This window comes from Hyperolius riggenbachi, chromosome 4, assembly GCF_040937935.1.
Source record: "Hyperolius riggenbachi isolate aHypRig1 chromosome 4, aHypRig1.pri, whole genome shotgun sequence".
Taxonomy (NCBI): Eukaryota; Metazoa; Chordata; class Amphibia; order Anura; family Hyperoliidae; genus Hyperolius; species Hyperolius riggenbachi.
In genome coordinates this window covers 104,872,208-105,016,386 of record NC_090649.1, presented here as the reverse complement: position 1 = coordinate 105,016,386, position 144,179 = coordinate 104,872,208, and positions in this window count along the sequence as shown.

Genomic DNA, 144,179 nt, shown 5'->3' with positions numbered 1-144,179 from the left:
AAATCTTCATCAGGCTAACAGTAAACAAAACGTACCCTACAAGAAAACTTCCCATCCTACAAGCATCCAAGCCCCACTTCAAGAGACTCCTCCCTTACATCTCCAACATACACCCATACTCTGCTGAGTCTTGAAATTTCAACCATTTTTCCCACTTATCGTTATACACCCCCAACTTATCTTGCTGAAGAGCCATCTGATTCTCAATATCCTTCAATACATTAACTTTAGGGGTGCTCGAATACCTCTTTTTATTATTCGAGTGAGTTCGAATTCGAATAGTCCAATATTCGGATAAGTCCGAATAATTCAAATTCATTCTATGTGGACATTCGATTCGAACTGCGAATCGGGACCCCATTATTCGGATCGAACTCTGTATTCGAACTAAAATCACCAACTGGCCTTTAAATTGTTTCCAATACAGGGCGAACAGATCCACTGATGATGCTGTCAACATCTGCCTTGAGCTCACATATGACCACCTGGACAAACCTAACACATACGCCAGGATTCTACTACTGGACTTCAGCTCTGCCTTCAACGCCATCTGTCCCCGCATACTGCAGGACAATCTCACAGAGCTGAATGTCCCTCCCACACTCTGTGGGTGGATCACAGACTTCCTGACTAACAGAACACAAGTCATTAAGCTTGGGGAGGTCACCTCTCAACCGAGGACAACGAACACGGGGGCCCCACAAGGCTGCGTCTTGTCACCGATCCTGTTCTCCCTCTACACGAACAACTGCAGATCCAAGGAAAACTCTGTCAAGGCCATCAAATTTGCAGATGACACCACCATCGTGGGGCTAGTAACAAACAATGATGAGCAGGCCTACCGTCAGGAGGTTGACAGAGTTTGCCAGTGGTGTAGGGAGAACAGGCTGGTCCTCAACTCATCCAAAAAACTGTAGAGCTGATTGTGGATTTCAGGAAGCATGCCCCTCCCCCCCACCAATCTTAATCAATGGCACAGAGGTCGAGAGAGTAGCCAGCGTTCGCCTTCTGGGCACCACCATCTCCAAAGACCTGAGCTGAAAGGAAAACACAGCCGTGACCCAGAAGAAAGCCCAGCAGAGGCTTTTCTTCCTCCGCCAACTGAAGAAGTTTGGCATGGCTCAAGAGCTACTGACGTGCTTCTACACCGCCACCATCGAGTCCGTCCTCTGCTCCTCCATCCTAGTATGGTACGCTGGCTCCTCCACCAGAGACAGATACAAACTTCAGAGGGTCATTAGATCGGCAGAGAGAATCATCGGCAAACCTCTACCTTCGCTTGACCTCCTCCACAACTCCAGGCTACGCTCAAGAGCACGGAGGATTGCCGGCGACCCCTCTCACCCTGGCCAGCGGTTCTTCAACAGACTTCCGTTAGGCCGTAGGTTTCGAGCCATCGCCACCAAAACCACAAGGCACAGGAACTCTTTCTTCCCCTCAGCTGTCACCCTCCTGAACTCACTAACCTGAATTCCGGACTCGCTCTGAGCCCAGCACCGGAGCAACACTGTGTTCCAGACCAGAACTGCACCCTGTTCTTGAACTAATTATTAATCAGGACTTCTGTTTTTAGCCATTTTTGGCTATGTGTCTTTCTTTTTGCTTTATATATGATTCCCTGTCTATTGCATGTCCTCTGTTATCTAGACTTCCTATCCTTTATCTGTTAATTGTACGTGCCAAACCCAATTCTGAGCACGACCTGGTCGTGCCTGGTGAATAAAAATGATTCTGATTCTGAAAATGTCTTTTAGAGTAAATGATGCATGAAGCATCATGTTTTTTTTAAAGAAAAACAGCAATTGTTTATGTTGGGAGGTATAATTATAAAAAAAAAAAAAAAGGCTGTAAATTAACATCATGAGGTTCCAGACAGCGCTCGTAAAGCCCACAATGTGTCCAATACATTTGGGACAATGCAGTTTTCAATCCGGACAGACTGGCAGCAGAAGATAGTTTTTGTGGACCCTGGTGGTGTTTGGAAAACAGACTTGAGTAGTGAAAATACGGCAGAAGGGAGAACCGTGGCACCACAGCATGGTAACTCTGCCTGAAAAATTGAAGAGGAATGTGGACCCTGGTGGTGTTGGGCAGTGGGCACCATATGCAGCAGCAGGAGATGGTAATATAGCTAGTGGTGGACTAATAGCTGGTGGCATAACCACATGCAGCAGAAGGAGAAGGCAACATAGCTTAAATGGTGTTGACATAATAGCTGGTGGCATAACCACATGCAGCAGCAGGAGGAGGTAATATAGCCTGTGGTGGAATAATAGCTGGTGGCATTACCACATGCAGCAGCAGGAGTAGGTAACATAGCTTAAATGGTGTTGACATAATATCTGGTGGCATAACCACATGCAGCAGAAGGAGGAGGTAACATAGCTTAAATGGTGTTGACATAATAGTATAGCTGGTGGCATAACCACATGTAGCAGGAGATGGTAACAAAGCTGAAATGGTGGTGGTATAATAACTGGTGGCAGACTGGCGGCAGCAGCAGAGAGTTTCTTGTGGACCCTGGTGTTGTTGGGAACCACATGCAGCAGAAGGAGAAGGAAACATAGCTTAAATGGTGGTAGTGGCATAATAGCTGGTGGCAGACTGGCAGCAGCAACAGCAGATAGTTTCTTGTGGACCCTGGTGTTGTTGGGAACCACATGTGGCAGAAGGAGCAGGTAACATAGCTTAAATGGTGTTGACATAATAGCTGGTGGCATAACCATATGCAGCAGAAGAAGGAGGTAACATAGCTTAATTGGTGGTGGCATGATAGCTAGTGGCAGACTGGCAGCAGCAGATAGTTTCTTGTGGACCCTGGTGTTTTTGGGAATCACATGCAGCAGAAGGAGGAGGTAACATAGCTTAAATGGTGGTGGCATAATAGCTGGTGGCAGACTGGCAGCAGCAGCAGCAGATAGTTTCTTGTGGACCCTGGTGTTGTTGGGAACCACATGCAGCAGAAGCAGGAGGTAACATAGCTTAAATGGTGGTGGCATAATAGCTGGTGGCATAACCACATGCAGCAGAAGGAGGAGGTAACATAGCTTATATGGTTTTGACATACTAGCTGGTGGCATAACCACATGCAGCAGGAGATGGTAACAAAGCTGAAATGGTGGTGGTATAATAGCTGGTGGCAAACTGGCGGCAGCAGCAGATCGTTTCTTGTGGACCCTGGTGTTGTTGGGAATCACATGCTGCAGAAGGAGGAGGTAACATAGCTTAAATGGTATTGACATAATAGCTGGTGGCATAACCACATGCAGCAGAAGGAGGAGGTAACATAGCTTAAATGGTGGTGGCATAATAGCTGGTGGCAGACTGGCAGCAGCAGATAGTTTAGGGGGGGGGGGGGGTGGAAGGCTGGGGGAAGGTTTCCTCCAGTTTGCAAACAAGGGCCGCCTGCAAATCCTTCATTTGGCGCACAGGGTCTCCTCCTCCTGCAGGCAGGAACTGAGCCAGCTGCCTCTTGAGCCGTGGGTCCAGCATCATGCTGATCCACATGTCCTCGTTCTGCCACATCTTCTTCACCCTTGGGTCTCTGCGCAGGCAACACAGCATGTGCGCTGCCAAGCATCGGCACCCCCAGAGCTGAAAGTGCTGTCCTCATCCTCCTCTGACCCCTGAGCCTCCTCCTCCTGCTCTGACCACCCCCGCACCAGTTCAGCTGCAACCTGCTCTTCCCCCTCCTCAAAAAGGTCAGGGACCTCCAAATAGAGATGGCCCAAACGGTTCCCGGCGAAATTCTGGGGTTCGCAATTGCGCAGAACCGCAAACTTTTCCGGAAGTTCGGTTCACCCCCATAGTGCATCATGAGGGTCAACTTTGACCCTCTACATCACAGTCAGCAGGCACATTGTAGCCAATCAGGCTACACTCCCTCCTGGAGCCACTCCCCCCCTTATAAATGGCAGGCAGCGTCAGGCTTTGGACTCACTCGTGTGCCTGCAATAATTAGAGAAGGGAGAGCTGTTGCATAGAGAGCTATAGGGAAAGCTTAGTAAGGCTCTTGTTGGCTTCTTAGCTTGCTCCTTGCTGATTCTTATTGCTAAAAAAGCACCCCTCAACAGCTCTTTTGAGAGCTAATCTTGTTCTTGTAATCTATTTTTTTGTGTGTGTGTGTGTCCCACTGACATTGTGTTGCATAGACAGCCTTGGTAATTCCTACTGTGTGTGCCGCTGCCAGGCCCAGCACATTCAGTGACTACCTGCAGCACATTCAGTGACTACCTGTGTGTGTGACAGGTGCACATTGTAATACCCATCACTGCATATACCTACCTGTTGTTCACTTCAGTCAGTGCACCCACCTACCTACGTTAGCGCACGCAGTGCCACTGTGCCTGTGTGGTACCTGTCTGTGTGTGACAGGTGTACATTGTAATACCTATCACTGCATATACCTACTACCTGTTGTTCACTTCAGTGCACCCACCTACCTACGTGAGTGCACGCAGTGTCACTGTGCCTGTGCTGTATCTGTCTGTGTGTGACAGGTGCACATTGTAATACCCATCACTGCATATACCTACTACCTGTTGTTCACTTCAGTGCACCCACCTACCTACGTGAGCGCACGCAGTGTCACTGTGCCTGTGCGGTACCTGTCTGTGTGTGACAGGTGCACATTGTAATACCCATCACTGCATATACCTACTACCTGTTGTTCACTTCAGTGCACCCACCTACCTACGTGAGCGCACGCAGTGTCACTGTGCCTGTGCGGTACCTGTCTGTGTGTGACAGGTGCACATTGTAATACCCATCACTGCTTATACCTACCTGTTGTGTTCAGTGCACCCACCTACCTACCTGAGTGCACACAGTGTGATATACCACTCTGTGCATACTTGTTAACTGCACCTGTGTGACTGCACATGTATTAGTCAAGTCAGTGCATACCTTTATACCTTTCACTTCATCCCCCCCCCCCCCCCCCCGATATGGACAAAATGGACAAAACGGGTAGAGGCAGAGGTAGAGGCAGAGCCAGAGGAAGGCCACCCGGCAGGTCTGTGCGAGGTTGTGCTGATGTGATTTTGTGCGGCCCTGGACCAAAGTACAGTGCTCAGAAGAAGGCACGTCCCATCAACTCCCAAGATTGTCAGGACGTGGTTGACTATTTAACACAGAACACCTCATCTTCCACAGCCACCAGCGCTACTACAAGTACCACATCCACTACATTTGACAGTTCGCAGGAGTTATTTGGTGGGGAAATCACTGGTGCACAGCCATTATTGTTACAACCAAATGAAGGCGCTAAGCAAGTTACACCACCTCACATGTCTGAGTTAGGCGACACTATGGACGTAACGTGTAAGGAAGAGGATGATGAAGTACCTGCTGTTGGTGCAGTTTTGGAGGTGTCTGAGGCAAGTGAAGCTGGGCAGGATGATTATGATGATGACGATGATACGGATGCCACATATATTCCCAATAGAGGAGATGAACAGGGGGACAGTTCAGAGGGGGAGTCAGAGAGGAGTAGGAGGAGACGAGTTCCTGAAAGAAGCAGGGAAGCTCGTCATCAGAAACAGCTGGTGGCAGTGTCCGGCGCCATGTATCGCCACCTATGTACAGCCAGCCAACATGTCCTTCAACGTCAGCTGCTGATGCCACCATAGTGCCATCACCCCAGGGGGGCTCAGCGGTTTAGAAATTTTTTAATGTGTCTGCCTCAGATCAGAGCAATGCCAACTGTTCTCTCTGCCTCCAAAAATTGAGCCGTGGAAATGCCAACACCCACGTAGGGACAAGTGCCTTACGAAGAAAAGGCACAAACTGCAATGGGAAGAGCATCTGAGCAAAAGCAGCACACACAATAAAAGCCACCCTCCTTCTCCTCTTCCTCCTTCAGGTGCATCATCTTCAGCTGCTTACTCCCTTGCACCTTCACAGCCACCCTCCTCCACTCTGCCTCTGACCTTGAGCGGTTCCTGCTCTTCTGCCCACAGCAGCCAAGTGTCTGTGAAGGAAATCTTTGAGCGGAAGAAGCCAGTTTCTGCCAGTCACCCTCTTGCCCGGCGTCTGACAGCTGGCTTGGCGGAACTGTTAGCTCGCCAGATGTTACCATAGCAGCTGGTGGACTCTGAGGCCTTCCGTAATTTGTGGCCATTGGGACACCGCAGTGGAAGATGCCAGGCCGCAATTATTTCTCTAAAAAGGCGATACCCAAACTGTACCGTGAAGTTGAGAGGCAAGTGGTGTCATCTCTGGCACACAGCGTTGGGTCATGGGTGCACCTGACCACGGATGCGTGGTCTGCCAAGCACGGTCAGGGCAGGTACATTAATTACACAGCCCATTGGGTCAACCTGGTGACCGATGGCAAGCGGGAGTACGTGGCTGTGCAGCAGACCAACTTGTGACACCTCCACGGCTTGCAGGCAGGCCTTCTGCCACCTCCTCTCCTCCTGCTACATCCTCTTCGCTGTCGTCATCCTCCTCCTCCTTGGCTGAGCAGCAGTTCAACTCTACTGGTGCTGCGATCTCCTCTCCAGCTACACAGCCCCAGCGCCTATGCTGCATGCCAGGTACAACGGTGTCACGCCATCTTAGACATGTCTTCAAAGATTTGTGTCAAAGTAGCCAGGCTTAGAGGACGTCCTGAAGCAGGCCAGGAAGTTGTGTGGGCATTTCAGGCGGTCTTACACGGCCATGGCACACTTTGCCGAGATTCAGCAGAGAAACAAGTTGCCAGTGAGACGCCTCATTTGTGATAGCCTGACTCACTGGAATTCAACCCTCCTTATGTTCTCTCGCCTGCTAGAACAGGAGTAAAACATCACCCAGTACCTCTACAATTACAGTAGAAGGACACAATCTGGGGAGATGGGGATGTTCTGGCCCAACAACTGGACACTCATGCGAATTGCATGCAGGCTCATGCGGCCGTTTGAGGAGGTGACCAACCTGGTGAGTCACAGTGAAGGCACCATCAGCGACTTGATCCCGTACGCTTACTTCCTGGAGCGTGCCGCGCGTAGAGTGGTGGATCAAGCTGTGGAGGAGCGTGAACAGGAACAGTTACGGGAGGAAGCATTGTGGGATCAACTCTCATCAGAACCAGAACAAGCTGGCAACTATGCTTTACAATGCGTTTAAGGGTGATGTCACAGCACAACACAATAAAGGTACCACTGCCAGTAATCCTTCTCCCATGTCCACGCAGGCAAGGACAGGACGCTCCAGCGATCTCATGGTGATGTCGACATGCGGACATTCTTTAGTGCAACGCCTCGCCTTAGCCCTTCCGGATCCACCCTCCACCAACGCCTGGACCAGCAGGTAGCCGACTATCTGGCCTTAAGTGTGGATGTAGACACTGTGAGCAGCGATTAACCCTTGGACTACTGGGTGCGCAGGCTTGACCTGTGGCCAGAGCTGTCCCAATTTGCCATCCAACTTCTGTCTTGCCCTGCCTCAAGCGTCCTATCAGAAAGGGCCTTCAGCGCAGCTGGAGGCATTGTCACTGAGAAGAGAAGTCACCTAAGTCACAAAAGTGTTCAGTACCTCACCTTTATCAAAATGAATGAGGCATGGATCCCGGAGGGCTACTGCCCGCCCCAAGACTAAGTCAGTCCCCACACACAGCATCTCTGCCTGCACGCCGTGTGACTGCCTGCCCCATGACTAAGTCGGTCCCCACACAGCATCTCTGCCTGCAGGCCGCTTAACTGCCTTCTCCGTCACCACCAACAGGGTCCAGGACTCCAGGTGGATTCCTGAATTTTTAAGGCCATCACTACACAAACAGCTGTTTGGGGTGTGTTACACAGTGAGTTTGGTGTGTCAGCGTGAAGCAGTACTCTAATTACACTCCCTGATTGATGTATACACATGCAAGATATTTTAAAGCACTTTAGGCCTGCAATTTAGCATTCAATGTGATTTCTGCCCTTAAATGCTGCTTTGCGTCCAATCCAGATTTTTCCCTAGGACTTTTGGCATCTATCCCACTGCGCCATGCCCCCCTCCAGGTGTTAGACCCCTTGAAACATCTTTTCCATCACATTTGTGGCCAGCATACATTTTTCTAGTTTTCAAAGTTCGCCTCCCCATTGAAGTCTATTGAGGTTCGCAAAAGTTTGCACGAACCAAACTTTTGCGGACGTTCACGAACCCGGTTCGCGAACCAAAAATCGGAGGTTCGGGCCTCCTCCTCCCCCACAGAGGTAGACTGTGCATCTGCCTGCTGCTCCTGCCTGGTCAAGGCTGTCTCCCTTGTCCATCAAAGCACCCAATGCCATATCCAGCAGGCAAACCAGGGGCACCCACTCACACACTAACAAACGGTCCCGGCTGACCATGTTGGTGGCCTGCAGGAAGGGAGCGAGCACCAAGCACACCTGTTGCATGTTAACCCAGTCTTTATGGGGGGATGATGGGCGGGAGGTTGGCATTGGCGGTGCTGCGGTCCTCCTTGTCATGACGGCGGCCACAGTGTAATTGGTCATGTACTTGATGACAGCATCGTTTGCTCCACAAGATGCTCCAACATGGCCAGGGTTGAGTTCCAACGTGTTGAAACGTCCTGGATCAGCCAGTGCCGTGGCAGTTCCAGCTGCACCTGCAGGGTTTCCAGGGTCGCTGAGGCACCACTTGAGCGGCGGAATTAGCCCACCACTTTCCTTGCTGCTGATAAAAGACTGTCCATCCCCTCATATGTGTGCAGAAATTTTTGCACCACTGGTTTCAGGACATGGGCCAGACAGGGGATGTGGCTGAGGTTTCCCTTGGTGATGGCAGCAACCAGGTTGGCCCCATTGTCGGCCACCACTTTTCCGAATTTGAGGCCTTTGTCTGTCAGCCAACGCTCCTGCTGCTCTTGGAGCTTTTCCAGGACGTTTTCTGCCATCAGTTTGTCTGCCCCCAAGCTGAGCATCTCCAGCAGCGCTTGGCAGTGACGGGGCTTCATGCTGCTGCTGAGGTGGTGGTGTTGGGCGGCAGGTGTGCCGGAGGATGGAGCGGGATCAGAGGAACCTGCTTCCTTTCCCCTGACCCCGTGGGGTGGCACCACCCACTGAGTTGCTGCTGCTGCTGCTGTGCCCTATGCTGCTTTCCCCTTTCGCCCTTCCACCAAACTGACCCAATGCACCTTGAATGATAGGTAGCGGCCTGTCCCGCACTGGTTGCTCCATGAGTCCATGGTGACATGGACCCGATCACCCACCGCATGATTGAGCCCACGCCCCACGTTGGCCATCACAAACATGTGCAGTGCTGGGATGGCCGTGCGGGGAAAATAATCGCAGCTGGGGATTGGCCAATCCAGTGCTGCACACTGCAGGAGCATCCGCATCACGCTCCCCTCCTGCTTAAGGGAGTACGGCAGAAGCTGTGAGGACATGGCCTGAGCCAGAAAGCCGTTCAGCAGGCGGACGCGACGGCTGTGGGGAGGCCACGTCTTGAGAACACCCATAAAGGACTCGATGAGCAGGGTCTGGTGGCGTCTTTTCCTGGAATCAGCAGAGGACATTGCAGAGGAGGCCACTGAGGACTGGCTGCACGACAAGTCCTCAGTGTGGTCAGTAGTGACAGTAGTGCATTTCCGCACTCCTGATGGTGCTGCTGGAGGAGCACGAGGTCGGGATGGTGCTGTTGATGAAAGCTGTGCAGTCCTGCTCTGACCACTGCCAGCGCCAGCTTCCTTCAGCTTCAAGAACGCTTCATTCTCCTCATGATGTTTTGCAGCCAGATGGGACAGGAGAAAGGTGGTGCTGTATTTGGAGGGGTGACGACCTCTGCTCAGCTTCTGTTGGCAATGATTGCAGATCGCATACCTGGAGTCCACTTGGGACACAGTAAAGAACCGCCAGATTGGGGAAGTGAACAATCCCTTACAGCCAGAATGGGATATGTCTGCTACTGGTGGTTTGGTTGAGCTATGAGTGGTGCAGCTGGTGGTAGTGCCAGAAGATGAAGTCGCAGGCTGTGAGTCCTGGATTTCACGCCCACTGCTGCTCCTGCCACTGCGTGAAATGATGATCCTCTGTGTCAGACCCACCGCCGCATCCTCCTCCTCCTCAGAGCTGACATTCTGATTCGCTGGTGGACTGTAGTCAGGATCATTCCCCTTGTCATCATAATCCTCACACTCAAACTGCGTGGGGGGTGATGACCCCCCCAAACTCCCCTTCCTCTGCCACATCCTGGGACTCCCAAACATCCACTTTCTGAATGTCAAGATTATCCTCCTTGTCAAGGTCGCACATTAGATCACCAATCTCATCCGCAACATTTATGATTTCTTTTCTGAGGCATTTGTTTCACCCCGCCCATGAGGCGGGGTGAAACAAATGCCTGAGGTGGCACTTCTGGGGGGGCGGCACCCGCCTGTCCGTGGGTGTGGGGGGCCACTGACCTGGAGGGGGTAGCGGGTAGGAAGGGGGTATTGGGCAAAGCAGCGCGCCTGGCTCCCCCGATTTGCGCTCCACCTCCAGCTTTAAAAAGTGAAGTAGCAGCCGCTACTAGTAAGAGGCAACGGGCGGGGATGACTCACCTCTTCCGCGTTCCAGCGTGTGCTCCAATGTCATCACTTCCTGCAATGCCGTCCACTTACAATGCAGTGGGCCCGCCTGCTGCCTCTTACTAGTAGTGGCTGCTACTTAACTTTTTAAAGCTGGAGGGGGCGCAGATCAGGGAATCCAGGCAAGGGAGAAGGAGGTCCAACCCCCTCTCTGCCGCTTTGCCCAATACCCCCTTCCTGCACGCTACCCCCTCCAGGTTGGCGGCCCCCCACACCCACGGCTTGAAGGGGGGGGGGGGGCGGTGATTTTTTGCAAGTTTGCCTCAGGCGGCAAAAAGTCTAGGGCCGGCCCTGCCTGTCCTCAGGAACATTACTTATTACTAAACCCAACTGAAAATGGCAACTGTTGCTATCAATTTATATACTGTATAGTATATATTTCTTTTTTTCTTTTTTTTGTATGTTTTACTTTTTTTTTTGTAGCTCTAAGTTTTTAAACTACCTTGTTGTGTGAAAATTCACACCTCTAGAACATGAACTTCTGTAAAACTGTATTACACATTAAATTATAAATTCCAATTGTCTTGGTTATTATACATAACACGTTCTTACAGAAAATCTTCTTAGTCTTTCCAGCTGAATAGATAGTTGTCAGTGTGTCTTTTCCGTAATAGTCTTTTTTTCCCTCTTAATCTATTATATAAAAAATCTGCTTCCAGGCCACCCACATAATTATTTGTTATGCTCAGTACCTTCTATCTGTAAAAAAAAAACCTTAATCAAATACAAAAAAAAAAGTGTAAAATAGAAAGTTTAAAAAGTCAGTTATACACGTCCTTTGTTCCACGGGATTTTTCTGTTTTCAAACCTTCATCCACTCTTTCAAGATGTTATCCATTTTGGGTAATGGCAGGGCCAGGTTATCCATAAGGCAATGTAGGCTTGTGCCTACGTGTGCCTTATGTCATAGAGGCAGATCCCCTCCCCGAGTGTCCTCCCTGTCAATGCAGAGCCAGAGCATGATGTCATTTAGCAGCCTGTGCCCGGCTTTCAGGGCAATGCTGATAGAGCTTCAGTCCAGACTTCTAGGGAAAGGCAGCACAGTCAGTGTCCCTGGCGGCTGTTTCCATGATGCAGTGCAATGGTATAGCATAGGTGTAGACTCCACCAACTAGGCTCCTACTGCCCAGGTATATTTACCTGCCTGTGTGTGTGATTTGGGAGGGTGTGAGTGGGGCACTTCAGGGCCCAGCATGACCTGTTGTAGCCTCTCATGCTCCGGCTGGTGAGGCAGGGCAGGTGGCAGCATAGGCTTTGTAAGACTGTGTTTACACTTGGTGCAGTGCAATTGCGTTACAGCTATGGGGTGGCAAAATGAGTGACGCATACTTTCCATTGAAAGTATGCTTCACTTCCGGGATATACACACAATTTGTCTGGTAATGCACTGCATACATCCTGTTACCTGCGGGACCTGTTGCAACACACTGAACCATGCAAAGGTTAAGGTGGCCACACACGATACAATAAAATGATCCGATTTTACAGTAATTCGATAAAAACGATTGTATCTCTCGAAAAAATCGAAAGCTTTTTTTTTTTCATTCGACTGAAAAATCTGATCGGATTTCCCGTTTTTTCGATTTAAATCGATCCGGAATGCCAGATATTTCTCTTCAATTTCTACTAAAGATTGTATGGTGTGTGTTGGATTGTTAATGTATTAATATACATACCCTAGCAATTTTCTCTGAGTTTCCAATCATTTTTATCATAATTGAGGAAAAAATTGAACATACATGTGTGGTACATTGGTCATATTTTTGAAATGTTACAATCAGTCAGAAAAATTGATTGCAATTCTTAAATTGAACAGATATTTAAAAAATTGTATGGTGTGTGGCCACCTTTAGAGTGATGCTGGAGTGACTTTACGTAGGAGCTGGGTGAGTGGGAAGAACAAAGCTCATGACCCCAACTATCCGCCATGCAGCCATTGGGAATTAGGGGCTAATATATGCTCAATGCAATAAAGGGATTAGAATGGAGTGGGGTCTGTGTTGAGGGGCGGAGTTTATGGCAGCAGAACCTCTGTGCCTACAGGCTTCTGATGTGTACATCTGGCCCCAAGAAATGATGTATAAGATAGTAATATAGTGAGAAGTTACCAGACCAATATCAGAGGGTGATTGTGCTCCAATAGCAAAGATAAATGAGCTCAGGAGTTCCTAGCAAAGTCACCAATTCCTTGCTCTTCGAAAAGACAAGACAAATAACATTTACATTGCGCTTTTCTCCTGGCGGACTAAAAGTGCTTGAGCTGCAGCCACTAGGGGGCGCTCAGTAGGAAGAGGCAGTGTTAGGGAGTCTAGCTTAAGGACTTCATGATGTAACGCAATTATATAAGTGTAAGAGAGCATCAAGGAATACAGTGGCAGTTGCCCTAGCAACATTGTAGAGGGCGGAGTCAGGGGTTGGAGGCACACCTTCAGGGCTCTGCACCCAAAGGCTGGTGCCTCCTGAACCTCTGCCTCAGCCTAGCCCTGACTAAATGGTCACTGTTAGAGCATGAATTAAGAGTGTTGTAAATTCCAGTGTGTGACAGAGTCTCTAACAATTGTAAAAGAAATAAAAGTTTAATGCAGACAGAAAATAGTATAGCTCCTTTAGGAAATCAAAGCATTATTTCATTTTTAGTTATATCTCTCTTACAGATATAGAATAAATCTCTCAGCCTACCAGAGCCGTTATGCCACAGAGGTCGCTGATGGTTCAGCAGCAAGGTATGTGTTTATTTCTATGATCTTCATCACTTGCGCCTTTGTATGCCAAAGGTGAGGTCTGGGAAGCCACCACTTCTCTATGTACCAAAGAGAGTTTATCTCAGAGAATCACAATACAGAGATTGTAATAACACAGAGAACAATAACACAGAATTCATTTTAAGAAGCTGGACCTCTCGAGTTTTATAAGACCGTCACATCTATTCCCTTTGCAGGATTGTTTAACTCTCCCCAGGAGGAGCCACAGCCTCGCACCGCTTCCATAACTGTGAATTACACACAAAGTTTACTGATATCCCAAATGTCATGTGTTTTCCTAACTGATTTATGGACATCATTTCGTCAAGTTGAAGATAAATGTTCAAAATAGGTCTGCATGCCTGTGCCAATGACCTGGTCTAGAGAATAGCAAACTGTGCTACTAAAAGATGGATTACAGGCTGATCTATATTCCCGATAGAAGAACTGATGATCGTAATTTGAAATTAGGGCCCATACATAATTACGATTTGTACATTCAATTGATTTTATATAGTCCATTCGTAATTTTGCTTACTTTTTGTGTAAATGTTGCTTAATTTCTTGCTGACTTTAGCGGTGAATAGCAAAGCCCCCATACATGTTATCGTCACCAAAATTGCTATGTATGTTAAGGAGAATAGTGTGAACAAGGCAAAAAAAAAAAAAAAAAAAAAGAATTTGTTAAAAAGACTGTAGTTTTGAAGAAAATCGATTTTAAAAATGCAAAGGAAAAAATGTTTTTTAAACATGACAATTTAAAAACTTTTTTCTTTGCGTATTTAGAATTGATTTTCTCAAAAACTACAATGGCTTTTTAAAAAATATTTTTTTTGTCTTCTTCCCACTATTCTCCTTAACCCCCCTGGCGGTATGAAAAATTTCGCCAGGGGGCAGCGCTTTTTTTTTTTTAAATCATGTAGCGAGCCCAGGGCTCGCTACATGATAGCCGCTGCTCAGCGGCATCCCCCCGCCCGCTTCGATCGCCTTCGGCGATCTCCGATCAGGAAATCCCATTCAAAGAACGGGATTTCCTGGAGGGCGGGACGGGCGACGGGGCGGGATGACGTCACCGACGTCAGCGACGTCGTGACGTCATTGGGAGTCCTGATCCACCCCTCGGCGCTGCCTGGCACTGATTGGCCAGGCAGCACACGGGGTCTGGGGGAGGGGGGGGCCCGTACGCCGCAACGGATAGCGGCAATCGGGCGCGGGCCGGCGGCGATCAGTGTGCTGGCGCAGCTAGCAAAGTGCTAGCTGCGTCCAGCAAAAAAATGTTATGTAAATCGGCCCAGCAGGGCCTGAGCGGCACCCTCCGGCGGCTTACCCCGTGTCACACACGGGGTTACCGCTAAGGAGGTTAATGCACATAGCATTTTTGGTGACGATAGCACGTATGGGAGCTTTGCTAGTAGTCATTAAAGTTGGCACAAAATTACAGATACGTGAAAATTATGCGAAATTGCTACAATACGGTTCCTGATTACGTTTGCTAACTAAATTAATTACGATTCTTCTCGAAATTTTGCAATTGTGAATTCAAATGCTGACATTTCTGCTCACCACTAAGAAAAAAACATTTTTCCTCAAATAACCAAACTGAGTTTTGCTGACAAGACCCGACCCCACTCGGGTTAAAAATGTCGCTCTCCGTAGAAGTAGAAGAAAAGGGGGTAACACCTCTCTTCTTGAAATTTTGCAATTGTGAATTAAAATGCTGAAATTTCTGCTCACCACTAAGAAAAAAACTTTTTTCCACAAATAACCAAACTGAGTTTTGCTGACAAGACCCGACCCCACTCGGGTTAAAAATGTCGCTCTCCGTAGAAGTAGAAGAAAAGGGGGTAACACCTCCACCAAGGGTGGACAATCAGAATAAACAATTGTTCAGAACGGAGGCTCCAGATAAGGATAAAATAGTTAAAAACCGTTTAACAAAGGGGGAGTTCGTTTTGGACTCACCTCCCACAAGTAGACACAGGATCAGTTAGTCACTGAAAAATATCTTTATTCAAATAGATTCCAGAGTAGGTATGAGTGCCTCCACCTGGCTCTTTACATGCTCCATATACTGCCTGATAAAGCGGGATGTTACCCATGAAATGCGTTGTTATTACTCTGGAGTCTATTTGAATAAAGATATTTTTCAGTGAATAACTGATCACGTGTCTACTTGTGGGAGGTAAGTCCACCAGTCAGAGGCGTATCTATAGGGGTGCACATAGGGCACCTGCTATAGGCGCCCTTTGTCACTCTGCTGGGGGGGGGGGGGGCGCATCCCCAGTAAGCAATTAATCATTCCTCTCTGTGTAGTAGCTGGCTGTCCGCCAGCGCTATTGTCTATGCCGGCGCCCGCACAAGGAGAGGAGGCTGAGGGATTGTGTGTGTCACTCAGTGTGACAGGCAGGCAGCTTCCTGCGCAGCGCCCCCCGTGTGTCACCTAACTGCCCAGCATCTGAAGTTGCCAGCTACATGCATGGCCACGTTTCCTCCTCTAGTCTCCCCTCCCACCTCCATGCAGCCAATCAGGAGGGAGACCGGGGGATACAAGACAGCGAGCGGCTGCGATCCGGTGACTTTGAAACGCTGCGGGGACTCTGTCACTGCTGCCCGTCACTGCTGCCTCTGGTCCCCGCTGCCTCAGTCTCCACTCACACCTCAGATGAGTGGATCCCGGAGAGAGGAGCATTGCCACCCGTGGACGCGGAGCACTTCAAAGGCGGAAGTGATGATCACTTCCTGCATGCGAAGTTCAGGTGCACGACCGGGTAGTGTGTGCCTCTAAGGACTGCAGTGGCTGGAGCGGTTTCCGTAAGGGTGCTTGCTGGAAGTCACATCCATGCCAGGATACAGCAGAATTCTATTCAGAACTACAGCAAGTACTGGTGTCCTCGGTAGAGAATCTCAACATGCATCTGTTAGTATATATATTCTCCTTTATTTACTGTGTAATATTAATTTGCTTTGCTTGTTATCTTTTACTGTACCCCAGATGCCCACCCCAGCCAGAACACAGATGTGCCCACCCCAGCCACAGCCAGCACCCAGATATTTCACACCCCCCAGTCAGCACCAAGATGTACCCACTGCAGTCCTGCAGTCACCAAATAGATGTACCCACCCCAGCCACCGCCCTGTTGTGCTCACCCCAGCCTGCACCCAGTTGTGCCCACCCCAGCCAGCACCCAGTTGTGCCCACCCCAGCCAACACCCATCTGTACCCACCCCAGCCAGCACCCAGATGTACCCACCCCAGCCAGCATCCAGTTATGTCCACCCCAGCCAGCACCCATCTGTACCCACTCCAGCCAGCACCCAGTTGTGCCCACCCCAGCCAACACCCAGATATACCCACCCCAGCCAGCATCCAGTTATGTCCACCCCAGCCAGCACCCATCTGTACCCACTCCAGCCAGCACCCAGTTGTGCCCACCCCAGCCAACACCCAGATATACCCACCCCAGCCAGCATCCAGTTATGTCCACCCCAGCCAGCACCCATCTGTACCCACTCCAGCCAGCACCCATCTGTACCCACTCCAGCCAGCACCCATCTGTACCCACTCCAGCCAGCACCCAGATGTGCTCACCCCAGCCAGCACCCAGATGTGCTCACCCCAGCCAGCACCCAAATGTGCTCACCCCAGCCAGCATCCAGATACTCTCTCCCACCCCAGCCAGCACCCAGATGTTCCCAGCCAGCATCCAGATACTCTCTCCCACCCCAGCCAGCACCCAGATGTTCCCACCCACTACCTAGATGCTCTCTTCCTCCCATCACCCAGATGCTTCCTCCAACCCCATCCAGTATCTAGATCCTCCCTCCCACCAACCTCACCCAGATCCTCCCTCCCACCCCACCCAGCACCTAGATCCTCCCTCCCACCCCACCCTGCACCTAGATCCTCCCACCCCACCCAGCACCTAGATCCTCCCACCCCACCCAGCACCTAGATCCTCCCACCCCACCCAGCACCTAGATCCTCCCCTCCCTCCCACCCAGCACCTAGATGCTGCTACCCACCTCTCTCAGCAGATGCTCCCACCCACCCCACCCAGCAACTTCATTCTCCCACCCTACCCAGCACCTAGATGCTCCCTCCCACCCTATCCAGCACCTAGATGCTCCCTACTTGGCTACTTAATTATTTTATGTTGATACACCTGGCTATTTAATAGGCACCTGGTTACTTAATTAATTTAACTGCAGGTGTGTAACTATTTGGTTTTTTTATCCAGAAGCATGTGACTACTTTATTTATTCATTTATCTATTCATTTATCTGGAAGAATGTGGACTATTTATTTATATTTAATTTTGAGGCACATGGCTACTTAATTCTAATATCTAGGGGGCCATGGCTACTCAATTTATGTTATGGGGCAATTTTAATATTCGCGGGGGGGGCGCAAATTCAGTGTTTGCCATAGGCGCCATATTACCCAGATACGCCTCTGCCACCAGTACCTCATCCTTTTTTAAAAGATTTTTAAACTATTTTATACTTATCTGGTGCCTCCGTTTTGAACAATTGTTTAGCATTTTGGGAGCATTTCCTTCTAATGTATTGTACAGGAGCAGGGAAATTGCTCCCAAAATCGCCTGCAAAGCTATTCCACAAATCACTAGCGATTGCGATAGCGTTTTGCAGTGAGTCCCAGGCCTGATGCACATGTTGGAAACGACATATTGTCAGAAATTGAGTCAGTCCACACTGGAAGCAGCTGATTGGCTCAATTCCAACCTGATGCAACCCCCCCTCCCCCCAATCTACCAGCATACAGATCAGATGTTCTGACTCCATTTGTGACTTACTGGCTGCAGTCTTCTTCCACTTCTTGCACAATTTTGGCATAGCAGTGAGAAAAAAAAAAAAGAAAAGATGGAAAGTTGTTGATTCCATATTCCTTGCCCTTCAGGCTTTCTTTGAGCAGCAAGATTTTAATTCAGAGACACATACTTGCTTTCACCTGTTGTAGCCAAGAGCTCAAGAGTTTTCAAATCGCACAACGCTCAGAAAATCGCTCCTAGTGGGTTTCTTGCCTTAGTCAGTATTAGTCAGTATAAGCTATTAACAAGAACCCCTGATGGGTAAGCAATCCATAAGCCCTGTTGCGTCATTATATGTTTAAATTAAGAAGTCTTATTCATCTAATGTGGAGGCCTGATGTGTTTGTGGGCAGCTTTTTCTGAGGGCATTTTTTTCATCATACAACGGTGTGTACAAAGCACTTATCTAAGATCAGACAAAGTCTCTGATGTATCAAATCAAAAATGCATCTCTCTCCTTTCACGCTTTCTTTGTACTGAATAGTAAAAAGTCACTACTTTATATACTACATCATGTGCTTTTCAGTCACTGAAATTAAGCAGTCATATAAATATTACTTGTGAGTAGGGATGAGTTTCCGGTTTCAACAGAATTTCGATTTCTAAGTCTCCAGAATTGGCCAAATTGGCTCACCGTGGCAGTAATAGTTACATAGATTGGTTGAAAAAAGACATCACTCCAAGTTCAACCAGAAAAAGAAAACACCACTCTAAACCCGAACATATCCCATTTGGTCCAGGGGAAGGCAAAAAAAACCTAACAAGGCTTAGGTCAATTACCCTTAAAGTGTACCTGAGCCGGAGCACATTTCGGGTACAAAATTAGATACTTACCTAAAGAAAGGAAAGCCTCGGGATCATATTGAGGATTCCCGCTCTGCCCTGCTGTCCCCATCGCTAAGCGTGCCCCCCTCCAAGATTAGCGACAAGGCATTGTCTTTAATTATATCGGGGCCACGCAGCCCCTGTCCCTGCATCATAGCCATGCAGTAGCAGTGCAAGTCCATCCACGCATGGGCAGTAAGCAGGAGCCGCAGGCTCTGTCCTACTGCACATGCACAGTTGGGCTCGTGTGGCTACTGCGTGACCATGATGCAGGGACAGGATAGCTGCATGGCTCCGATGTGGAGGGGGGCCGTGCTCAGCAATGGGGGGCTTCTAACAACCGAGGGAAACCTCGATAGTATCCTGAGGCTTTCCTCTCTTAAAGGTAATACCGTTTTTTAAAACCTGAGCTTTGGCTCGGATTTGCTTTTAAAGGGAAAAATGTCTTCCTGACTCCAGGTGGCAGATCAACTCTCCTCGAAATTACTGTTTTTTTTTTTTACTATAAGATGTTCCGGATGATAAGGTTTAGAGCACAAAACCACGGGAGAAATATATGTATTAAAACTTGTGCATCATTGTTGGAGGGGCATTTTATGGATTCTGCCCCTTTTGTACCTCATGCCCCTTGTACCTCTTGTGTCTCCCTGTGTCCTTATTTCCCCCCTTGTGTCCTCCTCTATGCCCCTTTGTGTCGCCCTTGTGTCCTCCTCTATGCCCCTTTGTGTCCCCCTTGTGTCCTCCTCTATGCCCCTTTGTGTCCCCCTGTGTCCTCAATTTGTCCCAGTGTCTCCCTCTGCATGGGCACAGTACAGGGAGTCTCTGACATTGCGGCGGGTTGGAGGTTCAAATTGGCAGGCGTTCACAAGTCAGGAACTCCCTTCATTTAGACTATAAGATCATTTTATTTAAAAAAAAGCATTTTATAAAAAAAAATCAATACAATGAATCAATACAATTAATAAAATAAATAAATAAAAACCGCAGCAGCTGCAGCAGCAGAACAGAAAGCACTGTTGGTAGAAAGAAAAGGAGGCAAGATTCCTTTGCGTAGTAAGTCGAATGGCCCTGCAGTGAACTGTTAAAGCTGCAGTGTGCTGAATTGTAAAAAATAGCCTGGTCACTAGGGGGGTGTAAGCCTGTGGTACTCAAGTGGTTAAAGTGGACCTGAACTCTTGCACAGGACAGACGGAAAACATGTAGCAATGCACCCTGTATGTATTTAGAGAGTTTAGCCTGTCTAACTTCCCCTCATCTGTGTCTAATCACAACTGTAATTTGATCTCTCAGCTGTGTCAGCTGGCTGCCTTGGCAGTGCAGCTAATTTGTAAACATGGGATGTTAACCCTATGTCTGCTTCCATGAAAGCAGGAGGTAGACACACTGCAGATTTATAGCAGGATTTGTATCAGCTGTAACAAAGAAATGCTTTTTTGTAAAGTATAATCAGCAGTGTAACAGAGGCGCCAAAAGTGTAAAAACAAATAAAATGTTTAAAAGCAGGGAGGTAATAGGTGGACTTACCTCCCCAATGCAGACACAGGAAAAAATCGAGTTTTCGACAAAATAACGTTTAATCTATAAACTCCAATATTTTGCAACGCGTTTCGTGGGTTCAACCCACTTCATCAGGCTATAAAAGGAGCAATCAAAATGAACTGTGAGCAGTCTCAGCAAGCTTAGCGCCTCTGTCAGACAGAGGCGCTAAGCTTGCTGAGACTGCTCACAGTTCATTTTGATTGCTCCTTTTATAGCCTGATGAAGTGGGTTGAACCCACGAAACGCGTTGCAAAATATTGGAGTTTATAGATTAAACGTTATTTTGTCGAAAACTTGATTTTTTCCTGTGTCTGCATTGGGGAGGTAAGTCCACCTATTACCTCCCTGCTTTTAAACATTTTATTTGTTTTTACACTTTTGGCGCCTCTGTTACACTGCTGATTATATTGTATCCACCCCTGGGTGGAGGGGTTTTGGCCCTTTTTTCCTGATCTACAGAGAGCGACTTCTTATTCCTGAGCGGGGACAGGTTTAATCTCCCCGCCTGCCTATACAGTGGTTGCCTGGAGGGTAACCCAGATTTGTGAGTATCACTCCTACCAATTATATCACCCACATTACAGTACCAGTACATACTGCACCATATCGGGCTCTCGGTGTCTCCCTTCCCTTACTTATTTTTTGTAAAGGTTATTATGCTGTTGCTTATCTTTTATAGCAGAGAGGAAGTTCTGAGTTCAGGTCCACTTTAATATGTCATAGGTATAATCCTTGGTTTCACATCCATTCTCCTTGACAAATGTGTTCCTTTATCACTCATGGTGATGCTGCAGATATAATGACTGTCCATCTTACAAAGCGCTGATGCTCAGCAGTTACACTTGGATTGCCAGTTGCTGCACCAGCAACATCTGCCTGCCATAATGACAGTCGTGTCTTCGGCACTCCGGTATCACAGGGCTCAAATCCTGACGATGTGCGACATGAGCTGTAAAGTATATTTGTACTAGCTGCCAAAAAAGCTGCTAAATTGTTGGGATTCCAGATAACGAGGCATAATGCTGAGTGCTTTCCCTGTTAATTGCTTGTTTGTCACACAGGCACACTGATGACAGCAGTGGTAAATACGGACAGTGACAGTAATATTGTACTGAGGATCTAGTGCAGTCTCATACCTAGTCATTTCTAGTCATTCCTGCAGCTTATAGACTTTACCTAGGAATGCCACTGATGGAGAAAAATATTTGTTTAGCCTAAGGCTGGTTTCACACTGCAAACCAGCGTCAGCAAAGCGGTGCATCGCCCCCCCCCCCCCCCCCCCCTCATTGCACCACACCACCAAACACACGTCTTCAGGGAACACTGCGTTAGTACACGGTGTTCGCTGTCTGGCAATCAGCCAAGCAGGAAGTGACACGTGCTTGCGGTCACTTCCTGCTTCGGGTATGTGTAAGTGCAGGGAAGTGCATTGTTAAAATTCGCGTCTAGGCATGTGCGCCATAATGTTGCAACGCAAAACCATGATTCCCATAGACTAACATGACTTCCGGGCTGATGTAGATTGCCGCAGGTCACCCCAGGAGCCTCAAGGTAACGTAGGTATGCGCTAGCTTTAACTCGGGCACTTCTGGCGCAGCGTACTGCAACGTGGGAATTATGAACTCCCCCATGGGCTTTCATTAGGCTGCGGTAGCAGTGCGGCAATTTGCAGCCCCGCACCAGTGTGAAAGGGCCCTAAGAGACCAACATTTAGCAGGACAGCCAGGCAATGTGCATTGCTTAAAAGGAAATAAATCTGTCAGCTTCCATCTCTCTCTCTCTCTCGCTTCAGTTGTGCTTTAAAGGACAACTGTAGCGAGAGTGATATGGAGGCTGCCATATTTATTTCTTTTTAAGCAATACCTGCTGCCTGGCTAACCTGCTGATCCTCTGCGTCTAATACTTTTAGCCAAAGACCCTGAACAAGCATGCAGCATATCAGGTGTTTCTGACATAATTGTCAGATCTGACAAGATTAGCCACATGCTTGTTTCTGGTGTGATTTAGACCCTACTGCAGCTAAATAGACCAGCAGGGCTGCAAGGCAACTGGTATTCCTTAAAAGCAAATAAATATGGCAGCCTCCGTATTTCTCTCGCTCCAGTTGTTCTTTAACCACTTGACGACCACAGTGTTAAACCCCCCTAAAGACCAGGTTCTTTTTGTCTGCACTGGGCTGTGCAGGCTTTTCAGCCTCCTGCACAACCCAGCTAAGGAGCCCAGCAATCTGACTCACCCCTTATTTTTGTCCCTAAGGGGAAATGCTGCCGGAGGTGTCCGATCGCTGCTGCCATTTTTTTTTTTTTTTGCTTCATAGAGGCTCTCTCTCCCTCCCTCCGTCCCCCTCCCTCTCCTTCCTCCCTCCCTCCCTTCCGCCTGTAGAAATGAGCAGGATGGTGATCCGTCCTGTTCTCCGCCTCTCATAGGCATCACCCTATCAGAGGACGGTGATCCCCGGCCAATCAGAGGCCGGGGATCGCTGATCTCATACAGCGCTGCTGGAGACCGCAGCGCTGTACAGATGTAAACAAAGAGGATTTATTTCCCCTTTCGTTTACAAGCAGCCTGCTAGCCGCGATCGGCGGCTAGCAGGCTAATCACGGAGCTCCGCACCGTGAGGTGGCAGGGAACGATCGCGCATGCGCGCGGCCATTCCCTGGGAAACTGCAGCTCCAGGACTTGACGCCAATCGGCGTTAGGCGGTCCCGGGACTGCCACCGCGTGCATACCTCCCAACTTTTTGAGATGAGAAAGAGGGACAATTAAGCCACGCCCCTGCCACACCCCTGACCACGCCCATCACAACCCTAGTCACGCACACCGTAAAGATTTCATAAGAAAAATAAGTTGTTTTATAATTCAAACCACACTGGTCCTTTCTATCCTGGTTCATTGTAACAATTTACAATTAGTAATATAGCAATTTAAAGGATGGGAATGAAGTTTGGAGTCAATAAAACACATTTTTAGTAGAGAAATATATATATATTTACATAGAAAGAGGGACAAAGCCATGAAAGTGGGACAAATGAGGAGGAAAGAGGGACAGGGCTCCCAAAGAGGGACTGTCCCCAGTGGCGTAGCTAAGGAGCTGTGGACCTCGATGCAAGTTTTACAATGGGGCCCCCAAGCACTCTATACATCACAATTGCCATTGGCAGGTTTTGGTGCACCGTATCAACTACAGTGTCAGAGGTGCAAGAAGGGGATGGGGAGCAGTTTATTAATGATTACCACTATTCAAAGTATCTATAGAAGTCATTATTATGAGCATAGGACCAATAGTGAGCTAATACTGCAGTTGAGGGAGGGCCCTTTGGGGCCCCTCTGGCCCAAGGGCCCCGATGCGGCCGCAACCTCTGCAACCCCTATTGCTACTCCCCTGACTGTCCCTCCTAAATAGGGACAGTTGGGAGCTATGGACGCGGTCGTTATGTAGTTAAAGTCCTGAACTTAGAAGAGGGATATAGAGGAAGACATATTTATTTTCTTTTAAATAATACCAGTTGCATGAATCACACACCTAAAACAAGTTTGTAGTTTACCCATCCAACAGGACAAGCATGCAATCTGAATTGTTTAAAAATAAATAAGCATGTCAACCTCTATATCCCTCTACTTAGTTTAAGAGCACTGTAAGCTACTGGCTCCAGCCAGGATTCAATCCTCCTGTCTTGAAGGTGACATCTCTAGCCAGTACACTGACTCTACAGAACTTACTGTTTTGCAGTACAGACCCGGGGTGGTTTTAATCTGTGGGTGGGTGAACAGTGGGTGTGGTGTAACTTTCTAAGGGTGTCGACCGTAGGAAAGGAGTGAGTCAGTGACATCATAAGCAGTCGTCCTCCAAATCTACAGCATGGGCGGCTACAGGGGCAACCCCAGGATTTTCAAGGGAGGGATTCTTGAAAGATCTCACTCAGCCACACACAATACAGTATAATAATATGGTAGGACATCGTGCTGGGTACACATAATGCAATTTCCCGTCTGACCAACAACGGGATCGATCAAGAGCGACAGACGACATTAGTAATGAAGGGTAAAGTGAAACATTCACACAGCAGGGCACAGGGCTGTGCTCATACCTCACTCTGTTAAGTTCCCCAGAGCTGCTCCATGCTCTGTACACACTGCTGCTCCATCCAAAGTCATCTCAGTAGAAAGAAAGGGGGCAGTGCTGTGAGCTGCAGGATGCCTGCAGATATTCTGCTGTCTCAACTGGTGCCTGTCCCCAGACACTGCACCGGCCCTGGTCTAAGGGGGGATTTTGGGTAACTGTAATCCCCACCTATGGGCTATTATTTCCAGAAGAGGACAGAACTGGAGGAATGACAATTGCATACACAATATGGTGCTGCTTATGTTTCTTCCTGCAAGTTCATCTTTAGCGGCTTTTTGTATGCCAAAATCTCACAAACAAACATGGCTTACAGAAGGACCACCCCCATGGCCCGGGAAGAGATGCTGGATATGTTTCACATCCTGGACAAGTGAGACCATGATGGCAGGAAAGGAGTTTATCCCCAACCAAATGCTTGGAAGGCCTTATTATGGAGAAGGTGATAAATATTCTTCATGTCAATTATGGCACACCCAGGACCAAGGACCAGCCCCGTAAGCATTGGTCTGACCTAAAATATAGGGAATATGAGGTGATCAAAAGTCTGCGGTGAAAGATTGCCCGGCAAAGTGAATATAAAGATAGTGTTTTCTGAGCAACTGTGTCTACTGGCGTGTACAAGGTACGTGGCAAATTTGTGTGAATTGCATGCACAACAAACGTTTACCTTTGCTGTATGTACCTCTAATGTTTGACTATGTCTTTACTGTTTCTTGTGATTTCAGTATTTTTAAAGGGATTCTGAAGTTAAAATAAAAAAAAGCTCTGTACTACACACTCGCAGTACAGGGCGGCGCGTCTTCGGGAGCATTCGGGCTTCCGAAGACTGCCGACGTCTCCCGCAGCGGAAGACAGAGCAGTCTTCGACCCATCAGTTGGAGGCCGCTAATAGGGGAGCAAGCGATGTAATGTGGAGACAGTAGGAGGGATGGGAAGGCTCTATAGGACCCAAAGCCTTCCCACTCCTAAGGCGAGTATCTGTTTTTTTGTTTGTTTTTTTTAACTTCAGATTCACTTTAAATGACTGTAATGATGCTTGCATTGCTGGCTGCTCATATTCTGTTGCCATCTTTGTTTGTTAATACAGCCTCATGGTGAGAGGAACAACAACAAAACTTTATTGAGACACACATTAAAGAGACTCCGTAACAAAAATTTCATCCGGTTTTCTTCCATCCTACAAGTTCCAAAATCTATTCTAAAGTGCTCTGGCTTACTGCAACACGTTCTACTATCACCATCTCTGTAATAAATCAACTTATCTCTCTCTTGTCAGACTTGTCAGCCTGTGTCTGGAAGGCTGCCAAGTTCTTCAGTGTTGTGGTTCTTTGATGCATCTCCCCCCTCCTGGCCCCTCTCTGCACACTGATGTGTGTTATTTAGATCACTGCAGCTTCTCTCTGCTCTATTATCTTTTACAAGCTGGGTAAATCCTCCTCTGAGCTGGCTGGGCTTTCACATACTGATGAATTACATACGGGCAGAGCTGTCTGCACTCTGCAGTAAGAAACAGCCTGTCTCTTCAGTGGATGAAAGCTGCAGGGGGAAAGAAACACACAAATGATCTCTTGAGATTAAAAAGGAAGGCTGTATACAGCCTGCTTGTGTATGGATGTATTTTCTATGTGTGGACATACTGTACATCAACCTACTTCCTGTTTTGGTGGCCATTTTGTTTGTTTATAAACAAACGTTTTAAAACTGTTTTTAACCACTTTTAATGGGGCGGGGAGTAGCGAAATTGTGACAGAGGGTAATAGGAGATGTCCCCTAACGCACTGGTATGTTTACTTTTGTGCGATTTTAACAATACAGATTCTCTTTAACAAATAACCAGGCTGTAGTACTCTTATATTAATGTAGGTGGAACAGACATATGAATCAACAACATCCTGCGATTTGGGGTGGCAACGACCGCCACGGCGGATCAGATCTTTAAAGAGAACCCGAGGTGGGTTCTAGGAATCCAATTAGCATACAGAGGCTGGTTCTGCACATAATACCCAGCCTCTGTTGCTATACTGTTTCCCTCAGGCCCCCCTCTGCGCTCTTCTGTCCCCCATAAATCAATTGCCGTGCTGGCGACACGTAGCGTGTCGCCAGCCGGCTGTTTACATGTGAAGTGTCAGTCTGCCACTCCCCCGCCTCCTCCATAGTGCCGGTCCTCGCCCGCGTCCCTTCCCTCCAATCAGCGGGGAGGGAAGGGATGCGGGCGGGGACCGGCGCTAAGGAGGAGGCGGGGGAGCGTCAGACTGACACTTCACATGTAAACAGCCGTCGCCAGCAAGGCAATTGATTTATGGGGCATAGCAGAGCGCAGGGGGGAGACTGGGAAAGACGGTATAGCAACAGAGGCTGGGTATTATATGCAGACTCAGCCTGTGTATGCTAATTGGATTCTTAGAACCCACCTCGGGTTTTCTTTAAGATACCAGGCAACTCCCATGCATCATTTGAACTCTTGTCCGTGCCCGTTGTGTGCTGTCGCGTGACGTTGTGTGTTCCCGCGGACAGGAAGATGGATCAGGAACCTAATTCGCCGGAAGGCATCGCTGTGAGGTTCCCCAATCCATTGTCGGGTAAGTATTGAGCTTTAGGAGTAGTTCAGATGGTCACAAGAAGAAGACAGAGCCTTCCTTCATCCAGACCACCTGCCTCTGCCAATATACTCTTTTTGACCATTTAGCTCCACGTCAAGCTGCACAGGAAATATGTCCATTCCTGGCCCATGTTTATTGAGCTGTCAGCCTATAGTGTGACTGTCGTTGCTTTTTATGTTGTATAGTTTACCTAATGGAAAGCAGACTGTTATATTCATTTTCAGTCCGTACAGCCTTACAAAGAAAACTATTAAGCTGCACTTTCATTTCCCATATGATCCAATACAATGAGCATTACAAAGGCAAATTATTCATTATAGAGGTGTATAGTCATTTGGCACAAGATCCAGTACAATGAATTTCACAGGTCTCAGCATTTGCTTGTCATAGATCAAATCTATATGATAGATCTGCTTTCTATGGCATAAATGTGTGATACTGTGCAATGCATACTTTCTATTCTCAGGATAAATGGATTTGTCAGTCAGAATATAAATAGACAGCGAGATAGAATTGTTATGTAAGAGAATTGCTTCTGTTTATGATATGCTGCCGAAATCTTTGCTTCAACTGAAGTCGTTTTCTGAAAACACCAAATGATATACTTTGTGTATAGAAAAGATCACAGGTTCCAAAAGATGACATGAATTTACCCTCTTGGGGTTCGTACAGACGTGTGCCAGAAGGGAGGTCAGCACTCATTCCTAACACACCATGAAAAAGTCATGTTGTTTTTAAGAAAAGGAAAATGTTTTAAAGTTAGCAGGGAGGTATTGAAATACATTTTGCAGGGTGCAATAAATGCCTTCCTAACAGGGGTGTAATAAAAATGGATCCATCTGAAAATGGCGCCTGCGAATAATGGCGCACGGTGTTGCCGCTAATCCGTTTGTCGCTTATCGCTATTTAACGTTAAAGCCTTATTGTTATTTAACGTTAAAGCCTTATTGTTATTTAGCGTTAACACACAGAACCCTCTCTGTACCTATCCCTAACCCCTAAACCCCCCCTGGTGGTGCCTAACCCTAAGACCCCCCTGTTGGTGCCTAACCCTAACCACCCCCCTGGTGGTGCCTAACCCTAAGACCCCCCTGGTGGTGCCTAACCCTAAGACCTCCCTGGTGGTGCCTAACCCTAAGACCCCCCTGGTGGTGCCTAACCCTAACCACCCCCCTGGTGGTGCCTAACCCTAACCACCCCCCTGGTGGTGCCTAACCCTAACCACCCCCCTGGTGGTGCCTAACCCTAAGACCTCCCTGGTGGTGCCTAACCCTAACCACCCCCCTGGTAGTGCCAAACCCTAACCACCCCCCTGGTGGTGCCTAACCCTAACCTTGACAGTGTTACATTAAATCCATTCACCGTTTTACAGTTAAATAACGTCTGCAGTTTGGCTTATGTAGGGCGCTATTGATAAATAACGTTACTGTGGGCAATAATAACGTCTGCTGTTTGGCAAATGAACGGCACTATTGATAAATAACGTTAGTGTGTGCCGTTTTTCTTATTTTTTCCCTGTGCGCCATTATTATGCAGTACTAACGATAAATAGCGATAAGCGTATCTTTTTAATGCGGCGCCATTTTTATGCATAGGCGCTGTGCGCCATTATTCACTGATCCAAATAAAAATATCCCCAATGGACCCAGGGGCAAACCCAGGATTTTCAAAGGGGGGATTCCTGAAAAGTCTCCCTCAGCCACGCACAATGCAATTTCCCATCCAACTGACAGGATCTGACGATTATTTCCTAAATGTCCGATCTGCTCCCGACCAACAACGGGATTGATCAGGAGCAGTTTGGATACAGATAATAATGAGGACAGCCGACATTGCTATTGAAGAGGAAAGTAAAGCATTCACACAGCAGGGCACAGGGCTGTGCTCATACTTGACTCTGTTAAGTTCACCAGAGCTCCTGCATGCTCTGTACACACGCTGCTCCATCCAAAGTCACCTATAGCAGGGAAAAAAGGGAAGGGGGGGGGGGAGGTGCTGTGAGCTGCAGGATGCCTGCAGATATTCTGGTGTCTCAACTTGTGCCTGTCCCCAGACACTGCACCGGCCCTGGTCTGAGGGGGGATTCTGGGCAGCTGTAATCCCCCCCTGTGTTTGCCTATGGGACCTCACAATTGGGGGGGGGGGGGGGGGGGCTGCTCCTCTCCCTCCATCCCTCCCAAAGCTCAGCATAATATACCTTCTATAGTGGCTAACGCTGTAAGCAGGGGTGTTTTTATTAGAGGGGACTGGTAGCTGCAGTTGCAGGGGGCCCACGGCTATTTTGAGGCTCCAACTACTAAACTTTCCTTCCTCCTATACAGTAGACTTTACTTCAGATCAGGAGCTTGATTCACAAAGCGGTGCTAACTGTTAGCACGCCTGTGAAAACCCCCTTAGCACGTCTAAACGAGCTTTTCGCGCACAAAACTTTACGCGCGCAAAACTTTATGCGCGTAAAACTTTACACGCGCACTGCACAGAGCGCAGGGCGCTCCGCGCGAAGTGCCCATTAAAGCCTATGGGACTTTGCGCGCGCAAAACTTTGCGTGCGGTAGTTAGCGCGCGATCTGATTGAGAAAACCGGTGCTTTATTACTTAGCACCCTGGTTAGCGCGCCTAAAGACTTTAGACGTGCTAAGTAGGTTAGCACCGCATAGTGAATCAAGCCCCAGGTGTTTTGTTGCTACGCTTGTTATGGGTGTGAAGATCCTGATGGCCACACTTGTTCTATGAAACTTGTGAGATGGGCCCCAAGGCCATGAAGGGCACCAAGGGGAGGTAAAGGAAGGGGTGTAAACCTTGGGGGAGGGGGGGCATTAAAGTTTTGCTGGGGCACCACATGAATTGTATTTTCGCCACTGGCTGTAAGGCCTTGTTTGAGGCTTCACAGTGTTGGGCTGCAATAGAGACGGAAGGAATGTGGACAAATTGCAGCTAGAGTGTGTGCTTATCTACAGATGCCTGATACGCTGTCAGGGTGGTAGGAAGAAAGAGAGATCTGAGAGGTTACTCTGCTTTGGAGGATGGTGGGGCACAGTGGTGTAGCAATAGGGGTTGCAGAGGTAGCCACCGCATCAGGGCCCTTGGGCTAGAGGGGCCCCATAGGGTCCTCCCTCAACTGCAGTATTAGCTCTCTATTGGTCCTGTGCTTTTAATAATCACTTCTATAGATGCTTCAAATGATAATAATCATTAACAAGTTGCTCCCAATGCCTTTCTTGCACCTCTGGCACTGTGGTTGTCCTTGGCAGGTTTTGGTTCGCCGTATCAACTGTTATGTATAAAGTGTTGGGGCCGGGGCCCATGTATAACTCGCACCGGGGCCCCTAGCTCCTAAGCTATGCCACTGGTGGAGCAGAGACTAACGAACTCTGCTGGAGTGGGGTGTTCAATGTAGACTACCTAACTGTGCTGGGGGAGGCATGGAGGGTATCTTACTCTGCTTTGGGGGGGGGGGGGGGGGGGGGCAAGGGAGGTGGCAAAGAAACTACCTAGCTCTGCTGTGGTGGTAGGAAGGGAGAAAAGAGAGGCACAGAGACAGCCTAGTTCTGCTGTGGGGGAGGGGGAGAATGGAAACTACCCAATACTACTGTCTGGGGAGGGGGAACAGAGGCTACCTTATACTGCTGTCTGGGGAGGGGCACAGAGGCTACCTTATACTGCTGTCTGGGGAGGGGGAACAGAGGCTACCTTATACTGCTGTCTGGGGAGGGGGCACAGAGGCTACCTTATACTGCTGTCTGGGGAGGGGCACAGAGGCTACCTTATACTGCTGTCTGGGGAGGGGGCACAGAGGCTACCTTATACTGCTGTCTGGGGAGGGGGCACAGAGGCTACCTTATACTGCTGTCTGGGGAGGGGGCACAGAGGCTACCTTATACTGCTGTCTGGGGAGGGGGCACAGAGGCTACCTTATACTGCTGTCTGGGGAGGGGGCACAGAGGCTACCTTATACTGCTGTCTGGGGAGAGGGCACAGAGGCTACCTTATACTGCTGTCTGGGGAGGGGGCACAGAGGCTACCTTTTACTGCTGTCTGGGGAGGGGGCACAGAGGCTACCTTATACTGCTGTCTGGGGAGGGGCACAGAGGCTACCTTATACTGCTGTCTGGGGAGGGGGCACAGAGGCTACCTTATACTGCTGTCTGGGGAGAGGGCACAGAGGCTACCTTATACTGCTGTCTGTGGAGGGGGCACAGAGGCTACCTTTTACTGCTGTCTGGGGAGGGGGCACAGAGGCTACCTTATACTGCTGTCTGGGGAGGGGCACAGAGGCTACCTTATACTGCTGTCTGGGGAGGGGGCACAGAGGCTACCTTATACTGCTGTCTGGGGAGGGGGCACAGAGGCTACCTTATACTGCTGTAGCCTCTGCCCAGTGACTTCTAGCTATGCCCCTGCTTCCCTAGGATACTGTGTGGCACTTCTTGAATGCCCTCCATTTCCCTCGATCCATAATTACTGTAAATGCATTTAATGGCTGATTTATAAAAAAATAAATAAAAAAACTTTGACTTTTAAAATGTCAGTTACGGTGAATTCATTAGCCCAATTTAAGGTTCCGTTTCCACTAGCAGCGGCTGCCAGACGCGCGGCAGCCACTCCCTGGTTTGCGCGTACAAAGAGGAATCCCAGAAGCCATGCAATGCACGGCTATGGGCTTCGCTGCTGCCCTCACGGAAAAATGCTGCAATGTCAGCCAAATGGCTAAGGCAAGCGATTCGGACAGCGGCAGCATTATCCCCTATGACAGAGTTTCCTCACGTGATTTGCTTGTGGGGAAACTCTGCGGATTCGGCCTGATTTCCGCAGCAGTTGACTGGAGTCTTTACCTCTGTATGCCCAATTCCAGGTATATGGATACCTGGAATTGGGCATACAGAGGTAGACTCCAGTCAATTAATGTCTGTGTTAACTGGCAGTGGCCAGTTACAAAGTCAGCGACTCTGCTCAGTCATGGACTACTACACATATACAGTCACCACCCAATCACGCTCCCAGCAATGCGCAGTGTGTTAAGACTGCAACTGTGCTTGCGCAGAAAGCTCCTGGCTACGGGAGCATGATGAAGGAGGGGCGTAGCTCAAAACAGCTCGTTCACAGTGGCCCACAACTCAGCTGGATCTTGGACTTCACAGCAGCAAAACGGAGGGGACATCGAGGGAGCAGATAAACGACAGGGGGCTGCAGGAAGTCAGTCAGGTAAGTAAAAATCCTTTTCTCCTGTTCGTCTCAGGTTGACAATATGAACACATTTACATGGCGCATATCAATCATTTCTTGATTTCTCTTCTATTTTTTAACTTCTCACTTTGCATTGGTTTATTTTTTTCCCCTTTTTCATTCCTCTTTAAAGGAAACCTAAACTCAATGAAAAAAAAGCCAGTTTAACTTACCTACAGGGGCGTAGCAATAGGGGTTGCAGAGGTTGCGACCGCATCAGGGCCCTTGGGTCAGAGGGGCCCCAAAGGGCCCTCCCTCAAATACAGTATTAGCCCTCTATTGGTCCTGTGCTCATAATAATCACTTCTATAGATACTTTGAATAGTGGTAATCACTAACAAACTGTTCCCCATCCTCTTCTTGCACCTCTGACACTGTAGTTGCCATTGGCAGGTTTTGGTGTGTAGTATTAATTGTTATGTATAGAGTGCTTGGGGGGCCCCATTGTAAAACTTGCATCGGGGCCCAAAGCTCCTTAGCTACGCCACTGCTTACCTAGGCTTTCTACCGGCCCCCTATAGCCACCGAGGGCCTGCACCGTTACTAAGCGATCCTCTGGTCCCCTGCAGCACCCCAATTTAGCTTTCGGCAACTCAGCAAGTCGATGGCCACTGCCCCTTGCACGACCCTGGCCGCGTGCATCCTTGATCAAGCTCCTGTTGCCGGGAGCATCCTGCGCATGCGCAGTATGAGAAGATTTTGACGGGAGCGTGATCGAGGACGCACACAGCAAGGGCTGCACAGGCGCAGAGGCCATCGACTTGCTAAGTCGCTGAAAACGAAAGTGGGTCGCATCGGGGGAGCAGAGGATCAATTTGTCACAGCGCACACAAGTCGGCTGCAGGGGCTGGTAGAAGCCCCAGGTAAGTTAAACTGGCTTTTTTTTTAAAGGATACCAAAATGTAAGATTCAGTGCTTAGGGGATTAAAAGTCAATACTTACAGCACCTTTCATTCCCCGCAATCAGCCGCTGGTATACATCCCGGTGTCCAGATGTACGCACACTCCCTCGCCTCCTCCGTCCTAGCATCTGCGCACCTCTGCACCTCTGAAAAGCAAGCGTCAGATGCTAAGTGGAGTCGTGCTCGAGAGGAACGAGAGGCATGGAAAGTATCGACTTTTAACCCCCTAAGCACTGCATCTTACATTTTTACCAGAGCCGAAAGCTCTGGTATCCTTCAAGCATTTGTTTGGTTTTTTTTTTTATTGTAAAAGAAAAAGGATATTATACAAACAAAAAATTGTTATGCCATAAGCAGATGTCAAGAATAAGTCATAATAAATTGTTAATGACTCAAATGGCATTGTCTTGTGCCAAATATTATATCTGAACATAACTAAAACAAGCAATGGCTTTTTTTTTAGTTTAAATTTCTTTTAAAGAGAACCCGAGGTGAGTTATATTATTATAAAATTTGCAAAAATATGTTGACATTTCATTTTACTTAAAAGAGCATTGTTCTATGGTTTTGCATAATTTTATGTTTAACAAGCATGTTAAACAAAGCATAGGTTTTACTTTCTACAAAGAGGAACATAAAATGCAACGCTTCTTACTTAAAGAGAACCCGAGGTGAGTTCTAAGAATCCTAATAGCACACAGAGGCTGGGTCTGCATATAATGCCCAGCCTCTGTTGCTATACAGCGTCCTGCGCTCTGCTCCGCCCCCATAAATCAAACGCCGTGCTGGCGACAAGCAGCGTGTCGCCAGCCGTCTGTTTACTTCTGCCCATCAATCTGGCCGCTCCCCCGTTTCCTCTAGGTCGCCGCTCCCCGCCCGCGTCCCTTCCCTCCCCGCTGATTGGAGGGAAGAAATGCGGGCGGGGAGCAGTGGCCAGATTGATGGGCAGAAGTAAACAGCCGGCTGGCGACACACTGCGTGTCGCCAGCACAGCATCTAATCTATGGGGGGGCGGAGCAGAGCGCAGGGGGGGGGGGGGCTGGAGGAACGCTGTATAGCAACAGAGGCTGGGTATTATATGCAGACCCAGCCTCTGGGTGCTAATAGGATTCTTAGAACCCACCTCGGGTTCTCTTTAAGTAAGAAGCGTTGCATTTTATGTTCCTCTTTGTAGAAAGTGAAACCTATGCTTTGTTTAACATGCTTGTTAAACATAAAATTATGCAAAACCATAGAACAATGCTCTTTTAAGTAAAATGTAATGCCAACATATTTTTGCAAATTTTATAATGGGTCATAATGAGTTTCTTATTGCTTGCTCTGCACAAAAACACATGGATCTATCTATACCGTTAACTAGAAAATCTCTGGTGGTCCATTAGAAGACCTAAATGCAAGCTTAGCAGGCACTGTAAAGAAAGTTTGAAACAAGAGAGAAATATGTGCCACATTATCACGTATAGCAGAACATTTGCACAATCCCCACTTATCCATATATCACAATATAGGGAAATAAAAAGACCTCTTTTTAGTTCTAGGTCATCTTTTTATAATTGTCAAAGGAATAAATCAGAGAGGAATGGAAAATAATGAGCAGATAGGCCTGACGTCCAAAGTTCTGTTGTAAAGGTGTAGTATATGCTTTTTGCATACTGACGACTGGCCTGCATATTTTACTCTTACAGTAAGGCAGAGTACTGTTAAAGGGATATACCATTGTATACAATTTTCTTTTTTTTGGGGGGGGGGTTAAAAATGCATTAGGCACAAGCCCCTCCCCCCCGAAATTCCACATGACAATGTAACGCTTGGTGGTGTATTCTCCACAGTCAGCATGCAACGCATGAGCTGGCGTGGAGGAGGTACACACACTAGCACAAGGAAACAGGCTATCCCTAGTATAGTGGAGGGGAGGACTGACTCCAATAGGAGATTGTGGCGCACAGAGCCGGTGCACATCTGACAGCCACAAACAATGCTTTCGTTATAACGTCTCAGCGCAAAGTAGCACGGAGCGCATAAATCAGAACTGAGGAGATCAGGACAGGTAGACAGAATGAACGCTTGCTAGCTAGCGGCTACTTAGCGACAGCAAGCGTCCAAAACCAGACAGACTGGAATGAGGCAGCCAATGCGCTGCGGCGATGGCGTGCCTCACAAAGACAGGACAGGATAGTCAGGAAATAGCAGGATCAAGATAGATGAACGTAACACAGACAAATATACAATAAGTATGTATTCCTAGCGTATTACAATTACAGCTATCAATGAAACTATTTGTAACGTCTGACTAACATATGTATATATCGGCAATGAACCGATATATGACATAAGCAGGAACGCTGACTAGGACTGGAGTAATACAGGGGACAGGACTCAGAAGGATTCGCTATCTCTTCGCAGAGATGAACGCAATCCACAAACGGTAACAGGACAGGATTCAGAAGGATTCGTTATCTCTTCGCAGAGATGAACGCAATCCACAAACAGTAACAGAACAGGATTCAGAAGGATTCGTTATCTCTTCGCAGAGATGAACGCAATCCACGAACAGGACCAGGAGCAGGATACTAGCTCAGCACGGGTGCTCACGGTACGCGCAAACTACCAAAACGTGCTGGAAAGCTGACTAACTGCACACAGGATATAAACAGTTCATGTACGTATACATCAGCGACACTGATGTATCAACGTAACACGAATACAAGGAAAATAATAAACGTGCTGGTATGCATATATATGGGCAATGAACCAATATATGATGCAAAACCAGCAAAGTATCTTTAGAACAAGAAACACGATCGGGGGCTGAAGCGACAGCAAGACAAGCTTAAACTGAAGCTATGAAAACCCAAGGAAACCCTGCAGGAAGCAGATCTTTATACTGAGGTCATCCAATGGGAGCAGACATGCAGATTCCCACTAGAGTTGGGCCGAACCTCCGATTTTAGGTTCGCGAACCGGGTTCGCGAACTTTCGCGGAACGTTCGGTTCGCGTTAAAGTTCGCGAACCGCAATAGACTTCAATGGGGATGCGAACTTTGAAAAAAAAAAATAATTATGCTGGCCACAAAAGTGATGGAAAAGATGTTTCAAGGGGTCTAACACCTGGAGGGGGGCATGGCGGAGTGGGATACACGCCAAAAGTCCCCGGGAAAAATCTGGATTTGACGCAAAGCACCGTTTTAAGGGCAGAAATCACATTGAATGCTAAATGACAGGCCTAAAGTGCTTTAAAACATCTTGCATGTGTATACATCAATCAGGTAGTGTAATTAAGGTACTGCTTCACACTGACACACCAAACTCACCGTGTAACGCACCGCAAACAGCTGTTTGTACTAGTGATGGCCGTGCTGGACTGGTGCGCACCATGGCGAGAGTGCAGGTTTTGGTGGCTTTACAGCCCATATGGTCGGCCTGGCTGATGTAGCTGAATGACAGAACAGTGACTGTCCAGCTGATCAAATTTGGTCTGACCACAATGAAGCAACGACCTTATTATCTTTTGTGTGCCCCCCGAGACACTCATCTAGGCGCCGGTCATTGCTTCATTGTGATACGCAAGCCCCTTCACCACGGCAAGGTAATGATCACGAAGGGGAATGGGCGCATGTACATGCCTTTTCTTTTGTTGTTGCAGCTGCCCTCAGTGCAGCCAGAAAAATTAGGCAGTCATGTACACGCACCAGAAAAATTATTACAGCGGCCGCTGCTAGCAGCGGCCTAAAAAATTCAGCAATCCGCCTGGAGTCCCGGACCCTGTTGGTGGTGGCGGAGAAGGTAGTGAAGCGGCCTGCAGGCAGACATGCTGTGTGGAGGGACTGGGAGCGACTTAGTCTTTTTGGGGCAGGCCAGGCAGCCAGTCACACGGCGTGCAGGCAGAGATGCTGTGTGTGCGGGGACTGACTTAGTCTTGGGGCGGGCAGCAGCCCTCCGGGATCCATGCCTCATTCATTTTGATAAAGGTGAGGTACTTAACACTTTTGTGACTTAGGCGACTTCTCTTCTCTGTGACAATGCTTTCAGCTGCGCTGAAGGTCCTTTCTGAGAGGACGCTTGCGGCAGGGCAGGAGAGAAGTTGGATGGCAAATTGGGACAGCTCTGGCCACAGGTCAAGCCTGCGCACCCAGTAGTTCAAGGGTTCCTCATCGCTGTTCACAGCAGTGTCTACATCCACACTTAAGGCCAGGTAGTCGGCTACCTGCCGGTCGAGGCGTTGGTGGAGGGTGGATCCGGAAGGGCTACGGCGAGGCGTTGGACTAAAGAAGGTCCGCATGTCCGACATCACCATGAGATCGCTGGAGCGTCCTGTCTTTGACTGCGTGGACACGGGAGGAGGATTAGTGGCAGTGGTACCTTGCTGGCGTTGTGCTGTCACATCACCCTTAAAGGCATTGTAAAGCATAGTTGACAGCTGGTTCTGCATGTGCTGCATCCTTTCCACCTTCCGGTGAGTTGGTAACAGGTCCGCCACTTTGTGCCTGTACCGAGGGTCTAGTAGTGTGGCCACCCAGTACAGCTCATTCCCCTTGAGGTTTTTTATACGGGGGTCCCTCAACAGGCAGGACAGCATAAAAGATGACATCTGCACAAAGTCGGATCCAGTACCCTCCATCTCCTCTTGCTCTTCCTCAGTGACGTCAGGTAAGTCAACCTCCTCCCCCCCAGCCGCGAACAATACCACGGGAAGGTTGAGCAGCACAAGCCCCCTGCGACGCCTGCTGCGGTTGTTCTCCTGCCGCTGTCCCCTCCTCCTCCTCCTCCCCCAAAGAAACACCTTGCTCATCATCCTCTGAGTCTGACTCGTCTTCTGCACACGACCTCTCTTCTTCCTCCTCCTCCCCCCTCTGTGCTGCCGCAGGTGTTGAGGAAACAGCTGGGTCTGATGAAAATTGGTCCCATGCCTGTTCCTGCCGTAACGGTTCCTGGTCACGCTCATTCGCAGCTTCATCCGCCACTCTACGCACAGCACGCTCCAAGTAGGGAATTAAGTCGCTGATGGTGCCCTCACTGCGGCTCACCAGGTTGGTCACCTCCTCAAACGGCCGCATGAGCCTGCATGCATTTTTCATCAGTGTCCAGTTGTCGGGCCAGAACATCCCCATCTTCCCAGACTGTTTCGTTCTACTCCAGTTGTAGAGGTACTGGGTGACGGCTTTCTTCTGTTCTAGCAGGCGGGAGAACATGAGCAGGGTCGAGTTCCAGCGAGTGGGGCTATCGCAAATGAGGCGTCTCACCGGCATGTTGTTTTTACGCTGAATTTCTGCAAATTGTGCCATGGCTGTGTAAGAGCGCCTCAAATGCCCACAGAACTTCCTGGCCTGCTTCAGGACATCCGCTAAGCCAGGGTACTTTGCCACAAATCTTTGAACCACTAGATTCATGACATGTGCCATGCAGGGTATGTGTGTCAGCTTCCCCATATGCAAAGCGGCAAGCAGATTGCTGCCGTTGTCGCACACCACGTTGCCTATCTCCAGGTGGTGCGGGGTCAGCCACTCATCCACCTGTTTCTTAAGAGCAGCCAGGAGAGCTGCTCCAGTGTGACTCTCCGCTTTGAGACAAGCCATGTCTAAGATGGCGTGACACCGTCGTACCTGGCATGCAGCATAGGCCCTGCGGAGCTGGGGCTGTGTAGCTGGAGAGGAGAACTGCCACTCAGCCAAGGAGGAGGAGGAGGACAGCGAAGAGCATGTAGCAGGAGGAGAGGAGGTGGCAGGAGGCCTGCCTGCAAGCCGTGGAGGTGTCACAATTTGGTCCGCCGCTTTCTGCTTGCCATCGTTCACCACCAGGTTCACCCAATGGGCTGTGTAGGTAATGTAGCGGCCCTGCCCGTGCTTGGCAGACCAGCCATCCGTGGTCAGGTGTACCCTTGACCCAACGCTCTTCGCAAGAGATGACACCACTTGCCTCTCAACTTCACGGTGCAGTTGGGGTATGGCCTTTCTCGAAAAATAAGTGCGGCCTGGCATCTTCCACTGCGGTGTTCCGATGGCCACAAATTTACGGAAGGCCTCAGAGTCCACCAGCCGGTATGGTAACAGCTGGCGAGCTAACAGTTCCGCCACGCCAGCTGTCAGATGCCCGGCAAGGGGGTGACTGGCCAAAAGTGGCTTCTTCCGCTCAAACATTTCCTTCACGGACACCTGACTGCTGCTGTGGGCAGAGGAGCAGGAACCGCTCAAGGGCAGAGGCGGAGTGGAGGAGGGTGCCTGTGAAGGTGCAAGGGAGAAAGCGGCAGAAGCAGATGATGCACCTGAAGGAGGAAGAGGAGAAGGAGGGTGACTTTTCTTTTGTGTGCTGCTGCTGCTTTTGCTCAGGTGGCCATCCCATTGCTGTTTGTGCCTTTTCTCCAGGTGCCTTCGTAAGGCACTTGTCCCTACGTGAGTGTTGGCCTTTCCACGGCACAATTTTTGTTGGCAGAGCGAACAGATGGCTTTGGTCCGATCTGAGGCACACACATTAAAAAATTTCCACACCGCTGAGCCACCCTGGGATGTGGGCACTATGGGGACCTCAGCAGCTGATGCTGAAGGGCAAGTTGGCTGGCAGTACATAGGTGGCGATACATGGTGCCGGACTCTGCCACCAGCTGTTTCTGACGAAGAGCTGCCCCAGCTTCTTTCAGCAACTTCTCTCCTCCTACTACTCTCTGACTCCCCCTCTGAACTGTCCCCCTCTTCATCTCCTCTATTGGGAACATACAGAGGATCCCTATTACCGTCATCATCGTAGTCATCCTGCCCAGCTTCGCTTGCCTCAGACAAATCCAAACTTGCACCATCAGTAGGTCCTTCATCCTCCTGACACGTTACATCCATAGTGTTGCCGCGTAACTCAGACATATTAGCTGGTGAAAATTCATCTGGCTGTAACAACAATGGCTGTGCATCAGTGATTTCAACACTAAATAATTCTTGCGAAGTGTCAAATGCAGCGGAAGTGGTGCTAGTAGTAGCGCTGGTGGCTGAGCAAGATGAGGTGTTCTGTGTCGCTAAATACTCAACCACGTCCTGACAATCTTGGGAGGTGATGGGACGTGCCTTCTTCCGAGCACTGTACTGTGGGCCAGGTCCACACGAAATTACATTTACACGACCTCGCGCAGACCTGCCGGGTGGCCTTCCTCTGCCTCTGCCACTACCTCTTCCTCTTCCTCTACCTGTTTTGTCCATATTGGGTATGCACGGAGTGGTATATCACACTGCGTGCACTCACGTAGGTAGGTGGGTTCACTTAACTGCACAGGTATGCGCACTGATGCGGTGGGTTCACTGAACAGAACAGGTATACAGTGGCGGGTCCACTGAACAGAACAGGTATACAGTGGCGGGTCCACTGAACAGAACAGGTATACAGTGGCGGGTCCACTGAACAGAACAGGTATACAGTGGCGGGTTCAAAGAACAGGTATACAGTGGCGGGTCCACTGAACAGAACAGGTATACAGTGGCGGGTTCACAGAACAGGTATGCAGTGGCAGGATCACTGAACACAATAGGTATGCAGTGGCGTGTTCACTAAACAGGTATACAGTGGCGGGTCCACTGAACAGAACAGGTATACAGTGGCGGGTCCACTGAACAGAACAGGTATACAGTGGCGGGTCCACTGAACAGAACAGGTATACAGTGGCGGGTCCACTGAACAGAACAGGTATACAGTGGCGGGTCCACTGAACAGAACAGGTATACAGTGGCGGGTTCACAGAACAGGTATGCAGTGGCAGGATCACTGAACACAATAGGTATGCAGTGGCGTGTTCACTAAACAGGTATACAGTGGCGGGTTCACTGAACAGAACAGGTATACAGTGGTGGGTTCACAGAACAGGTATACAGTGGCGGGTCCACTGAACAGAACAGGTATACAGTGGCGGGTCCACTGAACAGAACAGGTATACAGTGGCGGGTCCACTGAACAGAACAGGTATACAGTGGCGGGTCCACTGAACAGAACAGGTATACAGTGGCGGGTTCACAGAACAGGTATGCAGTGGCAGGATCACTGAACACAATAGGTATGCAGTGGCGTGTTCACTAAACAGGTATACAGTGGCGGGTCCACTGAACAGAACAGGTATACAGTGGCGGGTCCACTGAACAGAACAGGTATACAGTGGCGGGTCCACTGAACAGAACAGGTATACAGTGGCGGGTTCACAGAACAGGTATACAGTGGCGGGTCCACTGAACAGAACAGGTATACAGTGGCGGGTTCACAGAACAGGTATGCAGTGGCAGGATCACTGAACACAATAGGTATGCAGTGGCGTGTTCACTAAACAGGTATACAGTGGCGGGTCCACTGAACAGAACAGGTATACAGTGGCGGGTTCACTGAACAGGTATACAGTGGCGGGTCCACTGAACAGAACAGGTATACAGTGGCGGGTTCACAGAACAGGTATGCAGTGGCAGGTTCACTGAACACAACAGGTATGCAGTGGCAGGTTCACTGAACACAACAGGTATGCAGTGGCGGGTTCACTGAACAGGTATACAGTGGCGGGTCCACTGAACAGAACAGGTATACAGTGGCGGGTCCACTGAACAGAACAGGTATACAGTAGCGGGTCCACTGAACAGAACAGGTATACAGTGGCGGGTTCACAGAACAGGTATACAGTGGCGGGTCCACTGAACAGAACAGGTATACAGTGGCGGGTTCACAGAACAGGTATGCAGTGGCAGGATCACTGAACAGGTATGCAGTGGCAGGATCACTGAACAGGTATGGAGTGGCAGGATCACAGTACAGGTATGCAGTGGGCTGAGGGCTCACTGAACAGAACAGGTATGCAGTGGCAGGATCACTGAACAGGTATGGAGTGGCAGGATCACAGTACAGGTATGCAGTGGGCTGAGGGCTCACTGAACAGAACAGGTATGAGGTGGCAGGATCACTGAACAGGTATGCAGTGGCAGGATCACTGAACAGGTATGCAGTGGCAGGATCACAGTACAGGTATGCAGTGGGCTGAGGGCTCACTGAATAGAACAGGTATGCAGTGGCAGGATCACTGAACAGGTATGGAGTGGCAGGATCACAGTACAGGTATGCAGTGGGCTGAGGGCTCACTGAACAGAACAGGTATGCAGTGGCAGGATCACTGAACAGGTATGCAGTGGCAGGATCACTGAACAGGTATGCAGTGGCAGGATCACAGTACAGGTATGCAGTGGGCTGAGGGCTCACTGAACAGAACAGGTATGCAGCCAGGAAGAAGTTAAGCCTAACTAATCTTTCCCTATATGAGAGACTGCAGCAGCTCGCCCTACTCTCACTAATGCAGGCACATGAGTGGCCGTAATGGCCGCCGCTGCCTGCCTTATATAAGGGGGGGTGGGGCTCCAGGGGCTAGTGTAGCCTAATTGGCTACACTGGGCCTGCTGACTGTGATGTAGAGGGTCAAAGTTGACCCTCAGTGCATTATGGGGCGAACCGAACTTCTTCCGCAAAAGGTTCGCGTGCGGGAACCACCTACGTTCGCGCGAACCACGTTCGCCGGCGAACCGTTCGGCCCAACTCTAATTCCCACACAGGTGAATGATAATCAGTCACAAGCTGACAGCAGGGAAAGGCCGACAAAGCTATGCAGCTTGCATGAAAAGAGATCAGAACTACCTGAGCTGCAGCACTACTACTTCCAGCAATGCCTGCTGCAGCAGCGGTCATTACAGTACCCCCGCCCTTAAAAGCGGATTCCAGACGCTTTTCAAAACTGAAATTCCCAACAAAACAGTCTGACTGATAATTCATGATGACCGGGACAGCCCGGCAAGACCGAATTCCAGAATCAGTCCCCACAAGACTGGACCCATCACAACCAGAACCTACAGAACCATGCCCATCAGTACTACAAGCCCCAGTGTGACACCCATCAGAACCATGATTTCCAGAAGAAAGCCCTCCGAAACTCCCTGAGCGATACCCACCGCCTTCCAGGAACCGTTCAAAAACGCCAAAGCCTTTGCAATGCCCACCGGGACTGTCTTTACCAACACAAAACCCACTGTTGAACCAGTCCAAGGCACCAGGACAAGTTTTCTCAGAGACCTCCCAGAACACCTTGAAGCTCCAAAGAGATCCCCATAGGTCAGAACGCCCCTTAGGCTCACATGGAGAACTATCAAGAACCCCTATGGAACCTAGGGCAATTCCCGAGTCAGGGCCACAAGGACAAACATCAAGATCAGGGCTTTCAGGGACCAGAACCATCTCTGGGCATGCAGGCAGACTGGCAACATCAGAACATGTTCCCACTAAGGAAGCATCAGAGCACGCTAACACCTTAGACACACTTGGGCATTCTGGCATACAAAGAACATCTGGGCACATTGGCACAAGAGAAACCTCTGGGCATGTCAAGGAACTGTGAGCCTCAGGGTCAGCCAAGACAGGACCAAAACCAGGACTGGCCAAAAAAAAATCATCATGACTAGACTTCGCAACTACTGGACTTTTACACGAGAATGCAGGATCAGACTTAGATGTCGCTGATTCCAGCAAAGTCAGTAACAAATCAGATTCAGGGGCACTAACAAGACAGGACAAATCTTCTGATGTATGCACTGAACCAGATAGGGACTCCACAACTACCTCTGGACTGGACAGAGACTCATCTAATACACTGGATTGGAGCTCATGAGGTGCTGCAGAACAAGTCAGTATTGCAGCAGCCCCCACTGGACTAGGCAAAACTGAGGAATTCCCTGGACAGGAAGGGGACTCTGGAACCTCTGCCACAGCGGCCAGAGAACCAGAATCTTTCAGGATACAGGGCTGGGTTTCAGGAACACTCATCAGACCGGACTGAAATTCTGAGATTTCTATTATTTTGACCAGAGAATCAGAATTATCCATGTTACAGGGCAAGACTTCTGAAACATTCAGGGGACAGGGCTGGAGTTCCTCGGCTGTTACAACACTGGAGAGGGACTCAACAACATTGGTTAAATCAGACTGTGTACAGGGCAAGGTATCTAACACACTTGCTGACGAGGACAATATTTCAATGGCTTCTGCTTCGCTGGGCAGAAATTCATCAAGTTTTATTAGAGCAGACTGTAATTCCAAAACAGCTGCTAGACAAGTGAATATTACTGCAACACCAACTGAGGTAAGCAGTGCCTCAGACTCCTCTGCTAGAGGGTTTGAAGTATCCAAAGTACTGGGTGAAGCATAAGACTCTGCGACCACAGCTTCACTGGACAGGATCACTGAACAGTCCATATTGCAGGGCAAAACCATGGAAGCACCTGCTGGACAGCATAATGATTCTGTGACCTGAGTTTCATTGGAGAGATCTACTGCACAATTCATGGTACAGGGCAAATTTACTGGAATATTTTCTGAACAAGGTAATAATTCTGCGATTTCAGGTTCACATAGCAGATGCTCTGAGCTATTCACGAAACTAGAGCGAGGTGTAGAAACAGGAAGATCAAGACACAATGTTTGCGCATCTGAATCACCATTCATTTGTAAAATTGGAAAATTCAGATGCTGGGGTTCTGAGGTTTCTAGACAGGATTGCTGGGACTCGGAAACTGATGTAGTGCATCTATTGGCATCTGCTGGATCAGACAGGAGTTGAACTTTATTAACACAGGTAATTTCTGCAGAAGTGTTTGCAGAGGCAGGCAAGATTTTTCTGGTGTCTGTTTCACTGAACAAAGAGTCATGAGTACTGGCTAGGCTGGACTCGGAAGTCAGCAGGACCTCTGGATTCTCTGCTGAGAAATTTGCACAGGGCAAGGTTAAGAATGTATCAGTGGCTTCTGTTTTACTGGTAAGTAACACTGAGTTATCCATGGTACAGGGTGGAATTGCAGGAACTTCAATTTCACACAAAAAGAGCTCCGAATCACCTGCTGAATCAGCCAAAGGTGCTGAAGCAGGCGGGTCAGAACGCCAAATTTGCGAATTCGGAGTCACATAAAAATCATCCAAAATCAGTTCCCACACATCAATCAATGGAGCCACAAAGTCATACTCACACACACCAGTTTTTATTAGGTTATAGGCAGACTTAATGCATGCATTCAATACTAATTCACTTTTTGCACTGTAAAATTGACAAAATGAACTTGAATCATTCTTCCATTCATTGACCAGAGCTTCCATCTCTCCTTTCTCAAATGGAGGATTCCAAGCATACTTAACAGGCAGATCATGGTTTGCAGATATGATTGTAGCAGGGACATATATTGGGTTAATTAGCAGGTGATTGGCAGATTCCTTATTCCTAAGAATCTCCAATACCTGTAGCAAGTGCTGAACTGTAGTGTATGCAAACTTTCCTTGCTTCACAAATAAGTTGATTTGTTCAATACTCTGTAATATCTCCTCATAATCATACTCAGATAATTCTTTTAAACAAAAATCTTTATTTTCCCTAGCCAGGGAGGAAAGTTCATTAGTAGTTTCATAAGTCCATTTAACTCCCCTGAAAGACAATTGCATTTCATTATCTGTTAATGGCAGAATCTCATTATAGGTCTCAGTCGCTAAGGATAACGAGTTTGCAGATCGGACACGTTTCTTAGAACGTTTGCGTTTTGCCTTAGACCCTGCTGTTTTTGGTGATTTATTCAAAGCTGCAGGAAAATTATCAGTAACACTTTCTGCTTGCTGAACATTTTTGCAAGCAATTGAAGGAGAAGCTGATTGGCCTGCTGCCAGGAGTTCATTAAGAGGAAAAAGCAATGGATCTATGCGCAACCAGTTATGGATCACAAACGCTAGAAATTCCAGCGGTCTCTCTTTCAAATCAGAATGATTGAGAACATCAAATGCCCACTGGAATAATTCCCCTTTAAACAAAATATAACTTAGTTGGAGTGCCCAGGTTGAAACAGGAGTCGCTTGGAGATCGGGATTGGCCAGGAACCTGGCACATTCAGAGAAAAACTCATTTTGTGTTTCAGAGTTAAGTTCTTCAAATTTCTTAAAGGAACAGGAACCATAATTAACAGTGTCATACTTTCTGGGAATCCCCCCCACAATGGGGATTGGTAATGGGGTTTTCATAATGTAAGGCTTGGTGGTGTATTCTCCACAGTCAGCATGCAACACATGAGCTGGCGTGGAGGAGGTACACACACTAGCACAAGGAAACAGGCTATCTCTAGTATAGTGGAGGGGAGGACTGACTCCAATAGGAGATTATGGCGCACAGAGCCGGTGCAGATCTGACAGCCACAAACAATGCTTTCGTTATAACGTCTCAGCGCAAAGTAGCGCTGAGCGCATAAACCAGAACTGAGGAGATCAGGACAGGTAGACAGAATGAACGCTTGCTAGCTAGCGGCTACTTAGCGACAGCAAGCGTCCAAAACAAGACAGACTGGAATGAGGCAGCCAATGCGATTGCAGCGATGGCGTGCCTCACAAAGACAGGACAGGATAGTCAGGAAATAGCAGGATCAAGATAGATGAACGTAACACAGATAAATATACAATAAGTATGATTTCCTAGCGTATTACAATTACAGCTATCAATGAAACTATTTGTAACGTCTGACTAACATATGTATATATCGGCAATGAACCGATATATGACATAAGCAGGAACGCTGACTAGGACTGGAGTAATACAGGGGACAGGACTCAGAAGGATTCGCTATCTCTTCGCAGAGATGAATGCAATCCACAAACGGTAACAGGACAGGATTCAGAAGGATTCGTTATCTCTTCGCAGAGATGAACGCAATCCACAAACAGTAACAGAACAGGATTCAGAAGGATTCGTTATCTCTTCGCAGAGATGAACGCAATCCACAAACGGTAACAGGACAGGATTCAGAAGGATTCGTTATCTCCTCGCAGAGATGAACGCAATCCACGAACAGGACCAGGAGCAGGATACTAGCTCAGCACGGGTGCTCACGGTACGCGCAAACTACCAAAACGTGCTGGAAAGCTGACTAACTGCACACAGGATATAAACAGTTCGTGTACGTATACATCAGCGACACTGATGTATCAACGTAACACGAATACAAGGAAAATAATAAACGTGCTGGTATGCATATATATGGGCAATGAACCAATATATGATGCAAAACCAGCAAAGTATCTTTAGAACAAGAAACATGATCGGGGGCTGAAGCGACAGCAAGACAAGCTTAAACTGAAGCTATGAAAACCCAAGGAAACCCTGCAGGAAGCAGATCTTTATACTGAGGTCATCCAATGGGAGCAGACATGCAGATTCCCACACAGGTGAATGATAATCAGTCACAAGCTGACAGCAGGGAAAGGCAGACAAAGCTATGCAGCTTGCATGAAAAGAGATCAGAACTACCTGAGCTGCAGCACTACTACTTCCAGCAATGCCTGCTGCAGCAGCGATCATTACAGACATCCATTACATTTACTGCCGTCTGGTAACGATAAACAGTACCACTGTGTATATGTTGGAGTTCTGTGGGAGGAGCATGTGTCAGTATGCCTTCCCCAAGATAACATATCCACCATTGGGATGTGTGGCATAATAATATCACACTGTACTGTTTCATTTGTTTGTAACATATTTGGTATTATTACCAGTGTCTTATTTATATTTATTGATGGAGAAGAAACAAGACTCTTGAACAAATAACTATTTTGAAAAGCTCTATGGATGCTGCTGTCAACTTATCAAACCACCTTTATTCCTCACTAGCCACAAGATATATGACAGGACATCCCTTGTCTTCTTATGTCTATACTGCAGGACCTCCCTTGTCTTTGTATTCCTATACTGCATGACTTACCTTCAGGGCAATTAGGCTAAATTGCTCCCAGGGCGAGGGTGTAAAAATTAGAGAATTTTTGCGGTATTCAGCCCCCCCCCCCCCCCCAGTATAGGTAGCCAGGTGTAAGTGCCCACAATATAGGTATCCAGGTATAAGTAGCCAGGTATAGGTGCCCCCAGTATAGGTTAGCCTGGTATAGGTGCCCCTAGTATAGGTTAGCCAGGTATAGGTGTCCCAGTATAGGTTAGCCAGGTATAGTTGCCCCAGTATAGGCAGTCAGATATAGTTGGCCCTAGTATAGGTTAGCTAGGTATAGGTGGCCCTCTAGATTAGCCAGGTATAGGTGCCACAGTATAGGTTAGCCAGGTATAGGTGCACTCAGTATACGTTAGCCAGGTATAGGTACACTCAGTATAGGCTATAAAAGTATAGGTGCCCTCAGTGTAAGTTAGCCAGGTATAGTTGCCCCCAGTATAGGTTAGCCAGGTATAGGTGCCCCTGAGTAGATCACCCAGATATAGGTGACCCAAGTATAGGTTAGCCAGATATAGGTGCATGTGGGGGGGGGGGGGCGCGGGGTGCGAGCACACAGGGACTCAGTCGTGGGGAGGGGGCCCCAACTCCTCCCTCCCTCTCCTCTGGACTCCCTCCATGCCCCCCCCCCCCTCTCCATTGCAGGAATTTATGGGCATGGGTAGTGGTAGCGGTCTTTTACTCATCTACCAGGCTCCATGGGAAGATCACATGCTGCCAGGCTGCTCTGTCTCCAGCTCCGCACTACTTCCTATACCTGGCTAACCTATACTGGGGGAAACTTTACCTATTGGGCCCCCTCCCCACAGCTAAGTCCCTGAGTGCCCGCTGTTCCACCTCCCTCACTGCGCCCCAGGCGGACACCCATCTCACTCTCCCCTAGATATGGGGCTGCTCACCTTGTTTTCATATCCCTATGCTGCAGGACCTCCCTTATCTTCTTATTTCTATCTTGCAGGTCCTACATTGTCTTCTTATTCCTATACTGCAGGACCTCCTTGTATTGTACTGGAGGAAGGGAAGGTACGAAGTATCCCCACCTTCCACAGCTCCAGTTCCTCCTAGCTGCACACTTACCTCCCCCCCCCACAGCAGCCAGGCCTCCTGGCTCCACCCTTTTGCACCATAGCAATGAAGGGTTAAAACATAAAAATGTACGTAACGAGGCACTCCTTTGGCATAGCAATATGGGGTTCAGAGGTTGCAATCGCACAGGGGCCACTGGACTACAGGGGCCCAGTAAGGGCCCTCCTTCATCTATCCCATTAGCTTTTCATTGGTGCTATGCTGGTAATGAACACTTCTATATGTGCATTACATAGGGGTAATGCTTAACAAACTGTTTCCTTACTCTGATTTCTCCTCTCTGACACTGAAAGAACTGTCCATGGTTGGTTTTGGGGGCCATATCCATAAAGTACTTGGGGCCCCATGTAAAATTCACACTGGTGGCCCCTGGTCCTTAGTAACGCCAATGTTAGTGCCTGAGCAAACGTTCATGTTTTTGTGCATTTTTCAGCAACACCTCAATGTTACAGTCAGATACCCATTGCTGAAAATGCACAGAAGCCTGCAAGTCTGTTCAGTCAGGCCTTTAGGTGAGGTGAGTTGCGTCTTCATAGGGGGATGAGGCATACTGTATTTGCTTGCTGGCTGTACTGCAGTAGAGGCTGCTTGGCAGAGCCTTTACACATCCACACACACTTTTAGGTTTTCCTGAACTCTGTACCCACCCTGGGAATTCTGGGTAGACATGAAATGTACTTTGTTCAGTAGGCAAACACACTCCTTAGACAGCAGGTTTGTACTAAACTCCAGCTTTATATGTAGAAATCAGATGTGCATTTATATTCTATCAATACAGCAGAGGATAAAAGCTCCCAGGGAACTGTCCATAGAAGAATGTGACTGCCTCAGGCATTTCCTGCCCTTCACTTTGCTGGAGGCTGGAAAACATAGGAGGTCTTCTCATTAATGGAATAAAAAAAAAAAGAGGTATTTTCAATGAGTTAACAGCAGATGATTTTGGTAGAATATGCAGTTCATAAATAGATATGCAAATAGCACGTGGCTCCCCCTCCCCGCGTGGTGACATTGTCCGCCTCAGACGCAGCCTTGTTTTCAGATGCACACAAGGGAGAGGAGAATCGGAGTTTGGAATGCTGTGTTCGAAATTAAATCATCAATATACATAAATCACTTAACATTATTATAAATGAGTTTATGCAAAAGAGGAGAACATAAAGCTGGCCATGAAAATGAGATGTGCAATACCTGGTTACCGCTTTTCAAAGCAAAAGTCCACTCTTGTTAAAGGACATACAGGATAAAAAAGGAAAATCTAATGTTAAAAGACACCCGAAGCGAAAATAAACTATTGAAATAAACGATTGTATCTATCTTCCTTCTCCTAAAAATGGCTTTTTAAGATACTGTATTCCACAGGAAATTTGGGCGCATGAGGCAGGTGGACAAAAAGGGCGCCGCCATTCACTCCTATAATAAATATCGTTTAATTGGCGCCCAACAGGAAAAAAGGGCGCCGGAGAAAAATAACGTTTTAAAAGCGGCGCCAGGAGACTTTTAATGTTTTATAACTGCTTCTCATGATTACACATTACTTAATGATTTATAATTTTTTACACTTTAGTTTTAAACGAAAAACAGTACAATATTTTTTAAAACATTATTTTTAAACGAAAAACCGCACAATATTTTTTAAAACGTTATTAATGCTTATCACAGGGGGGTCTTAGGTTTGGGCACCACCAGGGGGTCTTAGGTTTAGGCACCACCAGGGGGGGTCTTAAGTTTAGGCACCACCAGGGGGGTCTTAGGTTTAGGCACCACCAGGGGGGTCTTAGGTTTAGGCACCACCAGGGGGGTCTTAGGTTTAGGCACCACCAGGGGTGTCTTAGGTTTAGGCACCACCAGGGGGGTCTTAGGTTTAGGCACCACCAGGGGTGTCTTAGGTTTAGGCACCACCAGGGGGGTCTTAGGTTTAGGCACCACCAGTGGAGTCTTAGGTTTAGGCACCACCAGGGGGGTCTTAGGTTTAGGCACCACCAGGGGGGTCTTAGGTTTAGGCACCACCAGGGGGGTCTTAGGTTTAGGCACCACCAGGGGGGTCTTAGGTTTAGGCACCACCAGGGGGGTCTTAGGTTTAGGCACCACCAGGGGGGTCTTAGGTTTAGGCACCAACAGGGGGGTCTAGGGGTTAGGGATAGGTACAGGGAGGGTTCTGTGTGAGAGTAGGGTTAGGTATAGCTTTAGTAACATTCTTATTAATGTTTTATAAAACGTTATTATAAATTTCACTTTTTAAACAGGGAAGATTAACGTTTTTGCAATTGCCGATTTCATACACATTATTTAATGATTTATAACTTTATAAAACATTATTTTTAAACGAAATATAGCACAATTTTTTTTAAACGTTATTCATGCTTATCGTTTAAAACCGTGCGCCCTTTTTTCCCGGCGCCCTTTTTTAACGTACGCGTTTCAATTTACTTTTTAAGTTTTAACTGAATGACACATTCATTGAAGTATGCCAGAGCTAAAATCTATGAACTATTAGTGTTTTATAGTTGGAATTTCTTATCAGTGAGGGTCACACTGTAGTCACTTCCTGCCAGTCAGGACTGAGTCAGCCACTTACATACCTGATATTTATCTCTTTCAGGCAGAGAAAGAAAAAAAGGAACACAGCATAGTTATTTGTGTGCTAGGCACTGTACATACACATGTCTATCTCATCATGTCACATGTCACTTCGGGTATCCTTTAAAGGGAACCTGAGATGGGGATTTTAAAAAATTACACGTACCTGGGGCTTCCTCCAGTCCCCTCCAGGATGATCGCTCCCTCGCTGTCCTCCTGCACCGCATGGATCCTATGCAATTCGACCCGGAAAGTCCTGTACTATGTTTAAAGGACACCCGAGGTGAAAATAAACTAGTGAAATAAACGATTGTATCTATCTTCCTTGGCCCCGGAAAGTCTGGGGGGTACTACGGCACAGGTGCAGAACGCTCTTAGCAATGGGAGTACGGTGGGGGAGTGCACGCGGATGGATTGCTTCTGCACCGACTGGCCCCGACTGAAGGACTTTCCATGCTGAGTTGCGGAGGATCCAGGCAGCACAGGAGCGCGGCGAGGGAGCGATCAGCTTGGATGGGGCTCGAGGAAGCCCCAGGTATGTATAATTTTTTTTTAAATCCCCTTCTCAGGTGCACTGTAAAGGATACCCGAGGTGACGTGACATGATGAGATAGACATAGGTATGTACAGTGCCTAGCACACAAATAACTATGCTGTGTTCCTTTTTTTTTCTTTATCTGCCTGAAAGAGTTAAATATCAGGTATGTAAGTGGCTGACTCAGTCCTGACTCAGATAGGAAGTGACTACAGTGTGACCCTCACTGATAAGAAATTCCAACTATAAAACACTTTCCTAGCCGAAAATGGCTTCTGAGAGCAGGAAAGAGAAAAAAAATGGTCAATAGTTCATACATTTTTAGCTCTGGCATACTTCAATGAATGTGTCATTGAGGAAAAACAATAAAACAGTTAAAACTGTGAAGTATCTTAAAAAGTCATTTTTAGGAGAAGGAATATAGATACATTTGTTTAGTTAATTCCTTTATTTTCACCTCGGGTGTCCTTTAAATGTAGTACATACTTTTGCTAGCAATGGCCTCCTTTGTCAGTTTGTGCCCTCTGTCTAACTACCCCCCCCCCCCCCAATTCACCGCCGTTCCTCTGCTATTTACTCCCTTAGCAGGCCCTGACTAGTGACAGTTAGGACCTTTGACTTGGAATTAATGACCCTCGCGCATGCGCAGTAGCCTCCTCTCAGACGCACAGACAGCGCTGTCCGCTGTCCCGACAGCTCTCCTTCTGCCTGGGGCTAGCCTCATGGCATTCCGAGCAGTGCATGTGAAAAAAACAGTATCGTATAAGGATTAGCAGCACTCACACATATAATACAGCAATTTCAGAATAAATAATAGTAACTGAGCAGTGCCCTTTGTTTTCAATATAAGCAAATCAAGAGCACACTACTCATAAATCGGCGGTGCGCTCTCAGTTCTTATCACCAATCAGGATAGAAGAATGCAAAAGTAAAATGAGAAGAGCTCAGCGGTCAGCGCTTGATTATGACAGTTCCAGGTTTATTTAAAAAACAACCGTTACGTGACAGCAGCAGTCCCCCACCCGAAGGGTATTCACACCATGTGCTCCCCCCCTCCAGTAGTCAACTCGCTAGAGCATGCGGGGTGTATGGCCTCCTCCAGTCACTCTGGCACTCTCCTCTGCACGTCACTTGCAATTCCAGGTCCGTCCTTCAGCACAACTCATGAAATTAAAAAAACGTTCCAGATACCGTAAAAATATCTTCCATTTATTATAAAAATGCTAGCAGCACACAAACAAAAATGCTCACCACTAAGGCAATAGCAAGTGCAACACGTGACCAGTACTGTCCGCCTGGGCTCCCACTATCCCCGCTGTCTCCCAGATTAAAAGCAAACTCTAGCAAGCTCAGACCACTCTGTGGTCCAGCATCTGACTTACTCTGCACAAAAAGTGTAAGTGAAGCCACGCCCCCAGGGCTGCTCCACCTGCTTGTCTTAAAGGAGAGTACTGCGCATGCGAGAGGGCCATTTATTCAGGGTAAAAGATCCTGACTATTACTAGTCGGGGCCTGCTAACGGAGTATATAGCAGAGAAACAGTGGAGAAGGGGGGAACAGAACACATAGACTGACAAAGGAGGCCATTACTAACAAAAGTACGCACTGATCAGTATGTAGCAGCAGCCTAAGAGTACACATTGCTTGCTAGTGAGTGTATGCCTGGCTGCATGGACTTTTTCCCGAGTGATATTGTTGGATAGACCTCTTATGCCCTGATGAAGGGACATGTGAGTCCTGAAACGTCAGCTGCTATCTGCAGCAATGAAACATTACACTGGGAGTGACAGGCTTCTCTTATTACTTCCTATGGACTTAAAGAGAAACTGTAACCAAGAATTGAACTTCATCCGAATCAGTAGCTGATACCCCATTTCCCATGAGAAATCTTTTCCTTTTCTCAAACGAATCATCAGGGGACTCTGTATGGCTGTTTTTGTGATGAACCCCCTCCCACATGTGATGTCAGCACCTCATAGCTCTAAGGTCCTGACTTCACACTGTGGGAGCCTTGTTGCATTGTGGGAAATAACAGCTGTTTCCAACTGCCAAAAAAGCAAGCAGCATCTCCTTCCAGTGACCTCAACTGCCAGCAGTAAAAATGTCATCATGTGATAAATATCAGAATGTAAATCAGGGAGAGGAAAGATTTTACAATGAGCAAACACTGACTAAATCATGTATACATATTTATTGTAAAAAATAAACACTTTTTTATTACATTATTTTCACTGGAGTTCCTCTTTAAGTAGCAAATCAAGAGCTCTGGGTATTCGGCCACTCCTTATAAAACGTTTGGCCCATATGAAGGGTGTTGGAAGCACCAACCTTCTCTGTATATTTATGGCATCCGAAAACTAAAAAGGAATGTCCCTTGGGCCTCGATTCACAAAGCGGTGATAACCCAGTTATCACGCCTAAAAGACTTTAGGCGTGATGACCTTTTCACCACTGAGTTATCACCGATTTTTCCTGCTCTTCGCGCGAAGTTCGCGCGTACGCGCGTGAGAGCGCGCGCAAAGTCCCATAGGGCTTAATGGGAGCTTCGCGCGAAGCGTCGGGTGTTGCGCGCGCACTTACGCGCGTACGCGCGTACGTGCGGCAACTTCGCGCGAGTTTCTTCTTATCATGCCTAAAGTGACTTTAGGCGTGATAGGGGCCTTTTCACCATGGTGCTAACACTTTGCACCGCTTTGTGAATCGAGCCCTTTAAGTGCCTTTTTACGTCTTTGCCCTTGCCCCATGCCACCTCACTTCCTATGCATTAACACTACTGTTCCAGCATGACAAATGCAGTCTACTATGCCCATAAGCAAATGTCGCTGTCTAAAAACAGAGGGATACGTGGTGTCAGGTGCCACATTAATATTTATTAACAGTACGCAGACCTAGTTACAAAGCTAATTGGTCAGCAAAAGGGCTTTTTGGGTGCTCCTGCCACTGCCAAAAAATGATAGATCACCAAGGAGTCAATATGATTCTGTAAAGTTCTTGCCCTGAGCCAATAAAAAGGCAGCATTACTACCACTCAGCACCTTCCTGTTCCTTCTGCTCAGCATCCTGGGAAAATGCTGCAACTTGTATTGAATACTCTCCAAAAAGCATTTAACAATATGCTGAGCATTAGCCACAATACATTAGTGCTCTGCACTTCTGGCTGCAAGTTATCTAAAGCTTATTACTGGAAAGCTATAGACCTAAATTGACAAAGTGCTATCATTGTCCCCACACAGCATCTTCCCCATTCCTATTAAGCATGTTTCCATTTACTGAGAGCTTTCCAATTTCTAGTGCTGATGAATCTCTGGAAATGTAATGTGCATATTTAGATGTATATATATATAATTGATGGGATTGTTCCATAGCAGGAGATCCAGTCTTAGCATGGGCATTCATTTACTAAGCTTGCTAAATATGATTGCGGCGCTTTGTTTGATACATTTTGTTGCATATTTATTTTTTATGTAATTGATATATGCTTTTATTTAAAGTAAAATGAAATCCTTAGTGATATAAATGCAGAAAATTAGTTGGTGTTTTCTGGAAAGGAGTTGTGGTTTTATAAAGCAGGATTCCATCATTCCCTAGCAGCAAAGTCAGTACACGTACATGGCAACCTAGCTATGGTCACTGGCCTTGCTGACACCTCCTGTGATCCCACTCACACCCTACCTCATCAAAAAAACCACATGGAAAGCATAGGAGACAAATAGATGTACAGAGGCGCCAAAAGGATAAAATATGCTAAAATGTTTAAAATATTCGGGTGGCGGCGGTGGACCGGCCACTCAGAAATAGACTCGATGCTGTCGCTTAAGATAAAGACAATTTATTCACCTACTCCATGAACAGAAGGCGCTATTCATGACCTTGAGACTATACTGTGTACTCCTATCTGTTTATTGCCTGAGGAAGCGGGAATATGCCCGTGAAACGCGTTGCGGTTCTGTTCATGGAGTAGGTGAATAAATTGTCTTTATCTTAAGCGACAGCATCGAGTCTATTTCTGAGTGGCTGGTCCACCGCCGCCACCTGAATATATAGCAGGATTCCATCATTCCCTAGCAGCAAAGTCAGTACACGTACATGGCAACCTAGGTATGGTCACTGGCCTTGCTGACACCTCCTGTGATCCCACTCACACCCCACCTCATCAAAAAAGCCACATGGAAAGCATAGGAGACAAATAGATGTACAAAGGCGCCAAAAGGATAAAATATGCTAAAATGTTTAAAATATTCGGGTGGCGGCGGTGGACCGGCCACTCAGAAATAGACTCGATGCTGTCGCTTAAGATAAAGACAATTTATTCACCTACTCTGTGACAGAGGCGCTATTTGTGACCTTGAGACTATACTGTGTACTCCTATCTGTTTATTGCCTGAGGAAGCGGGAATATACCCGTGAAACGCGTTGCGGTTCTGTTCATGGAGTAGGTGAATAAATTGTCTTTATCTTAAGCGACAGCATCGAGTCTATTTCTGAGTGGCCGGTCCATCGCCGCCACCCGAATATTTTAAACATTTTAGCATATTTTATCCTTTTGGTGCCTCTGTACATCTACTTGTCAAGATATCCACCCTTGGTGGTTGGAAGGGTGACAAACCCTCCTTTCCTTCTTCAGAGAGCGACATCTTAATCCTGAGTGGGGACAGGTCTAATCTCCCCACCTGCCTATATAGTGGTTGCCTAAATGGTAACCCATGTTTGTAAGTATAATACTTACTCCACACTAATTCTCCCTGATCCAATACATACTACACTATATTGGGCTCTCGGTTTCTCTGTTTTATCTTCCATAGGAGACAAAGGTGCTATATGGTATGGGCTCAATTTTTGCATTAAAGAGGAGCTGCCTGTCAGCCATACTATCTCAGAAAAAAAACACATATACAAGTAGATAAATGCTCTACTTACATAAAATATGGATTGCACTGCCCACATTTTAGTGCTTTTTCTATAGTTAAAAAATAGAAAATCCTTCCTAGGATTTTCCATTTTGACTCTGTCTATCTTGAAGCTAATCTTGACATCATTTCCTCCCTTACTCTGTCTGTGTATCATTGCCCTCCCTCCACCCAGTCTTCAGACACTCCCACCCAGCTCTGCAGTAGGAAGTGCATTGTCTAAGCTTGAGAAATATTGGCCATTTAGAAAAGAACAGAGGTGTGGGAAGGGAAAATGGGAGGGAAAGAAGCTTTAGCCAATCAGGCTGCATTAGTTTTGTCTGAGGGGAAAGTAAATAAGAAAAAAAAGAAAACTTTACCCAGCATGCCCTGCACCTTTTTTTGTGCGGCAATTGTACCACATAAGAGCCAGGGAAACTGGGAAATGATCTTTTATGGAGAAATAAGAGTGATTTTTAACTTTGGATTGCCTGGTTAGCATCCTTCTTACTTGTTTACCAGATAAAAATAAAGAATTGATTTTTGATTTTATGCCTGACAGTCACACTTTAAAGAGGGATTGCCAGTCACGAAATCAAAATCCGTTTACCCACCACTCTGTGTTTAACCCATTCGCGTTCTGTCGTTTTCACTTGAGAAATGTTCACCTCCCATTCATTAGCCTATAACTTTATCACTACTTATCACAATGAACTGATCTATATCTTGTTTTTTCCGCCACCAATTAGGCTTTCTTTGGGGGGTACATTTTGCTAAGAGCCACTTTACTGTAAATGCATTTTAACAGGAAGAATAAGAAAAAAACGGAAAAAAATCATTATTTCTCAGTTTTCAGCCATTATAGTTTTAAAATAATACATGCCTCCATAATTAAAACTCACGTATTGTATTTGCCCATATTTCCCGGTTATTACACCGTTAAAATTATGTCCCTATCACAATGTATGGCGACAATATTTTATTTGGAAATAAAGGTGCATTTTTTCCGTTTTGCATCTATCACTATTTACAAGTTTAAAATAAAAAAATATAGAAATATATCATCTTTACATTGATATTTAAAAAGTTTAGACCCTTAGGTAAATATTTACATGTTTTTTTTTTATTGTAATGTTTTTTTTTTTATATTAAACATTTTATTTGGGTAGTTTTGGGAGGGTGGGATGTAAACAATAGGATTATAATGTAAATGTGTGTTGAGTTTAAATTTTTTTCACTTTTAGTTGTAGTATTACTTTTTGGCCACAAGATGGCGGCCATGAGTTTGTTTACATGATGTCACTTCACTCTAAGCGTAACATACGCTTAGAGCGACACATGGGGGAGGTAACAGCCAGAAAAGGCGCAGCTTCCGAGAGAAGCTGTCTCTTTTTCAGCGGGGGAGAGGAATCAGTGATCGGGCACCATAGCCCGATTCACTGATTGCCTGGCTAACGAATCGCGGGCCGGGAGCGCGCATGCACGCGCGCGATTGGCCGCGGGAGCATGCATGGTTCCTGGACGTAGTTTCTACGTCCAGGAACCAAAATAGGTTAATAAGCAGCCTGCAACCTTACCCTGCATTGCGAGCACTCCAATCTATTCAGAAAGGTTTCTGCTGTAATAAATCTCATCTGTCAGCCTGGCTCTATTTTTGCCATTGCCAACAAGAAGGAAGCTTGTCATCACTCCTTCCACATTCCTACTCCTCACTATCTACTTATTTATGTGCTTTGTTTTTTCCTGGGATAGTATGACTATCCCTGCTGCTTTCAAGAAAACCTTAAGTGACATGATGAGATAGACATGTGTATGTACAGTGCATAGCACACATATAAATATGCTGTGTTACTTTTCTTCTTTCTCTTCCTTAAAGGGTTAATATTCGGCAATGCAACTGGCAGTTTTTCTCCAGTCGGGACCCATTCAGACTACTGATATGGGAATTACAGCCATAAAATACTTTGCTCTAGGAAGCCCAGTTCTCTGGCAGGAGAGGGTAGATAAAGGTCAGCAGTTCATATATTTGAGCACTCTGAGACACAGAGACAGACTGTATCATTCAGCTGAGACAAAACAATAAATCTGCTTTTTTAAAGAACAACTGTAATGAGAGGGATATGGAGGCTTTGATATTTATTTCCTTTTAAACAATACCAGTTGCCCGACAGTCCTGCGGATCTATTTGGCTGCAGTAGTGTCTGAATTATACCAGAAACAAGCATGTGGCTATTCTTGTCAGATCTGGCAATAATGTCAGAAACCCCTGACCTGCTGCATGCTTGTTCAGGGTCTAGGACTAAAAGCATTAGATGCAGAGAATTAGCAGAACTGCCAGGCAACTGGTATTGCTTAAAAGGAAATAAATAAGGCAGTCTCCATATCCCTGTTGCTTCAGTTGTCCTTTAAATGTTTAACCACTTAGGTCTATCTGGATGGATATATCTGTCCAGATAGCCTGCCCTGCTGCCGTTGAGCCGGGCACGCGATCGCGTGCGTTCCAGTGCACACTCCTGCCGCATTCCGTTAGCCCAGGGATCAATGAATGGAAACACAGTTCCCATTCATTGATCTACGCCCCCGTATGAAAGACTGACACAGTCAGCGAGACGGCTCCGTCTTTCATAAATCTTCTTCTGCCCCTTCTACGCCTTACTTCCGTTTGTGTAATAATACTACGCTTGCAGAAGTAAGCTCAGAGGGCATCTTGTGGCCAAATAGTAAAATTACATCTGGAAATAAACATTTCCAGATAATGAAATGTTTTCACTATTAAAATTAGTCCCTTACCTCCCACATATTATTACTGTATACACATATATTACTGTAGTATATTACTGTTATTTTTTAAATTATGGACTTGAATAATTGATGGACGCAAAACTGAAAAAACGCACCTTTATTTCCAAATAAATATCGGCGTCATACATTGTTATAGGGACATAATTTAAACAGTGTAATAACCGGGACAAATGGGCAAATAAAATACATGGGTTTTAATTACAGTAGCATGTATTAATTTCAAAAGTAATGAGCAGGCTGCGAACAGAAATGGAAAGATAATATTTAATACCACTTGATGGGATGATATATGTTCTCTTAACTGTTAGCAATCTTTACTAAAACCAGATTTAAAGGGTCACCTATGGGTATCAGTTGAAAATGCTGCCATAGACTTCCATGTTATTGGCCGCAATTAGCGACCATAAGCGGTGAAAAGGTTAGGCACCACCATGGGGGGTTAAAGTTAGGTAGGGGGGGGGGAGGTTAAGGTTAGGCACTACCATGGGGGGTAAAGGTTGGCCACTGGGGGGGGGGGGGGCTTACGGTTAGGCACCTCTATGGGGGGTAAGGTTAGGCATCACCATGAGGAGATAAGGTTAGGTGTTACCATGGGGGGGTAAAGATAGACACCCCATGGGGAGTTAAGGTTAGGCATCGCCGTGGGGGTGAAGTTTAGGTACCACCATGTGGGGATGTGGGATTGAGGTTAGGCACCACCATGGGGTATCAGTGAATAATAAAAATAGAGCACATTAAAAAGATACGCTTATCGCTATTTATCATTAGTACTACATAATAATGGCGTACAGGGAAAAAAGAAGTAAAAAAGGCACACACTAACGTTATTTATCAATAGTGCCGTTTATTTGCCAAACAGCAGATGTTATTGCCCACAGTAACGTTATTTATCAATAGCGCCCAACATAAGCCAAACTGCAGACGTTATTTAACTGCAAAACGGTGAATGGATTTAATGTAACACTCTCAAGGTTAGGGTTAGGCACCACTGGGGGGGTCTTAGGATTAGGCACCATCGGGGGTCTTAGGGTTAGGCACCACCAGGGGGGTGGTTAGTGTTAGGCACCACCAGGGGGGTGGTTAGAATTAGGCACCACCAGGGGGGTCTTAGGGTTAGGCACTACCAGGGGGGTCTTAGAGTTAGGCACCACCGGGGGGGTAGTTAGGGTTAGGCACCATCAGGGAAGGTTTAGGGGTTAGGGATAGGTACAGAGAGGGTCCTGTGTGTTAGCGCTAAATAACGATAAGGCTTTAACGCTAAATAACAATAAGGCTTTAATGTTAAATAGCGATAAGCGGCAAACGGATTAGCGGCAACACCGTGCGCCATTATTCGCAGGTGCCATTTTCAGATGGATCCCCACCATGGGGGGATGGGGGTTGTAGTTAGGTGACGAGGGGATTTAAGATTAGGCACCTCTATAGGGGGTTAAGGTTAGGCACCTCTATGGGGGGTTAACATTAGGCACCACCATGGGCATTTAAGGATAGGTACCACCATTGGGAGGTGGTAAAGTTAGGCACCACCATGAGGGGTTAAGGTTAGGCACCACCATGGGGGGAGTAAGATTAAGCACCACCATGGAGGGTTAAGGTTAGGTGTCAGGGGGGGTAAGGTTAGGCAGCGCGGTGTGTGGAGGTTAAGGTTGGGCATCTGAGTAGTTTAGGTGCCACAATTGGGGGTTAAGTTTAGGGTTATATTCTAATAGCAGCTACATCTGGCGCCTTTTGTAGACAGAATCATGGTCATCGGCTACAAACAGGTACCTTTTTGTAAACAAAAGCACATTCATCTGCTACATCCGGTGACCTTTTATAAATGAAATCACGTTTATCAGCTTCATCTGGCGCCCTTTTTTCCAGGTGCCTTTTTACATGCCACCTATGTTCTCCAATCATCACCAGCCTAAAGAACATCATTAAATCAACCCTATTTAGAATACTGCATAATCTGCATTCTTAAGAACTTTGCAGGACTTGCTCTGCAAAATGGGCTCTGAAGAAATGTAAGTTTTTACCATGAGAGGCAGACTGAAATTATGAGATCTGGGACTTGGACGGCATGTTTCAAAGTAATGAGAACACAAGCGGGCACCCTATGGTGCCTGCATCAATGTGATACCAAGAGTGCGATATTGTGCCAGCTGCCAGGTTTGCTTTAAGCACAGTGAATATTGGGTAAGTGCTGGCAAAGGAGTAACTAAGCAACTCCAACTGCTGATATCAAATTGTTTGCTGAGAACATTTTATGGACAGAAATTATCTTCTATTATCACCGTCCTGTTTAGGGAATTTATTTTCTGGACTGCTAAGTGGTATTTTGAGAACAGATTCACATTTAGGAAGGCTGTAAGCCTTCGGTCTACCCTATCAGTCCTGATTCATCTACCTGTTATACTCCATCAAAAGAATACTTTTTTCTAGAACAAAACTCTTGAAATAGGACAGCAGACTGAGAACACCTTCAGCAGTCTTGTGAGAATTTCCTCAAATTTTAAGCAAAAGTTTTGCAAATTGCTTTGAAGTCAGTGGCACTGGCTTAAGAGGTTACCAAAAGCGCGTACGTTAAAAAAGGGCGTCGGGAAAAAAGGGCGCAGGGTTTTAAACGATAAGCATGAATAACAGTTAAAAAAAATTGTGCTATATTTTGTTTAAAAATAATGTTTTATAAAGTTATAAATCATTAAATAATGTGTATGAAATCGGCAATTGAAAAAACGTTAATCTTCCCTGTTTAAAAAGTGAAATGTATAATAACATTTTATAAAAGATTAATAAGAATTTTACTAAAACTATACCTAACCCTACTCTCACACAGAATTCTCCCTGTACATACCCCTAACCCCTAGACCCCCTGGTGGTGCCTAAACCTAAGACCCCCCTGGTGGTGCCTAAACCTAAGACCCCCCTGGTGGTGCCTAAACCTAAGACCCCCCTGGTGGTGCCTAAACCTAAGACCCCCCTGGTGGTGCCTAAACCTAAGACCCCCCTGGTGGTGCCTAAACCTAAGACCACCCTGGTGGTGCCTAAACCTAAGACCCCCCTGTGATAAGCATTAATAACTTTTTATCTGTACACTGATGATGGATTAAGATGGATAAAAAATAAAGATTTTTCTACTTCACCCTACCTTTTGGTGTAGCGAGACTTCCTTGGATACTTATAAGCATTAATAACGTCTTAAAAAAATATTGTGCTGTTTTTCGTTTAAAAATAACGTTTTAAAGAAATATTGTACTATTTTTCGTTTAAAAATAATGTTTAAAAAATTATAAATCATTAAATAATGTGTAATCATGAGTAGCAGTTATAAAACATTAAAAGTCTCCGGGCGCCGCTTTTAAAAAGTTATTTGTGTCCGGCGCCCTTTTTTCCTGTTGGGCGCCCATTAAACGATATTTATTATGGGAGTGAATGGCAGCGCCCTTTTTGTCCACCTGCCTCATGCGCCCAAATTTCCTGCCTCCACCAAAAGCCCCCATGCAGGCTAATCACTATATTTGCTAGGTATGCTAGGCAAAAAGACTTGTAGTTTTTGAGATTGTCGCAGCTTGCAGCTTTAAGGTGCTCATTAATGGTACAATTTTTTCACCAAATGCGATCTCAGTTGAAAAGATTGTAACTAATTTTAAAGCAATTATCAATTGTTCATCATAAAATCCAACTTTTGGATCGATTTTATCCTATTGAGCAATCACCAAAAGAATCGTTCCTTATCGATTGCATACATAAACAGCTAATTTTTTATACAAATCCATCATTAAAATCGCTTCAAACGATCACATTTGGTAAAAAAATTGTACCATTAATGGGGAACTTTACATACAGTATATCACCAGTAAAAGCTGTGAATTTGCTGCTGGGGTTTAACATGAAACCCTGGGGCAAGTTGCAGTGCTTTTGCCGGGGATTGCTGTACAGCCACAATACTGTTGTATAAGGATACCTGGTAAATATACCTATTATTTGCATAAAATAAATCCCCTTGTCACCCATGCAGGCTGGTATACCCAGAATTCGGAGCCTGGAGTGTCTAGTGCTCCACACCCTGAGCTATATGTGGGGGGCTCTGGAAGAGAGTGGCAGCACAGTCTCCCCCTCTCCCCCAAAGCCCTTGCCCATATTATAGGCAAGGGGCTCAACACCACCTCGAGTGCCGAGGAGGAGGTGCGGGTAACTACCCCAGTGTTCTCCCCAGGAATTTTTTCCAGCCGGGTGGCATGAAAAAGTAGCCGGGTGGGGTGTGACAGGGGAATGCCGGACCAGTGCAACTCTGCTTACAGCATAGGTGGAGGAGGAGACAAGCCGATGTACCTGATAGGTACACACAATGCAATTTTCTGACAGATTTACTGTCAGATCGATTATTTGCAACATGTTAAATCTGATTTTCAATCGATTTTCCGTTCACTTCTATGAGAAACAGAGCAGAAATTTGATCAGAAATAAGATTGGACGTGTTGGAAATAGTCGATCTGATGGTAAATCTGTCAGAAAATTGCATCATTTGTACCAGGCATTAGGGAGAAATTGTTTCAGATGATGGTGCTCAGGTTCCCCCAGCAACATGATTGACGGTAAAGATTAGATTGTAAGATCTTCTGAGTACAGTTAGTAACATTACGGTAGGGTTTAGATTGCAAACTCCTCTGTGGATAGTTAGTGACATCACAGCAGGGATTAGATTGTAAGGTCCTCTATGGATAGTTAGTGACATCACAGCAGGGATTAGATTGTAAGCTTCTCTGTTTGTAGTTAGTGACATAATGGCTGGGATCAGATTGTAAACTCCTCTGTGGATAGTTATGCCTGGTACACACCATGCGATGTTCTGGCAGATTTACTGCCAGATCAATTATTTCCAACATGCCCAATTTTCCCTAGGATTGAATGAAAAATCGATTGGAAATCAGAACATGCTGGAAATAATCAATCTGGCAGTAAATCTGCCAGAAAATCTCATTGTGTGTACCAACCATTAGGGACACAACGGCAGCGATTAGATTGTAAAATAGTTTGTGGATAGTTAGTGTCATCACAGCAGGGATTAGATGGTAAGATCCTCTGTGGATAGTTAGTGACAGAACAGCAGGGACTAGATGGTAAGATCCTCTGTGGATAGTTAGTGACAGAACAGCAGGGACTAGATGGTAAGATCCTCTGTGGATAGTTAGTGACAGAACAGCAGGGACTAGATGGTAAGATCCTTCCTGGAGAGTAAGTGGCATAAAGGCATGAATTAGATTGTAAGCTCTTCTGTGGATAGTCAGTTACCTGATGGCAGGGGTAATTCAATTATCATAAATGATCATAGATATTGATCCAAAATAGGCAGCAAAAAGCTGGATTAATAAAAAAAACACACAGGTGACAGCCACCACGTATGTTATCTCAGATGATCACCTGCACACTGCTATCAGGCTATGTAACAAAGCCTTGTGACAGGACAAGCAGAGTCCCCTCGGTATGCAGCTGGCCAGTGTCCTGTCTGGTAGACTCCGAGATCTGCAATCCACACACACCGGGTCATCTTGAGGAGTAAGGGGGAGGGAGGGGGAAGGGGTGTGAATCCACACTGCCAGCGCAACCACTCAGTAAGTGAAAAGAAATTCCTAACATTCCAGCCAGGCAGACTTCACATTAAGCTAACCTGTATTTGTAGCTGGTTCTCTCTGCCTGGCTGTTCCGTGCGCGTTGCCCCGGCTCCCTCCTTGATCTATCATTTGCCGCCAGCTGCCTCCACGTGTGTCACAGCACTGCATAAGCCACTCCCCAAGCCATGCTAAGAGCGCAGCGATTGGCTGAGCTGTTACACAGGCCTGTTTTCAACGTAAGGAAGCCTGGCAGCTCTAAAAGTTTCACCGGAGCCTAGAGAAAGAATGCCAGACAGAATCCGTGATAAGCGAGCCCCTCCAGCCTGCCCGCAGCCACACCCACTGCTGCCTATCTGCATAGTTATGCAGGCTACAGACGGAGGTAGAGATGAGGGCAGCCAGAGGACTGACTAGGAGGGCAGAAGGCATGCATGCAGACTGCAGCTGTCGGCATGATGTAGTGTAGCGCGGTCGGACGCTTCTGCTTTGGCTGTTTTTTTTCCTAGCTAGGTGGGCCAATGACAACAGGCGGGCGGGGTTTAAAAACAGCCGGGCGGCCCGCCCCCCTGATTGGCCCTGGGGAGAACACTGTACCCCCATCAGGGCCAGATTTAGGCCAAGGCCACCTAGACCATTGCCTAGAGCACCACAGAAGCAAGAGCACCAATGCAGCCGGCTTAACAAGCTTGCAAATGCTGCAATGCAGGGAGATTAGGCGAGTGCCTGACCGTGGTACTCTGCTGCTAGCCGCCTGTGCAGCAGCCACCTTGCTCTCTGTGCACATTTGCATTGCGGCCAGCTGCTATAGACTTGGGCAGCATTGGAGATGGAAAGGAAGAGGAAGCTTCTGCACTGGAGAGGTGTGGAGAAATGAGTGACACTGATGAGTGCAGCAGTGTGAAGGCGAGCTGGCTATCTATACTGAAGGGGGGTGGGAAAAGGAGGGATTAAGGGAGTCATCTGGCTACCTATACTGGAGGGAAAGAGGGGAGGAGTCATCTGACTACCTATACTGGAGGGAAAGGGGGCAGGGGTCATCTGGCTACCTATACTGGAGGGAAAGGGGGCAGGGGTCATCTGGCTGCCTATACTGGAGGGAAAGGGGGCAGGGGTCATCTGGCTACCTATACTGGAGGGAAAGGGGGGGGGTCATCTGGCTACCTATACTGGAGGGATAGGGGGGAGGGTCATCTGGCTACCTATACTGGGGGGAGTCATCAGGCTACCTATACTAGAGGGAAGGGGGTGGGGGGTCATCTGGCTACCTATACTGGGGAGGAGTCATCAGGCTACCTATACTAGAGGAAAAGGGGGGGTCATCTGGCTACCTATACTGGAAGGAAGGGGGGAGGGGTCATCTTGCTACCTATACTGAAATAGGGCAGCTGGTGACAGTGGCCTTGGGTGGTAAAGAGTACAAATCTGGCCCTGACCCTCTTGCCTGTGGGAGTAAGCCCTGGAGGGGGGGTCGTGGTGGCATTGGGAGGTCCCCTTTAACAAGGGGCTTCTCTCTTCCAGAGACCCCCATATCATATAGCTCAGGGTTGGAGCTCCACGCACTCCCTGCTCCGCATTCTGGCTATACCAGCCTTCCCTCTTCTTAGGTAAGCATCCAGTTTTGGACCTGAGGTTCCCTGCGCTGCGGTACACTTTAACCCTGCTGGCTGGGCTGGAGATAATAATGCTGCCTATGGGGCAGAGCAAATCGACAGAAACAGTATCGTGGTTAAGCAAATTTATATCTTAAAGAGGAACTTCTGTGAAAATACTGTAATGAACAAGAGTGCTTAATTTTTACAATAAATGATTTAGTCAGTGTTTGCCCATTGTAAAATCTTTCCTCTCTCTGATTTGCATTCTGACATTTATCATATGGTGTCATTTTTACTGCTGGCAGGTGATGTCAGTGGAAGGAGCTGCTGGTTGCTTTTTTGGCAGGAAACATCTGTTATTTCCCACAATGCAACAAGGCTGCCCCAGTGTGATGTCAGTGAGAGCACCTGATCTGCATTCTAATTCAGGATGTATGGCTAACATTTGTAAAGATAAGAAAAAGACACCAAGAGCCCAATATGGTGTAGGATGCTCAGGACAATAGTGAATAATGTAATGTGAGAAGGTTATACTCACAAACAAGGGTTACCGCTGAGGCAACCACTGTGAATGCAGGTGAGGAGATTAGACCTGTCCGCACTCAGGCTTAAGAAGTCGCTCTCCGTAGATAGAAGAAAGGTAGGGGTGGGTCGGGTCCCCCTTCCACCAAGGGTGGACACTATGTCAGACAAGTAGTCTAGTCTGCTTTCGGAGGTAAGTCCACCACTGCCTCCCCAGCATATTTTAAAACTTTTAATTATTGTTTTTATTCTGCTGGCGCCTCTCATCAAAGTCATTTGTAAAGAGAACCCGAGGTGAAGTTCTAACAATACAATCCACATACAGAGGCTGGGTCTGCCTATACAGCCCAGCCTCTGTTGCCATTTCAATCCCCCCTAAGCCCCCTCCTGCGCTTTTTAATCAGCCATAAATCATAGCCGCACTGCCGACACACAGCGTGTCAGAGAGGGCTGTGTTTACATCTGTCCTGTCAGTCTGCCGCTCTCCCCGCCTCCTGCAGAGCTCCGGTCCCCGCCTGCGTCCCTTCCCTTGCTGCTGATTGGAGGGAAGGGACGCGGGCGGGGACCGGAGCTCTGCAGGAGGCAGGGGGAGCGGCAGACTGACAGGACAGATGTAAACACAGCCCACACAGCCCGGCTGTGATTTATTGGGGGATTGCAGAGCGCAGGGGGAATTTAGGGGGGATTTAAATAGCAACAGAGGGTGGGCTGTATAGGCAGACCCAGACTCTGTATGTGGATTGCGTTGTTAGAACCCCGCCTTAGGTTCTCTTTATAGACCGGGGCTCAGCAGGACAGCCAGGCAATTTGTATTTTTTAAAAGACAACTGTAATGAGAGGTATATAGAGGCTGCCATATTTATTTTCTTTTAAGCAATACTAGTTACCTGGCTGTCCTCCTGATCCTCTGCCTCTAATACTTTTAGCCATAGCCCCTGAACAAGCATGCAGCAGATCAGGTATTTCTGACATTATTGTCAGATCTGATAAGATTAGCTGCATGCTTGTTTCTGGCGTTCTTCAGATACTACTGCAGCCAAATAGATCAGGAGGACTGCCAGACAACTGGTATTGTTCAAAAGGAAATAAATATGGCAGTCTTCATATTCCTCACTTCTAGAAAACATGAACTGAAAATTAAGTCAAAATAAGCATACACAAGTCATACTTACCTTCCATGTTGTCTACTCCTCAGTGTCTTTCTCCTGCCGGCGTCCTATTTGTTCACTGTGATCAAGGGAATTTCCGTCCTCCATTTTGAAAATGGCCATTACCATAACAGCTTTCTGGTCAGTTAAACTGTAACATCGCCCACTTGAGCCATAGGGAAACATGGACATTACCTTGTACATCAGTTTTCCTCTCAGCTATAACTGACAGCAACTGATATTTTACTGACAGCAACTGGTATATTTCAGATCTGACAAAATATTGTCAGAACTGGAAGGGATTATTGTCAGAAGAAAATGGTGAGTTTCTGAGAGGAACTGATGGCAAGGTAACTATGTAATGTTCATTTGAAGTTACCTCATGTGTTTATTTTAAATATTTTTACTCAGTACAGATTCTCTTTCAGGCATGCTTTTTATAACCTGTGTTTTAAATGGCCAGCTGTCCACTAAGCTGGCCACACGGTATAAGGATCATGAGGAAAACCTGCAGCATTTCATTTATTGAGAAAAAAATTGTTTTTCAATATAATTAAAGGGCATCTGAGGTGAAAATAAACTAATGAGATAAACAATTGTACCTGTCCTTCTTTTTCTTAAAATGACTTTTTTTTTTTTTAGCTATCCCACAGTTTTATTCTATATTTAAATCTACTTTTAAAGTTTGTACTGTTTCATGACCTCTTCTCAATGACACACACAACCATTGAAGTATGCCAGAGTCAAAATCTATGAACTATTGACCCTTATTAACCCTTTTCTGCTCTCAGATGCCATTTACTGCAAGGTAAGTGTTTTATTGCTGCAATTCCTTATCACTGAGGGATTACGCTTTATTCCCGACCTGGACAGAATCTGTCACTTGCATAACTGATTTTAACTATTTCAGGCATAGAAAGAAAAAAATGAACACCACCTAGTTATTTGTGTGCTTGCTACCGTGCATACACGTCTATCTCATCATGTTGCATGTCACATCGGATGTCCTGTAAAGGGAATCTAAACTGAGAAGGGTATTGTTTTTTCCTATTAAAATAATACCAGTTGCCTGACTCCCCTGCTAATCCTGTGTTTCTAATACTTTTAGCCACAGCCCCTGAACAAGCATGCAGATTAGGAGCTCTGACTGAAGTCAGACTGGATTAGCTGCATACTTGTTTCAGGTGTGTGATTCAGCCACTACTGTAGCCAAAGAGATCAGTAGGACTGCCAAGCAAATTGTATTGTTTAAAAGGAAACATCCATATCCCTCTCAGTTTAGGTTCCCTTTAAGATGTTTATTTAATTTATTTTTGTTAAAATGCAGTTATGCTACCGGTATATGCAGTCCTGAAGTAGGACTTTACATATGTTTACCACTGGAAGTTTGGTGTGTTTATTTAACTTTAATTCTGCTTTTCTTAAGTCAGTCAGACACGCCACCTCCCACATTTCTGTCATAATCTCTGTAAATTATAACTTGCATTCCGTGCGTATTGTTGCTATTTTCACCTAGAGTGTTGACTGTTGACAGCTTGGCAGCCTTTGTGTAATGTACGTATGTGTGTGAATGAAGGAAAACATATATACTGCATATGCTATATATATATATATATATATATATATATATTTCTATATCATTACTGTATCATTATTTTCTTAGCTCAGAGGCATCATCTGTGCTTTTTTATGGCATAATGCGCACATATTCTTCTTTGCATTTATTTCCTTTTTACGTGTCAGCACATCATTTTTTATTTATGTGCTTTTTATAATTGATCAAAAACTTGTGTTTGGCAACATGAAAGCTAAAAAGGCAAGGAGAAGAAGAAACACTCCCCTTTCTTTATTTTTAGCATCCTGTGTGATGTGTTTTGATGTAAAGAATATTCTTGCCCTACAAAAATTTCCAGTCATTTACATAAGAGGGTCCTAGAAATAGCGATCACTGACTGTCATTCATTTCACCGGCGGTTGTGTCTTTTATGTCTCTGTTTACACAAATAACCTCCTTAAATAGGGACCCATGTTTCTACGTTTATTTTTGTGTCAGGATGGACTAACTCAACTGTTCTCGAAGTTGAGAAACCTTTACATGACACAGCTCTTTAAAAGAAAATTTCACACTCATTTAACGCAAGTTTTAAAAAATTGCCATAAACTTATATTGGCGCTGCACAAGAATGTGTGCAATTTAATATTAACCCTTTAGCAGCCAAATAAAGTAAAACATTTTTTGGTTGCAGGACTGAATTTTTCCTGCTGTTTCCCCAGCCTGGCAGGCTCAGCAGGGCATGTGGCTGCAGGGTAGGAGTGGCAGCAGGGAGCGCTCATATATACCTGTCTGGCTAGATCGGCTTTTCCTTCCTCCACCGCGGCGGCGATGTACTCTTGGCAGCTCTTCTCGATTCCGATCACATGATATAACATGCGATCGGTATCCAGAAGACTGTGTTAGCTTTACAGCACCACCTGCTGGTGGAAGAGGGATGGTCTCCTGAATCACGCTCATGTGATCGGATGTGATCGGGACCCAGAAGACCTGACGGTAGTTCAGAGCTGCCAGGGGAGGAAGAGGAGAAGCCATCAGGAACAGGTAAATATAACTTCTTACTGCCACGCAATATTTGGCTGCACTAGGCAGCCAAACGAGATATGCCGATAGAGGCTGCCACTGCACAAGCAGCTTTCAAACCAAGCAATACATTTGAAGCTGCCATTGGGTTTAAATATAATTTCCCGTTTCAGTCTGCAGTCAGACAAAAGTTTCTAGAAGTGACAGTAGGTCTAACTATCTGCATTCCTTATGGTTCTAGACAGCTTCCTTGTTCCTCTAGATCCATCCTCGTCACAGGCGATCACTGGTTTAGGTATGGCATTTGCATACACTGTGCTTATGGCACATTCAGGGCTTTATCCCAGATGTTGATCTGAGTCCTGTTTATTTACGGATGAAAACTGCATACATTCTTTGGTTGTGGCCATGCATGTGTACTTGTTCCGCAATACACGGCAATTGATTTGCAGCCAGTGGTGTGCCGTCTCGTTATTTGAAAAGTGGACGTTTCCAGGAATGTGTGAGCAGTCCAGCCGAGACTTGGCACTGGCTTGTGGCCAGGTTTCACACACCTGAAGTGCTGTTCTCCGGGCATCACACAGTAGGGATTGTCGCCATGAATTGTCCAAAAGATGTCTTGTTGGGCATTCATTTAAAAAGCACTGAGCACTGTTAGTTACTTCAGGCATGAGATCTTGCTGATAGAAAAGTATCGGTAATGTTACTGATATTCTACAATCACCTGTTCCCGTCCCGATTGTAGAATCTTGGTAATTGAACCGATATTCTACCACAACCTTATATTACCCTATCCTCACACTACCCCTCCCCCCACTTTTCTATGCCTAATACTAACCTACCCGCTACCTATACCTAATGTTAACCTCCGTCCTATCTTTGACTAAAGGTGCCCTTAACAGTACAATTTTTCCTTCAGATTCGATCTTTCAACACAATTTGAATAATCGAAACTAATCGGAAGGCAATTATCATTTTATTCCTATTAGCGGAACAATTTATGAAGGTTTTACATTCCAATTCGATTGTAAAATCCAACTTTCGGATCAATATTTTTTTCTTTTTCCAAACAACTGAAGAATCGTTTCACATCAATTTGCACCACACATGGCACAGTTTTCTATACGATTTGATCAGCAAAAATTGCACCGAAAGATTTAATCTCAAGGAAAAATTGTACTGGTAATGTGCATCTTAACACTAGACAGACAAATAACATTTATATCACGCTTTTCTCCTGGCAGACTCAAAGCACCAGAGCTGTAGCCACTAGGACATGCTCTATAGGCAGTAGCAGTGTTAGGGAGACTTGCCTAAGGTCTCCTACTGAATAGGTGCTGGCTTACTGAACAGGCAGAGCTGAGATTCGAACCCTGGTCTCCTGCATCAGAGGCAGAGCCCTTAACCATTATACCATCCAGCCACTGCATCACTAACCACTAACACCACTTCTACTTATTACCGATAACCATAGTCATTGCCACTACCTGGAGATTGGCTACTGAGTAGCTAAACTCCATCACCAACCATATTCACAGCCATTACCACCGCTACCCCGATTTTGGCTACTATGTAGCTGATCTCTGGTGCTTTCTCCCCAGTCACTGCCTCTATCAGGAGTTTGGCTACTGTGTAACCGAAATCCATTCCCGTAACTTCTGCAACTGCTGCATTCACTGCCACTAGCATGAGTTATTACATCGGAATCTGTGACGCCCAAATTACTGGCCATAACCGGTATTAATGTCTAGTTACATTGTCACCTATGGTGTGTATGACACCTAAATTGCCTGCTTTGCTTGCTGGTATCCCCATTTATTTGCTTTTAGTCCTCTGAGAAAATAGGTCATCTATTGACCATGAAACACACCAACAGGGATTTTGAGACCATAGAAATAATTCATATCATCTGTTAGGTAGAAAGTCTACTTACTGAATAATTATCTGTATTTGCCATAATGCATATAAAACATTAATATAGTTATGCCAGAATCCTATATGCCAGCGACCGTGTACCAAATTGTTACAAGTCTTTTTGGACCCTTAGGTAATGCCCTTGGTCTTTTTGAGTATTAGTGTACTTTAATAAAATATTGTAATTGGTGATACCTAGTTGTGCTTGTTCTTAGTTCTTTTATAGTATTGATATCAACCAGATTATTTTTTCTTTGATACTAGCTTCCTCTTTAGAGTGTAGGATACTAACAGCATTGCATTGCTGTCTGGTTAGACTTTTTTTTTTTTGTCGATTTACCATATACTTTTTGTTTATGCCTGCTAGAGACTCTTAGTCATCATTTTTCTTGAAGATTGAATTGCTTTTCTCTGCTGTCTTGGCAGCAGTACTCTGTGTACTCTGTTTTATATGCGCATGAAAACAATGAAATCAAGCTGCAAAAATATTTGTCTTTAATTTTTGCAATACATTTTGAGCCAGATTCTGGACAAAATTTAAAACAGCGAGTTCTCTTCAACAAAAATAGAATTTCACTTTGCAGCTTAACATGCATAACCCCAACCAAAGATTTTACAGACAATCTCAGAAATTACAATATAAAGATATGCTGTAGTGAAAGGCTAATATTTTATATTTTACACTCACACCTGCACATTCAATTTTATTTTGTCTTAAAGTATACCTGAAGCACATGTTATATTACAAATGGGACCAGAGGTATGTTCCTTGCTCATTGACATGCCTCTTTGTTCTCTCTGCTCTGCTCTCTGTGCCCCTCTGAAATTGCAGACACGCAGCTTGTTGCTGGCTAGGACAAAGAATAGGCATCCTTTGCAGGAAAAGCACTCTTGCAGAATGTCCCCTCCGGTGCTAGGAACACCCCTTCTGCACTTCTCTCCATCCCATCCTTACATCTCTCCGCCCCTTCCCTGCCTTTCGGTGCCACTGCACAGCTATTAGCGAGAGCTCTGTATAACCTGAGTTACAGCAGAATCATGACCCCTGGGTTTGAAGCCATGTTGGAAAAGAAGAAAACTTTTCTGCGACCCAGTTGACAAACTGAGTAACAAGGGATGGAGTGGAGCAGATCATTGGACTCAGGGCGAAGACCTGGTTCAGGTAGTTTGATTTTTAAAATTATCTTTCCACCTCAGGTTCTATTTAAATATAGATGGGTGATTTATCATGAAGCTCTCAGGAAGCTGGTCTCTCACATGCTCTTGCTAGGTTTTTGAGCCAAATTCTGTCAACAAATCAACGATTTCTCCATTGTAGCCCACCTCGATCTAAGAACGTATTAACTAATAACATCTGGACTCATCACCTGGACCAATTATGTAGCTTCAAACTATCTTTTCCATCAAACTTTAGAAGAGCTTGAAAATCAGATATGAGCTATCATAAAAACCTTCTGTCACCACACCATTGCACCATAAGCCAGATTTTGTGCTCATACTTACAGAATTATTTAACACAAAAAGCATTTGTAAAATGTTCTGCTTGTTTAAATGGGACAAGGTATATCCTTTCCAGCAACTAAGAGAAAAAGAGATTTCCCACTCAAAGAACAATTTTGATTCAGTCAGTTATGCCATATTGTTGCTGTTTCAAACATCCTTACCCCTAATGGAGCACCCACTTCATATTCAGTGCATTCACAAATCAACTTTTTCAATGGGCAATTAAAATGATTGTCTATTCTATTGATCTTGTCACTGGTTAGGGATACGGCCAGTCCCAGGGCATGGAGTCTAAGCAAGCACGGGTCTTCACCAGCGGGTCTTCACCAGCTTCACCAAGGGATGATGGGCCGTTACCCCTAATGGGTGACGGACTACTTTGCTGCCTAATGCTTGCCAGGTCACAACCTCCAGGACTAGCACACCAGTGACAAGAAAAACAGGCTGGATGGAAAGGACTGGACAGGACGGACTGGATGTAATGGACTGGACAGGACAGGAAGGAAGGGACAAGCTGGACTGAACAGGGTATACAGGGACAGGCTGGATAAGTCCCGGAGTACTGGGCAGGGGACGCTGGATAAGTACCAAAGTACTGGAGCGTCCAGCCTGGAAGAGACAGCCTGGAAGGGATAGACAGGGCCGTGCTGACAGGGCTGTACTGAAGGGGCCATATAGACTAGGCTGTACTGACAGGTGTTATAAATCACCTTAACTGTTCCGGCACCAGCAACTTCTTATAGTTGTGTCTCACAGAATGTGAGATAACTTGACTCTCAACACAGTAAGCAGGAGATAGACTTTTCTCAGACTTCTTCAGTATTTAAGGAGTTTATTCACTACACAAATATACAGATACAGTTCATCATATCCTAGCAACGCAGATCCTCATGTTTAAGCTCTTGGCGTTACAGCTCTTGACTAACCTTCCTCCTGAGTGTTGCTCAGTTACCTTCTTTCTAGACTACGTTACTCTAGACTACCTATGTACAGCATACATTAGATCAGATTACATATAGAATGGAAATACTTAGAGGTCCCAGTCAGCATCTAGATAGCATGAAGTAGGAAGCAGAGCAGGAATCAGAATCAGAATGAGCTCCTTCAGCTCGTCCGGCTCTTTAATACCGACTAGGAAAGAGTTAAATGTGACCTCATCTTTGCCATCCCCCAGACTGGACTTTTGGCTTAAACCCCTCGTGGTGTCATGGTACCCACCTACTCGATTAATATTTAATGTCAGTTTTCCCTTACTTACTGGAATGTGGTATTTTGGTAAACATGGCCTATGTTGATTGTTCTTGTGGTGTACATGTTGAGGTCAGTGTAGGCCTGTGGCCTTCTTTCAGGAACATGTTATCAGTATCTGCGTGTATCATCTGCTTCACGCAGACACTGAGATGCTTCTGCCTGCATCACAAGAAACTCTATTTATTTTAAAGGCATAATCTGCGGACAAGCCTTTTACATAAAACTCAGGCCAAATAACTGAGGCCTACTTAAATTATAACAATGCCCCCTAAAATAGCTTGATCCGCAGATCCCAACTTCTGAACCCAGCAGTACCAGGTTTCTTTATGTCTCACTCTTCGATGTTCGTGCTCACACAACTTCTCTGCTCTAGGCGGTTATTCCTGGGAGAGAGGGCAAGACCTCTTGGTCTTCCTGTAACCAGGCTCTCTGGGGATGCCCTACTTCTAAGTCCCTCTATACCACATGCTCAGCATATGCGTCACTTGCGTATCACTCACAAACTTGCATGACCACAGAAAAGTGAAACTCGTTTTTCTGTTACACAACGGAGCAGTGCCAGGTGCCTTCTAAAAGAGCGCCTTTATACAATCAGCTCCATCACAGGTACTGCTACACCTATACCCGTAACCCTGTATATCCCTTAATTTGAAAATATTGGTTCATGAGATTGTTTATGAGGCACCAATCTCTTGACCAGGTTAATTTGTTTTACGTGATTTTAACACACAACCTCACCTGGATAATGACGCCTAAAGTTGTCATCCCCATCCAGATGACCAGTGGGTGTAGGAAGAAATTTTGAACTGCAGAGGCCCAGTCCGAGTGTCCCTGGAACAGCTAAGATGACTGCTATACAATCTCCCATAGCAACCTCTTAATCCTATACACATTAGGAGAAAAAACAAAATCAACAGAACAAACATTTCATGCCTAGTTACATATAGCATCCATACACATTGCAGAAAATCAGCATTCCGCTACATACACTCTCTGAACTACAGGCTCTACTCTGCAGAACATCTCACAAACACCCTTACGGACAGAAGGGAAAAACATGATGACCAAAAAAAAGTACAGTAGCACCTCACCCACTATCTCAGCTGTGGCTATAAACTGTTTCATACCTTCAAAGCGACCCAGAGACGTGGGCTGTGCATTCCTGTCTACCCAGCTCACCGAAGAAGAAGAAAAAAAAACATACCTCCCACAGCTAACCAGTGCTATTCACCCTACAACTGCTAAAGACACACAGCTCAAAACTTGAACTGCGTCTCTCCCTTGCATTCCTCTACGCTTTCTCTACCCGCCTCTCTCTCCCCCATCCACTGTAAACTGCAGCCCCCCTTCAGCGGGGGACACTACGCACACATCTGAACTGAAACCCAGCTGGCATCACTCTTAGACTATCAGTACACTGGTCAGACCGTAACATACTATTGCTAACAAACCAAAGGGAAGAGAGAGAGAGAAAAAAAAAATCACTTGTATACAACCTACTAACAGAACGCTAAGAGAAAGAAAAAACCCAGTAAACATCTGTCCAGCTAAAAAAAAATTCCTGCCTGTGAACAGACAAACATATATATATACTCACTATGTCAGCTATAACATGCAACACAGGAACATTGAAGCCCGTACTATGTACGCTTTACACCGAAGCTGCACCCCACCTTACCCCCCCTCCCACCACTCACGGGAGGGAGAAGACGTACGCAGCCTCCAGCAGCTGCACAGAACACCGACAATAAACATAAACAATAAAGATAATGCAATATAACAACGTAAATCGTACTTGCCTGATCCCGGACTTTGTACGCCTGCCAATTCGCCCAGCCTTTGCAACTTTTCCACGAAACTTCTGATTGGACCCCCGGAACTCCTGAGCGTAATTTCTCTGTCCCCACACTGGCTGGCTCAGTGGATCGATCTCCTCTGTGGCAGTTGCGAGCCCGCCTCGGAGCGTTCCTCCCGACCCTGTTTAGGCTTTTAACTGCATGTGCACTTGCAGCTTAAGTTTAACGTCCAAGAGTTTCGCCGCTGGTTTCCTCGAATTGCAGCTCGTGTGCTGGCTCACGCACACCACTTATCAGCTTGATAAGCTTTCCAGTCCGCGTCTACTCCGCTTGTTTCGCTGTGGAATATCTTGAAAACTTCGGCCCCTGGCCCCTGTCTGTCTGTTTTGCTAGACAGTGAAGGGTTTATCGGCACCACTGTTATAAATCACCTTAACTGTTCCGGCACCAGCAACTTCTTATAGTTGCGTCTCACAGACTGTGAGATAACTTGACTCTCAACACAGCAAGCAGGAGATAGACTTTTCTCAGGCTTCTTCAGTATTTAAGGAGTTTATTCACTACACAAATGTACAGATACAGTTCATCATATCCTAGCAACGCAGATCCTCATGTTTAAGTTCTTGGCGTTACAGCTCTTGACTAACCTTCCTCCTGAGTGTTAGTCAGTTACTTTCTTTCTAGACTATGTTACTCTAGACTACCTATGTACAGCATACATTAGATCAGATTACATATAGAATGGAAATACTTAGAGGTCCCAGTCAGCATCTAGATAGCATGACGTAGGAAGCAGAGCAGGAATCAGAATCAGAATGAGCTCCTTTAGTTCGTCCGGCTCTTTAATACCGACTAGGAAAGAGTTAAATGTGACCTCATCTTTGCCATCCCCCAGACCGGACTATTGGCTTAGACCCCTCATGGTGTCACGGTACCCACCTACTCGATTAATATTTAATGTCACTTTTCCCTTACTTAATGGAATGTGGTATTTTGGTAAACATGGCCTATGTTGATTGTTCCTGTGGTGTACATGTTGAGGTCAGTGTAGGCCTGTGGCCTTCTTTCAGGAACATGTTCTCAGTATCTGCATGTATCATCTGCTTCACGCAGACACTGAGATGCTTCTGCCTGCATCACAAGAAACTCTATTTATTTTAAAGGCATACTCTGCGGACAAGCCTTTTACATAAAACTCAGGCCAAATACCCGAGGCCTACTTAAATTATAACAACAGGGCTCCACTGATGGGGCTCTACTGAGACCCAGACTGGTAAACAGGGCAGACAGGTAGTGACAGGGACTTGCAGGGATCAAACTGACAGACTGACAATAACAGGCAGATAGTAGTGAGGGCCAACAAACAGACTGACTGACGAACACGACCCAAATGGGGCAGACATGACAGGCACACAGGCAGGCTTAGGTTGGGCAGCAATGTTGACACACACCATGGCTGTGTGGCAATGCAACAGCCTTAAATGAATAGAGTTTAGGGTTTAAATACTAGAATTTGCTTTGTTGCATTCTGGGTTTGGCTGACTCTTAATAACAATATTAACATAATATGTCAACATCAAGCAGACACGAGAGGAGAGTCCTGGCCAAGTAAGGTAAAGTTCACGGCCATCATTAGGCATGTCGATGGGTTTTATCTTTGCAGGGGGACTGGTGTTTATCTATAGGGAGAAAGCGTGTGTGAATGTGTTAAAACAAAACATTCTAGAACTGGCTTTAAAGTGAACCTAAACCAAAAGGTAAAAAAAAGAGTTTCACTCACCTGGGGCTTCTACCAGCCCCCTGCAGCCTTCCTGTGCCCGTGCCGGTCCTCAACGATCCTGTGCCCTGGTCGCACGTGTCTTGTTCACATTCCCATAGCTCTGGGTGACAGGAACCAGGACTTGCACGGCCAGAGCCGCACAGGTGCAGTGGCCCGCCAACTCAGCAGAAGTCAGCAGAAAATGAAACGGTGACGCCCGCGGAACTAGTGGGACTGGCTTGAGGGGATCCCAGTCACTCCTTTGTAGAAATGGCCCAAACGGTTCGCACACGAACTTATTCGTACAAACTTTGCTGGTTCGCGTTCGATATGCGAGTTTGACCTGCCCTCTATACTACATCATTAGGGTCAACTTTGACTCTCTACATCACAGTCAGCAGACACAGGGTAGCCAATCAGGCTACACTCCCTCCTGGAGCCCCCCCCCCCTTATAAAACGCAGGCAGCATCAGCCATTTCACTCACTCGTGTGGCTGCAGTAATTAGAGAAGGTAGAGAACCTGCTGACATAGCTTAGTTAGGCTCTTGTGTTAGGCTTGTTAGGTTGCTCCTTCTTGCTGATACTTATTGCTAAAAAGCACTCCTCATCCTCAACAGCTCTTTTGAGAGCTAATGTTGTTCTTGTGATCTATTTTTTGTGTGTGCGTGTGTCAGTCAGTCGTAGCTGCTGGACCTTGGCCCCTTGGTAATTCCTACTGTGCCACTGCCAGGCCCAGCACATTCAGTGACTACCTGTGTGTGTGACAGCTGCACATTTGTAATACCAATCACTGAATACCCACCTGTTCAGTGCACCTACCTACTTACGTGAGTGCACGCAGTTTTATATACCATTAGTCGCTGCACCTGTTCACGGTACCTGTGTGTGTGACAGCTGCACATTTGTAATACCAATCACTGCAGACCAAATTCAGCTGGACAGTCACTGTTGTTCTGTTATTGAGCTATCTCAGCCCGGCGACCATATGGGCTTGAAAACCGCCATGGCCTGCACTCTCGGCATGGCGCGCACCAGTCCAGCACGGCCGTCACTACACAAACAGCTGTTTACGGTGCGTTACACAGTGAGTTTGGTCTGTCAGTGTGAAGCAGTACTCTAATTACACTCCCTAAATGATGTATACACATGCAAGATGTTTTAGAGCACTAGGCCTCCAATTTAGCATGCAATGTGATTTCTGACCTTAAAACGCTGCTGTGCGTCGAATTCAGATTTTTCCCCAGGACTTTTGGCGTGTATCCCACTCCTCCATGCAAAAACTCAGATGTTAGACCCCTTGAAACATCTTTTCCATCACTTTTGTGGCCAGCAAAAATGCTTCTAGTTTTCAAAGTTCGCTTCCCCATTGAAGCCTATTTCGGTTCACGAAAGTTCGCATGAACCAAACTTTTTGCTGAGGTTCGTGGTCGAGGTTCGCAAACCAAAAATCGGAGGTTCGAGCCATCTCTGGTCACCCATCCTGGGCTAAGTATCTACTAACACGCTCTCCATTCTCTGTGCACTTTATCTATATAGGCTGCTCCTAGGCTGTATGTGCTTGTTTATATGCAGTTTGATACATAGTTTTCACAGGATTGTCAGTTTTTCTTTGCACTATAGCACTTTATTTTACTATACATGGATGTTGTCATTACCTCACTACATGTATTTTTTCAAGGGTACGTGCTGATCACTTGTTATAGCACTTTACTGAAACTGGGTTCATCCACCTGTGTGTTACTATTGGAACCTATTAGGCTGGTTCATTTATGATTGGTTTCTATGTGCACCACCTTTGTATTGGGTGCAATTATGGTATGTTAATTGTCATATTTATTATATCTATTTGTATGGACATGATTGTTATCAGCAAAGGGATTTAGGACGATATGGTCTGTTTCAATTGTTTTTAATTTTTTGTGCTACCAAAGTTACATATACACTCACCTAAAGGATTATTAGAAACACCCTACTAATACGGTGTTTGACGCCCTTTCGCCTTCAGAACTGCCTTAATTCTACGTGGCATTGATTCAACATGGTGCTGAGAGCATTCTTTACAGGGATGAGCAGAAACTACGCCAGTGCTTATGCCCAATTGCCCACTATGCGTAGCTAACATGTGTATTGCGTAGTGAACTATGAATGCGTTACTCGCGTCTAATATTCCGCGTGCGATTGCATGCTTACAAATTTACGCATTGGAAAGGGGAATGTACGCATAGAAGAGTTTGAAGCGGAATTAATACGTAACATTTTCTGCATACGTGCATAAGCATTCGCATACACTACGCTTCACACTACGCGTAACTGTTCATAGGCTACTAGCTCCTTACATCTCTCCGCCCCTTCCCTGCCTTTCGGTGCCACTGCACAGCTATTAGCGAGAGCTCTGTATAACCTGAGTTACAGCAGAATCATGACCCCTGGGTTTGAAGCCATGTTGGAAAAGAAGAAAACTTTTCTGCGACCCAGTTGACAAACTGAGTAACAAGGGATGGAGTGGAGCAGATCATTGGACTCAGGGCGAAGACCTGGTTCAGGTAGTTTGATTTTTAAAATTATCTTTCCACCTCAGGTTCTATTTAAATATAGATGGGTGATTTATCATGAAGCTCTCAGGAAGCTGGTCTCTCACATGCTCTTGCTAGGTTTTTGAGCCAAATTCTGTCAACAAATCAACGATTTCTCCATTGTAGCCCACCTCGATCTAAGAACGTATTAACTAATAACATCTGGACTCATCACCTGGACCAATTATGTAGCTTCAAACTATCTTTTCCATCAAACTTTAGAAGAGCTTGAAAATCAGATATGAGCTATCATAAAAACCTTCTGTCACCACACCATTGCACCATAAGCCAGATTTTGTGCTCATACTTACAGAATTATTTAACACAAAAAGCATTTGTGAAATGTTCTGCTTGTTTAAATGGGACAAGGTATATCCTTTCCAGCAACTAAGAGAAAAAGAGATTTCCCACTCAAAGAACAATTTTGATTCAGTCAGTTATGCCATATTGTTGCTGTTTCAAACATCCTTACCCCTAATGGAGCACCCACTTCATATTCAGTGCATTCACAAATCAACTTTTTCAATGGGCAATTAAAATGATTGTCTATTCTATTGATCTTGTCACTGGTTAGGGATACGGCCAGTCCCAGGGCATGGAGTCTAAGCAAGCACGGGTCTTCACCAGCGGGTCTTCACCAGCTTCACCAAGGGATGATGGGCCGTTACCCCTAATGGGTGACGGACTACTTTGCTGCCTAATGCTTGCCAGGTCACAACCTCCAGGACTAGCACACCAGTGACAAGAAAAACAGGCTGGATGGAAAGGACTGGACAGGACGGACTGGATGTAATGGACTGGACAGGACAGGAAGGAAGGGACAAGCTGGACTGAACAGGGTATACAGGGACAGGCTGGATAAGTCCCGGAGTACTGGGCAGGGGACGCTGGATAAGTACCAAAGTACTGGAGCGTCCAGCCTGGAAGAGACAGCCTGGAAGGGATAGACAGGGCCGTGCTGACAGGGCTGTACTGAAGGGGCCATATAGACTAGGCTGTACTGACAGGTGTTATAAATCACCTTAACTGTTCCGGCACCAGCAACTTCTTATAGTTGTGTCTCACAGAATGTGAGATAACTTGACTCTCAACACAGTAAGCAGGAGATAGACTTTTCTCAGACTTCTTCAGTATTTAAGGAGTTTATTCACTACACAAATATACAGATACAGTTCATCATATCCTAGCAACGCAGATCCTCATGTTTAAGCTCTTGGCGTTACAGCTCTTGACTAACCTTCCTCCTGAGTGTTGCTCAGTTACCTTCTTTCTAGACTACGTTACTCTAGACTACCTATGTACAGCATACATTAGATCAGATTACATATAGAATGGAAATACTTAGAGGTCCCAGTCAGCATCTAGATAGCATGAAGTAGGAAGCAGAGCAGGAATCAGAATCAGAATGAGCTCCTTCAGCTCGTCCGGCTCTTTAATACCGACTAGGAAAGAGTTAAATGTGACCTCATCTTTGCCATCCCCCAGACTGGACTTTTGGCTTAAACCCCTCGTGGTGTCATGGTACCCACCTACTCGATTAATATTTAATGTCAGTTTACCCTTACTTACTGGAATGTGGTATTTTGGTAAACATGGCCTATGTTGATTGTTCTTGTGGTGTACATGTTGAGGTCAGTGTAGGCCTGTGGCCTTCTTTCAGGAACATGTTATCAGTATCTGCGTGTATCATCTGCTTCACGCAGACACTGAGATGCTTCTGCCTGCATCACAAGAAACTCTATTTATTTTAAAGGCATAATCTGCGGACAAGCCTTTTACATAAAACTCAGGCCAAATAACTGAGGCCTACTTAAATTATAACAATGCCCCCTAAAATGGCTTGATCCGCAGATCCCAACTTCTGAACCCAGCAGTACCAGGTTTCTTTATGTCTCACTCTTCGATGTTCGTGCTCACACAACTTCTCTGCTCTAGGCGGTTATTCCTGGGAGAGAGGGCAAGACCTCTTGGTCTTCCTGTAACCAGGCTCTCTGGGGATGCCCTACTTCTAAGTCCCTCTATACCACATGCTCAGCATATGCGTCACTTGCGTATCACTCACAAACTTGCATGACCACAGAAAAGTGAAACTCGTTTTTCTGTTACACAACGGAGCAGTGCCAGGTGCCTTCTAAAAGAGCGCCTTTATACAATCAGCTCCATCACAGGTACTGCTACACCTATACCCGTAACCCTGTATATCCCTTAATTTGAAAATATTGGTTCATGAGATTGTTTATGAGGCACCAATCTCTTGACCAGGTTAATTTGTTTTACGTGATTTTAACACACAACCTCACCTGGATAATGACGCCTAAAGTTGTCATCCCCATCCAGATGACCAGTGGGTGTAGGAAGAAATTTTGAACTGCAGAGGCCCAGTCCGAGTGTCCCTGGAACAGCTAAGATGACTGCTATACAATCTCCCATAGCAACCTCTTAATCCTATACACATTAGGAGAAAAAACAAAATCAACAGAACAAACATTTCATGCCTAGTTACATATAGCATCCATACACATTGCAGAAAATCAGCATTCCGCTACATACACTCTCTGAACTACAGGCTCTACTCTGCAGAACATCTCACAAACACCCTTACGGACAGAAGGGAAAAACATGATGACCAAAAAAAAGTACAGTAGCACCTCACCCACTATCTCAGCTGTGGCTATAAACTGTTTCATACCTTCAAAGCGACCCAGAGACGTGGGCTGTGCATTCCTGTCTACCCAGCTCACCGAAGAAGAAGAAAAAAAAACATACCTCCCACAGCTAACCAGTGCTATTCACCCTACAACTGCTAAAGACACACAGCTCAAAACTTGAACTGCGTCTCTCCCTTGCATTCCTCTACGCTTTCTCTACCCGCCTCTCTCTCCCCCATCCACTGTAAACTGCAGCCCCCCTTCAGCGGGGGACACTACGCACACATCTGAACTGAAACCCAGCTGGCATCACTCTTAGACTATCAGTACACTGGTCAGACCGTAACATACTATTGCTAACAAACCAAAGGGAAGAGAGAGAGAGAAAAAAAAAATCACTTGTATACAACCTACTAACAGAACGCTAAGAGAAAGAAAAAACCCAGTAAACATCTGTCCAGCTAAAAAAAAATTCCTGCCTGTGAACAGACAAACATATATATATACTCACTATGTCAGCTATAACATGCAACACAGGAACATTGAAGCCCGTACTATGTACGCTTTACACCGAAGCTGCACCCCACCTTACCCCCCCTCCCACCACTCACGGGAGGGAGAAGACGTACGCAGCCTCCAGCAGCTGCACAGAACACCGACAATAAACATAAACAATAAAGATAATGCAATATAACAACGTAAATCGTACTTGCCTGATCCCGGACTTTGTACGCCTGCCAATTCGCCCAGCCTTTGCAACTTTTCCACGAAACTTCTGAATTGGACCCCCGGAACTCCTGAGCGTAATTTCTCTGTCCCCACACTGGCTGGCTCAGTGGATCGATCTCCTCTGTGGCAGTTGCAAGCCCGCCTCGGAGCGTTCCTCCCGACCCTGTTTAGGCTTTTAACTGCATGTGCACTTGCAGCTTAAGTTTAACGTCCAAGAGTTTCGCCGCTGGTTTCCTCGAATTGCAGCTCGTGTGCTGGCTCACGCACACCACTTATCAGCTTGATAAGCTTTCCAGTCCGCGTCTACTCCGCTTGTTTCGCTGTGGAATATCTTGAAAACTTCGGCCCCTGGCCCCTGTCTGTCTGTTTTGCTAGACAGTGAAGGGTTTATTGGCACCACTGTTATAAATCACCTTAACTGTTCCGGCACCAGCAACTTCTTATAGTTGCGTCTCACAGACTGTGAGATAACTTGACTCTCAACACAGCAAGCAGGAGATAGACTTTTCTCAGGCTTCTTCAGTATTTAAGGAGTTTATTCACTACACAAATGTACAGATACAGTTCATCATATCCTAGCAACGCAGATCCTCATGTTTAAGTTCTTGGCGTTACAGCTCTTGACTAACCTTCCTCCTGAGTGTTAGTCAGTTACTTTCTTTCTAGACTATGTTACTCTAGACTACCTATGTACAGCATACATTAGATCAGATTACATATAGAATGGAAATACTTAGAGGTCCCAGTCAGCATCTAGATAGCATGACGTAGGAAGCAGAGCAGGAATCAGAATCAGAATGAGCTCCTTTAGTTCGTCCGGCTCTTTAATACCGACTAGGAAAGAGTTAAATGTGACCTCATCTTTGCCATCCCCCAGACCGGACTATTGGCTTAGACCCCTCATGGTGTCACGGTACCCACCTACTCGATTAATATTTAATGTCACTTTTCCCTTACTTAATGGAATGTGGTATTTTGGTAAACATGGCCTATGTTGATTGTTCCTGTGGTGTACATGTTGAGGTCAGTGTAGGCCTGTGGCCTTCTTTCAGGAACATGTTCTCAGTATCTGCATGTATCATCTGCTTCACGCAGACACTGAGATGCTTCTGCCTGCATCACAAGAAACTCTATTTATTTTAAAGGCATACTCTGCGGACAAGCCTTTTACATAAAACTCAGGCCAAATACCTGAGGCCTACTTAAATTATAACAACAGGGCTCCACTGATGGGGCTCTACTGAGACCCAGACTGGTAAACAGGGCAAACAGGTAGTGACAGGGACTTGCAGGGATCAAACTGACAGACTGACAATAACAGGCAGATAGTAGTGAGGGCCAACAAACAGACTGACTGACGAACACGACCCAAATGGGGCAGACATGACAGGCACACAGGCAGGCTTAGGTTGGGCAGCAATGTTGACACACACCATGGCTGTGTGGCAATGCAACAGCCTTAAATGAATAGAGTTTAGGGTTTAAATACTAGAATTTGCTTTGTTGCATTCTGGGTTTGGCTGACTCTTAATAACAATATTAACATAATATGTCAACATCAAGCAGACACGAGAGGAGAGTCCTGGCCAAGTAAGGTAAAGTTCAGGGCCATCATTAGGCATGTCGATGGGTTTTATCTTTGCAGGGGGACTGGTGTTTATCTATAGGGAGAAAGCGTGTGTGAATGTGTTAAAACAAAACATTCTAGAACTGGCTTTAAAGTGAACCTAAACCAAAAGGTAAAAAAAAGAGTTTCACTCACCTGGGGCTTCTACCAGCCCCCTGCAGCCTTCCTGTGCCCGTGCCGGTCCTCAACGATCCTGTGCCCTGGTCGCACGTGTCTTGTTCACATTCCCATAGCTCTGGGTGACAGGAACCAGGACTTGCACGGCCAGAGCCGCACAGGTGCAGTGGCCCGCCAACTCAGCAGAAGTCAGCAGAAAATGAAACGGTGACGCCCGCGGAACTAGTGGGACTGGCTTGAGGGGATCCCAGTCACTCCTTTGTAGAAATGGCCCAAACGGTTCGCACACGAACTTATTCGTACAAACTTTGCTGGTTCGCGTTCGATATGCGAGTTTGACCTGCCCTCTATACTACATCATTAGGGTCAACTTTGACTCTCTACATCACAGTCAGCAGACACAGGGTAGCCAATCAGGCTACACTCCCTCCTGGAGCCCCCCCCCCTTATAAAACGCAGGCAGCATCAGCCATTTCACTCACTCGTGTGGCTGCAGTAATTAGAGAAGGTAGAGAACCTGCTGACATAGCTTAGTTAGGCTCTTGTGTTAGGCTTGTTAGGTTGCTCCTTCTTGCTGATACTTATTGCTAAAAAGCACTCCTCATCCTCAACAGCTCTTTTGAGAGCTAATGTTGTTCTTGTGATCTATTTTTTGTGTGTGCGTGTGTCAGTCAGTCGTAGCTGCTGGACCTTGGCCCCTTGGTAATTCCTACTGTGCCACTGCCAGGCCCAGCACATTCAGTGACTACCTGTGTGTGTGACAGCTGCACATTTGTAATACCAATCACTGAATACCCACCTGTTCAGTGCACCTACCTACTTACGTGAGTGCACACAGTTTTATATACCATTAGTCGCTGCACCTGTTCACGGTACCTGTGTGTGTGACAGCTGCACATTTGTAATACCAATCACTGCAGACCAAATTCAGCTGGACAGTCACTGTTGTTCTGTTATTGAGCTATCTCAGCCCGGCGACCATATGGGCTTGAAAACCGCCATGGCCTGCACTCTCGGCATGGCGCGCACCAGTCCAGCACGGCCGTCACTACACAAACAGCTGTTTACGGTGCGTTACACAGTGAGTTTGGTCTGTCAGTGTGAAGCAGTACTCTAATTACACTCCCTAAATGATGTATACACATGCAAGATGTTTTAGAGCACTAGGCCTCCAATTTAGCATGCAATGTGATTTTTGACCTTAAAACGCTGCTGTGCGTCGAATTCAGATTTTTCCCCAGGACTTTTGGCGTGTATCCCACTCCTCCATGCAAAAACTCAGATGTTAGACCCCTTGAAACATCTTTTCCATCACTTTTGTGGCCAGCAAAAATGCTTCTAGTTTTCAAAGTTCGCTTCCCCATTGAAGCCTATTTCGGTTCACGAAAGTTCGCATGAACCAAACTTTTTGCTGAGGTTCGCGGTCGAGGTTCGCAAACCAAAAATCGGAGGTTCGAGCCATCTCTGGTCACCCATCCTGGGCTAAGTATCTACTAACACGCTCTCCATTCTCTGTGCACTTTATCTATATAGGCTGCTCCTAGGCTGTATGTGCTTGTTTATATGCAGTTTGATACATAGTTTTCACAGGATTGTCAGTTTTTCTTTGCACTATAGCACTTTATTTTACTATACATGGATGTTGTCATTACCTCACTACATGTATTTTTTCAAGGGTACGTGCTGATCACTTGTTATAGCACTTTACTGAAACTGGGTTCATCCACCTGTGTGTTACTATTGGAACCTATTAGGCTGGTTCATTTATGATTGGTTTCTATGTGCACCACCTTTGTATTGGGTGCAATTATGGTATGTTAATTGTCATATTTATTATATCTATTTGTATGGACATGATTGTTATCAGCAAAGGGATTTAGGACGATATGGTCTGTTTCAATTGTTTTTAATTTTTTGTGCTACCAAAGTTACATATACACTCACCTAAAGGATTATTAGAAACACCCTACTAATACGGTGTTTGACGCCCTTTCGCCTTCAGAACTGCCTTAATTCTACGTGGCATTGATTCAACATGGTGCTGAGAGCATTCTTTACAGGGATGAGCAGAAACTACGCCAGTGCTTATGCCCAATTGCCCACTATGCGTAGCTAACATGTGTATTGCGTAGTGAACTATGAATGCGTTACTCGCGTCTAATATTCCGCGTGCGATTGCATGCTTACAAATTTACGCATTGGAAAGGGGAATGTACGCATAGAAGAGTTTGAAGCGGAATTAATACGTAACATTTTCTGCATACGTGCATAAGCATCCGCATACACTACGCTTCACACTACGCGTAATTGCGTATTTTAATGCGTAGTCTACGAAATGGATACAAAGAGAATATTTGATTTCAAAGCTGTAATTTGGCGAAGCGTAATTGCGTAAAACTACTTGTAGTTCCAACGTAGCAAAGTTGGCTGACTACGACCATCCCTGATTCTTTAGAAATGTTGGCCCATATTGATAGGATAGCATCTAGCAGTTGATGGAGATTTGTGGGATGCAAATCCAGGGAAGGAAGCTCCCGTTCCATCACATCCCAAAGATGCTCTATTGGGTTGAGATCTGATGACTGTGGGGGTCATTTTAGTACAGTGAACTCATTGTCATGTTCAAGAAACCAATTTTAAATGATTCGAGCTTTGTGACATGGTGCATTATCCTGCTGGCAGTAGCCATCAGAGGATGGGTACATGGTGGTCATGAAGGGATGGACATGGTCAGAAGCAATGCTCAGGTAGCCCATGGCATTTAAATGATTCCCAATTGGCACTAAGGGGCCTAAAGTGTGCCAAGAAAGCATCCCCCACACTATTACACTACCACCACCAGCCTGCACAGTGGTAGAAAGGCATGATGGATCCATGTTCTCATTCTGCTTACGCCAAATTCTGACTCTATCAAGACTCATCAGACCAGGCAACATTTTTCAACTGTCCAATTTTGGTGAGCTCTTGCAAATTGTAGCCTCTTTATCCTATTTGTAGTGTAAATGAGTGGTACCTGGTGAGGTCTTCTGCTGTTGTAGCCAGTGGTGCTCAGCAGAGCTCGAATATTCGAGTAGCTCGAATATTCGAGCTCTTTCTCAGGTATTCGAGCTCGGTATTCGAGCTCCGAATAGCTGTAGCTATTCGAATGGGCTATTCGAGTACACTCGAATAGCCCATTCACTATTCGAGCTATTCGAGCAAACGGCGCTATTCGAGCTCGGTACCGAGCTCGAATAGCGTCATAGCCCAGATTGATGTCCTTAGAGCCAATCAGAGGGCTCCCAGGCCCTCTGACGGCAGCCAATCACAGAGGGGGACCCTGGCCAGCCCCTACCCTATAAATAGCGGCCGCCATGTTAGGTTTCTCCGTGCTTGCCTGAGACTTGTACAGAGAGAGAGTTGCTCCTTTGTGCTTTGGCCTAGCAAGAGCTCTATTGTGGTCATTTACCTAGCGTTTTTGCTCACATACACCTCCTATATACACCTATATTGTTGTTAGTTAGATAGACATTGTATTTTAGTTAGTAGCTTTTGTGTTACATAGACAGAGACAGCTGCTGCAGGCAAGCTTACACAGCTTTAGGCCTCAGGGCCTGCCTGTGTGGACAGCTGTTCTCTCCTGTCCTCTGTTAGTATATTTCTCTCATCTATACCAGTATTTCTGCTGTCCTTTACTACTGATTGATTCTGTATTTAGTATTGTAGTTATACTGTACTAGGACACTCACTGTCACTGTTCATAGGCTAAGGCTACTAGTTCCTGCGTGTGTGCACTCACTGTCTGTGTACTGTACACACACACTCTATTTCCTTCTGATTACTGATTGATTATTGTAATTAGTTGTACTTACTGTTACTACTTACTCTTACTGTACTTGGAGTCTAGGACACTCAGTCACTGTTCATAGGCTACTAGCTCCTGCGTGTGTGCACTCACTGTCTGTGTACACACAACACACACTCTATTTCCTTTTGATTACTGATTGATTATTGTAATTAGTTAGTTGTACTTACTGTTACTACTTACTCTTACTGTACTAGGAGTCTCTAGGACACTCAGTCACTGTTCATAGGCTACTAGCTCCTGCGTGTGTGCACTCACTGTCTGTGTACACACAACACACACTCTATTTCCTTTTGATTACTGATTGATTATTGTAATTAGTTAGTTGTACTTACTGTTACTACTTACTCTTACTGTACTAGGAGTCTAGGACACTCAGTCACTGTTCATAGGCTACTAGCTCCTGCGTGTGTGCACTCACAGTCTGTGTACACACTACACACACTCTATTTCCTTCTGATTACTGATTGATTATTGTAATTAGTTAGTTGTACTTACTGTTACTACTTACTCTTACTGTACTTGGAGTCTAGGACACTCAGTCACTGTTCATAGGCTACTAGCTCCTGCGTGTGTGCACTCACTGTCTGTGTACACACAACACACACTCTATTTCCTTTTGATTACTGATTGATTATTGTAATTAGTTAGTTGTACTTACTGTTACTACTTACTCTTACTGTACTAGGAGTCTCTAGGACACTCAGTCACTGTTCATAGGCTACTAGCTCCTGCGTGTGTGCACTCACTGTCTGTGTACACACAACACACACTCTATTTCCTTTTGATTACTGATTGATTATTGTAATTAGTTAGTTGTACTTACTGTTACTACTTACTCTTACTGTACTAGGAGTCTAGGACACTCAGTCACTGTTCATAGGCTACTAGCTCCTGCGTGTGTGCACTCACTGTCTGTGTACACACTACACACACTCTATTTCCTTCTGATTACTGATTGATTATTGTAATTAGTTAGTTGTACTTACTGTTACTACTTACTCTCTTACTGTACTAGGAGTCTAGGACACTCAGTCACTGTTCATAGGCTACTAGCTCCTGCGTGTTTGCACTCACTGTCTGTGTACACACAACACACACTCGATTTCCTTTTGATTACTGATTGATTATTGTAATTAGTTAGTTGTACTTACTGTTACTACTTACTCTTACTGTACTAGGAGTCTAGGACACTCAGTCACTGTTCATAGGCTACTAGCTCCTGCGTGTGTGCACTCACTGTCTGTGTACACACTACACACACTCTATTTCCTTCTGATTACTGATTGATTATTGTAATTAGTTAGTTGTACTTACTGTTACTATTTACTCTCTTACTGTACTAGGAGTCTAGGACACTCAGTCACTGTTCATAGGCTACTAGCTCCTGCATGTGTGCACTCACTGTCTGTGTACACACAACACACACTCTATTTCCTTTTGATTACTGATTGATTATTGTAATTAGTTAGTTGTACTTACTGTTACTACTTACTCTTACTGTACTAGGAGTCTAGGACACTCAGTCACTGTTCATAGGCTACTAGCTCCTGCGTGTGTGCACTCACTGTCTGTGTACACACTACACACACTCTATTTCCTTCTGATTACTGATTGATTATTGTAATTAGTTAGTTGTACTTACTGACTGTTACTACTTACTTACTGTACTAGGGACACTCACTCAGTCACTGTTCATAGGCTAGCTCCTGCGCGTGTTTGCGCGTGCGTGCACTCACTGTCTGTAGTGTACACACACTAAATTTACTTGTGATTACTACTGATTATTGTAACTGCTAGTTGTACTTCCTGACTGTTACTACTTACTTACTGTACTAGGGACACTCACTCAGTCACCTCACCCACCAACCCACTCCATTAAAGTACCCCACTTTTCACCCGCCCTTTTAAAAAACTTTTGTCTATACGCCCAAAACATCGAAGATGTCTGGAAGTGGCAGCCAGCGCAGTTTGGGCAAGGGGAAGGGCAGCAAGGGAATCAGGAGGAGAGGGAGCAGCATTGCGGCAGGCCGCGGCCGCGCCACCATGCACAGTTCCGCAGCAGCAGCGTCAGTGGCTAACATTCCTCCCATAGCCACTGGCCGTGGACGCCTTGGGCGCCGCCCAGCAGGAGCATCTGCAACTCACGCTGCAGAGACACAGCAGCAGCAGCGTGTAGCACCTGCTCCGATTTTCCTCCAGCCGGGTCGGAAACGTCCCATTGAGGAAAAGGATGCAGACACTGTGGTGCAACTGATGACGGAGGATGAGCAGCCCGCCATCAGCTCTGCATCCGAGGCCTCCACCCTCACCACCACCACCACCACCACCACCCCTGTTCGCAGCAGCCGCCCAGCAGGGCCTGGGGGGGAGGAGGAGGCCAGTTCACCGTCACAAGTTGGCGACCTGTCACTCAGCAGTATTTTTACCCCAGGCACCATTAGGGTATTGTCTGCTGTTGTTGGCGATTTTGAGGAGGAGATGCTGATGGGCACTTTGGGGGATGAGGGATTGGACAGCAAGACTGTGGCGACAGTCAAGCAGCCCATCCATGCATCAGGAGAGGAGTTTGGGGGGTCATCATCCCAGCAGGACATGTTTCAGGAGGGGGAGGATGATGGTGATGACCCTGTGACAGACAGAGACTGGGTGCCACCACCTCCAGGGGATGTCGTCCTCAGCAGCTCGGAGGAGGAGGAGGATGCGCTTGTGGGCCTTGCAAGGAGGCGCATCATTGCAAGCATTGGCAGCAGTAGGCAGGTCCCACAGCCTGCTGGTGTCTCAGGCTCAGCAGCAGCAGCAGCAGCATCTGCCAGTACCACCACCAGCCGCACCCAAGCCCCCCCCCCCCCAACCACCACAGGGAGACAGGCAGCAGCGCTTCCATGCCGTAGGGGGATGTTTTTGTCACCAATCTGGCGATTTTTCACCATGCCCACTGTGTACAGCAAGTACGCCACTTGCAACCACTGTCAGCGGAAGTTGAGCAGAGGTGCAGACCCCTTAAAGTTCAGCACCAGCTCGCTCATCAACCACCTTGCTGCGAAACATTTCCACCAGCATGAGGAGTTCCAGAGGCTGAAGGCATCTGGTGCTGGCAGTGGCACCACACCCATCACTGCACAGCCTTCAGCAGCAGCAGCAGCAGCAACAGCAGCCACCCGCCCTCCTGCTCCTCCAGCAGCACCAGCAGGAGTGCGGAAACGCACTGCTCCTCCCCCCTCTGCAACTCCTGCCGCCGACACTGAGGCCTGTTCTGGCAGCCAGTCCTCAGTGGCCTCCTCTGCTGTGTCTGCTGATTCCCGTGCCAGCAAAAGGCCACGCCAGAGCCTTTTGAGCGAGTCCTTCCAGGGGGTGGTTAGGGCTCTGCCTCCCAGCAGCCGTCGCGTGCGGCAGCTGAACGGCTTGCTGGCACGGGCCATGTGCTCCCAACTCCTGCCGTACACGCTCGTGCAGGAGGGGAGCGACATGCGGGCGCTGCTTGCTTGTGCAGCCCCAGACTGGCAGCTCCCCAGCAGACACTTTTTCTCCCGCAAGGCCATTCCTGCACTGCACCGCTTTGTGATGGCCAATGTGGAGCGATGGCTGGAGCACGCGGTTGGTGAAAGGGTCCATGTCACCATGGACTCCTGGAGCAGCCACTTCGGGACAGGCCGCTACCTGTCCTTCACTGTCCACTGGGTCAGCTTGGTGGAAGGGGGTGAGGATGGGAGAGCAGCAGCGGGCACAGCAGCAGCAGCAGCAACACAGTGGGTGGTGCCACCCCGCAGGGTCAGGGGAACTGCAGCAGGTTCCTCCGATCCTCTGCCATCCTCCGGCACACATGGCCAAACCCCCCGCCTCAGCAGCAGCGTGAAGGCCCGCCACTGCCAAGCGCTGCTGCACTTGGTCAGCCTTGGCAAGACCAAGCTGACGGCAGCCCATGTGTTGACCAAACTCCAGGAGCAGGAGAGGATTTGGCTGACCCCCAGAGGCCTCAGAGTCGGAGAGGTGGTGGCCGACAATGGGGCCAATCTGGTTGCTGCAATTGACAGGGGAAACCTGACCCACATCCCCTGTCTTGCCCACGTGCTGATTCTGGTGGTGCAGAAGTTCCTGCGCACCTACCAGGGGATGGGCGAACTGCTGGAAACGGCAAGGAACGTTGTGCGTCACTTCCGGCGCTCGGCTGCAGCCTGTGCGAGCCTGGAAGACGTGCAAAAGGAGCTGGATCTGCTACGCCATCGGCTGATCCTTGACGTTACAACTCACTGGAACTCCACCCTGGCGATGTTGGAGCGTCTGGTTGAACAGAGGCACGCTGTCAACCAGTACCTTGCCCTGGCCACTGTTTCCGCCGCTCAGAGAAGGGACAAGACCAGCAACATCCCGTCCATCGTCCCCGATGATGACTGGAGGCACATGCAGCAGGTGTGCTTAGTGCTGGCTCCCTTTCTGCAGGCCACCAACATGGTGAGCAGGGACCATGCTATGGTCTGCGAGTGGGTGCCCCTGGTTTGTCTGCTGAACAGGGCCCTCGATGCTTTGCTGGAACAGGGAGCGGCAGCCTTGGACCAGCAGGAGCGGCAAGCAGCTGCACAGTCCACCTCTGAGGGGGAGGAGGAGGAGGACTTGGTGGAGGTCCCTGACCTTGCTGCTGATGAGGGGGAGCAGCACAGTGCAGCTGAGTTGGTGCGGGGGTGGAGAGAGGATGAGGCTGACGAGGCAGAGGAGGAGGATGAGGACAGCACTGCCATCGATGTGCCAGCACACGTGGCCCGCCTCTTCCCAATGGCAGCGCACATGCTGGCGTGCCTGCGCAAGGACCCCAGGGTGATCCAGATGAAGCAGAGGGAGGACATCTGGATCAGCATGATGTTGGACCCACGCCTCAAGGGGAAGTTGAGCCAGTTCCTGCCGCCTGCAGGAGGAGACCCAGCGCAACAAATAAGGAGCTTGCAGCAGGCCCTTGTTGAGCGCTTGGAGGAAGCCTTCCCCCAGCCTTCCACCCCCACTGTCCAGCAGCCAGCACAGAGGCAGCAGCAGGTGCCTGCATCCAGCAGCAGCAAGCGCCCCACAGACATGCTGTCTCTCAGCCACGAGCTCTACAGGACTGTAGAGGCTCCGGCAGCAGTGACTAGAGAGGAGGTGCATGATGCAGCAGCATCCTCCTCCGGTCACAGCCAGCGCCTGACCCGCATGGTGGCTGACTACATGGGGTCCTACAGCGGGCTTGACAGCGATGCCCCTGTTGATCCCATGGAGTATTGGGTCAAGCGCCTGGAGATCTAGAGCGAGCTGGCGCAGTACGCCCTGGAAGTGCTGTCCTGCCCCCCTTCCAGCGTGCTGTCCGAGCGCTGCTTCAGTGCAGCTGGTGGCGTGGTCACCGAGAAACGCTCACGTCTGTCTCACAAGTCTGTGGACAGACTGACGTTTCTCAAGATGAACCAGGCATGGGTGGAAGGCGAGTTCCTGGCCCCTGTTGTCGGCGAGAGGGGGACATGAACTGGCTGCCGGAACTTAGAACCATCATTAATGTGCCTTACCACCCTTTACCACCTCCTGGCTCCTGCTCACTAAGCAAGCCTGGTTCACTTTGACTATTAGGTCGCCTGCAGCCACACATTTTACACCTACAGTGGGCTGCTGTGTACTGCCCTTCTGCTGTCTGTCTGTGTTTCCCACTGCCAGGGTACACAGAATTAAATTCTGCTGCCACTCTGCCACCAGCTATTACGTCAAACAATAGCTATATTGGTTGTAAAACCAAAACCAAAAAACCATTAAAAAAAAAAAAGGTTTAAATTTTCTGAGGTGAAAACTGTGTTGTCCCAGTTGTGTATTGGACACGATGTGGGCTGCACGACCGCTGTCTGGGACCTCCTGTTGTGTTTATTTACAGCCCTGGTATCACCGCTAGGTACCAGGGCTATTATGTCACGCTGCCTACCTGCTGCCACACTCACACTGCTCCTCCATTCCTCCTCCTGCTGCTGCTGTCTGTCTGTGTTTCCCACTGCCAGGGTACACAGAATTACCTTCTGCTGCCACTCTGCCACCAGCTATTACATCAAACAATAGCTATATATCTGTGTAATTTGTGTTAAAAACAAAACAAAAAAACCATTACAAAAAAAAGGTTTAATTTTTTCTGAGGTGCCCGGGTTAAAAACTGTGTTGTCCCAGTTGTGTATTGGACACGACGTGGGCTGCACGACCGCTGTCTGGGACCTCCTGTTGTGTTTATTTACGCCCTGGTATCACCGCTAGGTACCAGGGCTATTATGTCTCGCTGCCTGCCTGCTGCCACACTCACACTACTCCTCCATTCCTCCTGCTGCTGCTGCTGTCTGTCTGTGTTTCCCACTGCCAGGGTACACAGATTTACCTTCTGCTGCCACCAGCTATTACGTCAAACAATAGCTGCTCACATTACTCCTCCATTCCTCCTGCTGCTGCTGCTGTCTGTCTGTGTTTCCCACTGCCAGGGTACACAGAATTACCTTCTGCTGCCAGTCTGCCACCAGCTATTACGTCAAACAATAGCTGCACACATAATTACTCCTCCATTCCTCCTGCTGCTGCTGCTGCTGTCTGTCTGTGTTTCCCACTGCCAGGGTACACAGATTTACCTTCTGCTGCCACTCTGCCACCAGCTATTACGTGAAAAAATAGCTATATCTGTGTAATTGGTTGTAAAACCAAAACTACAAAACCATTACAAAAAAAGGTTTAATTTTTCTGAGGTGCCCGGGTTGAAAACTGTGTTGTCCCAGTTGTGTATTGGACACGATGTGGGCTGCACGACCGCTGTCTGGGACCTCCTGTTGTGTTTATTTACAGCCCTGGTATCACCGCTAGGTACCAGGGCTATTATGTCACGCTGCCTACCTGCTGCCACACTCACACTGCTCCTCCATTCCTCCTCCTGCTGCTGCTGTCTGTCTGTGTTTCCCACTGCCAGGGTACACAGAATTACCTTCTGCTGCCACTCTGCCACCAGCTATTACGTCAAACAATAGCTGCTCACATAATTACTCCTCCATTCCTCCTGCTGCTGCTGTCTGTCTGTGTTTCCCAACGCCAGGGTACACAGATTTACCTTCTGCTGCCACTCTGCCACCAGCTATTACATCAAAAAATAGATATATCTGTGTAATTGGTTGTAAAACCAAAACTACAAAACCATTAAAAAAAAAAGGTTTAATTTTTCTGAGGTGCCCGGGTTGAAAACTGTGTTGTCCCAGTTGTGTATTGGACACGATGTGGGCTGCACGACCGCTGTCTGGGACCTCCTGTTGTGTTTATTTACAGCCCTGGTATCACCGCTAGGTACCAGGGCTATTATGTCACGCTGCCTGCCTCATTGACTGCCTGCTGCCACACACTTATCCTCCTCCTCCTGCTGCTGAATTTACCTCCTGCTGTCTGTGTGTTTCCACTGCCAGGGAGCACATACAATGGCGCTTCCAACATGCGTGCGCCACCAGCTATTTGTTACGCTCAAAAATAGCTGCATTTCTTTAAAAAAAAAAATGAAAAGAGAAATAAGTGAAGAAGAAGACGATATAGAAGAAGATGAAGAAGATGAAGAAGAAGAAGAAGATGAAGAAGAAGAAGAAGAAGAAGAAGAAGAAGAAGAAGAAGAAGAAGAAGAAGAAGAAGAAGAAGAAGAAGAAGAAGAAGAAGAAGAAGAAGAAGAAGAAGAAGAAGAAGAAGATGAAGAAGAAGATGAAGAAGAAGAAGATGAAGAAGAAGAAGAAGACAATATAAAAGAAGAAGAAGATATAGAAGAAGATATAGAAGAAGAAGACATAGAAGAAGAAGATATAGAAGAAGAAGAAGAAGATAAAGAAGAAGAAGAAGAAGAAGAAGTATATACAGTACTGAACAAAATTCTGGACACAACTTCTCTTTTCACCTTTTTTTTTTTAAAGGAACATCCCCACATAATCACTTGCTGTTGTTACTTGGAAAAAAAGATGTTTCTTGCATCATTCACCCTCAAAACAAGTGTTGGAAGCTATTTAAGGCCAATTCGAATAGTCAGCTCGAATAATGAGCTCGAATACCGACTCGAATAGTGAGCTCGAAGTCCGAGGTCGAATCGAATAGTAAAATTTATTCGACTCGAATATTCGACTGACCTCGAATAATTTACTATTCGAATTCGACCAAACTCGAATTTTAAAAAGGGGTATTTGAGCACCACTAGTTGTAGCCCATCCGCCTCAAGGTTGTGCATGTTGTGGCTTCACAAATGCTTTGCTGCATACCTCGGTTGTAACGAGTTATTTCAGTCAACGTTGCTCTTCTATCAGCTTGAATCAGTCATCCTATTCTCCTCTGACCTCTAGCATCAACAAGGCATTTTCTTCCACAGGACTGCCGAATACTGGATGTTTTCCCCTTTTCACACCATTCTTTGTAAACCCTGGAAATGGTTGTGCATGAAAATCCCAGTAACTGAGCAGATTGTGAAATGCTCATACCGGCCCGTCTGGCACCAACAACCATGCCACGCTCAAAATTGCTTAAAGAGGAACTCCAGTTAAAATAATTTAATAAAAAAGTGCTTCATTTTTACAATAATTATGTATAAATGATTTAGTCAGTGTTTACCCATTGTAAAATCTTTTAAATCCCTAATTTACATTCTGATATTTATTACATCGTGACATTTTTACTGTTGGCAGGTGATGTAGCTGCTGCATGCTTTTTTGGCAGTTGGAAACAGCTGTAAACAGCTATTTCCCACAATGCAACAAGGTTCACAGACAGGAAACCGCCAGGAGTACCACAGTCCTCAGAGTTTCTTGTGGGAGGGGTTTCACCACATGTCATACAGCACCCCTTGATGGTCTGTTTGTGAAAAAGGATAGATTTCTCATGTAAAAGGGGTTATTAGCTACTGATTGGGATAAAGTTCAATTATTGGTCGGAGTTTCTCTTTAAATCACCTTTCTTTCCCATTCTGACATTCAGTTTGGAGTTCAGGAGACTGTCCTGACCAGGACCACACCCCTAAATGCATTGAAGCAACTGCCATGTGATTGGTTAAGTAGATAATTGCATTAATGAGAAATTGAACAGGTGTTCCCGAAAATCCTTTAGGTGAGTGTGTATATATATATATATATATATATATATATATTTATTTTTGTAATAAAGATGACTGTATATTATATTTTTGAAATAATATTTTGGAGTGGTGCTGCTTTCTATGGGTCTTTTTCTTTAGCTCTTCCGGCACAGGCACAGGACGGCTGCAGGGGGCTGGTGGAAGCTCCCGGTAAATTAAACTCTTTTTTTGCCTTTCGGTTAAGGTTAACTTTAAGCCCTCCTAACACCGTGCAAACTGCACAAGTTCTTTGTCTAGAGTTTCACCACAAACTTTCTATTTCTAAAAGGCTTTTCATTTATCTTTTTCTGTATTAAATGGTTCTAAAATAGAAAGACTGACCTTCACATTAATATGGTCCTGTGTACAAAATGTCTCATTTTTCTACTCATTTTGAAATAGGAAGATGTCTAATACGATAAGCTGCTTAGAGTGCTTTCATTTAAATTCCTGATGTTCCTCTTAAGCATTCATTTATTAATAAGACAACTCAAAATTCATTAGGAATTATAGTTCCTGACAGTTCACACTCCAACTGTCAAATACCAAATAAATATCTTATTTAGCAACCCATAAATCCACATAATGACATTTATGGAAATCCAATATGATTAACCTTTTTAGTTACATTCACATACATATTTCAGGACTCTAAATTTGTGACATTTAAAACTCTGTTAAAAAATGAATATAAAGCCGCCAGACTAGGGAATAGGCGCTCGCAGCTCTGCTGACTGTTGAAGATATTGTTTGTTTGGCTTGTTTTGTATGGTAATACTAAAGATTTTGTATTTAATTTTTTGTGGACTGAGCAGTTATCATTACTACTACTGATTTATATAGCCCCAGCATCTTCCGTGGTGCTGTACAACAGAATACAAGGTATAACAATACAATTTAAATAAAACAACAATTAACAATGCAATAGCCATAGCAGCCATGGGGGCCTGGCACATAGGGGGCCTTGTGAGTACTTAAAGAGAAACTTTAGCCTAAACAAACATACTGTCATTAAGTTACATAAGTTATGTTAATTAAAATACATTGGTAATAGAATCTCTTACCCACCCTGTTTTAAAATAACAGGCAAATGTTTGTGATTTCATGGGGGCAGCCATCTTTTTGGTTGAAAGGAAGTGACAGGGAGCATAAGACATAGCTCCAACTCTCCTGTGTCCTGATCACCCTCCCAGCTGTGCGCGCTAGGCAATGAGAACAACAACATCAGAAATTCCATCAGGCTTTGCACATCAGGGGAAAAATGCCTGGGCATTTCTTTGATGGGGTGGAGCTTAGCTTCTGTGCAGCTAAAAATAAGGCATGGGTAAGAAAAACAAGGTTCTGATGCTGTGAAACTGTTAAAGAAACACCAAGCCTTTTCAGTGCTGCTGAGTAGATTTTTAGTCTGGAGATTCACTTTAATGTATTCACCATTCTCTTTCTTGTGTTTCTCCACCCTCTGACTTTGTCTATGTGCCCATGAACTATGTGCAGTTTTGATTGCATGAGAATGTAAATTGGTTCCAACAGAGCAGTGCTCCAATCCAAGTATCCGTATGTCCACATAATAAGAAAATGGATCACCCTATAAAAACAGACAGTGCATTGCGCAATACTGTATAGGTATAAAACACCCCGTTATTACGTCAGGACAGAAGAGGTGGTGCCTACACCGGGAACACTTAATAGGGTACACTCGCCCAAGTGGGTTACACTCACCGTGTCCCACCTTGGTATAGTAGCGTACCAGCCCTCCTATGATCTGGGGGTGAAAATCTTAAAACCAAATACTTTGAAAAGGGTGGAGCTTGGAGTCATGCAGGACGCAATCCAGGAAGCGAGACGAGGGGAGTAATTACTGAAGGCGTGCAGCGGGATCCGACTGTGGCAGGTGCTGTTACCATCAGATAAGCGCTCTGTTTTTCTATATTTGGTATGCATATTTTAGTGTGGGTTTTAGCAATTAAAAGGTTTACAGTTTTACACTATGTAGTGGCAGTAGGGTATTGTACCGGGTTAGCCATCAGTAAAAGCAATGCACTTGAAACAAAAAGTAAAACCGAGAGCCCAATATAGTGCAGTAAGTCTAACAATTGTTTGCGAAATAATTAACAGATGTGGATATACTCACAAACACGGGTTACCACATAGGCAACCACTTGAAATGCAGGTGGGGAGTATTAGAACCTGACCCCACTCAGGTTTAAGAAGTCGCTCTCTGTAAATAGAAAGAAGGGGACAGTCCCCTCCACCCAAGGTGGACTATCTACTGTGCAAATTTGGACAGAGGCGCCAGGCAGGTTAAAATAATCTAAAAACAACTAAAAAGGAGGAGTACAGGTGGACTTACCTCCTGAAATGATGGACAATCGAGATTGTTCAAATCGCAAATAACAATTTATTTTGGCACTCCGCAACGCGTTTCGCAGGTATAACCCGCTTCATCAGGCAAGGAGTGCAAGCTCAAAAAGGTCCAATAGTGGCAATGCGCCATTGCCACTATTGGACCTCTTTGAGCTTGCACTCCTTGCCTGATGAAGCGGGTTATACCTGCGAAACGCGTTGCGGAGTGCCAAAATAAATTGTTATTTGCGATTTGAACAATCTCGATTGTCCATCATTTCAGGAGGTAAGTCCACATGTACTCCTCCTTTTTAGTTGTTTTTAGATCATTTTAACCTGCCTGGCACCTCTGTCCAAATTTGCATCAGTAAAAGCAAGAAGTTTTTAAATCAGGATGATACCATTTATTGGCAAACTAAAAATGAATAAGAATAAACAAGCTTTCGGCCTTGCAGCCTTCGTCGGGCTTACATCCTGTTACATCCTAACAGGATGTAAGCCCGACAAAGGCTGCAAGGCCGAAAGCTTGTTTATTGTTATTCATTTTTAGTTAGCCAATAAATGGTATCATCCTGATTTAAAACTTCTTAGTTTTACACTATGGAAGTTTCGGCTCTTGTCTTTTAAAGGATTTGGTTTTAAGGTTTCCACACTCAGATCATAAGAGGGCTGATACGCTACTATACCAAGGGGGATATGGTGAGTGTTTCCCACTTGGTGGAGTGTACCCCATTAAAGAGACACTGAAGCGAAAAAAAAAATGATGATATTATGATTTGTATGTGTAGTACAGCTAAGAAAAAAAACATTAAAATCAGATACATCAGTCTAATTGTTTCCAGTACAGGAAGAGTTGAGAAACTCCAGTTGTTATCTCTATGCAAAAAAGCTATTAAGCTCTCCGACTAACTTAGTCGGTCGTGGAGAGGGCTGTTATCTGACTTTTATTATCTCAACTGTAATTGAACTGTTTACTTTTCCTCTGCTATAGGAGAGTTCATTATTTCACAGACTGCTCTGAAAGACTCATTTTGAATGCTGAGTGTTGTGTAATCTGCACATATTATAGAATGATGCAATGTTAGAAAAACACTATATACCTGAAAATAAAAATATGAGAATATTTTCTTTGCTGCTAATCTTCTAGTAATTATTTATAGTACACAACCAGAACATTATATCATATATTTTTTTTCGCTTCAGTGTCTCTTTAAGTGTTCCCGATGTAGGCACCACCTCTTCTGTCTTGAAGTGATCACAGGGTGTTTTCTACCTATACAGTATTGAGCTATGTACTGTCTGTTTTTATAGAGTGATCTATTTTCTTATTGTGTGGACATAAGGATACTTGGATTGGAGCGCTGCTCTGTTGGAACCTTTTTGGATTGCAGGATATAAGTGATCTTTGCGAGCAAGCGCACCCTGCCCTTATCTGAATTAACTGGTGACATTACTTTGTTTATATTTAGTTGCCATCTCAGTTGCTGTGCTGAGGAGTGCAATTTTTTAACCTTTTGGTTATTGGAATTAGATGAGAATGTAAATAGCCCAATTAACTCGTAGGGTAGAGGCAGGTAGCATTGCTTAAGAGTGCCAAGAGACGCACATCTACATCCCTGATCCGCAAGTTTTCAGGAGCGTAGATATACTGGTTAATTGTGAAAAAATAGCTTTTTGCAGACTCCACTGTTTTTTTGTGGATGTATGCCATTATGCGCAATATGCATTTCCATTTGGCACCCGCGGTAAACTTCTGCATTCTCTGATTGGCCTGATTGACCTAAAAATTCTGTGGTATTCTGGTTTTCTTGGTCAAATACTGATTCTCTAATTGTTTTAAAAATCACTCATGCGCCTATATATACCATCACATATACAGTTTTATTCAATTCATAAATTCAAATTCATATATATTACATTAATATGCAAGCAAACACTAGCCAACTTTCTCAGTCCCACCTCCCTATGGTAAACAGTCTGGCACACGCCACAACATATACCTATAGATTGATTCGCTGAGTAAACTTCGTTTTCTAGCATAAAATTGCACCAATCCCTATAGCACCTTTCCAATGTTAAAAAGTGTTTTTGCACCTTAAAATGGCAATAATAGCCTTTCTTGTTCAAAAATCAATAAAATAAAAATAAAAATAACGTCCTGTGAGCTCACAAAGGTATAATTCATAAATCCAACAGGAAAAAGTTCATGTTAAATAGCTTGGATCTCGTCTTGCAAAGCTTTAGGCATACAATTTCATATACATCCACCAGGAGTAAAGTGGCTAATTCCGCATTCCTTGGTATGCAAATTAGATCTTGCAGGATTTTGTATAAGCAGATTGCATTTGCACAGACCTCTAGAAACAAATAGCGTCCTGCAGAACTTTACAAAAGCAGAACTTTTCAAAAACAGATAATGTTTTGGGCATTGGGTTGTCGGAGTGGTGACGTCACCTCTACAGTTCCAGATTGAATCTGAGGAACGATTTTTCAGCAAAGTGCTTAACATCCGCGGCAGACGTCAGGTTAACACGGGAGCCACCGGCCGGGGCTCATGCTGCCAGAAGACATAGCGGAACCGTAAGCATAAAGGAATCAGTTATCTACCCCTTAAGCTGCGTGAGTTATTTGAACTGTCCTTTGGACCCGCAGCACGCTATTTTGCTTGAATGTTATGCAAAGAAATGGAAGTTTGAAAAGTCTGCAGGACGTTATCTGTTTTTGAAAAGTTTTGAAAAGTTTTGCTTTTGTAAAGTTCTGCAGGACGCTATTTGTTTCTAGAGGTCTGTGCAAATGCAATCTGCCTATATAAAATCCTAGAAGATCTAATTTGCATACCAAGGAATGCGGACTTAGCCAGGACATTATCTGTTTTTGAAAAGTTCTGCTTTTGTAAAGTTCTGCAGGACGCTATTTGTTTCTAGAGGTCTGTGCAAATGCAATCTGCTTATACAAAATCCTGCAAGATCTAATTTGCATACCAAGGAATGCGGAATTAGCCACTTTACTCCTGGTGGATGTATATGAAATTGTATGCCTATAGCTTTGCAAGACGAGATCCAAGCTATTTAACATGAACTTTTTCCTGTTGGATTTATGAATTATACCTTTGTGAGCTCACAGGACGTTATTGTTATTTTTATTTTATTGATTTTTGAACAAGAAAGGCTATTATTGCCATTTTAAGGTGCAAAAACACTTTTTAACATTGGAAAGGTGCTATAGGGATTGGTGCAATTTTATGCTAGAAAACGAAGTTTACTCAGCGAATCAATCTATAGGTATATGTTGTGGCGTGTGCCAGACTGTTTACCATAGGGAGGTGGGACTGAGAAAGTTGGCTAGTGTTTGCTTGCATATTACTGTAATATATATGAATTTGAATTTATGAATTGAATAAAACTGTGTATGTGATGGTATATATAGGCGCATGAGTGATTTTTAAAACTTTATGAATGCTTGAATGGTGGGGGTGTGAGTAACCCCATTTATCACTGACTGCAGCCAATTGAATTCATTTTATATTGAGTGGGCGCAAATCTACCTGTTTACATTTTTTGATTCTCTAATTGGTCCAGAACTTTCAAGTCTTGTAATTGGCCTAAAATTCCCAAGTCTTAGCAATGCGGTAGTCTGCAGAATTCCAACTTCTGCGTACTGATTTTCACATACCAATTTCAGCTGCGGAAAGCCAATTTCCGATCAGGAACTTGGAAATCAGAATGCCACGGAAATGAAAGCTCATCCCTACATCATTGTATAATTCAACCACATATAACTTATAACTTCACCTGTGTTGGTTTTTTTTTTGTAAAGTTATAAGTAGATACAGTATATTTCAAGAAGAAAGGTCTGCTCACTGAAAATCAAAATGCCCAATCTTTATTTTACCATTAGCAGCTTCAATAGAGTTATCTTGTTTCAAATAAGTGCACTGCTTTTGACTTCAGTCACAGTAATTAGTTGTACTATAAATTCTTGGAATGCTTTGATCTCTCTCTCTAGCAGAAAACATAGAAACTGAAAGCAGAAGTCCTCCTATTGTGTCACACTGCCCCCTATTGACATGTGGCCATAAATACACATTACAGCAGTACTAATTAGAAGCAGGGAAATAAAAAAAAGTGCTAAAATAAATTAACCTGTAGCACTTACAAGCCTCCAAATAAATTGGCTGCTAAAGGGGTAAAAAAATCAAATCCAGGCACAGGCATATTGGCTGTAACCAATAGTCGGTGAACAGGTCTTTATTCCTGAAATAGCTTACTGGTCTGGCTAAAATTGGATCCAGCTCTGAGTCCTGGATGATGTGATCAATGTTACCAAACACTTTGGTAAATATACTGTATATTTAGTTTGTTGACTTTTCTCAGGATACAGTATAATGCAACAGTGTAATCTACAATAACAATGCAAAGTAAATTCAATATTGTATACAAACTTTAGATATACATTTCAGTCTAAACCATCTTTTTCCTTTTAGACTGCACTAGCTGATGACCCTGTGTTGCCCGGGTATGTATTTGGCTGGTGTTGGCTCCGCCCACCTTTTCTAACCCAAACACACAATTACTCAATGACCAAGTTTGTGAGCTTTGGCATCAATAATTTGTATATTCCCATAGAAATTAAACAAATCAGATTGGCTGTTTGTGACTCTGTCCCACTCCAGCAATTGAACCCCAGTCACCCAATGACCAACTGTAGCAGGTTGGAGGCATCTGCTATTAACAGTGTAAAAATGGCAGCAATTTAAATATTCCCCTTGAAAATCAACAGGTGAATTTTGATTGGCTATTATAGGCTCCACCCACTTCCCTGAATATTCACCTCAGTGACCCAGTGACCATCTGGGCAAAGTTTGAGAACCCTGCAATTAACAGTGTCACTCAATGACCGAGGAGCTTTGGGCTCCTTGGCATCAATAATTTGTATTTTCCCAGTAAAAGAAAACAAATTTGATTGGCTGTTTGTGGCTCTGCCCTATTTTCTGAATTTGAACCCCAGTGACCCAATAACCAACTGTAGCAAGTTTGAGGCTTGTGCCATTACCAGTGGAAGAATGGCAGCAAATTAAATATTCCCCTTGAAAATCAACAGGCAAATTTTGATTGGCTGTTGTAGGCTCCACCTACTTTTCCGAATATGAATCCCAGTCACCCAGTGACCAATTGTGCAAAGTTTATGAACCCTGCCATTAACAGTGAAGAAGGGCTGCAGTATACATTTTCCCAGGGAAATCTGTTTTTGACTCCACTCAGTTTTTGTAACCTTAACACACAGTAACTCAATGACCAAGTTTGTAAGCTTTCGGGTTCCTGGCATCAAAATTGTGTGAATGGAAGCAGTTTATCCAGCAATGAAATCGGATTGGCTGTTTGTGGCTCTGCTCCATTAGTGAATTTTAACCCCAGTCACTTAATGACTGACTGTAGCAGGTTTGAGGCCTCTGCCATTAACAGTGTAAGAATGGCAGCAGTTTTAAATCAATAGGTGAATTTTGATGGACTGTTGCATGCTCCACCTGCTTTTTTGAATAATAATCCCAGTCACCCGATGACCAACTGTGTTAAGTTTGAGAACCCTGCTATTAACAGTGTAAGAATGGCTGCAGTTTATATTTTCCCATGTAAAAGTTAGTTGTTTTTGGCTCCACCCACTGTCTGTAACCTTGACATGCAGTCACTCAGTGACCAAGTTTATGAGCTTTGGGGTCCTTGGCATCAATAAATTGCATTTTTCCATTTAAATTAAACAAATCTGTTTGGCTGTTTGTGGCCACCCCCTTTACAGAATGTACACCCCAGTCTCCCAGTGACTAACTGTACCAGATTTGAGGCATCTGCAATTAAGAGTGTAAGAATGGCAGCAATGTAAATATTCCCCTTGGAAATCAATAGGTGAATTTTGATTTGCTGTTTTAGGCTCCACCCACTTTCCTGAATATTAATCCCAGTCACCCAGTGACCAACTGTATCAAGTTTGAGAACCCTGCCAATGGCAGAATGGCAGAAATTAATCTAACAAATCTGATTGACTGCTTGTGGCTTCACCCCCTTTGGACCCCAGTCACCCAATGACTGACTGTATCAGGTTTGAGGCCTCTGCCATTAACAGTGTAAGAATGGTAGCAATGTAAATATTCCCTTTGAAAAATCAATAGGTGAATTTTGATTTGCTGCTGTAGGCTTCAACCACTTTCTAAATATTAATCCCAGTCACCTAGTGGCCAACTGTGTCAAGTTTGGGATCCCTGCCATTAACAGTGTAAGAATGGTTGCAGTTTATATTTTCCCATGTAAAAAATGTAGTTGTTGGCACTAGTGTTGGGCGAACAGTGTTCGCCACTGTTCGGGTTCTGCAGAACATCACCCTGTTCGGGTGATGTTCGAGTTCGGCCGAACACCTGACGGTGCTCGGCCAAACCGTTCGGCCACATGGCCGAACTAAGAGCGCATGGCCGAACGTTCCCCGAACGTTCGGCTAGCGCTGTGATTGGCCGAACGGGTCACGTGGTTCGGACCCGAACGCGCTCTGATTGGCCGAACGGTCACGTGGTTCGGGTAAATAAATACCCGAACCACGTCATATCTCCGCCATTTGTCTGTGGGTTTAGCTTTGGGTAGGCAGGCAGGGTAGTTCGCGCTCCAGCCACGCTAGCCAGGGTCCCCCCTGTCATTGTGTCACTGCTGGGAACAGTAGTACACCGCTTGCTCAGCCACACTATATAGCATTCTGTTTACTGCCACTCTGTGTACCTTGCTCAGCCACACTATATAGCATTCTGTTTACTGCCACTCTGTGTCTGCTGGGAATAGTAGTACACCGCTTGCTCAGCCACACTATATAGCATTCTGTTTACTGCCACTCTGTGTACCTCGCTCAGCCACACTATATAGCATTCTGTTTACTGCCACTCTGTGTCTGCTGGGAATAGTGGTACACCGCTCGCTCAGCCACACTATATAGCATTCTGTTCACTGTTCTGTGTCTGTTTGGAATAGTGGTACACCGCTCGCTCAGCCACACTATATAGCATTCTGTTTACTGTTCTGTGTCTGCTGGGAATAGTGGTACACCGCTCGCTCAGCCACACTATATAGCATTCTGTTTACTGTTCTGTGTCTGCTGGGAATAGTGGTACACCGCTCGCTCAGCCACACTATATAGCATTCTGTTTACTGTTCTGTGTCTGCTGGGAACAGTAGTACACCGCTCGCTCAGCCAGAGTATATAGCATTGTGTTTACTGCCACTCTGTGTACACCGCTCAGCCAGACTATATACCATTGTTTACTGACACTCTGTGTACACCGCTCAGCCAGACTATATACCATTGTTTACTGACACTCTGTGTACACCGCTCAGCCAGACTATATACCATTGTTTACTGCCACTCTGATTCTGCTGGGAACAGTAGTACACCGCTCGCTCAGCCAGACTATATAGCATTGTGTTTACTGCCACTCTGTGTACACCGCTCAGCCAGACTATATACCATTGTTTACTGACACTCTGTGTACACCGCTCAGCCAGACTATATACCATTGTTTACTGAAACTCTGTGTACACCGCTCAGCCAGACTATATACCATTGTTTACTGCCACTCTGATTCTGCTGGGAACAGTAGTACACCGCTCGCTCAGCCAGACTATATACCATTGTTTACTGACACTATATAGCAGACTATATAGCATTGTGTGTACACCGCTCAGCCAGACTATATACCATTGTTTACTGACACTCTGTGTACACCGCTCAGCCAGACTATATACCATTGTTTACTGCCACTCTGATTCTGCTGGGAACAGTAGTACACCGCTCGCTCAGCCAGACTATATACCATTGTTTACTGACACTCTGTGTACACCGCTCAGCCAGACTATATACCATTGTTTACTGCCACTCTGATTCTGCTGGGAACAGTAGTACACCGCTCGCTCAGCCAGACTATATACCATTGTTTACTGCCACTCTGATTCTGCTGGGAACAGTAGTACACCGCTCGCTCAGCCAGACTATATACCATTGTTTACTGACACTCTGTGTACACCGCTCAGCCAGACTATATACCATTGTTTACTGCCACTCTGATTCTGCTGGGAACAGTAGTACACCGCTCGCTCAGCCAGACTATATAGCATTGTGTTTACTGCCACTCTGTGTACACCGCTCAGCCACACTATATAGCATTGCGTACTCTGCCAGTCAGTGTGTATATTGCTGGGATCAGTAATACTCCACTCACCGTCAACCACTATATGAGCTCAACATGAGTTCCCCAGAGACCTCCGCTGTGAGCAGCACTCCCAACAACAGCAACAGCCAACGCCCCACGCAAGCTATAACATCCACCCCAGCAGCCAGTGGTCAGCAGCAGCCCTCCCCGGAGGAGAACGTTGTGTCCATCAGTCCGTCGCCAGAGCGATTAATGAGGGCTGCCATTGAGGAGATGATGGGGCCTGATGTGGAGGAGGAGGTCTGGCTCAGGCCAGCATCCCAAGTTAATGTTGAGGACGATGAGGGGTCTGTGTCTGGGGATGTTGGGGTGGCAGAGGTGGTGGGTGGGTCAGACTCAGGAGAAGAGTTGTATGATGAGGATGATGATCGGGACCATCTGTATGTGCCTCAGAGTCCGACCCCGGAAAACATGTTGTATCGTGTGTTTAGGTACTAAAATCTGCGTTCCCTCCCAGTAGTGTTGGGCGAACAGTGTTTGCCACTGTTTGGGTTCTGCAGAACATCACCCTGTTCGGGGTGACTATATAGCAGACTATATAGCATTGTGTTTAATGCCACTCTGTGTACACGGCTCAGCCACACTATATAGCATTGTGTTTACTTCCACTCTGTGTCTGCTGGGAACAGTAGTACACCGCTCACCCGCCACTGTATAGCATTGTGCTCTGTGTCACTGCTGACAATAGTGGTACACCGCTCACCCACCACTGTATAGCATTTCTGTACTGCCACTGTACTGCTGCCAGTCAGCGTGTACTTTAAGGATAAGTGAAATGAGGAAGAAATCCGGTGAAAGAGGGAGGGGCAAGGGAAGAGGTGTTTTCCCTGACGGTTCACGTACAGGCCACAGGGGAGCACCCAAGAAAACCCACTCAATACTGCCCATGTTGTCCAGGACAACAACCCTCACAGATCCAAAAGAACAGGACCAGATAATTACTTGGATGACCTCTCAAGCGTCCAGCAGTGGGTTAAGCAGCACCAGCACATCACGCACGAGGTCCGAGTCCTCAGCCAGTTAAAGTCTGGGCTTTCTTTGAAGACTGCACTGAGGATGTTACCATGGCGATTTGCAAGGTGTGCAAGACCCGCCTGAGCAGGGGGAAAAGTATTAACAACCTCTCCACCACCAGCATGAGCCGCCACATTCTATCCAAACATCCCACTCTGTGGGCAAACGCGGCAGGACAGGGTACCACCAGCAACACTGCCTCCCTTGGGTTCACCAGACTCACCACCAGACCCGCCTCAGCAGCAGCAGTAGCCCAGCCATTGCGTGGTTCACAACATTCACAAACATCAGACGATGCTGACACTGTCACTTTCCGGACTAGTGCTCTTGAGGTCTCCCAGTGTTCATCAAACACAACAACCAACAGCCCTTCGGTGTGCAGCGCTACGGTTGAGTTGTCTGTCTCTGAGATGTTTGAGCACAAGAGGAAATTGCCAGCAAATGACCCCCGGGCCGTGGCAGTAACAGCCAGCCAGCATAGCCAAGCTTCTGGCCTGCGAAATGCTGCCATATCGAGTGGTGGAGACAAACAGCTTCAAGGGCATGATGTCAGTGGCCATCCCACGTTACGTGGTTCCCAGCCGCTACCACTTTGCGCGCTCTGCAGTGCCTGAGTTGCATGAGCACGTGGTCAGCTAAATAACCCGAAGCTTGAAGAATGCCGTTGCCTGCAAGGTTCACCTCACCACTGACACCTGGACGAGTGCGTTCGGCCAGGGTCGATACATCTCCCTTACCGCGCACTGGGTGAACCTTGTGGAGCCTGGCAGCGATTCCTCACCTGCTACGGCGCGGGTGTTGCCCACGCCGCAAACAGCTGGATAACAACAGCAGCACCTACCTCTCTGACTCCTTCTCCTCCAACGCATCTCAAAGCTGTACCTCATCCGGAAATGCTAACCCAGCACCAGCAGCAGTAGGATCGTGGAAGCAGTGCAGCACAGCTGTTGGCATGCGTCAGCAAGCGTTGCTGAAGCTGATCTGCCTTGGGGATAAGCAGCACACAGGGGAGGAAATTTGGAGGGGAATAAAGGAACAGACGGATTTGTGGCTGGCACCGCTGGACCTGAAACCGGGCATGAAGCTAGACACCTGGCACGAACTGGCAATGTACGCAATAGAGGTGCTGGCTTGCCCGGCAGCCAGCGTTATGTCGGAACGCTGTTTCAGTGCTGCCGGAGGCATCATCACAGATCGGCGTATCCGCCTCTCCACAGAAAATGCAGACCGTCTGACTCAAATTAAAATGAATCAATCCTGGATTGGAAACGACTACGCAACACTCCTGGACCCCAACCAAGTAACATGACCGATGAACATCTGGGATGGTTTAGCGTTTCCGGTCCCTGTTTATTGAACCTCTCATCTGTATTACATTTATGACTGCATGGCGGCAAAAAGCATTGCTGCTATATCCGCACGCTTTTTGTCCTCATGCAAGGCCTGGGTTGTTGTGTCTCACAAAGCGTGGCCTTCTCCTCCTGCGCCTCCTCCTGTTCCATCACGTGTGCTGCTGCTGCTGCTGCTGCTGCTGGGTTACCGTTGCCGGTCCCTGTTTATGGAACCTCTTATCTTTATTACATTTATGACTACATGGCGGTACAAAGCATGCTATCCGCACGCTTTTTGTCCTCATGCAAGGCCTGGGTTGTTGTGTCTCACAAAGCGTGGCCTTCTCCTCCTGCGCCTCCTCCTGTTCCATCACGTGTGCTGCTGCTGCTGCTGCTGCTGCTGGGTTACCGTTGCCGGTCCCTGTTTATGGAACCTCTTATCTTTATTACATTTATGACTACATGGCGGTACAAAGCATGCTATCCGCACGCTTTTTGTCCTCATGCAAGGCCTGGGTTGTTGTGTCTCACAAAGCGTGGCCTTCTCCTCCTGCGCCTCCTCCTGTTCCATCACGTGTGCTGCTGCTGCTGCTGCTGCTGGGTTAGCGTTGCCGCGTGGTCCCTGTTTATTGAACCTCTTATCTTTATTACATTTATGACTACATGGCGGTACAAAGCATGCTATCCGCACGCTTTTTGTCCTCATGCAAGGCCTGGGTTGTTGTGTCTCACAAAGCGTGGCCTTCTCCTCCTGCGCCTCCTCCTGTTCCATCACGTGTGCTGCTGCTGGGTTAGCGTTGCCGCGTGGTCCCTGTTTATTGAACCACTTATCTTTATTACATTTATGACTGCATGGTGGTACAAAGCATGCTATCCGCACGCTTCTTGTCCTCATGCAAGGCCTGGGTTGTTGTGTCTCAAAGCGTGGCCTTCTCCTCCTGCGCCACCCTCCTCCTGTTCCATCACGTGTGCTGCTGCTGGGTTAGCATTACCGGTCCCTTTTCCTGGAACCTCTTATATGTATTACATTTATGACTGCATGCCGACAAAAAGCATGTTACCTGTGCAAAGAAAACAGACATTTCCCGCATTTAAAAGACAGTTTTCCCTTTGAAACTTTAAAATCGATTTTCTCAAAAACTATAAGCTCTTTTTGCTAAAATTTTTTTCCTCTTGTACCCACTCCCAAGGTGCACATACCCTGTAAATTTGGGGTATGTAGCATGTAAGGAGGCTTTACAAACCACAAAAGTTCGGGTCCCCATTGACTTCCATTATGTTCGGAGTTCGGGTCGAACACCCGAACATCGCGGCCATGTTCGGCCTGTTCGGCCCGAACCCGAACATCTAGATGTTCGCCCAACACTAGTTGGCACCGCTCACTTTTTCTAATGTTGACATACAGTCACTCCATTATCAAGTTTATGAGCTTTGAGGTCCGTGGTATCAATAGTTTGTATATTCCCATTGAAATTAAACAAATCTGATTGGCTATTTGTGGCTTTGCCCCCTTTCTGAATTTGAACCCCAGTCACCCAGTGACCAACTGTACCAGGTTTGAGGCATCTGCTATTACAGTGTAAGAATGGCAGCAATTTAAATATTCCCCATGAAAATCAACAGGTGAATTTTGATTGGCTGTTGTAGCCTCCACCCATTTTCCTGAATATTAATCCCAGTCACCCAGTGACCAACTGTGCAAAGTTTGAGAACCCTGCCATTAACAGTGTAAGAATGGCTGCAGTTTATATTTGACCAGTGAAATGTGTTTTGGCTCCACCCAATTTGTATAACCTTGACACACAGTCACTCAATGACCAAGTTTGTAAGCTTTCTGGTTCCTGGCATCAAAAATGTGTGAATGGAAGCTGTTTATCCAGCAAGGAAATCTGATTGGCTGTTTGTGGCGCCGCTCCTTTTTGTAAATTTGAACCCCAGTCACCCAATGACTGACTGGTGCAAGTTTGAGGCCTCTGCCATAAACAGTGTAAGAATGGCAGCAGTTTCAATACCCCCCTTGAAAATCAATAGGTGAATTTTAATTGGCTATTGTAGGCTCCACCCACTTTCCTGAATCTTAATCTCATACACCCGGTGACCAAGTGTGCCAAGTTTGAGAACCCTGCCATTAACAATGGGTGCAGTTTACATTTTTACATTCAAAATGAATGGCTGAAATTTGATTGGCTGTTTGTAGCTCCACTTCCATTGACGTGAATGTGTGAAATCTGATTTGCTGTTTGTAGCTCCGCCCAGGTGTGCATGGAGGGCGCCAGACCCCTAGAACATATCATCCCAGGTAGTAAGGGATCTGTGTACCAAGTTTCGTTCAAATTGGTCAAGCCGTTTTCAAGTGATTGCGGCACATACACACATACACACACACACACACACACATACATCCGATTTTATATATATAGATTATACTTGTAACACTAATGCTCTTTTGCACAAACTGACACTGTAGCACATACCTGGTAGGTCTGTGTATAATACCGACAATGATAATAAATATGCCAGGGACCCATGAAATTTGATTGCCCTGCCTTTATTGCTCATCAAAGAAATCAATGTTCTCTGGTGTAACTTCTGTAAGGCTAGCTAGAGATGTATATCTGTTTATGACCACCTGCATGAATACCTCCAAATAAACACTGATGACCTACATTTTAAGATGCAAATAGATTTAAATTTGCATATCCTGACATACTAATACAGATATGCTTGTGTCCTAGAGTTCAGTAGAGAAAAGAGCCCTCCATAATATATACAGTATGTACGTTGAGGCCACAATTAACCACCTCATCTCCACCCCTTCCCCGGACTTAAAGCGGATCCGAGATGAAAAACTAACTATAACAAGTAACTTGTCTATATATCTTAAAACCTTGGTTTTACTCGGAGTACTAATTAAATTTAACATTATTTATACTATACTTTAATCAGTGGTTGTGTTTGTTGTTGGGTAGGTAAGTCCACCCTCACCACCCACATTTTATTTATTTTAATTTGGTACTACTTTTACTCTACTGGTGCCTCTGTATGCTATTCCATTGCAAACTGTTCTAGCTGTTCCAAATTGCATGGTCTCCAAGCATGGACATTCACTTTGAGCATCCGCAACATATTCTCAATAGGATTGAGGTCTGGGCTCTGTGCGGGACACTCCAGGATCTTGGTATTGGAATCCTTAAAGAACTGTTGGACTGTTTTCAATGTATGTTTTGGGTAATTGTCTTGTTGGACAATTGATATTTAATCATATATATCCCTATATATATTATGACTTCAGCAGATCAGTGCTTTAAACAATGTGTTTTTTTTTCTTATTGTTTTTCTGAATGGAAATTTATGGGACATTGGATTTGAATACAACTAATTATTGTGTCAGAGTTCATCTCAGCTGTACCAGTGTAGCTGCAATTCTGCTTTGTGTAAGACAGGGGATGCAATGTAACACCAACTGTGAATGTAGCCTTACTGAATTCCTTAAAGCCAATGGGTACCACATTAAAAATAAAAAAGTCAGTTACTCACCTAAGGAGAGGGAAGGCTCGGTCCTAATGAGCCTTCCCTCTCCTCTCCCGGCGGTGCCCTCGGTGCTGCGCTGGCTCCCCCGTTCGCGTCCACCGCCGCAGGGACTTCGGAGGTCTTCGGGAGCACTCGGGCTTCCGAAGACGGGCCACTCCATACTACGCATGCGCGAGTGCGTCATAGAGGGCGCTCACGCATGCGTAGTATGGAGCGGCCGCGTCATCGGGAGCCCGAGTGCTCCCGAAGACTTCCGAAAGCTCCCTTCGGCATGCGGAAGTGGCAGTATTTGACCGAACTGGTCGAATACTGCCACGGGGGATCCTGCGCGGGACCGGACGCCGGGAGAGGAGAGGGAAGGCTCATTAGGACCGAGCCTTCCCTCTCCTTAGGTGAGTATCCGACTTTTTTATTTTTTAAATGGTAAACACTCACTTTAAAGGACCACTAATGCGAAAAAAGTAGGCACTTAAACTAATAAAATAATGTAATAATTAATTGAAGTGTAGCAAAGGTGCAAACACCAAAAACTTCCTCAGACATTTACAAAGCAATGGCTGTTAAAGGATCACTATCGCAGAAAAAAAAGTAGGTAGTTCAAATCTGACAGAACCGACAGGTTTTGGGCCTGTCCATCTCTTCATGGGGGATTCTCAGGGCTTTCTTTGTTTTCAATAGCATTTCCTGAACAGCAGTTGCAAAGTCTAACCGACAAAATAGTGTTCAAGTGAGCAGGGAAGCTGGCTGGTATCTTTCTATCTTGGCAGTTAAACTGCTGTTCAGGAAATGCTGTTGAAAACAAAGAAAACCCTGAGAATCCACCATGAGGAGATGGACTGGCTCAAAAACTGTTGGTTCGCTCAGATTTGAACTGCCTACTTTTTTTTGTCGCAATGGTGGTCCTTTAACAGCCATTGCTTTGTAAATGTCTGAGGACAAGTTTTTGGTGTTTGCACCTTTGCTACACATCAATGAATGTTTTCTGTGTATTCAAACACACCGGAAGCTGCCCAAATGTGTCTGTTATCAACCAGCTTATTTTCTGTTATGTTAAAGGAAAATATTGCTTAATGCAATGTGATTAATGAATGCAGATGCCCCCAGAGCCCCCGTGTGTTTCATTTGGGTATCAACAATCTTAGATTAGATTAAATCATATTTGTGTCAATTAGCTTGTTTATAGAAATTAACATTTTTGCTGTACTTTTCTAAAGGTTGCAGTTAAAATTAACGGTGTTAATTTGTAGACTGTAGAAATGTCTGCACAATATTTATTATCTGAACAGTGTTAACTCTTCCTTTCCCGCATCCCGCCCATCCTATGCAGCATGTTTGTTACAGGTATTGGAGGCTAAACATCAAATTGGTACTTCTTAAAGAGGAACTCTAACAAAATAGTAGTAGAATGTGATAAACTATTCTGGAATCTATCCCATTTTACTGTCATTTCCTGGTTTCAGCATCAGAAATGCTTCTTATATTTATACAATGCTGTATATTGATATGTAAATCCACCATCACAATGATGTTAAGCTATGATGTCACGCAGTCTTCTGCCTCAGAGCATTCTGGGAGATCTGCTGATGTTTTTGTGGACTACACAATATGGTAAAAAAAAAATCCCACACTGATTCACCTTGCCAGCAGTAAAGATACTGGCATCATTGATACATTTAAGAATTAAGTCAGAGTGAGGTGAAATGTAACCACTTCTGGTTTTTGGATGTGAGACTCATTCATCTCCACTTTACTCCTGGTGGTTCCTACACATGAGGCTCACGTCCTGCACTAACTACTGCCCCGCACGTGCACATGCGTCCCCCCTTTTACAAGTGAAACAGTAAAAAAGTTTTTTTATTTTTTATAAAAGTTAAAGCTAATGTAACCCTAGATTTAATGATGTCTCCCCCGTTCGCATCCGCAACCGCGGGGACTTCGGAATTCTTCAGGAGCCGAGTCCTCCCGAAGACAGGCGGCGCACACGTGAGTGCGTCATAGAGGACACACGCGCGTGCGCAGTGTAGAGCGGCCTGTCGTCGGGAGCACTTGGGCTCCCGAAGCATTTCCGAAGCCTCCCTTCGACCGGGAGACAGCGGTATTTGACCAAAACGGTTGAATACCGCTACGGGGGAGCTAGGACAACAGCGGGCACCGGGAGAGCAGAGGGAATGCTCTATGGGACCCAGAGTCTCCCTCTCCTTAGGTGAGTATCTGACTTAAAAAAAAAAAAAACGGGTTCCCATTAGCTTTAATGAAAGTGACAGTGTCACATTCAAAAATAAAACTTTTTTTTATGCATTGAAGTTTTAACCCCTACCAAGCCAATTAACCTCTTATGTTACCTATACTTGGTCTTAAGATCTATTGACACCTGAAATGACTACCGCCTGCCTGGATGCGATCACTAGGGTGACAGTTCAGTAACCCAACAAAGTATAAATGCATCACTGTGCTGTTGCCTATTGCTACAGACTCTCAAGGCTCTCAAGACTCTCAATCCCTCTGGTGAGATTGGCGTCTGTTGTCATGACGACAGACAGCGATCTCACTATAGAGGTAGAGCGCATTCAATGGATGGAGGGAAAATTGCAGTGCTGGATCTAGGGAAGGTGAGTAAGTACGGGGCTGTCGCAAATCTATCCAACGGTATGATTTTTTCCCCCTGCTTTTAGGGTCTAAAAAAATTGCACCGCTTTAAGACTCTAAAATCCGGAAGTAATCAAACCACTAGGGAGGTTAAAGCATGGTGAACCAGAACAATTAGTATTACGGAAAGTACTAAAGGCAACCTGAAAGCTTTGTTTCTATAAGAGAGAAAACAAATCCAATACTAAATATAAATGTGCCTTTTTAAAACAGGGAGTATTTGCACATTATTTAGCTTAATGTGAGCAAGGAGAGACTTTTAAAGTTCTTCTAAGGTTAGCCATTAATAAATAGAATCATCCTGATTTAAAAACTTCCTGCTTCCATGTTATGTCTGCTTAAAGCCACACCTACTGCGGTGCCAAAATGACCGCCATGGGACCACCGCTAGGTCCCATGGCTTAAAGCGACACCTCCCATGCCGCTAAAATGACCGCCATGGGACCACCGCTAGGTCCCTTGGCTTAAGCGACATCTCCTGCTGCAAAAACAACAAAAAAAAAAAAAAAGAAAAAAAAAAAAATGAGCGGGGTAACAGCCACTAGGTCCCATGGGTTACCATTTAGCATAAACAAGGTTTCATTTGCGATTACTTTAATTTTTCCGCTTGAAGTGTAATGGCGACGGAATTTACCGCTGGCGGAATTCTGCAATTCCGGCGGAACGGAATTTGCTCATTTCGATCATCCCTACCTGTAAGTATAATGCGGTGGATAACATGACCTGCGCATGGCTTTAAATGGCAGGAGGGGAGCAAGAAGGAGAGGCTACTCCCACCCAGCAGCGACCTGCGTATCTCAGTAGACTTCTCTCCACTTTTACATTTGGTTTAAGAAAAGAAAAAAAAAGCAATGGCTGAAGGTATCATAGACATCAAGGGCGATAAACACCTTAATGAGTTTGCTCAGGTCAGAATCCACATTAATGTCATCCATGTTTTATTGAATATTTACTTGTGCGCAATAATATGAATAATATATAATATCTACAATTCATAATTTATATTGTGAAATTCGACCGTGTCACAATAGCCATTTTCATTTAGTGGAATATTTCTGTGCTCGGTCACTAAATGATTACCGAATCTTTCACATAAATAAAATGAAAAGAAAAAAAAATTGGAAAGATAAAGATTCCCACCGGAGAGGTAAAGCTAGCAGACCAAGGCTATGTAGGATAGAGCTAACAAAAATAAATTTCATCTATCTTGTCGTTTTATCTGGAAAAACTCAAAAAAAAGAGTCAAATTAAGCATTAAAGTGTTAAATCACTTTTAGCGCTACAAGGTTACCGTTTCCTGGGAAGGTAAGGACCAGGGAGATTTCAAAAGTTCTTTGCGGAATAATTTAATCTGTAACAAATCTTCACTTCACATAGAATCAGGATCAGCCGAAGCACAAGCCATCAGACATAGCGTCTCCGGCATATCAATAATAAAATGTGACCACTGAAATCCTCCAACCACGCCAGCGGCAAGCAACGGATGTACCATCTTGTCAACCCTGATGTGCGTTGAAACCTCTAAATACTTGTAATTTATTTGTGTGACCACATATGACAGCTGACAGATGATCCGTTGACCCAGTGAAATCAGACAAACATCCACAAAATGCACGGACTACGTTTTCAACAACTGAAAGATGTATGGTAGCACTTTCTCCGGGGCCTAAGACAAACATAAATTAACACGCTTTAGAACTTGTAGCATTATAGATGAGTTTTTATTAGTTGTTACCGCTGACTCTGAGGCTATAATAATTCAGAAGATGAATGTCATTTTTCAGATATATAAGGAACCAGTGCCTAAAGCACAAAAATGACAGCGGTAAGAAATTAGCCTGCTATTGTGTTTGAATTTTTGTTTAGTGAAGCATCTGATCAGTATGCGGGAGTCATTTGTCCAAATATCGGAATGGTGCAATGACAACAGCCCGCACGTACGGAGAGATAAATGATACCTTGGTTGAATCAAAATATATTTTCAGGAGATTAAAGTTGGCTATAGATATAAACATAAACAGTATGAGAGTAATCGGTCTTTCAACACAGGCTTTTCAATACTTGGCTTTGCTGTGGAAATACAATGTATTGCACGTCAATAGCGGGGGACTTTGGAAGTCTTTGGGAGTCAAGTCCTCCCGAAGACAGACGACTCCATACTGCGCAGTGTGCGAGAAAGAGCACTCGCATGTGCGCAGTATTGAGTGGTCTGTCTTTGGGAGGCTCCTGAAGATTTCCAAAGCCTCCTTTGGGGCAGAGAGAGAGAGCAGTACTTGACCAAATTAGTCAAATACTGCTACAGGGAGCAAGCACTGGAATGGGGACCGGGAAAGGGAAAGCTCTATAGGACCCAGAGCCTACCCTCTCCTTAGGTAAGTATCTGCCTAATTTTTTTATTTAAATTTTTTTTAATTGATTCCCATTCACTTTAGGGATTACCACTATTCAATGCACATATAGAGGTATTTATTACCAGCATAGTACCAATGAAAAGCTAATAACATGGATGAAGGAGGGCCCCTGGGGGGCCTATCTGGTGGAGGGGCCCCAGTGCGGTCACAACTTCTGCATCCCCTATTGCTACGTCACTGTTTCCTCATATAGCAAAATACAATTCTACAGTGGCTTGCAAAAGTATTCGGCCCCCTTTAAGTTTTCCACATTTTGTCACATTACTGTCACAAACATGAATCAATTCTATTGGAATTCCACGTGAAAGACCAATACAAAGTGGTGCACACATGAGAAGTGGAACGAAAATCATACATGATTCTAAACATTTTTTACAAATACATAACTGCAAAGTGGGGTGTGCGTAATTATTCAGCCCCCTTTGGTCTAAGTGCAGTCAGTTGCCCATAGACATTGCCTGATGAGTGCTAATGACTAAATAGAGTGCACCTGTGTGTAATCTAATGTCAGTACAAATACAACTGTTCTGTGACGGCTTCAGAGGTTGTCTAAGAGAATATTGGGAGCAACAACACCATGAAGTCCAAAGAACACACCAGACAGGTCAGGGGTAAAGTTATTGAGAAATTTAAAGCAGGCTTAGGCTATAAAAAGATTTCCACAGCATTGAACATCCCACGGAGCACTGTTCAAGCGATCATTCAGAAATGGAAGGAGTATGGCACAACTGTAAACCTACCAAGACAAGGCCATCCACCTAAACTCACAGGCCGAACAAGAAGAGCGCTGATCAGAAATGCAGTCAAGAGGCCCATGGTGACTCTGGACGAGCTGCAGAGATCTACAGCTCAGGTGGAGGAATCTGTCCATAGGACAACTTTTAGTCGTGCACTGCACAAAGTTGGCCATTATGGAAGAGTGGCAAGAAGAAAGCCATTGTTAACAGAACAGCATAAGAAGTCCCGTTTGCAGTTTGCCATAAGCCAAATGGGGGACACAGCAAACATGTGGAAGAAGGTCCTCTGGTCAGATGAGACCAAAATGGAACTTTTTGGCCAAAATGCAAAACGCTATGTGTGGCGGAAAGCTAACACTGCACATCACTCTGAACACACCATCCCCACTGTCAAATATGGTGGTGGCAGTATCATGCTCTGGGGGTGCTTCTCTTCAGCAGGGACAGGGAAGCTGGTCAGAGTTGATGGTAAGATGGATGGAGCCAAATACAGGGCAATCTTGGAAGAAAACCTCTTGGAGACTGCAAAAGACTTGAGACTGGGGCGGAGGTTCACCTTCCAGCAGGACAACGACCCTAAACATAAAGGCAGGGCAACAATGGAATGGTTGAAAACAAAACATATCCATGTGTTAGAATTGTCCAGTCAAAGTCCAGATCTAAATCCAATCAAAAATCTGTGGCAAGATCTGAAAACTGCTGTTCATAAACGCTGTCCATCTAATCTGACTGAGCTGGAGCTGTTTTGCAAAGAAGAATGGGCAAGGATTTCAGTCTCTAGATGTGCAAAGCTGGTAGAGAGATACCCTAAAAGACTGGCAGCTGTAATTGCAGCAAAAGGTGGTACTACAAAGTATTGACTCAGGGGGCTGAATAATTACGCACACCCCACTTTGCAGTTTTTTGGGGTTTTTTTTTTAAATGTTTGGAATCATGTATGATTTTCGTTCCACTTCTCACGTGTACACAACTTTGTATTGATCTTTCACATGGAATTCCAATAAAAATGATTCATGTTTGTGGCAGTAATATGACAAAATGTGGAAAACTTCAAGGGGGCCGAATACTTTTGCAAGCCACTGTATAAATGTATTCCTCACATTTTCTAGACAATTTTCCTTTCTTCTCTTTTTCTAGCCCATCTGAACCTTGCCTGCAGCAGCTTCACTTTCCTCAGCTAAATGTTTTCAGCTAAATCCTCTTCATTTTGCCATTTGAAATAGAATGTGGCACTAGAATCACTCATTATCCCTAATCCACATCTGAATGGGAACTTCAGTACTTGCTACATTATGCATGGATGAAAGGTCATTTAGGGACATACTACACCTTACTACAACTATTTGGAGGTAATTTAGATGCGTGGAAGCAGATCACTGTGGCTCTAGGGTTCTGCTAGTCCCAGGCATCCCTTAGGCCTATTCAGTGAAAGCTAAACCTCAGGAACCACTTCTAAACCGTGTTTGTTCAGGAGGTGTAATAATGTCTGTTTTTTTTGTAATTGCCTCTACTTCCATTAAGTAAGTAAAGTGTTATATTGTGCCCATTCTACTGCTCTGTCTCCATGGAGAAACCATATCTGAACTGAGCAGCTTCAGCACCATGCGAGCTTTCTACTCCGTTCCTTCTGCTATACAACTGAGCTTGCCTCTGTGTGGTTGCCTATACTAAAGCTACAGACACATTTTAGATTTTCCATGGTCGAAACCACAGGTGTCAGACAAACATGAGGCCTGCAGGCTGAATGCAGCCCTCCTTGTCATTTTATATGGCTCTCAAGACCTTGAAATCTGCATCATTGTAAGCAATAAAAGAATGACCACACACTCCCTTCCCATCCAGAGGAGAACACTAGTGACAGGGTTTCTGCTTGAAACATTGTCAGTTTGAGTCAGGGTGCAGCAACAACCCACAGAACCCCCCATCGAAATTAACATGGGACCATCTCTTGGGATCCAAACTCCCTCATGTGGCTTATAAAACACACATACACATCTACACAGCTTTCCCCTCCGGCACCCTCTCCACATATAACAGAATAGTCCTTTAAAGCAGTGTAATATTTACCTGCTCCAGCGATCCATCATGTCTCTTCTCCTGTTCTTCCTGGCAGTCATACCTCCTTCTCCTGATCACATGACATGCCTCAGGAGCCAGAGGTATGCAGGATAGAGAAAGTGGCTGTCAAGAGCATCAGAGGAGACTCAAAGTAGCAGTGGAGTAGGTACTTATTAAAACTTCTCCAATGGGCTACTCTGAAGAAGGGCGAGGGGCAACCCTCCATATTTGCTATAGTTTTCCCAATTAGTTTGAGACTTCTCAAATGTTAATTTGGCCCAGGACTTACACTATGTTCTAGATTTTTGCCCCTCATGTGAGTTTGACACCTCTGGACCAAACAATTGCTACTGATTATTTCAGATGGAAATCTAAAGCTTTTATAGCTGTCCCTGACGTTTATGGACTTCACTATAGCACTTCACAGCAGGGTGCCACTTGCACATCCACTTCTGTCCTTCCCTCTCTATAAACTACTAAGCAGGGAGTCCAACAGCATATACCGTATATACTTGAGTATAACCCGAGTTTTTGGGGAAAAAAGCTCAAAAGTAGGGGTCTAGGCTTATACACGAGTCATGGTATGAATAAATGACCTCTGATCTTTTGTCATGTGCACCCCCCCCTGCGCCCGCAAGAACGGGATGAGCAGAGCAGTTTTTGCCGCTGTGTGTCTCCCGACACGTACCTCCGAGAGCTGTATGCACTGACTGGTGTTGGTCCTTAGGCTTATCCATGTACCTCACAGTGCTGTAGGTAATGGCCGGCATTTGTCCTTAGGCTTCCCGGTGTTCTCTGACATCTGCGGAGCTGAGCACAGTGAGAGCATTCGCTCACTGGTCTCCGCCGCGAGGATTTCTACTTTTTATCACCAATGCAGTTACCATATTTGAACAAATTGTGGAGGAGAGCAGACTAGCACTAGATGCCGGTCAGAGAAGTTGCTGGGTTGACCGGATAACGTATTTCATGCCTGATTGTGCACTCAGAGGCAATAGTAGCAAGTATTGGAGAAAAGAGCAGGTGAGGCACTAATCATTGCAATAGAAGATACCTTTTAATCCACGGTGATAGACAGATCAGGGTACACAGTGGGGGTGAGGGAGGCCTTACACAGGCTTCCTTTTGAATCTCAAGAGATCATTTGTGTGTTTCTTTCCCCCTGTTCTCATGCACTGAAGTTTCAGGCTGCTCTTTTCTTCCTGCAAACAGCTTTGCCCTTGTCTGTAATTCTACAGTATGTGAAATCCCAGCCAGCTCAGAGGACAATTTATCCAGCTTGTAAAAGAGAAGAGAGAAGCTGCTCTAATCTAAATAACACACAGGCAGTGTGCAGAGAGGGGCCTGGAAGGGGGAGCTCATAGCAGAACCACAACACTGAAGAACTTGGCAGCCTTCCAGACACAGGCCGACAAGTCTGACAGGGGAAAGATACATTGATTTATTACAGAGACAGTGATAGTAGAAAGTGCTGCAGTTAGCCAGAACACATTAGAATAGCTTTTGGAACTTGTAGGATGATAAAAAACAGGATGCAATTTTTGTTACGGAGTCTCTTTAAGGTAAAGGAGTGTTTCAGTGCAGTATATATTTTTGCTTGTACTAGTAGGTTTAATGCTGTAAGGAATCTTTTGGCGCAAAGAAGAAATGCTGAGTTTCAGACCACTTTAGGTCAGCTTCCATATCTCCATCCGGAAGCCAACTAGATGCTTAGTGGGGAAACGTGGGAGTCTGTGTCCCTACATAACATGAAAGCCATGGGCATGCCCAATGAAACAAGCTCTTCTTGTCTGCTAACAGCTTTCTAACACATTTCAATCAGTTTTTGACAGGTCTTCATATTTTTTAATTTTTATTTTACAATTTCTTGTGACAATGACCCAATAAATGATTGAATGAGTCTACATCTTTATAAATATAATGACAAAGCATTGGCATTTTAAGAATATGCCTCAGAGTAAGAGCTATAATAAAATAAAAGTATACACAGTATGCCGCTGTCAGCGAGTATCAAAATATCAGTGTGAAAATATACTTGGTGGGCTTCACAATATTTAGAGTGGAATTACAGCAGCAAACACATATCCAAATAAGCTTAGTGCTGTTAATTGTTGCTTCACCTGTAACTTCAGGATTAAAATGTACCCTGATTGTTACAATACCCATAGATAACATAAATGGAGTCTTTTTGTGACAGTTGACCTTTCAGGTAATACAAAGAGCAACATTGACTGATATGATTGATCTACAGTACAGGATGCCAGGGAAACCAGATTTTACTTTACTGAGGTCAGTTCACTTTGATAGATTATTTGAGTCTAACTAACATTTCTTATGTTTGAGCTTAAAGCACAACTTTATAAAAAAAATTGCAAAGAGCCTTGACCCCCATCATTGCCACTCCTGCTTCAAGGACCTCCACTTCTTCTGCCTTAAAGGGAACCTGAAGCGAGTAAAATTATTTAAAATAAGCACATGATGCACCTGCAAATGAATATTACATACTTACCTTGCCTTCAGTTCCTCTCAGAAGCTCGCTATTTTCTTCTTACAGTGATCCCTTCCAGTTTGCCATTAACTGGTTAAAGTGTACCTCAAGTTAGAAAGTGTATTGCAAAGAAAAACAATGCCTGCATTCCCCTTACAGAGAGGATTCCAATCATACTGTTGTTTGCTTTAGACACTTCTCTTCTCTTCAGGAGAAATTCTGTGAAGCATGAAATTTGGATGCCCTCTATCAGTAGAAACTTGGGTGCCACCGTTATACAGTAAATTGCAGCTATATTGTGAATTTGGGCGCCCGCACTGCCCAATGTATAGAAGCACCCTAACATAGCAGTGCCCTAACATTCTCGTAATTGCAGCGCATTGGCGTTGGGGGAAGGTTAAGGTTAGGTGTGGGGCCCCAGGGGAAAGGGGGAGGGGGGTATGTAGTGGGGGGAATCAAGATGTTATTATAAGACACCATGATTTGTAATTATACCCCTGCTGTAGTGTATAGCTGTGAAGTGCTAAAAAACTGCATTCCAAAAAAAAAACCAAAAAAACAAAAAACCTCTAAGGCTTATAGCCATTAGAAAGCCAAAGAGATCCTGGCTTTCTCTATGTCAGTGAGCAGCAAGAAGGTAACCTGTGTTTATCTTTGGGCCATTAGGTGGCTGGAATATTCAGACTTTAGTTTTCCAACATGGAAGAAGTAGGCTGCAAGGGAACGTTAACGAAACTAAAAAAACAACAACAACAAAATTGTTTCACTTACATGGGGCTTCTACCAGCCCCCTGCAGCCGTCCTGTGCCTGCGGCATCCTGCAGTGGCTAAGTTTTTATTTTCTGAGCCACTGCACCTGTGCGACCCTGGCTGCGCGCGTCCTCGCTTTTGCTCATGTTGCTGACACTGTCCTGTGCATTCGCAGTACGAGATTTATCTCTCTGCGCATGCGCAGGACAGCGATAGCAATATGAGCGCCAGCAAGGATGCACGCAGCCAGGGCCGCAATGGTGCAATGGCTCGGCGACTGGCTAGAAAACTAAACTTAGCCGCGGGGGACCAGAGCATTGTTCCAGGATGGCGCGGGCACAGGGCCGCTGCAGGGGGCTGGCAGAAGCCCCAGGTAAGTGAAACACTTAAAGGTTCCCTTTAAGGATTATTAGAATAAAAATATGAAAGCTATAGGTGTATTTACCATGTAATGCTCCTTATATAATGAATTTATTAACATAACTCATTCAATTTAAAAGATTTTTTTACAAAAGACACTAGCCTTTCCTGATCTGAATTCAAAATGAGACACACAAAATGAATTATTTTTGTTATTTTGAATTCAGAAGTAATTTCAACACAGTAGCTATTTCCCATTAATACAGCGTGACTGAAGACAGAGAACAGTATATATTCTATTTGTGCCACCATGGGAGCCAGCCCAAGGGAGATCTGAGCCATATCCACTGCTGACAGTAATCTCCGTGTAGCTGAATAACTGGATTAGGCTTTTTTGTATGTGGTAAAGTAATCTCCATTAATCTACCAAACAAACCGATGTCATTAAAAAGGGCAAAAGGAGAGAGCCTATATGAACACTTAGATTTCCCTGATGGTGAATATTTGTCTTCGTTCTCATCCAACACTGCAATAAAGTCACCTACACACAACATAAAACGGCACAAAACTGGGAAGAAAATCGTATCCCTCCCTGAATAGTTCCACTATAAAGAGATGGACTACTACACTAATAATAGTAAAATCACTAATGGAATAATCACATCCAGGAAAAATGACTATTTATCAGGCACAGAAGTCAATTTACGTTAACAGAAATCACTTCTTATTGTTCTATCAATCTATAAGAAATGGCCCCCTGAACTAATAATTGTTATATATAACCTAAAGAGCTTTCAATATGTTTCCATATTATGACAAAACATATGCCTCTTCTGTAGGGATAAGCATACTTATAACACAAATGCAGGGGCGTAGCAATAGGGGGTGCAGAGGTAGCGACCGCATCGGGGCCCTTGGGCTTGAGGGGCCCCGAAGGGCCCTCCCTCAACTACAGTATTAGCTCTGTATTGGTCCTGTGTTTATAGTAATCACTTCTATAGATACTTTGAATAGTGGTAATCATTAACAAGCTGTTCCCCATCCCCTTCTTGCACCTCTGACACTGTAGTTGCCATTGGCAGGTTTTGGTGCGCCAAATCAATTGTTATGTATAGAGTGCTTGGGGGGCCCCAATGTAAAACTTGCATCGGGGCCCACAGCTCCTTAGCTACGCCACTGCACAAATGTACTACATCAGCTCCACATTGCTTTCTGATCAACGAGGCACTGTATCTAGTCAAGTAGGAAACTAAAATAGCATCTTAAAGTAAACCTAAAGTAAAAAAAACCTGGGGCTCCTTCCAGCCCCCTGAAGTCTTTCTGGCCCCTTGTCGTCTTCCTGGGCTCAGCACTTCCCCTCAGATGTTTTCATAAGGGAGAGGGGGAATAAGAGAGACACAGAATGATGGTATATATGCCTGGAGCCTACAGCCATTGATGGGACCAGGGGCGTAACTAGAAATCACTGGGCCCCCTGCGAAACTTTGGATGGGGCCCCCTCCCGCTGAACCTCAAACCTGCAGAGAATAGAAAGCTTTTTCTCTCCGTGCCCAGACTCCTCAAGCATCACTACAGAACACAGTACTTGGGGAGGTGTAGAAAGGCTGGGAGTGGAAGAGTTGTAGACAAGACCCTGCTGAACACTGAATAGGGAATGTCTACAAATCGTTGTCTGCAAAACCTTGTATGAATTCTCATCAGTGGCTAAGCAGATGCAGTCATTAGAACAATTGTGCAGAGAGCATAAGGCTTTTTCTCTCCTTTCCCTAAGTTGTCAGTGTCTAAGGACTGAGACACCTGTGGCTTCTGGGCCCCCCTGCGGCTGCATCCCTTGCAGGGTCTATTGTTACGCCCCTGAATGGGACCCTCAGGTCTCCCCGCCCAGCTAATTCTTCTCCCCTGGGGCCTCTGCAGAGCATTAGCAGCAGATGGGTGCACTCACCACTCACCTGTCTGGCTGGCTTGCTCCCTAATGTGTCCTTCTGACCAGATGCTCCAAACAGGAATCCACAAATGCATAAATGAGAACGTTCCATACAATTTAAATGAAGTGTCAATTGGAGCCAGAATTGTAACATCTCATTGACTATATATTATTCTGTCCGTTATTTTCTAAATCTTTTTTTTTATTCATTTTCAACTTGAAAGCTGATATCATTCTACATTGGTCCTGCAATCTTCGTACAGCCTTGGTTGTGGCAGCTGATCTGTAGGTTGTAGGCAGTTTTTAATCTTCTCCCAGAGACAGGTGCTAGGGTGAGCAAAGGAATCCACAACAAGCTTTGAATTTTTCCTTTTAGAGGATTTCTCAGTTGGGAGATTAAAGCCCGGTCGTCAGTCAAGCATGGTTTCAACAAATAACCCGGAAAAAAACACATGACAAAAGTTATAAACTGATTGGAATGTCTTTGAGTAAAATCAGTATTTGATCCCCAAGCAAAACATGACTCAGTACTTGGAGGCAAAACCTTTTTTATCACACACATAGGTAAGATGTTTCTTGTAGTTGGCCACTAGGTTAGCAGTCATCTCAGGAGGGATTTTGACTCACACCTGTTTACAAAAGCTTTCTAATTCCTTAAAGAGAACCCGAGGTGGGTTTGAAGAATATTATCTGCATACAGAGGCTGGATCTGCCTATACAGCCCAGCCTCTGTTGCTATCCCAAACCCCCCTAAGGTCCCCCTGCACTCTGCAACTCCTCATAAATCACAGCCACGCTGCTGACAAACAGCTTGTCAGAGCTGGCTGTGTTTATCTCTATAGTGTCAGTCTGCTGCTCTCCCCGCCTCCTGCAGAACTCCAGTCCCCGCCTGCATCCCTTCCCTCCCTGCTGATTGGAGGGAAGGGACGGGGGCAGGGACCGGAGCTATGCAGGAGACGAGGGGAGCAGCTGAGACTGACACTACAGATGTAAACACAGCCTCACAGCACGGCTGTGATTTATGAGGGATTGCAGAGTGCAGGGGGACATTAGTGGGGTTTGCGATAGCAACAGAGGCTGGGCTGTATAGGCAGATCCAGCCTCTGTATGCAGATAACATTCTTTAAACACACCTCGGGTTCTCTTTAAGGTTTCTTGGCTGCCACTTTGCAACTTGTAGCGTTAGCTCCCTCTCCAGAATTTTACAGTATTGAGGTCTTGAGACTGGCTAGGCCACTCCATGACCCCAATGTGCGTCTAGTCTAGACAATCAATCTGTTTGGGTCAATCCTCTAGATTGTAAGCATTTGGGCAGGGTCCTGCTCCTTTTGTGTTCTACCTGATCATGCACCTCCATTACTGTGCACCCATACTAGGCATTTGAGTGAACCTAACTTGCCTAATCTCCATGCTCCATCCAGTGACTGACTAAGCATTACCTTGTACTCATACTGTGCTGCATGATCTGGTCTTTCTTGTATTCCTGTATTGTCATATTGCTGTTTGTCACCCCTAAATATTGTCTGTAACCTAAACTAATGTCCAGCACCGCGTAATATGTTGGCGCTTTATAAATACAATAAATAATAATCTATATATATAATAGAGTAAGTGCCTCAAACTTCAAGCAAGAAGAAGAAGTAGCGCCCTGCCCCCAGGGCCGGTCCAAGCAAGAAGAAGGGGCTGGTCCAAGCAAGAAGAAGAAGTAGTGTCATATCAAACCAAGGGTGAAGAGGGATAATTTGCATATTCAGTAGCAGTGCATTGTGGATAACCACAAATGTTCACTTATAGCTGAAATATTGCAGATTTGCTTCTGTTTTAAGAAGGAACATTACACCAAGCTTTGCTTTTTTTTAGTAGGAGGGCTTTTTGGTCTCTTTGATACTCTGTTGTACTGGTCCAAGCCCTATCTCATACAGCCTTATCAATCCCTGCTATGTACTGATGAGGACCAAAGGTCTGAAATAGGCTGTCACATGTGGGTTTGATATGACTGTGTAAAACTTAAAGAGAACCTGTACTGAGTAAAAATATTTAAACTAAACACCTGAGGTAACTTCAAATGAACATTACATAGTTACCTTGCCATCAGTTCCTCTCAGAAGCTCACCATTTGCTTCTGACAATAATCCCTTACAGTTCTGACAATATTTTGTCAGATCTGAAATATATCAGTTGCTGTCAGTTATAGCTGAGAGGAAAACTGATGTGCCAGGTAATGTCCATGTTTCCCTATGGCTCAAGTGGGCGATGTTACAGTTTAACTGTGTGCTGACCAGAAAGCTGTTATGGGTAATGGCTATTTTCAAAATGGAGGACGGAAAATTCCCTTGATCACAGTGAACAAATAGGACACAGGAGAGAAGAAAGACGATGAGGAGTAGACTAGACGGGAGGTAAGTATGACTTGTGTGTGCTTATTTTGACTTTTAATTTTCAGTTCAGGTTTTCTTTAAAGCTATAGGCTTGCTTGACTTACCAAGGGTGAAAAGGAATAATTTGCATATTTAGTAGCAGTGCATTGTGGGTAATCACAAATGTTCACTTATAGCTGAATTAATGCAGATTTTCATCTGTTTTAAGAAGGCAAATTACACCAAGCTTTAATTTTTTTTAGTAGACGGTCTTTTTGGCCCCTTATATCCACCTATACATTCCGAGTGGTTTGGGTCACCCTGAGCTGCTTGGTTACTCTCTTGTACTGGTCCAAGCCCTATCTCATACAGCTGTATCAATCCTTGCCATGTACAGATGAGGACCAAAAGTCTGAAACAGGCTGTCTACATGTGGGTTTGATAAGACTGTGTAAAATTTAAAGCTATATGCTTGCTATACACCAGTGGCTCTGGATGCTTGCTTGGCTTACCAAGGGGGAAAAGGGGTAATTTGCATATTTAGTAGCAGTGCATTGTGGGTAACCACAAAAGTTCACTAATAGCTGAATTGTTGCATTTTTTCTTCTGTTTTAAAAAGGCAAATTACACCAATACAGTGTGCGGCATTGCAGGAAGTGACGACAGTGGAACGCACGATGGAACACGGAAGAGGTGAGTCATCCCCGCCCGCTGCCTCTTACTAATAGGTGCGGCTGCTACTGTGCTTAAGCAGAAGGGGGAGCGCACATGGGGGACCCAGGTGAGGGGGCGGGGGGGTGTCCTGCTGAGCTTAAGCTGGAGGGGGAGTGCACATGGGGGACTCAGGTGAGGGGGGGTCCAATCCCCCTCCCCGCCGCTGTGCCCAATACCCCCTTCCTGCCCTTTACCCTCTTATGCGGCGTATGCTACGCCGCGGGTCGGCTAGTAATAATAATTGTCATGCTGGAAGATCTGTCCATGATCCATCTTCAGTGTTAAGGCTTAGGGCCTAAGCTCACTGATGCAGTTGTGTCCGCTTTTTAGTTAAGGATCAATGTTAGAGATGCTGAAAAGCGGACAGAAGCAGATACAACTGCATCAGTGGGCTCATGCCCTAAAGGAAGGAGGTATGCTGAAGTAGCTGGAATTGCCATAGTGCTGTGCAGGTCGGCAGGCAAAAGGTCAACCTGCAATCAAGCATTCATATAGACAGGCAGATTCATGAACCTGCAAGTCCCATCCTCAATATGTGTTTGTGAACTCATTCAATGTAAAGAACTGCAAACTCTAGTGACACACAAACTCATTCGCTGTAGCAAACTACAAATTCTAGTAACACATAAAGTACTTTCATTTTAGAAAACCTATTAAAAGTTTACCTGAAAACTGAGTGGCAAAAAAATATAATAAAAACAAAAGCATCCCTTAAAGGGTCACTTAAGTCTCTTTAAAAAAATGAGTTTTACTCACCTGGGGCTTCGCCCACACCGACTCCATCAGGTGCTCCTGGCCCCGCCGGCAGCCACTTCCGGTTTCAGTGACAGGAGCCGACAAGCCGGGAGCGCGAGTGATTCTTCGCATTCCTGGCCACAATAGCACCCTCTATGCTGCTATATGGTATATGCTAAAGCAGCATAGAGCGCGCTATTGTGGCCGGGAACGCGAAGAATCACTCGCGTTCCCGGCCTGTCGGCTCTTGTCGCCGAAACCGGAAGTGGCTGCTGGCGGGGCCAGGAGCATCTGATGGAGTCGGCGTGGGCACAATACAGCTGCAGGGGGCTGCTGGAAGCCCCAGGTGAGTAAAACTCATTTTTTTACAGAGACTTAAGTGTCACTTTAACATCAGCTACTGCATAACCAAATAAGAGGCCTATACAATTGCTGATATTTCAAAGTGTACCAGAGACCTAAAAATAAATTTTTTATACATACCTGGGGCTTCCTCTAGTCCCATGGGCACGGATCGCCCGCACGCCGCGGTCCTCCGCTGCCAGCAGCTCCAGTATCGGGTCCTGTTAGTTCTGCCAGTTGCGACTAGTCTGCGCAAGATGAAGTACGCTCTCTACGTATCTCTCCGGCGACTTCTCTTGCACAGACTGCCCGCGACTCACCAAACTAAGGGACTTGATTCCGGAACTGCTGGCAGCGGAGGACGACGGCATGGGGGGGCGATCCGTGCGCATGGGGCTGGAAGAAGCCTCAGGTATGTATAAAACTTTTTTTATTAGGTCTCTGGTTGCCTTTAATACAGACCTGTGCTAGGAATATATGTAAAATCACATATGGCACAAAGGAAGCTGCAGAAATTGAAGAGGTGCCACTTTCCAGTGACACTATAAAAAGAATTATACTTTGTGCGGGTGACTTTTTAAATCAGCTCATTGCCAAGCTCAAAGTATCCGCATATTTAACCTTGCTGATGGATGAGAGCACTGATGTCAGTGGCTTAGTGTGCTATTAGCTTTTGTTCGCTACATTTGCAGTGGAGGAATGTTAGAAGTCATTTTGACCTGTGATGATCTGAAATCAGCAACTGCAGGAGCTGATATCTTTGAAAAAGTTGACATATTTTTCTCCATTAATGGCCTAGACGGGAAAAAGGTGCATCACCATTTGTGCTGAGGGTTCCGAGTTAATGCACAAGAGTTAAAGAGAACCCGAGGTGTACATAAATGTACAAAACAAATACTCACGGTATCTAAAAAGTGGGATCCTCTAGAGGTTTCCCACCCAGTCCTCTAGCCCCCTGCTGCTTGCTGAGATCCTGCTTATTATCAGAGACGTGCTCCTCTTCTGGCATGAGCGCAGCTGCGCTGCACCCGCAATGCACCCGCGCTGCACCCGCGCTGCACCCGCGCAGACTTGGCCATGCCTGTGCAGCAGCATGGAGCCGCTCATGCATGAGCAGCTTTGGCTTACTGCTCAGGCACGGACGTGCTCGTGTGGGTGCAGTGCGGGCACACTCATGTCTGAAGAGGAGCATGGCCCTTTTTGGTGAGCATTGTCTGAGAGCAGCAACCAGGGACTGGAGGACAGCATGGGAAGTCTCAATAGGATCCAGAGGCTTCCATCTTCTTACATAAGTATTTTCTCATTGATCTTTTTTACAGCTTGGGTACACTTTAAAGAGGAACCGTAACCAAGGATTGAACTTCATCTCAATCAGTAGCTGGTACCCCCTTTCCCATGAGCAATCTTTACCTTTTCTTGAATAGATAATCGGGGGGGGGGGGGGGGGGGGAGTTAGGCTGATATTGTGGTGAAACCCCTCCCACATAGGTCCTGACAGTTTCCTGTCTGTGAGACTTGTTGCATTGTGGGAAATAATGGCTTTTTCCAACTGTGGAGCAACCATCTCACTCTGTGCATATGTGTATCTACAGTGGGATGCGATAGTTTGGGCAACCTTGTTAATCGTCATGATTTTCCTGTATAAATCGTTGGTTGTTACAATAAAAAATGTCAGTTAAATATATCATATAGGAGACACACAGGGATATTTGAGAAGTGAAATGAAGTTTTTAAGGATTTACAGAAAGTGTGCAATAATTGTTTAAACTAGATTAGGCAGGTGCATAAATTTGGGCACCACAAAAATGAAATGAAATCAATATTATTAGATCCTCCTTTTGCAGAAACTACAGCCTCTAAACGCTTCCTGTAGGTTCCAATGAGAGTCTGGATTCTAGTTGAAGGTATTGTGGACCATTTCTCTTTACAAAACATCTCTAGTACATTCAGGTTTGATGGCTTCCAGGCATGGACAGCTCTCTTTAACTCACACCACAGGTTTTCAATTATATTCCGGTCTGGGGACTGAGATGGCCATTCCAGAACATTGTACTAGTTCCTCTGCATGAATGCCTTAGTGGATTTTAAGCAGTGTTTAAGGTCGTTGTCTTATTGAAAGATCCAGCCCCGGCGCAGCTTCAGCTTTGTCTCTGATTCCTGGACATTGATCTCCAGAATCTGCTGATACTGAGTGGAATCCATGCGTCCCTCAACTTTGACAAGATTCCCAGTCCCTGCACTGGCCACACAGCCCCACAGCATGACGGAACCACCACCTTATTTTACTGTAGGTAGCAGGTGTTTTTCTTGGAATGCTGTGTTCTTTTTCCTCCATGCATAACGCCCCTTGTTATGCCCAAATAACTAAATTTTAGATTCATTAGTTCAAAGCACCTTATTCCAAAATGAAGCTGGCTTGTCCAAATGTGCTTTAGCATACCTCAAGCAGCTCTGTTTGTGCTGTTGGGCGGAGAAAAGGCTTCCTCTGCATCACTCTCGTACATCATATGCATCACTTTCATCCAGCATCTCCTTGTGTAAAGTGCACCAAATGGTTGAACAATGCACAGTTACTCCATCTGCAGCAAGATGATGTTGTAGGTCTTTTGTGCTGGTCTGTGGGTTGACTCTGACTGTTCTCACCATTCGTCGCTTCTGTCTATCCGAGATTTTTCTTGGTCTGCCACCTCGAGCCTTAACTTGAACTGAGCCTGTGGTCTTCCATTTCCTCAATATGTTCCTAACTTTGGACACAGGCAGCTGAAATCTCTGAGACAGCTTTCTGTGTCCTTCCCCTAAACCATGATGGTGAACAGTATTTGTCTTCAGGCCATTTGAGAGTTGTTTTGAGACCCCCATGTTGCTACTCTTCAGAGAAAATTAAAAGAGGAGGGAAACTTACAAGTGACCGCCTTAAATACTCTTTCTCATAATTGGATTCATCTGTGTATGTAGGTCAGGGGTCACCGAGCTTACCAAGCCACTTTGAGTTCCAATAATTAGTTCTAAAGGTTTTGAAATCAATAAAATGACAACAGTGCCTACATTTATGCTCCTGCCTAATTTTGTTTAAACAATTATTGCACACTTTCTTTAAATCTAATAAACTTCATTTCACTTCTCAAATATCGCTGTGCGTGTCTCCTATATTATATATTTAACTGACATTTTTTATTGTAACAACCAACAATTTATACAGGAAAATCATGACGATTAACAAGGTTGCCCAAACTTTCGCTTCCAACTGTATTAAAAAAAAACCTTTGAGCCTATTGCAATGTTAGTGGGTGTGGTTATAAATAATGGCAGTTGGTGCTGTCTGTTTGTTTTCATGTCTGCCAGTAGTAAAGATAACGACATGGAGAATAGCAATATTTTCTTGATCTCGCTTCTATTTTTTAACTTCTCACTATGCAATGTATTGATTTTTTCCCCCTTTTTGCTAAGGTTCCTCTTTAACCACTTGAGGACCACAGTGGTAAACCCACCTAAAGACCAGGCTGCTTTTTACTTAATTGGCAACTGCAGCTTTAAGGCCAAGCTGCAGGACTGCACAACACAGCACACAAGTGACCCCCCCCCCCCTTTTCTCCCCACCAACAGAGCTCTCTGTTGGTGGGGTCTGATCGCCCCCATTGTGTTTATTTTAAAAAAAAAAAAATATTTATGTTGTTGTTTTTGTTTTGTTTTTTACCAGTTCTCTTTTTTTTTCTATTTCCTAATCCCCTCCCTGCCCCCAGCCGGCCAATCACGGCGATCAGCTGTCATAGGCTTCTGCCTATGAGAGCCGATCGCTCTCTTGTCCCCCAGGGGGACAGCCGTGGCACACGGCTGTCCCCAGTGCAGCGCTGCACTATGTAAATAGATGGCGATCTCGCCGTCTAACAGTCTCCCGAGCGGAGACTGAAGTCGGGGTGGAGCTCCGCCCCCCGAGCAGGAGTTGTGTGCGCACCCTGCACACGATCTCCTGCAAATCCCAGCCCCGGAACTTGACGCCAATTGGAGTTAGGCGGTCCTGGGACTGCCGCCGTGGCCACGCCCATTGGCGTGGGGCGGTCTTCAAGTAGTTAAAGAGCAACTGAAGTTCGAGGGATATGGAGGCTGCCATATATTTTTCCCTTTTAATCAATGTACATTGCCTTGCTGTCCTGCTGGTTCACTGCCTGTAACACTTTTAGATATAGACCTTGAACAAGCATATGTAGATCAGGTGTTTCTGACATTGTAAGATCTGACAGGATTAACTGCATGCTTGTTTCTGGTGTGATTCAGACACTGATGCAACTAAATTGATCAGTAGGGCTGCCAGGCAACCGGTATTGTTTAACAGGAAATAAATATGGCAGCCTCCACATCCCTTTCACTTCAGTTGTCCTTTAAGTAAGTTGCCTTCCCTTTTGGATAAGTAGCCAGTGCCTATTTCTGGGAGAGTTTGGCTGTGAACATCATATCTACTGAACTGACAAATATTTTCATTCAGTGGAGGTTAATTGTCATTTATGTGAAATCTAAGTGTATTGAATCCAAGACAACTTTGCCATGATATGGGCAGTTACCGTGATTGCCTGCAATTTTATAAAGAAGTCCCCCGACTTATTGAAAGAAAAGAGTTGGTAGGAGTACTTGGATTACAAAATGAAATTGTGATGTTTCCGAGTGAGGCCAGCACTAAGGCAAGTAATCAAAGTACACAAGACAAACTGCAGAGATTTATTGATTTTGTGTCAAATGACAGAAATTTACGGGGCACTGCATGCCTTGCTGATGTATTCAGGAAACTGAACTCGCTAAATCTGGCACGACTGGGTAAAAACACCATGCTGTTCACTGCCAATGAGAAAATCTCAGCATTCAAAGAGAACAAAAAAATGCTCGCTTTTAAAAGAATAGTTGAAACTGGGAACTTTTCAGACTGACCACATAACTCGTGTAAAATGACATAACCGTACGCTTGGATATACGGGCGGCTATAATTAAGCATATCATGCTGCTGATTGTCTCTTTGAGAAATATTTCTCTCTAACAGTGGAAATTGAAAATTATAGGTGGATAGCTAACCCTTTCTCAAGAGCTCAGAATATATGTAATTTCTCTACAAAAGAAGAAGAAGAAGCTATTATTGATATCTTTCATTGCAGTGCGTACCAAGAAAAATATCATAGTTTTACTATTGAGTTGATTCACAAAGCTTACTTATTTTTCACCTTAAAGCAAACCTGAAGTGAAAATAAACTTATAAGGTAATGAATTATATCTGTAGTACAGCTAAGAAATAGAACATTAGTAGCAAAGAAAAGAGTCTCATATTGTTTTCTAGAACAGAAAGAGTTAAGAAACTTCAGTAGTTATCTTCGCAAAAGAGCTTCTCTGAGCTCTTCAACCCACTGGTTCGAATATAGTCCTGTTTTTTGAAGCACTTAAACAACCAAGAAACAGTGAGAGACAGCTTGAGATAAGGTTTAACTGCAGGAAAGTTTCAAGGGTCATCATTTCTGCTTTGTTTTATAGCTTAAAAGACAGAGTGTGCTTTTAAAACTGCAAACAAATAAATAAATAAAATAAAACTGCAACTGTGACAGAATGATGCAATATATATTTTTTTTAAAGCTATACAAAATGGAAATAAAAACATGAGACTCTTTTCTTTGCAAATGATGTTCTATTACTTATCCTTACTACACATACAATTCATTATTTCATAAGTTTTTTGCTTCAGGTTTTCTCTAACTGTAAGCATAGCTAATGCATGAGATAAACACAGAGATATAATTCACAAGATTTACAGATAAGGGCCCTAATGCAATTAACCTTTTCTCCTGATTTTACTTGTAGGAGATAATTTTTCACCTTCTCTTTAAATTACCTTTTCAGCACTCTGCACATGAAAAAGTATCAGAAAGTAGGCGGAAAAGTACTATCAAAGTTATTTTGACTATTTTCTTACTTGCTGGTTGTTTAACCACTTACTGCAGCAGTTGCAGTATAATCACGTCCTGATAAACTTTACTTGAAGTCCCAGGGATGTAAATATTCGTCTTCAGCGGTGGGCTGCCGCAGCTCACTCCCACGTGGGTACTCGTCACAGCCCGTTTAGTGGGGAAATGAATGAATAGGAACGCACTTCCCATTCATTAATCTAAGTCCCAGTTTAAATGATCACCGGCATCAATGAGATACCATGATCATTTGTAACTAGGAAGTAAACACGTACTTCATTACTTCCTATTAGAGTACTTATAGTACGCTAATAGGAAATAATGCGTGAGGACATCTTGTGACCAAATAGTAAAATTACATCTACAAACATTTATTTTAATAAAAAGACCCACACTTACATTTAAAATTAACTCATTCCCTCCCACACTCTCCCATAGTACCCAAATACATTTTCTGGATTAAAAAAAAGACAATAAAAAAAATACATAAATAGTTACCTAAGGGACTGAACATTTTTTAATATGTATGTCAAGAGGGTATATTACTGTTATGTTTTAATTTATTGGCTTGTGATTAATGATGGGTGCAAAACTGAAAACAATGCACCTTTATTTCCAAATAAAATATTGGAGCCATAAATTGTACTAGGGAAATGTTTTCAATGTTGAAACAACCGGGACAAATGGGCAAATAAAATGTCTAGGTTTTACTTACAGTAGCACATATTATTTTAAAACTATAATATCCGAAAACTGAGAAATAACATTTTTTCCCACTTCTTCTTATTATTCCCATTAAATTGCATTTAGAATAAAATAATTCTTAGCACAATGTATTTCCCAAAGAAAGCCTAATCTGTGGAGAAAAAAACAAGATATAGATCATTTTGTTGTGATTAGTGGTGATTACGTTATTGGCAAAAGAATGGGAGAAGCACTGACAGGTGAAAATTGCTCTGGTCCTAAAGTGGAAAAACCTTGCAGTGGTCAAGTGGTTAAAATATTGACTATATTGTATACAGTATATATTTTTGCTACGGTAATGTATGTTATGAACGAGCGTTACCATTAGTAATTTTCATTACTGTAGCAACTGTCATCATTGAGTTAGGTCAGCTAAGGAGAGATAAATCATGAGTTAAGTCATATATAAGGACAGATACATTTTGAGTTAATAAGTGTGGATTTGAAAAATATTGTGACACCAACAATTTTCAATGAAGTGAATGTGTTTAAAGCTCTCTTCTTTTAATCACAACAGCATGTTTTCCATACATGTACCTGGCACAGTGGAAATGTTACAATCATATACAATTATTATAATGAGAGATAGAAACACTTGCCTTCACTGTATTTCTTTCTTTCTTTCTTTCTTTCTTTCTTTCTTTTTTTCTTTCTTTCTTTCATATACCCCGGAACAAAAATCGGCATTAAGGGACCTTTTTTGCAGCTGGTATAGTCAGGGTGTGAAGTCCCAATCGGTCGGAGCTCCACATTCTGGCTATCCCAGCCTGCATGGGGGACAAGGGGTTAAAAAGTTTCAGGAGGGGGGACCCCACATAATTTTTTTAAAAAAAAATTCCCACTCTAAACATAAAAAAAATTTGGGAAAATAGGAAAAAATGCCAGGGATCTTCATACAGCCATATTGCGGCTGTATAGCGATCCCTGGCCAAAGTGCTGCGGCTGCGTATAGACCCCCTGGAAACCCCGTCAGGAAATTTATTGCGCTTTCGTTTGATGCATGTAAAATTACACTACCAGGTTTGCTACTAAAAGTTACATTTACCGCATTTAAAAGTATACTTTTTTCCTTCGAAACTTTAAAATCGATTTTCTCAAAAACTATACGGTCTTTTTGAAAAATTGTTTTTTCCTCTTATTCCTAATGATCTCCTTAACATATCCTGCAAATTTAGGGTTTCTAACATTTAAGGTGGATTTGCTATTAACCATTAAAGTCGGCAGGTTTTAAATGTGTATTTTTTATCCTTTGAAACTTTAAAATCAATTTTCTCAAAAACTATAAGGCGATTTGAATTTTTTTTCCTCTTGTAGCCACTGGGGGCCCCTACAAGCTCTGGGGCCCTGGGGCAGCTGCCTCCTTTGCCTCTATGGTAGCGCCGGCCCTGGCTGGCTCATCCCCAGTATACCTAGACCGATGTTCCACCAGTATTAGTCTGGCTCCCCCTTCCCTCAGTATTGCTAGCCAGATGTAGACCCAGTGTTAGGCAGTCTCTTCTCCAGTTTAGATAGTTAGATATACCCCCTAGTCACTCCCTAGTTTAAATAGCCAAATGAGCCCCAGTATTAGGTATCCTCTTCCCATAGTTAGATGGCAGCATGTACCCCGAGTATTAGGCATCATCCTCCCCCATTTAGCTAGCCAGATGAGCTACCAGTAATTGGGTATCCCCATGCCGAAGTTAGATAGCCAAATGGCTGGCCACACAGTCAGCTCCCTCCCCTCTGCAGAATGCATGTGGAATGTTAATAGCATAAGAAGACTCACCAGGCTCAACATGCCAGTAATGACAACTTCACTGCTCTGCAGCGCACCCAGCGTCAACTCCTTGGTAACAGTGACGTCTCTTTACTGTGACGTGCCAGCACATACCATTGCTTCACATGATGATGCTGTAACCACCAAGGAGATAACGTTGGACATGCTGCAGAGGAGAGAAGCTGTTGTCCCTGCATGTTGGACATGGTGACTCTATTGATACTATTAACTCTCTGCTCACATTCTGCAGAGGGGAGGGAGAGAAGCAGCCAGTGGGCCGCCTGTCACACACGGGCCGCCTGTCGGCACAAGCCTACACTGCCTACAGCTAAATTTAGCCCTGCTTGTTATTATATAGCAGGTAATGTACTTACTTGTTCACTATCTTATGGGAAAGAAAGGAAGAGAGAGTGCAATTATGTTTCAAACTGAGATCTCTTCCTCCTCCAAACTGATGTACTGCCGCCGTGCTATTGTGGGAAGAGTTTAAAAGAATATTAAATAATAACAGATAACGTTTCTAAGCTGTAGTTTTGCCCAGGATAGAAGATCTCATATGTATTCCAATAACGCTGCTGCCTAAATGTGTGCATCATTTCTGACTTTTTTTTCCCTTTGATTCAAAATGTATCGAGAGCGCAAGGATCATTCGCTTAGCTTGGATTTTGCATCAGACTTAAGTTATACTTGTTGCACGTCGTACCAGTTATCGCCTTTCCACGCAAATAAAACATTTATATTCAAAGCAGGATTTGTATAATTTTTCTGCATAGCAGACAGTCGGAGTCCCCCGCTTCTAGAACAATAGATAAGGAAGAATAGCAAGCATTTCTGAATATACAATCCATCTCATAAAGCATGGAAGATATACAAGATTGTACAAGCTTATCCTTACCCATTCCATTATGCCAGCGCCGCTCTGCTCAGCCCTTGAAGGTGCAGACACTCCCACAGATCCCTTAGTAATTAGCTAAGACAATAACGGGGTGAAGCTCACCTTGTGAAAATTAAAGTGATTGTTTCTGATCCAATAATCTTGCAAGTGTACCTCCCCTGACTCCCAGGCACAACAGCAGAGCTCAGGTCCTGATTTATAAACCTCCTCCCAGGCCACTAGTTCTGAGCTGCACATGCCTCACCTCCCCGCCTCCATATGTAACACCCATCCACTATCCATATATAGCAGCTCCTATTTTCTCTGCACTGCATCTTATATGTGCAGAATCTTTACTATTCCAAATAAGAATCCTGCATATAGTTTCAACTTGGGGAAATTTGGTCCTCAGGAAATAGACACTCGTAGGATATTGGTATATTTACTGATATTCTACTAATTACAGTAGTCATTTTCAATAGTAAAATATCGGTAAATGTTACCAATATTTGACAACAGTTAAGCCCAACTCTACTCTCAAACAGAACCCTGAGGCCTAACCTTAACCCTACCCCCCCCTCCCTTCCTAACACAAACCCCCTTCATAATGC